Raw genomic sequence first — 122,931 nt, forward strand, 5'->3', positions numbered from 1 at the left:
CAATAAACAAGGAAATTCCCCTGCTGATGACCGATACTCTTGCCAAAGCCGAGCTTAGTAGGGGGGGTCAGACCCCTGCTTCTGGCCAGATGCAGATGTAAGAAGAGCTCTCTAATGCTCCTAAGCACTAAGATTAGTAACCCTCTTGGACTTGACAGACCGAGGAGTGTCTGATATTTGATCTTCTGCGTATAAAATGATCAGTGAAGTAGACGATAGGACCGCATTCAGCACTGACAGATGCGGGATAATAAACAAAGGGCGGCTTTCTTTAAAGAGAATATATTATGTTCCTCTTACTTTAATTGACCCGCTGCACTGCTAACCTTTTACAACTGAAAGAAGAGATGTAGAATGTTCCCAGCAATTAATTCTCCTCTTGTTCGTTCTCTTGGAATTGGAGAGATTAAGTGAAACTTCAGTGTTAATGATATTTATTGGGTATAGTGCACTGTATTAAACACTTGCGAAAATACAACAGAAGTGCGAAAATACAACAGAAGCGCAAAAACCGTTTCTTTCCCACTGGATTCAGGCAATCATATTTAGGGTCTACTGTGTGCAGAGCAGTGTTCTAAGCGCTTGGGAGAGTAGAGAAGCAGTGTGGCTCAGTGGAAAGAGCCCGGGTTTGGGAGTCAGAGGATATGAGTTCGAATCCCGGCTCCGCCACTTGTCAGCCGTGTGACTGTGGGCAAGTCACTTCTCTGTGCCTCAGTTACCTCATCTGACAAATGGGGATTAACTGTGAACCTCACGTGGGACAACCTGATGAACCCTGTATCTCCCCCAGTGCTTAGAACAGTGCTCTGCACATAGTAAGCGCTTAACAAATACCAACATTATTATTATTACTTATGGGTATAACTTCAGAAGTCTAGAAAATGTTTTCAAAGCATATAAAGCTAAAAAGATCAGTTCTGGGTGTAACTGTTACATTTTTCTGGGGGTTTTTTTCTTTTCCTTTTTCTCTTCTGGGGAATACAAGACCCCATCCTTAGCGACCTAGACATTCCTTGGGGCTAGATTCCTTGGTGGAACTTGGGGTCTGCTTCTTTTCTTAACGTCTGGAAATGGCATTCCGGGACAATTGGTAGACTGTAAGGTCACTTTGAGGGCAGAGATCATATCTTCTCATTCGATTATCCTCTCCCAAGGCCTTAGCACGGTGCTCTGCCCACAGGAGGTGCTCAGTAGATACTGTTGATTGATCTCCGAGGTAGACAAACCTGCCTCTCATTGTACCTGACTTTTTTTTTATCTTCACGTGCCAGCTTTCTAGGTAGAATAGCTGTAAAACAGGCTCGCTCAGGGAATGTAAAAAAGCAGTTTTCTGTTTGGGAAGGTTGAGGGTAAAGCTTCATGTCTAGATGTTGCCAAGCAGGAAGGATCATTCTCGTTCTCAGCGGGTTCCTGGGGCGGGTCTGTAACTCACTCCGATGAGTCGGACACCGGTGGAGCAGTAAAGCCGTAAATGATTTTCCTGCGCTACATCTCCAAATCGGTTCTTCGTTGTCTTTGCGCATCGCACACCCTGAAAGGATAACCCTCACCTAAGTGACCGTGTCAGTGTTCGGGAAGCGGCTTGTTAGGGTAACTGATTTTTGCGGGATCAGATCCTTCTTTGTGGTGAAGTTCTCTCAGACTTCCTGCTATTACCACGTTCTTCCTCCTCCTCCTCGTTTTTGTAATTTTTATGTCCGTGTCCTTCTTTACACTGTGAGCTCCCTGAGGGCAAGTGACATGCATTTTGCTTTGAGTGAATTCTTCCAAGTGGTTAGTTCTGTGCTGTGCGTTCAATAAATGCCCCTGATGAGGTAGCCATTAACTCCAGTTTAGTGCATGTGAACTCGAACTTCTACTGGACTTTGTGGTCTCCGAAATGTATGAATAAAGCCATTTGAAAATTTCCACCTGCTCCTCCCACTCTTCCCATCTCCCCAAGCTCTGCAGTCTAGAGACGGGTACTATTTTGGGTAGGCTTTAGTTTTTTCTTCAGCCCTGATTTCTTTATTGGATCTTCTGTGTTTATGGGGGAATAATCAAATTCTTCCTTTTCCTACTCCTGACTCAGAGAACAAAGGAGCAGAAAAATCCACGATAAATCCCAGGACCATTTTTCTTGTTTCATAGAATCTGATTATGGGGCTTTTTTTTTTTTACCAGTTTCTTTCTTATTCACTTATTAAAACATGTTCTATCACTTGTGTCTGACTCAGTGATTTTTATCATTTTCCGCAGCTAACGCCCCGCTCAACTAGGAGGGACCAAATTTAAAGCACTAAGAGTTTTCTGGCATTAGATTCCAGAGTTCCAAGCCCTTAGGACAGTGATTTATACCCAGGGGTCACTCGAGAATCGTAACTACTTCGATTGTATATATTTTTATTACCCTATTTTGTTAATGAGATGTACATCCCCTTGATTCTATTTATTACCTTTGTTTTAATGAGATGTACATCCCCTTGATTCTATTTATTGCTATTGTTTTTGTCTGTCTCCCCCGATTAGACTGTAAGCCCGTCAGTGGGCAGGGACTGTCTCTATCTGTTGCCCATTTGCCCATTCCAAGCGCTTAGTACAGTGCTCTGCACAGAGTAAGTGCTCAATAAATACTACTGAATGAATGAATGACTAGGAAAACAGATTCAATACACTCCGATTCAAAATAGAGCTGAGCAACCTTATCCATTTGGGGGGGTGAATCTGGCATCTTTTAGGAGGGTGTTCAGACTTCAGTGGGGCTGATTGAATTAGGACCGCAGGGAGGAAAGATTGAATTTGCTGAGGGGCTCCAACATAGTCAACATATTTCTAGAACTCAATCCAGTTCCTGTTTTACCGCTAATCTGGGAGAGCAAAATCGCTGCAGTTGTTGCCCGAGCCCATTAGGACTTTCCTGGTTAAATCCGGAGCAATTTCAGGACCAGAACTCCCATCTCACGGGTGGGAGTTACATGCATTCTGTAGTGTTGCATGGAAGAAATTCACAAAAGAAGGAAAGCCAATCTGGTTTTGTCTTTGGCTGGAAAACTTTGACCCAACTTGCAAAAACTGAGAACGACGGTGTGGGTAGTGGAGGAGAATATTAAGCTGAAAAACTTGGGAATGATAATATTGTGTTTATTAAATGTCTTTTGTGCACCAAACAGAACACTAAGTGCTGGGAGAGATATAAGACACGTACAGGACTCACAGTCTAAGTCGGTGGGAGAACGGGTATTGAGTCCCCATTTTCCAGAGGGGGGAAACTGAGGCGCAAAGAAGTTGTGACTTGCCCAAGGTCATTCAGCAGGTAAAGGGGGCAGAGCTGGAATTAGAACCCAGGTCCTCTGCTGCCGGGCCTGTGCTTTTTCCCCCTAGGTCACGCTGCTTCCCTCTGCTCCCCCCACCCAGCTTCTGGTGATGACTGTGGTATTTCTTAAGCGCTTACTCTGTGCCAAGCACTCTGTGCTTCCCCCACCCAGCTTCTGGTGATGTTGACTGTGGTATTTCTTAAGCGCTTACTCTGTGCCAAGCACTCTGTGCTCCCCCACCCAGCTTCTGGTGATTAATGTGGTATTTTTTAAGCACTTACTCTGTGCCAAGCACTCTGTGCTCCCCCACCCAGCTTCTGGTGATGACTGTGGCATTTTTAAGCGCTTACTCTGTGCCAAGCACTCTGTGCTCCCCCACCCAGCTTCTGATGATGATTGTGGTATTTCTTAAGTGCTTACTATGTGCCAAGCACTGTTCTAAGTGCTGGGGTGGAGACAAGCAAGTCCCTGTCCTACGTGGGGCTCACACACTCAATCCCCATTTTACAGATGAGGGAACTGAGGCCCAGAGAAGAAGAATAATGATGGTATTTGCTAAGTGTTTACTATGTGCCAAGCATTGGGGGGGGATCCAAGGTCAGCGGGTTGTCCCACGTGGGGCTCCCAGCCTTCACCCCCATTTTCCAGCTGAGGTCACTGAGGCCCAGAGGGAAGCAGCGTGGCTCAGTGGCAAGAGCCCGGGCTTGGGAGTCAGTGGTCATGGGTTCCAATTCCGACTCTGCCACTTATCAGCTGTGTGACTGTGGGCGAGTCGCTTCACTTCTCTGGGCCTCAGTTCCCTCATCTGTCAAATGGGGATGAAGACTGGGAGCCTCACGTGGGACAACCTGATGACCCTGTCTCTCCCCCAGCGCTTAGAACAGTGCTCTGCACATAGTCAGCGCTTAACAAATACCAACATTCTTCTTCTTCTTCTTCTCTGGGCCTCAGTTCCCTCAGAGTCAGAGGCCATGGGTTTGAATCCCGGCTCCGCCACTTGCCAGCTGTGTGACTGTGGGCGAGTCACTTCACTTCTCTGTGCCTCAGTTCCCTCATCTGTCAAATGGGGGTGAAGACTGTGAGCCTCACGTGGGACAACCTGATGACCCTGTCTCTCCCCCAGCGCTTAGAACAGTGCTCTGCACATAGTCAGCGCTTAACAAATACCAACATTATTATTACTAGTTTCTGGGCCTCAGTTCCCTCATCAGTCAAATGGGGATGAAGCCTGTGCGCCTCATGTGGGACAACCTGATGACCCCGTCTCTCCCCCAGCGCTTAGCACAGTGCCCTGCACCTAGTCAGCGCTTAACAAACACTGTGTGACTGTGGGCAAGTCACTTCACTTCTCTGGGCCTCAGTTCCCTCATCTGTAAAATGGGGATGAAGCCTGTGAGCCTCTCGTGGGGCAACCTGATGACCCCGTCTCTCCCCCAGCGCTTAGAACAGTGCTTTGCACACGGTCAACGCCTAATAAATGCCAACATTATTATTATCCACATTATTAGTATTTCTTCAGCGCGCTGAGCGCCCTAACGGTGGTTTCCACGGCAACGGGTGACGTGTCGGTCCGGCGGAAAGATCCGCGGCACCCGAGCGGGGGAGCGGCGGAAGGATCCGCTAGATTTGGGCGCCAAGCGGCCGGTGAGAGGCGGCTGAGGCGCGGAAGGATTCGCCAGATTCGGGCGCGACGGGGCGAGGGCGAGGCGGTTGAGGCGAAGCGCGGAAGGATCGGGGCCGCCGCACGGCGCGCAGTGCGGCTGAGGCGCGGAAGGATTCGCCAGATTCGGGCGCGAAGGGGCGAGGGCGAGGCGGTTGAGGCGGAGCGCGGAGGGATCGGGGCCGCCGCACGGCGCGCAGTGCGGCTGAGGCGCGGAAGGATTCGCCACCTTGAGGCGAGGGGCCCCGCTAGGGGGCGCGCCGGAGCCCGTTGGGGCCGCCGCCGCCTCCGGGCAGCCCTCCGGACCCCTCCTTCTCTGCCTCCGGGCAGCCCTCCGGCCTCCTCCTCCTCCAGGCAGCCCTCCGGCCTCCTCCTCCTCTGTCTCCTCATCTTCCTCTGTCTCCTCCTTCTCCTCCTCCTCCTCCAGGCAGCCCTCCGGCCTCCTCCTCCTCTGTCTCCTCCTCTGTCTCCTCCTCCTCCTCCTCCGGGCAGCCCTCCGGCCTCCTCCTCCTCTGTCTCCTCCTCTGTCTCCTCCTCCTCCTCCTCCGGGCAGCCCTCCGGCCTCCTCCTCCTCTGTCTCCTCTTCTTCCTCTGTCTCCTCCTTCTCCTCCGGGCAGCCCTCCGGCCTCCTCCTCCTCTGTCTCCTCCTCTGTCTCCTCCTCCTCCTCCGGGCAGCCCTCCGGCCTCCTCCTCTGTCTCCTCCTCTGTCTCCTCCTCCTCCTCCTCCTCCGGGCAGCCCTCCAGTCTCATCCTCCTCTGTCTCCTCCTCCGGGCAGCCCTCCGGCCTCCTCTGCCTCCATGGACGGAGCCGGTAAGGCCGCCGCCGCCCACCGCCCCTCGATAAACACAATCCGCCCCGCTCAGCCCCGTCACCTTGGGCAAGACACTGATAATAAGAATAATAATGTCGGTATTTAAGCGCTGACTCTGTGCCAAGCACTGTTCTAAGCGCTGGGGGAGAGACAGGGGAATCAGGTTGTCCCACGGGGGGGCTCGCAGTTTTAATCCCCATTTTACAGATGAGGGAACTGAGGCCCAGAGAAGAAGAATAATGTCGGTATTTAAGCGCTTCCTATGTGCAGAGCACTGTTCTAAGCGCTGGGAAGGATACAAGGTGGTCAGGTGGTCCCACGTGGGGCCTCACAGTTTTAATCCCCATTTTACAGATGAGGAAACTGAGGCCCAGAGAAGAAGAAGAAGAATGTTGGTATTTGTTAAGCGCTTGCTATGTGCAGAGCACTGTTCTAAGCGCTGGGGGAGATCCAGGGTCATCAGGTTGTCCCACGGGAGGCTCACCGTCTTCATCCCCATTTTAATAATAATAATAATATTATTTAATAATAATAATGTTGTCCCCAGCTGACAAGTGGCAGAGCCGGGAGTCGAACCCATGACCTCTGACTCCCAAGCCCGGGCTCTTTCCACTGTCTTTCGCAGTCTTCATCCCCATTTGACAGATGAGGGAACTGAGGCCCAGTGAAGTGACTCGCCCGCAGTCACCCAGCGGACAAGGGGCAGAGGCGGGGATTCGAACCCGTGACCTCTGACTCCCAAGCCCGGGCTCTTTCCACTGAGCCGCGCTGCCTACATCTCCATGGCTGGAGGTCGCGGGACAGCTTCAGGCCCGGGATGGATAAATGATGGCGCAGCGCAGAGATGAAATAGACCGTGAGCCCGTCAAACGGCAGGGACCGTCTCGATCTGTTGCCGACTCGTTCGTCCCAAGCGCTTAGTACAGTGCTCTGCACATAGTAAGCGCTCAATAAATACTACTGAATGAATGAATGAAAGGTGGACTGCAGGAAACGGGCTCTCCGGTTGACAGGCGGGCTGAGATTTTTAATCCGTCGATTTATGCCCGTCTCTTCACCCCTCGACTGACTGTAAATTCAGAGGAGTTGGAAGCACAGGTGGCAAGAGCAGCTGGTATTTTCTCCCCCCCCCCCTTCCTTTTCTTTCCATTTGTGCTGCTGCCTAAACGGGAAATGTAATGCTGCAGGGGGTGTTTTGAAGAAGGAAGGAAGCGTTTTCAGATTCAGAGTCTGGTGACTGGGGATGTAGGTTAAAAGAGGAGCAAGATAACCTGAGGTGCAGAGGTAGTGTTAGGCTAAAGTGGCGTTCGAGAAAGAAAATGGAATGGACCCAGAAAATAGTTCATCACCCACAGCGTCCGAATTCATAATAATGACGTTGGTATTTGTTAAGCGCTCACTAGGTGCCGAGCACTGTTCTAAGCGCTGGGGGAGACGCAGGGTCATCAGGTTGTCCCGCGCGGGGCTCACGGTCTTAATCCCCATTTTACAGATGAGGGAACTGAGGCCCAGGGAAGTGAAGTGACTTGCAGACAACAAGAAGGGGAGAGAATTTTTTAATATTAGTATTTCGTTTTTAATATTGTTCCCTGGGGTGATATGGTTTAAGGAAGTTTTCTCGGGAATAGCCCAGTTATAATAGATTAAGAAAGATGGCGATTAGTCCTTTTAATCAGAACACCTCAAAGTGTGACCCGGCCCCCCCAGGGAGCCCACTGGCACTTCCTAGCCAAAGCGGTCCCAACCTGAATAGTTTGCCCGTGGGACAGTATTTGGGAATAATCCAGCGGTGAATCTATCTTGTGAGATCCCCTTGTAACTTCTCCGTGTCTTTCTGGATGTCTCCATCTTAATTTTGTTCCATCTCTCCTCCTCACCCGTGGTGGACCGCGGGCCGTTCCGTTCCCGATGCCGTTTCCGGGTTTCAGAAAGGAGCGCGAGATGGGACTCCTACAAAACCACGGCGATGCGCGCGTACACGCCTAAAAAAGGACCAGCTGCTGAAATAATCCGGTGAGAGCCCCGTTATGGTTGGATTGAGGTGTAAAGGCCCCCCCCCCTCCCCCCAGTCCACTGGGAAGACTGGCTACGCAGTGGAAAGAGCGTGGGCTTTGTCGTCCGCTCAACTGTATATATTTTCATTACCCTATTTATTTGGTTAATGAAATGTACATCGCCTTGATTCTATTTAGTTGCCATTGTTTTTACGAGACGTTCTTCCCCTCGACTCTCTTTATCGCCATCGTTCTCGTCCGTCCGTCTCCCCCGATTAGACCGTAAGCCCGTCAAACGGCAGGGACCGGCTCTATCTGTTGCCGACTTGTTCGTTCCAAGCGCTTAGTACAGTGCTCTGCACATAGTAAGCGCTCAATAAATACTATTGAATGAATGAGTGAATGAATGAGATCATGGGTTCAAATCCCGGCTCTGCTGCTTAATAAGTAGCACCTGATAAGTGCTTAACAAATATAAAAATGGAAGAACAGGTTGATCCAGATTCTGCAAAAGATGTCATGAAAACACCAGCTGAATTTTTACTGCCCCTCAAGCTACCCCTCCTGGTTATCACCTGTAAAATGGGGCTCCAATACTTATTCTCTCTCCTACTTTGACTGTGAGCTCCATGTGGGGCAGGGTCCCTGTCCAACCTGATTATCTCGGGTCTACCCCGGCGCTGTTCTCCGGTGATACGGGCTAGTAAATCAGGCCCACCGAGGGGGAGGTAATTTATCAGGGCACTAGGGTACCATTTAATGGAGTGGTTATTTACTCAATTGTACCTCTGGGAGCTGAATGAGTTAATTTGGCTGTAAAAGGGGCCCGATTCCCATACTCCGTGTATGGAGAAAAGAATATCCATTAAACGAATGCTGAATTTAAGAGGATACTTTGTGAGAAAGCCAGATGACTTGATTGAGGAGCTGAAAAGCTCAGGAAAATTCAGCAGCTATTACGGAACTACATTCACTAGCTTTTTTTCTGTCAAATTGCATTCCTTGCCAGACTAGCATACCATATTAATAACAGTGATGATTATGGCGTTTATTAAGCACTTATTACATGCCAGGCCCTGTAGTAGGCACTGGGGCACCTACAACATAATCAGATTGGACACAGTCCCGGTTCCACATAAGGCTCATAGTCTTAATCATCCCCACAATCTAAGTAGAAGAGATAATGGGTATTGGATCCCCATTTTACAGCTAAAGAAACTCAGTCACAGAGGGGTTTTTTTTTATGGTATTTACATGCTGCTTACGTGCCAGACACTGTACTAAGCACTGGGGTAGAAACAAGCTAATCAGGTTGGACACACGTGGGGCTTACAGTCTTAATCCCTGTTTTATGGAGGAGGTGACAGGAACAGAGACTTTCCCAGACTAAGCCCCCCTTTTCCTGAGCTCCCCTTCCCTTCCCTGTCACCTTGACTTGCTTCCTTTGCTCTCCCCGACCCTGCCCCTCAGTACTTATGTAATTCTGTATATATCTATAATTGTATTTATTTATATTGATGCCTGTTTACTTGTTTTGATGCCTGTCTCCACCCGCCCCACCCCCGGACTGTGGCCCGGGATTGTCTTTGTTGCTGAATTGTACTTTCCAAGTGCTTAGTACAGTGCTCTGCCCACAGTAAGCACTCAGTAAGTACAATTGAATGAATGAACAGAGAAGTTTAGTGACTTGCCCAAGATCACACAGCAGAAAAGTGGCAGAGCCGGGATTAGAACCCGGATCCTCCGCCTCCCGGGCCCGTGCTCTATCCACTAGACCTCACTGCTTCCCTCAAGGATCCACATTCCCTTAAAAGCCAGGGGAACAGGACCCAGAGGCGGAGATCGTTTATAACAACTCGCGTCGGCCTGGTGGCTGAATGGTCTTCAATAAGCTTGCCACTGCCCTAGTTTCCTGTAGGTTGTAAGCACGTTCATTCAATACTTATTTACTGAGCACTTAATAATAATAACGTTGGTATTTGTTAAGCGCTTACTATGCGCAGAGCACTGTTGTAAGCGCTGGGGGAGAGACAGGGTCATCAGGTTGTCCCACGTGAGGCTCACAGTTAATCCCCATTTTCCAGATGAGGGAACCGAGGCCCAGAGAAGTGAAGCGACTCGCCCACAGTCACACAGCTGAGAAGTGGCCGAGCCGGGATTCGAACCCATGACCTCTGGCTCCCAAGCCCGCGCTCTTTCCACTGTGCCACGCTGCTTCTAGGTGCAGAGCACCGTACTAAGCTCTTGGAATGGACAGTTCGGCAACAGATAGAGACGGTCCCTGCCCAGTGACGGGCTCACGGTCTAAACGGAGCTACGGCTTCTTTCTGTGCCTGTAATTTGCTAAGCTGTGGCCCCCCATCATCCCCCTCTCTTCCGTAATTTCCCTTTCCACAGTTCATACGGCCCAGCTGCTGGTCCTGCTGAAGATGAACGGTTTTAGGGGGGCTTTGAGGGTGCCAAGGCCTGTCCGGGCTTTCTCAGTGATCGCCCGGCATAGAAGGCGCCGCTGCCTCTGCCCTCCAGGAACTTGAAGCGTCTTGGAGGAAAACTGGAACAGCTAAGAAAAGGCCTGTAGAGTTTCACTCGGATGCAGACGGAGCTCGCCGGCACCGAAAAGAGGCCATGTGAATAGATGCCTTTCAAAGCCGAAATGTTTTATTCCGGGCTTTTTGCTCCTCTAGTCAAATTTAGAAACGCCTGGCTTCACCCAGGCACAGAAACTCATTACTAAGCAGATGGCTGACAGTAGTATTTTTCTGCTTGAGGTGATTCGTGTTCAAATCGTAGAAGGTAACCCTGGACTGAAAAAGCAAGGGGAGATTCGGAAATCTGGCCGCTCGGTACGAAAGCGGAGCCGGGGCCTGTACTTCATCTTTTCCGCAATTTACTTTTAAGTGAACCTGAGAGAATAAGAAATGCCATCCTGGGTGAGAGCACCGATCGGTCTGTCTCATCCGATAGTCGGCAATAAAGGACGCTTGGGGAGATGATAAAATATCGGTTGCCGTCCCGGACGTCTAAAAGTGTCACTTCAAAAATGAAATTGGAGATCCGGAGGCTTATTATTTCCCTTTAATTTCCTCCCCGTCCTACCAAACCTCAAGACACTACTAATGAAAGTGTATGTCGTCATCATTTGAGGCCATCTGCCTTCTATTAGCGCGCCGATAAAAACCAATTCGATGCTGCTTGTGGAATCCGGCACCGAATCTCTCTACTCTAATTTCTGACGTGGGTTTTTTGGTTTTGTTTTTTAAATAGCCCCTATGACACCAAACATTTTGGGCATTCTTACAAGCTCGGCGAGCCCGTCGGCAGTAACGCGTACCAGGACGACTACGGCTGGAAGCCGTATTCTAGAGCCGAGCTCATCAGGACTGCGACATCTTCGGGATCCAGAAACCACAATCCTCACCCCAGTCAGGTAAGGCCCGGGAGAGACAGGAGAAGTGACGGTATTTTCTTAAGCGCCTACCAGGTGCGGTGCCCTGTACCCAGCGCTCAGAACGGTGCTTGGCACATGGCGAGCGCTTAACGAATGCCATCGTTATTATTAAGTGCCTGGGAGATGCTTCACCAGCCACATTCTCTTTCCTACAAAGAGTCCTGTGGTCCTGGCGACCCCTCGTGCGAAGTGTAACGAAAAAGAAAACGTGATTTATTTTTGTTAGGCGATAGAGGTGTTGAAATAGCGGCGATAGCGTTTCTTGAGTGCCCACTGAGTGCAGAGTAGTTCGACGCATTAAATGATTGGAAAGGACGAAGCAAAGAAGTGACGTGTTCCATGCCCACAGAGAGCTTGCAGTCCATAAGTGAGTAGGGTTATAGAGGTTTTTACAGAGCCATCAAATGAATGTGTGATTGAATAAATGTCTAATCAAAAATGCCAAGGCTGTGTCCAAGTCCATAGGTGCCTGAGGTGTAATTGGGAACGTATTCCCCTAACCGATTCATCCGTGCAGGTTCTCATTCCCGAAGTCTCAGGACCGGTAACCTATTCCCAGAGAAAATTCCTGAAACTCCCTTTTCTGTTGTTGCTAGAATTTCATGAGATGGAAGATGCCCAGAGAGCAAGCAGAGGCCGACCCCAACAGCCGGTCACCGTGGAGAATTCCGGCTTCGACCCGAGATTTCCAGAGAACAATATCGGCACAGTACACCTCCACGCTTCGGGAGGATTTTCTGGACAGAACCAAAGGTGAGTCCTCTACGGTGGGTGTTCTCTCTTTCTCTCTCCTCCCTTTCTCTCTCTCTCTCTGTGTAGGCTAGTTGAATGCAAACTATTATCCAGTCTTTCATCTATTATCTCCAATTTCCTTCAATCCCACCCCCCAGCGATGGCCCTAAAACAAACCCTGCGTGCACCTCCCGAATGGAAGACCTTGATCCCGCGTTGGCCAGAAACGGAATTTCGACGAAACTATGGGATCCCACCCAAGATCCCCGAACTGCAAGACTTTTCCTGGAAATACGGCTGCTACTCAAACCTGCCATCCGCCGTCAAAGGAATTGGTAAGCCAGCGAAAAATGGTTCCGCCGGGCCCAAGAGCCTGGCAGAGGTCAGTCAATCGGTGGTATTTATTGAGCGCTTCCTGTGTGCAGAGCCCTGAACTGAGCCCTTGGGAGAGTACAGTGTAAGAGTTGGTTGCCAAGGTCCTCGCCCACAGCGAGCTTGCAGTCTAGAGATGGAGAGGAACGGAGGGAAACGGCAATTACGAACTGTAGGGACCTGGCGCTCTGCTAAAGTCGACAGTTTGGGGGCAGAGACAGAGTCACATGCCTCGGTGGTAGAAGCGAGGATGTGTCACGCCGAGAGAGAGGGTGATTCAGGGCTGGGTCAGCAAGAAGTGGAAACCACTGGAGATCAGAGCCTTTTATCTCTTCTCCTTAGCACTAGATAATAATAATGATATTGGTATTTGTTAAGCGCTTATTATGTGCAGAGCACTGTTCTAAGTGCTGGGGTAGCTACAGGGTAATCAGGTTGTCCCACGTGAGGCTCGCTGTTAATCCCCATTTGACAGATGAGGTGACCGAGGCCCAGAGAAGTGAAGTGACCTGCCCACAGTCACACAGCTGACAAGTGGCAGAGCCGGGAGTCGAACCCATGACCTCTGACTCCGAAGCCCAGGCTCTTTCCACTGAGCCACGCTGCTTCAACTCATCTACTTGGCAGGTGGACCCCACCAGCCTGTTACTTCTGCTATGTACTGGGCGCCTCAGAGTCCCCTCATGACCTCCCAACAAACTGGGTGAAATAAGGAGTGAGGGTAACGCCTCAGACCAGCCGGCCTCCACAAACCCGTTGGGCCAGACGGGACTACATATTAATCTGAATCCTACATAACTAGGAGTGGTTATTGAGCGCTTACTGTGTGCAGGGCGCTGTGCCGAATGCCGGGAAAAAATACACAGTTGGGATTTGGACACGGTCCCTGATTCTTGGGCGGGGGGGGGGGGGCCTCGCAGTCTAAAAATAAAAAGGCAGGGGAGGGGACTGGCGACAGATAAATAGGGAGAGATGGAACCAAACTGTAAGGCGACATATTCAACCACAAAGCTCAGTAGGGTACAGCGGCTAGAGCGGCAGATTTGGGGCTCCTCGCAGCTCAGAGTGCACAGTCACAACCGCGGCCCCGGTGATTGTTCCGACAGTAGCCGCCCCCGCCCCCGCCGGCCTACCCGAGGTTTCAGGCTGCGGCTGCTTATCTCGGTCCCGCCGGGTTGGTGAAAAGCAGGCCGGGCTGGAGGTTCAGAGAAAAGCCACCGCCGGGGCAGTGGACCCCTGGGTCCAGTGTCCCGTCTCCAGCAAGGGCAGCCGGCTGCTTTCAGGTACAGAGGCGATGACCGGCCGCCTCGTCATCTATCGTTAACGCTAGAGACGAACCATCTATCACCCTAAATTTTCCCCTCTAGATCACTAACTTCCCCTCTAAGACCCTAGATCCAAGAACCTAGCCAAACTCCTTTCAAGCCTACCGATATATTTGGCCCCTGTATGACTTCTGGATGAGGAGTGCACTGCCTTTCGATCACCAAAAAACTGTTTAAAAGGAATATAGCCAAGGAATATAGCCAAATATAAGTAACTTGATACAAACTGTAGCAGCAGGATCAGGTTACTTATATTTTGCTAAATAGAGGCAAGGAGAATTTCTTCTTTTGTCTGTAGGAAGGGAATCGGACTAGTCATGGACATTTTACTTCTTGATCCTCATGAAGGAGCGTCCTTTGTATACGCAACCCAGACAGGTTCAAGTTGGCTTTTAAACGGAGTCTGTGATGTTGGGCCCTAACTTCATTTGTATCTCCTCTCTCCCCTCTTCCATAACGAAGAGAAGAGAAATCAGGAATTCGGAGAGGAGACCAACTAACTGCTTTTTCTCCCGGGCCTCTTATCGTGGCGGTCTTGCCCCGAAAGGATTCCAGACCGCACGCTGGGAATCGAAACCACCCCCTAGCCTTTCCCCACACTTCTGGGGCCAGGGCAGCCCCTCTCTGCCGCCCTCAGCCAACGGCCTGGTCAGATTCCCCTCACCGACGTTGGGCTCGGGTAGGGACGTCCCGTAGTTGCCTCAGTGGGTTTGATTGCTTTCGGCGTCCGTAGCCTAGAAACCAGAAACCGTGGACACGCAGCCCTGAATGCAGCAACCAGGGACCGTATCTAAGAGCAAGAATGATCTATTACGAGCTAAGGGGAGAGGGAAATCGGGCTGCACAAATTCCATCCCTTCCCCAGAGCCCTGATCAACCAATCGGGGGTATTTTTGAGTGCTTACTATGTGCAGAACAAAGTACTGAGCTCTTGGGAGAGTACAACAGAATTAGCAGACACGTTCCCTGCCCATAACCAGCTTACAGAGGAACTCGATCATGAAACAAACCCAAATGCCAGTGCAGCATTTCTCCACACTGAACGCTTCCCCGGTCTAGTGTAGCCAATACCAGAGAACGATGAAATAGTACTTACCCAATTCTTGGCTCCCTGCAGTTCATCCCGCTGGCCCCTGGGCTCCTCCAGCTCCATATGCGTCCACGAGGCGTGTCCTTCCTCAGACCCCAGCTAACACTCCGGTCGGCAAGGCGAAAAACCCAGGCTTCCTGCCCAGGCCTCCTCTTACTCCTTTCCGCAAGTCCCGGCCCCCTCCGGATTCCTGAACCGGAACTGATCCGAGCCCTACCGTGTTCTCCAGGTGGGACAGTTTCAGTGGCTCCCCTCCTCCTCCCCCTCCCCGGCCCCCCCATCCTGGTCTCGGTCCCCCCGGGGCGCCATTCTTCACGGAAGACTCCACATTCCCTACTTTGAGGACTGCAACACCTCCTCCCGGCCTTCTTTAATGATGGCATTTCTTGAGCACTTCTTAGGTGCCGAGGCGCTGGGCGGAACGCTAGGGTAGATGCAAGATCATCCGATCAGACACCGTCCTCAGCCTACACGGGGCTTGTAGTCAAAGAGGAAGAGAGATCAGGGCTCTCACCCCATTTTACAGATGAGGAAACGGAAGCTCAGAGAGGGTAAGCGACCGGCCCAAGACCAAACAGCAGGTCAATAGAAGGACTGGGATTAGGACCCACGTCACCCGTCTCCCAGATTCTTGCCAGTATACCACCCTGCCTCCCCTTAGCTAAAAGCAGGGGAGAAACCCCTGCCTCGTCTTCTTTAAAATACCCAGTTCTTACAATGCATTTAAAAAAAAAACACCCGGAAAAGTTCAAAAAGTTCTCTCCTCTAAGATATGTTTTAAAAGGAACATTTCTACGCTACAGGTCTGATTGATACGGTCGGACCGAGCCCCTTCCAGGCTTCGCCAGTTGCCATCTGGCAGTTACGTGGGCCCCGCTCTCCGAGGGTCAGCGTCAGGACTCACACCTTCCCAGCTGGAAACTCACTTCCCTTGGGGCCATCCTCGATCCAGCGCCGGTCCATCCATTAGCAACTGTAATCACTTCCCCCTACCGAACGTTTCGGAACCATTTTCTTTCCTTTGTCCAACGTCACCTTGGGCCTCATTAGTCCCGAACGGCATCAGGGCCGCACAAAGATTTGAACACAAAAACGGTCCCCGGGTGGCTTCCCATTGCAGTGTAACCATTTGTTTTTCGTTGCTCTAACCATTCGAGGATTACAAATTTGAGCGTTCTGCTGGAAGTTGGTAGCCCATCGATCAGTCAATCGGTAGTGTTTATGGAGCATTTGCTGAATGCAGAGCAGTGTCCTAAGAGCGGGGGAGAGTCCAGTGGAACTAGTAGGCACAATCTTTCTCAAGGAAGTCTAGCGGTGGAGACAGTACGAGGTAGAGGAATATGTCCAGGGACGCTGGCCTCCCCGCCACTCCCAGGCTATTTCTTTTTTGGCCTGAACAGTCCCAAGGCAGAGAAAGGATTGACGATGAGGACGGTGTTCCCAGGAAAACCCCTTTTGGCTTCCTTGAAGTCCGTGAGTCCTGGCCCACAGCCCGCTAATTCACGCCCCGGTCCGGCGCCGGTGGGTCCATTTCAGTCCGTTTTCTATCGAGTCATTCTCAATCCGGGCTTTATCCCGAAGTTTTAGATCTGTTCTTCCAATGCCTTCACGAAACTCCTCCAGCCCAAGGCATATGGTGTCGTCGCCCTCTCTCGCGACACCGTAGATGAACGCCGCTTGGGTCCAAATCCTAGATAGAGGGCTCCAGTCGGGGGTTGTGATTTAGCTAAGGTCTCAGTTAAGCTCGTCAGAGGTTGTGACCATTTCTTGTTTTTGTGGCCCCTCTCCGTCCCTCAGCTTTTCACGCCTGCCGTTTCCTTGCAGTGCCCACGGTGATATTGAGACACATCTGGAACCAAAAGCATACAAAACTACGGTCCACCTACCAAAGAGATTATGGGAAAGATGAACTGGATATTGTAATGATTTTAAATTCTCTTGATGCGAGACAAATCTCGAAGTTTCTCCAGAAGGTTCCAAATGAAGGTAAGCTCATATGGGGCAAGATACCCTGGTCCATTCTAGTATATGGTCTTTGACTCAGGGGAAAGCGTAACCACCGTGCTGAAAGAGAAGAAAAGGGCTTCAAAACTCCCATCAGGCCCTGATAATAATCATAATAACTGTGGTGTTTATTAAATGCCGACTAGGCGCCAAGCATTGTACGCAGATACAGTCATAGCCGCTAAAGGAGAATGTTGTGCACAATGCTTATCCCACATGGGGCTCACAGTCTTAGAGGGATGGAGAACAGGTAGGTATCGGTATCTTAACCCCCTTTTTTTGTTGGTTTGTTGTACTGATGAGGAAACTGAGGCACAGATCGGCGACTTCCCCAAAGTCACCCAGCGGGTCAGGGGCAGAGCCGGGATTAGAACCTGGGTCTTTTGACTCCCTTGCCAGTCCCGGCCCATTAGAGGGTCGGGGAGGAAAAAAAGGTCGGTTAAAGCACTTCAAATAATAGAATCTGAAAGACAAGATTGCGTCTCCAGAAGGGGGGCCTGTCCCCTCAGGCTCATCTCACTTACAGCTCATGTTCGCTCATAGCTTACTGAGCTATTCAACATTTATTGCTGACTTGTCCTCCAGGTGTCTGTTGGCTGGGCAGGACTCGAGCAGCATGAAAATGTTCTCCCAATCACGTGAGCAGCCCGGCTTCTGAGAGCCGCCCGGGCGAATACACCGAGGGTATTTGGGGGCTAGGTGCCCGACTCCGGCCTTGGCCTTCCCTGAGATGAGTCGCTTGACCTCACGGTTTCCGCATCTATAAAATGGGGGTGATGAGACCTGCCTCTCCCTACCTCACGGGGATGTTGTGAGGCCGAAACGATGTGTCAGGTGAAGGTGTTTGGGGAAAAATCAGAGCCAAATACAAATGAGCTGTTTTATAATAATAATAATGTTGGTATTTGTTAAGCGCTTCCTATGTGCAGAGCACTGTTCTAAGCGCTGGGGTAGACACAGGGGAATCAGGTTGTCCCACGTGGGGCTCACAGTCTTCATCCCCATTTTACAGATGAGGTAACTGAGGCACAGAGAAGTGAAGTGACTTGCCCAAGGTCACACAGCAGACAAGTGGCAGAGCTGGGATTCGAACTCATGACCCCTGACTCCAAAGCCCGTGCTCTTTCCACTGAGCCACGCTGCTTCTTTTATGAGAGAGCAGTGACCCGGGACTAGAACGTGGGTCGCCTGTCTCCGAGTGCCAACCTTTTTTCACCAAGTCTTTCTGCCTCTCCAACTGGGGACATCGGGTAATGAGATGGTCTTGGTTGCTTTTTCATGAAAGTCATGCACGTAGAATTTCCACCACCACTGTGTGCCAGCCCAATCCCTTGTTGATTTTTTTTTTCAAAAATCATGAAAGTATCAATATAAACGATTCTTCCGACAAGTAGGTCCTCCATATTGGATGACCACCCACTGGCTGCTTCTGCGTGGCCCCGGGGGGAATTTTTTTGAACTGGCCTTTTTCCACCTGAAACATCGTTAGTGATATTTCCAAGTGCCCACTGGGTTCCAAGAACCATGCTAAACGTTGGGAGAGCCCACCAGAATGGGGACACGACCGCTGCTCTCGGAAGCCAACCAGAAGGAAGGGGGGGGCAAAAGGCCACCTCTTTAGACTACAGATCTGTTGGCAGCCCCTCCATCTGATTGGCAGAGAGCAGGCCGGGCCGCCCGCCTGCCCCGCAACCTGCTTTGCGCCCCCAGGCCTAGCCCCACACCAGCCTGTTGCCCCCTGGCATCCTGTCTGGGAGTCAGTCCTCCGGGATCGGGACGGGGAGGGTGGAGGAAACGCGTGCAGGGCCCAATCCCCTCACTTCAAGGCAGCCGCTGTCAATCCAATCAATCAAGAGTATCTCTTGAGCGCTTACTGGGTGCAGGGCACGGTACTAATCGCTTGGGAGAGTACAATATAACAGACACGTTCCCCACCCACGACGAGTTTACAGTCGGCCCCTTTCCCGAGCCTGCCAGAAGCCACCGTTCCCCGGCCCCAGTCCTTCGACGGCCTGCCTAGGATAGTACGGCGAGAATATCCCTCCAAAGGGTGTGGCCCTCGGCTTTCCCGTCACACCCTCAGTGCAGGCCCAAAGCCACAGGACGAAAATGCCTTTTGGCCTCTCAGACCCCAGAATATAACAGAGAGAGTTTCGAACGCTCAGCGGGCCACCAAGCGTCGTTTCGCTCGCCGCGAACGCCTCAGATAGAGACTCTGTGTTTAGCCGCGGTTGCCCTTTCATGTAGGGGCTGTCTTTGACTGGTCCCACCTTAGCGCCTCTCCTTTTCTCTCCTACAAGCCTCAGGTTATCAAGAATTAGACCATGAAAACCATGCCTTCAGACCGTAAGAACTGGTTCCTTTCGTAGGATTGAAAACCAGACTGGGACCGTTTCTGCCATTCCGTGGCGTGAGGATTTGAGAGATTTGAGGGATAAGTGTTGGTTCGATTTTACCTTAGGGCAAGTGAACAGATCAAGAACAAGACAGTTCTTGCCCTCAGAGAACTTGTAATCTGATGCCCCCTTCTTAGAATTGTTTTTCAGTTCAGGTAACAGTCTTGCTTTTATTCCTTTGCATTTGCAGAAAGAAAGATCCTTCAGGGTTTTCTCAGAACTTACTATGGCAATGCCAGAGAGGAAAAAATAAAAAGAATGACTTCCTCAGTCTCCAGGAAATCTTAAGTCACCTAGTCTGAATGAGATCTGATACCTAAGGTCGCGATTCGACAACAGTCCCCCCCCGCCCCGGCCCCGGCGGACGAGAAGCAGTGAGACCCAGGCCGTCCCAACCCGCGTTACCCGGAATATCGTCCTCGTGTGCGGTCTGATCTCCCCCCCGTGCTGTAATGATTTCCCGGTTTAGTGAATCACCTGTGGAATTGCAATCCTGTTGTAAATTCGGTCTTTCCTCCCAGCTGAGCAGGGACGTCACACGGTTGCGAGCGAGGTCTAGACGGGGGCGAGTGCTGCTTCCACCGCCGACGATATTTATTGAGTGCCTACTGTGTGCAGAGCACTGTACTAAGCGCTTGGGAGAGGACAGTGTAAGAGCTGGCAGATCCCTTCCCACAGCGAGCTTACCAGTCTAACACCGCCCTCGCTGACCACCGTGGTGGGCGAGGGCCTCCCAGAAGCCGAGCTACCCTGCCACCGGGGAAGCCCCGCCTGGCTGCTATCTCCCCGGCCAGCTGGGGGCATCGCTGAGCATCGTGCCCAGCTTAGTCACCCCACTGACTCCCGTCCCCGTCCTCCCCGTCCCCCCGCCCTGGCCCTAAAATTGCCATTAGTGGTTCTGCCTCATTTGGGCTGGAGCCGGGGAGGGGCCCGGGACGGATGCCGTCGTCAGACTCTGTCCCGGTCGTGGTGTCACGGTGTCATCGCGGCATCTTCTGATGCCCGTAAAGTAGCCCTGGAGGCAGTCAAAGACCACCGCCGCCATCTCCAGGAACCGCCCTCGTTGAGGTCCAGGTTCCCGCCCGGCGGGAGGCGGGGCTGCTTTGAGAGCGGGGGAGGCTGACAGTGACGGCAACAGAAGCCTCAGTGGCCCCACGCTGGACTCGATGCGGCCCAAGACGCAGCCCCCTTTAGCCCTGTCATCCCCTCCCAACGATATCCACTGACCTTCTGGCTTCCAAATTGGTGTTTCTACTTCAAAAATGATAATTATGGTACTTGTTAAGCCCTTACTTTTCACTAAGCACTGGGGTAGATAGAAGTTTACCGGTTTGGTTGCGGCCCAAGTCGCATCCCCCTTTAGCCCTGTCATCCCCTCCCCACGATATCCCCGTCCTTCTGCCTTCCAAACTGGTGTTTCTACTTCAAATATGATAATTATGGTACTTGTTAAATCCTTACTTTTTGCTAAACACTGGGGTAGAAACAAGTTTATCAGTTTGGACACAGTCCCTATCCCACATGGGGCTCTTAATCCCCGCTGGCACTCTTAATCCCCAGTTTACAAATGAGGAAACCGAGGCACAGAGAAGTGAAGTGAAGCTCAAGGTCACACAGCAGCCATGTGGCGGAGCCAGGGATAGAACCCAGGTCCTTCTGACCCCCCAGGCCCATGCTCTATCCACCTAAGGCCTCTTAAGTAAGCGAGCACGGCCTCTGGTCTGATTTCACATATCTCACGTGGCCTTCAGTTAGCCCGACGTTCTCGGAACGATCACCGTAACACTGAAATGAGAAAAAGCAGCATTCGGTAGGCCCAAGGTAAAAATGGCTTCGGTAAGTTTTGTTCTGTAAGCAAATGCCATCTGTAAGAATACTCGCAGTTTTCTCATTTTAAATCCAAGTGTGTTATCCTGTGTCTAGGGAAAGAGAAGGTGGTGTAACCAGGCATCCTTGTGGTTTTTGTTGTTTTTTTTTTTTATTCGAGTTCTGCAAACTGTCACTTTCCCAGAGCAAGGCACATTTTCTGCTGGGCAAGTAGAAAAGAATGCTGAGTTTGTCTTTGATTACCTGCAGGCCTCTTGGGCTGATTTTTCAAAGTGATGTAGGTTGGGAAATGGCTCTTGCCGATTGGTGTGTCCCAGCTGCCTTGCTGGCTATCCCGACAGGCACGGCACGGCACCGTGGCACGGCACGGCACCGTGGCACGGCACGGCACCGTGGCACGGCACGTAGCCGGCGGGGTGACGGGGAGGAGGGGAGAAGAGGAGGGGAAGGGCAGATGCTTCTAGTAGGAGCAGGGAAATGAAAAGGAAGGAGAAGCCAGGAGACCCCTTTGGTTCCCATATCTAACCTTGAGAGTTTAAGACCAAGCTTTCTCCAAGGAAATGTCCGATTAAACCGGTTTACGAGTTAAATTATTGCTTGTTTGCAAGGCCTAGTGGATAGAGCACGGGCCTGGGAGTCAGAAGGACCTAGATTCTAACCCCAGCTCCTCTGGGTGACTTTGGGCAAGTCACAACTTCTCTGTGCCTCATTTATCTCATCTGTAAAGTGGGGATGGTGGGCCCCACTTGGGACATGAACTATGTCCAACCTGATTAGCTTGGATCTACCCCGGCGCTTAATACAGTTCCTGGCACCTAGTAAGCACTTAAGTGTCATTAGAAAAAGGAGAATGTCACTTTTCCAGGGTAGCAGAAACTCTAGAATTTGATTTATCTACCCTCTTTTGGTCAAAAGAATACTGTGGTGTTTTAATGGCATTTATTGATAACTACCATAAAGATTTTTTTAAGTCTCTCAAAGCAGTTGATGTTGAAAATAGGGTTGTGGTTTTAAGTGCTTTAATTTGAGTTTTAAAGCATACCGTAGGAAAATAAACTTTAAAGTACTAACCATTCAAAAGTTCTCGTGAGGTCAGATAAGGTTTGTGTGGTTTAATGGGCTCGAAGCTGGAAACGATCATTTTTTAAGGGGCTCGTGCTCGCGGTAGGTTATTCAATTCGTTAAGCATGTAGGTAATTATGAAAGAATATAATCGGGGTCTCATATTCAAGGCAGTGGGTTTTGAGTAGTATTTGAACTCTCCACAAGAATAAAATGTTTTAAGAATTTCTTTTTTCCAATGGTGTCTGCTTAGCGCTTACTATGTGACAGGTTCTAAGCACTGGGGTAAATACAAGATAATAAGGTTCGACACGGTCCATGTCCCACATGCCACTCACAGTCTAAACTCCCAGTTTTCAGATGAGATAAATGAGGCACAGAGAAGTGAAGTGACTTGCCCAAGGTCACGCCGTAGGCAAGTGGGGGAGTTGGGATTAGAACCCAGGTTCTTCTGGCTCCCAGGCCCGGATTCTTTATACTAAGCCTCACTGTTCTAAGGAGTTTCTGTAAAACGGGTAATACATGAGAAAGGGAAGGGGAGAGAAAATAACTTCTACTACTTTTTTAGGATGCTTAAATAGTGGCCCTTCTTCATTCACCTCTTTTCCTTTCCCCCCCTTTTTATGTTCCCATGCTTTCAGTCTTTTTAAGGCTCACCTGTTCTCTCTCTCTCTCCTCCCTCCCCCCCTTATTTCCCACTATACCAATCTGGCCATCATCCTAACCCCACTCGGGGCTTACTTCCAGCTCCAAAGAATCTGGTAGCTTTAAAAGACCCTGATCTTCTACTCTCACCTCATTTCACGCCTTTTCCGTGGCCGTTACCCTGCCCTACAAGGAAATGTAGAGTCTCGGGCCAGGAGACCCTCTGCACCCATCAACAACTGAACACGGTGATGCTTTGCCATTCCATCCTTTTCCCTCCCTTCCTCTTCCTCCCTTCCCTCTCCTCCCTCCCTTCCCCCGGGCACCCACCCCCCCTCCCTCACACACACCTTGCAATCAAGAAACCTTCACATGTGATGCTTTTATCCCCAGGGAGCCACAGGGGCAGGAGAAAGCTGAACGACTACTCTAATTACAAGCCGCCCCTGCTCCTGAACTGCACACACTGAAGCAGGGTTGGGGGTGGCGGGGGGGGGGGGGAACCGGCACACCTCTCTTTCCCACAGTCCCAGTTGGAGAACAGCTAGGTCATCGCGGCACTACAGCTCTGGAGAGAACGTACTTGGGATCCCAGACTGGGAAAGTTTAGATTCCAAGTTTTTTCAGTCGTCCACCATGAACGAGAGGAAGAAAACACGGTCGAGTTCGGCTCTGGGGAGGTTAGAGGCGTGCGACGAGAAGAGGTAAGGCAATCTGCCACCCTTTAGGCCTCCTGAATGGTTTGACCCCCCAGGTTTCGGCGGAGTTGGGCGGGGTGGGCCGACTGTTTACCGTTGTCAAGGAAGGGACAAAGGGAGGAGGGCGATGGCCCCGTTTTGTTCAGCCCAATACCACGGATGCCAACTCCCTGTTGCAGATGAGGGAACAGAAAGAGGGCAGATATTTCAGAGGGAACGGGGTACTGCGAGGGACAGGTTCCAAAGAACCGTCAAGCCGGAGAGCCACCATTTTGGGTCTTTCCAACGCTGGCGGGAAATGCTCAGATCCGGTCAGAGCGAGGTCGCTGGGAGTCCCAGTTCCCACGGCGGTGGAGACCACCCACCAATCCCACCCTTGCCCCGGCGGGGAGACGTTTATGCCCAACACGGTGGGGTGGAGCGGGCCCAGCCCCGGGCCCTGGCGAGATGCAGGGTTCCTTGGGCTTCCCGACCTTCCTGGCTGTGGCTGAGGGTTCAGTCGCTTCAGAATCGGAGTGTCTCCCTCGATGGTGTCATGGGAAAAGTTTGGGTGTGGGCTCTCCAACTCATTCGCCAGGGCTTTAGGGAGATGGAAAATTTAAAAGAGGAAATGTTGCTTGGTACAGTACAATGGTGGAAACTGTGAGAAATGCCTGAATTATCTGGGATAGGTTGTTTTTCTATTTTCACTCTTTCCTCTCTTCAGCCTCCTTAGGGATGTCTCCTTTCCTTTCACACTGCTCCTCCTTTAGACTGTAAATTTGTCGTGGCAGGGAACGTGTGCACCAACTCTGTTCTAGGGTACCGTCCTAAGCGTTTAGTACAGTACTCTGCACACAGTAAACACTCAGTAAATACAATGGATTCTGCCTTTTGAGGGGTGGGGAAAACTGTTTCAGCAGCCGCGTAGAGCGAGGTGCTCTTTCAGGGCCCGGTCCCGGGAATGTGACTCTTGACGTTTGCTCTCGGGCAGCATCCCCATCGTAGGAACGGCCCCGGAAGCGCTTCGGGCTCAAAGTTGCCCAGCGGGGTCGCGATCCCAGCCAACAGCAGAGTGGAGTCCTGCCCGCCCGGAATGGCTCTCGCAGGAATTCCCGAGAGGACCGAGGAGGCCAAGTCATTCAGTCATCCAATCAATCAACGGCAGAACCCCCGAAACGACCCCGAGGCCAAATGTGGATCCAGCCAGGAGCCTTCGAAGAGGAAAGGTAATCTTAATGCTTAGTCGTTAACAGTAATAATAATAATAGTGATGATTGTATTCATTAATCACCTACTTTGTGCTGAGCTGGGTTAGATGAGGATCGATAAGATCCTGTCCCTGTCCCACGCGGAGCTTCCATTCATTCATTCGTATTAACTGAGCACTTGTGCAGAACACTATACTAAGCACTTGGAAGCGTCCAATGTAACAATAAACAGCCACATTCCTTGCTCCTCTCTAAGAGAGGAGGAGAGCAGGGATCTTAGCCCCATTTTACAGATGATAAAAGTGAGCCTAGAGAGGTGAATAATAATAATGATGTTGGTATCTGTTAAGCACTTACTGTGTGCAGAGCACTGTTCTAAGCGCTGGGGTAGATACAGGGTCATCAGGTTGTCCCACGTGAGACTCACAGTTAATCCCCATTTTACAGATGAGGGAACTGAGGCACAGAGAAGTTAAGTGACTTGCCCACAGTCACACACAGCTGACAAGTGGCAGAGTCGGGATGAAGTGACTCGCTAGTGGCCGAGCGGGGCTTGTCTCTATCTGTTGCCAAATCGTTCATTCCAAACTCGTAGTACAGCGCTCTGCACACAGTAAGCGCTCAATAAATCGGCTGAATGAATGAGTCTCCTGACTCCCGTTTCCAGGCTGTTTCCAGTAAGGCCCGATGCCTCTTACTGTTTGGGACCCAGCTCTCTAGTTCACCTTCTACATGGTTCATTTCTCAATCGGAGCAAGTCATCGATACTTGGTACGAAGTAGGGGAGATAGAACTGATGCTATTCGGGGAGGAAGAGATACCAGATATTCCGATGAGCCCCGCCCCGCCCCGTGGCTCTGTCCTAGGTCAGGGGTGGATGGGGAGAGGAAGAAGCACTGGGGAGGGAATAGGGATGGTGCCCCTCCCTCCTTCCTACCTTCCCTCCTTCCAGGGAAAGGAAGGGCTCAGCCTGGTTGCTAAGCAGCAGGCTTATGTTGATTGATGAATATTGCTCAGGAAGCAATTAAGAATCCAAGAGGAGACAGAAGATATACCTCTCCCCACCGCCCCCAACTACAAATGGAAACATCCGTTATTAGCACCTCCGTGGGTCAGGGAAACCCCCCAGAGGGCAGCTTTGCTCTTGCCAAAGCCCGAAAGTCAAAGAAGCTGGTAGATTGGGTCTAAGCATCACCAGGGGCAACCGGAAGGAGCCCGCCTAGCGATTCGGGAGCCGGTTTTGATTCGATCTGTGATCGTTCACTCTGTTGCGCCGTTTGGGCCGGTATTGGTGCCTTTGGGCTGCATCGTCCTGACCGGGGAGGGCACAGGATCTGAGAAGGGACCTCAGCCCCACCCTGCCATTACCGATATTGGTATGTGACAAACGGGCCCCTGGGGGCGATGGGTTCGTTCTGGGGGAAACTGGAGAATTTTCATTTGGGACCGATAACCTTAGAGGGAGAATCTGTGATGCTCCAGGTTCCAGAGAAGGGTGTTACTTAACGTGTTTGTCATACGTGACCTTTACCGTTTCTTCGAGATCGAGGAACAAATAACCCTTGGAGACCTGCAGAAACTCAACGCGGCCTTTCAGGTAGGCTCCGACATAAGGCCGTGACTGGCCGTGACTAGGTTAGACCTATAATAATAATAATAATAGTGGTACTTGTTACGCACTTATTATACGCCAAACACCGTACTAAGCGCTGAGGGAGGTACTAGAGAAGCAGGGTGGCTCAGTGGAAAGAGCCCGGGCTTGGGAGTCAGCGGTCATGGGTTCAAATCTCGGCTCTGCCACTTGTCAGCTGTGTGACTGTGGGCGAGTCACTTCACTTCTCTGGGCCTCGGCTACCTCATCTGTAAAATGGGGATTAACTGTGAGTCTCATGTAGGACAACCTGATGACCCCGTATCTACCCCAGCACTTAGAACAGTGCTCTGCCCATAGTAAGCGCTTAACAAATACCAACATTATTATTACTAGTTAAGCAGATGGGACGCAGTCCCTGTCCCATGTGAGGTTCACAGTCTGAGTAGGAGGGGGAACAGGTATTTTCATTCCCATTTTGCAGGGGAGGCAACTGAGACCCTGACAAGTTTAGTGCCTTACCCAAGGTGACACAACAGGCGAGCGGTGGAGTCAGGATTAGAACCCAGGTCCTCTGACTCTTAGGCCCGTGCTCTTTTCACTAGGCCACGCTGCTTCCTCCCATGGCCCACCCAGACCAGGACCCTTTCTCTGACAGAGACAATAAGAACAGAAAGCTGGTTGACCTCTTGTCATCCGTTCTTATGTTTAGAATTGGATCTTTTAGAGTCCCTAACTTTTCCTTTACATCCTAACTTCCCTTCCAGTGATTGACTCTGAACCTCTTGCACTGGAAAGCCAAGTCCCTTCTTTTTCAGAGCTGAGCTGAGGGGTGAAAGGGGTTTGCTTTTAGAAATTAGGGGGAATTACCGAGCCCTGCATTTGGAAGCGGTTGAATTTGGCATGTGGAGACTGTCAGGGGTAAAACACGCTTTAATGCCCTACCGTCTTTTACTCAGAAACAATTCGAATGTAACCTTGCACATTCTCTTTTTCCTTCTAGGAGTTTGAAAAGAGGGGTATCAGGAGGCTGGATATGGAAGCATTTAAGAGTGTAATGAGGAAGAGTGTCGGGACACAAAGCCAAGTGAGTGAACGTGAATTTGGAGGCCGTTGGACTGCCTGAGAGGGGATTTTGTTCTCCGTGTAGCATTTTTTAACACGTTAAAGACTAGAAAAGCTATATGCCGTGCAACAACTCTGTCCTCTTACCAGTGGTATTTATTGAGTGCTTAGTGTGTGCAGAACTCTGTCCCTGGAAACTGAAAAATGGGTCCGTGTTCAACTGTGCATTAACAGCTCACCGGCGTCTTTTTGCCTGGGAGAATGGTAATGGTGATATTGGTTGAATATGTGTTCTGTAACAGAAATTGGGGTGGGTGCAAGATAATCAAATCAAAGACAGTCCCTGTCCCTCACTGGGTTGACAGTCTGAATAGGAAGGAGAATAGATATCGAATCCCCGTTTTACAGATGAGGAAACTGAGATGCAGATAAATGAAATGACTCACCCAAAGTCACGCAGGCAGTGGGTGGCAGATCCGGGATTAGAACCCAGGCCCTCTGGCTCCCAGCCCTGTGTTCCTTCCCACTGCGCCACGTTGCTTGTGCCAGTCGATCCATCGGCAGCATCGGGCACCTGCTGTGTGCAGAACACTGGACTAAGCACACGAGAGGGTGCCGGAGAAATAACGGGCATCATCCTTGCCCTTGAGGAGGGTACAGTTTAGCGTGGTGGGGGTGACAGTCGATAAAATAAATTCCAGGAAGGAGGAAACGTCGAATAGAAAGATCTGTGCGGAAGTGTTGCAGGGGAGGGGGTCGGGAGAGCGTTCGAGGGCCTGTGTGGTGGAAGTGGCAGGTGGGGGCCTCTTTAGTGGAGAGAGGAGAGCATAATCAGGAAGCAGGTAGAGCCCAGGCCTTGGAGTCAGAAGGACCTGGGTTCTAATCCCGACTCTGTCACTGTCGGCCGTGTGACCTCGGGCAAATCACTTCACTTCTCTGGGCCTCAGTTACCTCATCTGGGAAATGGGAATGAAAACTGTGAGCCCCAGGTGGGACAGGGACCGTTCCAACCTGATTAGCTTGTATCTTCCCCAGCACTTAGTACAGCGTCTGGCAAATAGTAAGCGCTTAACAAGTACCGTAAAAAAAAAAAAAAGCGGTTCATAACGTGCGTGGATAAATGTCATCACCCTCAACCTTGGAGGAGTGTCCAGTTTGTGCAGACACTGAACTCGGCACTTGGGAAAATTAATCAAAAATAAGAGACGGTCCCTGTCCCTAGGGGGATTCCAGTCTAAGTTTTATGCAATTAGGGGGAATCTCTGAGGGAAGCGGATCGTGATGAGTATTTCTCCCTCCCCAGGATTTTTGAATGAATTCAGGGTTCAGAGCCACTGCTTTAAAGGACACAGAGCAGTAGCTGCTTCCAAAAGAAATGGGAGCTGATTTGTTTTTAAAAGAAAGGAAGCAGTTAAGGAAGTGTCATAGTCTTTACAGAATTTTCATATTTTTCTAAGCGTATCCTCTCATGATCATCAGAATCTCTGTTGCTTCTAGAGTGACGGACAGATAGAAGAATTTTTCATGAAAATAGATTATACTGCAGCTGGCAGAATCGGATGGGTGAGTGGGCTTCTCCCTGGTGGGACAAGCTTCGATTTAGTCCAGGTTGGGGCCTGGTGACCCAGGTCCTCTCTCTCGCCACCCGTACCCTCTTCTCCCTCTCCCTCCCCTTCTGACTCCCCTGTCCCTTCTAACTTCAATCAGTGCAGAGCGCTATTCTAAGTGTTTGGGCGACTACAACGCGACAGGGTGGATAGACGAGTTCCCTGTCCGCCAAGAGCGTACGGTCTAAGCTCACCTCCTTACCTCACCACCTTCGAAGGATGAGGTGATTTTCTGTCCCACGATCAACTTCTCCTGTTCGGAGTTAAGAGGAGTGTAGATTTTGTCCTCCGCCGCGGGGTTGAAACGTAAGGGTCTGCTGATTAAGCGCAATAATGGGAAGAGAAGGACCAAGGGAAAACCCGGTCCTTCCACTGTATCGGTGGGCGTCTCTCTAATAGTAGTAATATTTACTGGGCGCCTACCGAGCACGACGCGCTTGGGAGACACACCAGGCCCGTCCCCTGCCCACGAGGAGCTTCCACCCTGATAACGCCCTTCTTCTCCAGGACAACCTCTGTTCCTACCTGCTGCTGGCGTGGGGAGACCAGGGCAGCTCCGAAGAGTGTTGGAAGGAGGTGTCCCTGTCTCTGCCCGCCCTGACGTGGAGGTGGTCTCACGGAGAGCCGATCCTGCGTGTCTCCTCTCTCGCCGACGACACCCTGATCGTGGTCAGAGAGGACGGAGCCTTCTACTCCTGGTCTCCGCAGCTGAAACTGAGGAGGAGGAAGTCACTGTTCGTAGGTGGTCTTTCCGTTGATCGGGAAGCTCGGCGCCGCGCCGGCTTTTTATCCGGGAAGGAGACTGCTTTTTCCGGCTCCTGATTTGGGGTGCCATGAATGGTCTTTGTCCTGGTAAATTCAGGTGGGCCCGTGCCAGCAGGAGACCCTAGGAAGTATCTCAGTGTGGCACGAGATAATGCCTCAACTCAGGTGGGAGTGAGGAGTAATACACAAAAAATCACTAAGCAATAACAAACCGGAAGACTCTTCTCGAATTTTTCTTTTTAAGTACCTGTTTCAGCACGCACAGAGTTTTATTCTGCCCTGGACTCACAGAACATCGGAGGTATTTACTGAGCGCTTACTATATACAGAACACTGTACTAAACGCTCGGGAGAGTACAGTACAATAGAATTATTGGACATGTTCCCTGCTCGTAACAAGTCTCGAGAGAAGTGGAAAGGTCATTTAGTTCCTTCCCCTGACTTCAGGCAGGATCCTGGCGCCGGAGAATCTATACCCGAGACAAAACCTTCATTACGAGTAATATGGTCTCTATTGAGAACCTCAGGGAGTTACTCGGAAGTTTACGAACTGCGTTACATCCCACTTGACTAATACTTTCCAAGCTCTTCAAGACCAAGATTCCTCAACCTCTGGTGCCTGCAAGGCGCATAAGAGTGTTAGCAGTTGCATTTATTATAAGCAGCATGACCTAGTGGAAAGAACCCGGGCCTGGGAGTCAGAGGACCTGGGTTCTAATCCCAGCTCTGCCCCTTGTCCACTGTGTGACCTTGGGGAAGTCATTTCACTTCTCCGTGCCTCCGTTCACTCATCTGCAGAGCGGGGATTCAATCCTTGGTCTCCCTTCTACTAAGACTCTGAGCCCCATGTGGAACCTAATTATCGTGTACGTACTCCAGCTCTTAGGACACACAGTAAGTGCTTAATAAATTCCACCGTTATTGTGGTCACTGTTAAGAATGATTATAATAAGCACCCACCTGATGTGGTGTGCTGTGTTAGACGCTTGGGAAGTTCAGAGTAACAAAGCGACCCATTCCTTGTCCACAAGGAGCTTATACTCAGAGGACACAAACATAACAATATCTGCATTAAGAATGAGATTATGTTGGGGTAACCGATACCAGCTAGTTTTGGGAGCCTCAAACTGAGATGGTGTGGGTTTGAGATCAAAGCATTCGGAAGAGGCAGGGTTGTCTCAAATTCAGGAAATAATTATGATTAAACTATTTGTCATTTAGGAGAAACGCGTCAACCGGAAGCCTAAACGGGTGACTGATTTCACTATCATGCAGCAGTACAACAAGCTTATCATAGGGACCGGGTATGTGTCTGCAACTCTTCAGGTTGTATTGCTCCAGACCTAGAGTTAAGATACATTTAACTTTAGTTCAAGTTGGAGTTGATAGATTTTTAAGACGAGCGGTGGCGGTTGCAAATATAGAACAGGGGTGCCTTCGCTCTTTTGGGAGGGAGGGAAAATGATGACGGACAGAGCAGCCAACAGATTGATCTAGGAGTGAACGGCGGGGAGGAGTGAGGCTTGAGTTTGTAAAGTCCAGCTTCAGCGGTCCCCAGCTATTTTTAAGAGCCTGCCGTTGACAGAGCGTTGTTCGGGCCACTTGGGGAACGGGAGGCCTCCTCCCGGCCCTCAAAGAGCTTATGGTCCCGTGAGGAGAACCGAGGGCCCAAATCGCCGAACATCCAACGGGGGAAAGGGTAAGCACGGTCGTGCGAAGGGGAGAAGTAAAAACCCTCCAGGGAGATGGAGGATTTGGGGTTTGCTTCAAGCGTTCTTAATTTTGGAACAGGGATCGCGAAATCCAACTCTACGAGCTCTCCAGTTTGGAGCCTTACTGTCAGATCCGGGGTCTGGAGAGCATTCCTCTCAAGCTGGACTATTGGCAAGTCACACCGCGGTCACACGGGCCGTAAGAATTGTCCCGGCTGCCGCTCCCACCCCCTGTAATCTTCCCTTCTTTCCCTTGGCCTCTCGGCCCGAGCCCAGTTCTCGGATCCCCAGCTGACGGGCAGAACCCCTATCATTTATGAAAATGAGCAGGAGAGAAGTCAGCTCGATTCATCTGGTGAAAACTCTTGCCGCTGCTAGCGAGGAGGCGATAGGCCGTTTCCCAGGGGCTCGGCCCCGACCCTGGGCGGGAGATCTGGTTCACGTCGGTGCGGTTTTCCCACTGGTCTCAGCGCGCTCTCTGTCGTGTCTCTGTTCAGTTACACCGGCCCAGACGAGTGCCTGATTCTGAACGGCGACGACCAGGTAATCGCCGGGCTGCATCCTGAGAGAAGAGTCGGAGGGAGGGAGAGTGGTCTGCAGCCTATACAGTTGGGAAATGGGAAGAACGAGCAAGGCCCGAGGGAAGGGAATGAAAACCAACGGCAAAGAGAAGACAGGAGAAGCAGTGTGGCCCAGTGGAAAGACCCAAGCCCTGGGAGTCAAAGGATCTGTGTTCCAGTCCACCAGTTGCCTGCTCTGTGGCCTTAAACAAGTCACTTAACTTCTCTGTTAGTTTCTTCATCTCTAAAAAGGGGATCCAGTCTGTTCGCCCTCCCGCTTAGACTGTGAGCCCCGTTAGGGACTGTGTCCAACATGTTAAATTCACATCTACCGCAAGCACTCAGGCACCCGGGAGGCACCTAACAAATACCATGAGAAAAACAAACCAACCCCCAAACTAAAGACTTGGCAGGGCAGGAAGGAACAAGTGAGTGAGCAGCCTGTGGTGAGGGAGACAAAAGCAAATGCCTGTTCGTACAGCGCAAGTTCTGAGAAAATGCCAACGCTTCCTTTCCCCTTGCTCTCCCAAAACGTGCCAGGCGGAGTGAATTACGTTGCGATTACATCAGGCCCTGTCGCTCCCTAGGAGGTAAAAGCCTGAAAACACAAGGCAGGTGTGTGTGTGTGTGTGTAAAGAGTATAAATAGCAGCAACCAGCAGGCTTTAGGCTCAGTCATTCAGTGCCTCCAAGTGGAGGCGAAGGGGATCAAAACGCCAAAAAACGTAGACACCCTTTGGGATGTGAGCAGACAGCAGGTCGCATTCTGTGTAACAATGTGGAGTTTGTTTTGCCTCGCTTTTTGGCGAACGGCTGGAGCTAAATGCATCGGAGATGGAGTGAAATATAGAGTCTAGTGGTTACAAATAATCCGAGAGTGCTCTTAACCGCGTTTAAGTCTGGCTCTACTTTGCAACGGGGCCTTCTTCCAAAATTTACCACCCCCCTCCCACCCAGTGGTTGTTAACAACCACTGGAATGTGGAAACCAAACACGGGGCGGTTTCTCCGGGACATCTTCGAGTGTGAAAGATCACCCTCGCCGCCACCCATGTGGGGAAGTAGTTTGTTGGTCAGATGGCCCGTCAACTAGGCGGTGCACGTCATTCTCTTCTAAGAGGTTTATTTCTCTTTGGCGTTCTGCAGGGTTGCGTGAACATTCTGGTTTTGGCCTCCACCGGTGAACTTCTAAGGTAAATATGGAGGCTTCAAATCCACTGTAATTTGGGAACAAGTAGAATGCAGAGCTTTAAACAGGGGCAACCCTCCTGGCACTTTTGTGACTCTCGCCGGAGCTGATATGACTCCATCGGTTAATATTTATCGAGCACCTTCCAGGTGCACGCAGAGCAATATCATAAGTGTGGAGGGTGGGGGAGCAGAAATAGAGGACACGATTTCTGCTCTCCAGGTGCTTACAGTCCGACAGGGGAGAGTTCATTCAGTAGTATTTATTGAGCGCTTACTATGTGCAGAGCACTGTACTTAGCGTTTGAATGTACGAATCGGTAACAGTTCTGACTAGTAGATTGTCGTAAAGTGACCTGCCCGTTTCAGTCAATCAAACGATGGTATTTATTGAGCACTTATATTGAGAGCATGTACTAAGGGCTTGGGAGAGTACGGTGCGATCGAATTAGCTGTGTTCCCTGCCCACAGCGAGCTAGGTGTCTCTACTCAGAGATGCTTCCCCATTCCTCTGCCCTCTGACACCTACAGTTCCTAGAACGCAGTAAAGGCTGTAATCTAAATTCATCAGAGAACTCCCCGATTGAGTGGGAGTTAGGAGCAGGTGTCACCCTTCAGCCCAGAGGAACGGCTCCGGGCTAGACTGAAATTGCGTAGACCGACCTGCTTTCTGGGCAATTGCCTCCACATGTGCCCTTCCCAATTCAAGTGACCAGAGCCACGGGACAAAAAGTGAGAAAGAGAGAGCACAGAAGAGTCGGGGGGGGGCGGGGGGGAAGGAGGCCTCTCCCATCCTCCCTTGCCTCCATTCCTCGTCTCCTTCATAGCCCTTCTAAAAAGCCACCACCTCCGGGAGGCGATCTTTGCTTAACCCACCCCCAGCACACATACGCCTTCCCAGGTGTGCTATCTCCTGAACAGTGCACTGCCCTATTTATGGTGGAAGTTCCTTGTGGGCAGGAAGTGTGACCCACATGTCTGTTGTGCTGTGCGAATGTTTGGAGTGCGTGGTGGGCACTCGTTAAATACCATTATTCATCGGAGGAGGAGATTTCACAAACCCCCTTTGACACTGCTAAATTGCAGTACTTTTCACCGACCAAGCGTGCACGAGAGTCTCCCTCCACGTGTGCAAGTAAGCACGCGGAGCGAACATCCCTCAGAGACTCCGCCGTCCGACTTCTCGGAACCGCAAGCTTCAGCCCCTCCTCCTTGTCCGGGACGTGTTCTTCATTCCGGAAGTTTGAACCTGTGGATTATTCTGTATTCCAGAACTTGGAAGAAACTGCCCACTGTCGAAAACGTGCCTAGCATTAGCCTCGGCAGAGCTGCTCGTTCCCCCGACGTGACCTACATCCGTTGGAAAGTGCATGGAGATTGGGTAACTCAGGTGAGAGTGGTTGGTGCCAGGGAGGGAGCCACGGGCCTGGAGGGGAAAGGCCTTGGGTCGGGGAGTCGAGGGCTCAGGCTCTAGTCCCGGCTCTGCCACTGGCCTTGGGCGAGTCACAGAACCTCCCTGGGCCTCAGTTTTCTCTGTAAAATGGGGATGCTGATCCCCGCCTCTCCCGACGTCCCAGGGATGCTGCGAGGACCCAAATGAGGCAAGTAATGTGACAGCCGGAGAAGCGAGAGCGCAGGCCCTGGGTTCTAATCTCCGCTGCAAGCCTTGTCTGCTGTGTGACCTTGGGCAAGTCACTTAACTTCTCTGTGCCTCAGTCACCTCATCTGGAAAGTGGAAGTTAACACTGAGCCACATGTGGGACATGGACTGTGGCCAGCCTGCTTAGGTACAGGGCCTGTCATATATTTGGCGCGTAACCAGTTAAAACAACAAAGAAAAAAGCCCCTGGGAAATAGAAATGCCCTGCAGATCCACGACACCCCAGATTTGCTAGAACACGGGGGTGGCAAACCTTGTGCTGAGGAAAACTCACGCTCCAGCTCCCACCCGTTCGGGCGTTGGACACGTAAAGGGGGGAAAAAGCGTGGTTTCCCTTCCGAATTCCTTCACGTAGGAAGCAGGCAACGCGAAGCTTCACCCAGGAAATCCGAAAATAGACAAGCCCGCAGCATGGGCCGTCGAACGCCCAAAGACATCATCCGCTCCTGTCTTTGCCTTGTGAGGGAAGACGCTGGCATCCGAGCCACTCTGTGCCACCTACCCGTGCCCACCCACACACAAATGCTCTCCGGGCTTGGCACCGCTCGCCAGAAAGCCGGGCTCCCGGAGAGCCGTTGACGCGCCGTTACGCACCCTTGCCTGACGTGGGTATTCCCCGTCATTTCTGTCGTTCGTTTTCAGCTGAACTACTACGAGTCCATGAACGCCGTCGTTTCTGCCTCCAACCACGAGCCCACGGCTTTAGTAATAGGTATGGCACCCTATCCATCTCTCTCCCCTTCTCCCTCCCCTTCACTCCCATTGAACCCGTGTGGAATGTTCTCCCAACTCTCTGTGGGTGTTTTGCGGTGGTTTCTTCCGGGAAGGAGGAGGAGGAACTGTTCTGAAGTCCGGGGCCACCAGGGAGTTCTGCCAAAGTCCGCACTGGCTTGTTGGTTCGTTAATCGCCCTCTGCCTCGGGGTCTTGAGGTGAAACCTCCATCAATCTGCGGTATTTATTGAGCGCTCGCGAGAGTATTGTACAGGAGAATTAGTGGACGTGTTCCCTGCCCATAATGAGCCTTGAGGGGGAGGCAGACGTTAATATGAATAAATCAGTAATTTATAATTTATCATTTAAAGATATGTACTTAAGTGCCGTGGGGTGAATAGCAAATATCCGAAAGTCACAGATGCGAACGCATAGATGACGCATCACCTCCATCCCGGCTGTGTGACTTTGGGCAAGTCACTTAATTTCTCCGTGCCTCAGTGACCTCATCTGTAAAATAGGGATTAAGACTGGGAGCCCCACGTGGGACAACCCGATAACCTTGTATCTTCCCCGGTGCTTAGAACAGTGCTTGGCACGTAGTAAGCGCTTAACAAATACCATCGTCATCATCACATTCAAGCCCCCCGCTCCCAGAGGCTTTCTCTCTGGGGGCTTGGGAGGGGGTCCCCTGGCTTCCGGACAACAGGAAATAACACTACTAATAATAATTGTGGTATTTGTTAAGTGCTTTCTCTGTGCCAGGCACCGTACTGAGTGCTGAGGTAGATCCAGGCAAATCCCAAGACTATGGGGCTCAGAGTCCCAATCCCCATTTTATAGATGAGGAAACTGAGGCGCAGAGAAGTGAAGCGATTTGCCCAAGGCCACGCTGCAGACACGCGGCGGAGCCGGGATTAGAACCCATGACCTCTGACTCCCAGGCCTGTGCTCTATCCACCACGCCATACTGCCTGACGCAACGGAAGCGTGAAGTCGAGGGGCTCCCCATCTCATTTGAGATTTAGGACACTGGAGTCTCTGCCCCTCGCGGGTTTAGCCCCTCGCGGGTTTAGCCCCTCGCGGGTTTAGCCCCCGCACTCCGCAGCCCCCCAGTCGTTGAAGTAACCGTCTACCTCGCTGCATACATTAACCCCACGGCACCCTTGAAGCTGCTCTTAGTTTCCATGGTAACGGCCTCACCGTCCCATCATCCTCGGGCAGAGCTGTGCTCTCCGGTTTCCGAGGTAACCGTTTAACCACGCCGCCGTAGTGCGCTTGATTCGATTTGAGCCGCCCCGAAATCGGCCCCTTCTCTCTTCAAGGAGATCCCAGCTCCCGTCGAGGGTCTCCAGACTCTGCCATCTCCAACACGGTGGCTCCAAGTCCCGGGAGAAGGGGGTGGTGGAAAGGCGACCTCCCTGGTCTGACCCAGAGGGTCCATCCGGCGGTAATGACTCTGCCATCTTGATGACCTCCCTCTCTGGGACCCAGGCCTTCGCTCCCTGACGCTTTTGGGCTGATCACTGGGCTGCCGGTTCTTCAAGTCAGAGGACCATCACCCAACTTCCTGGCTGCTTCCGTCCGAGAGACCTGCCCACGGGGGCCCCTGGCCTTTCTGACCACACCTCAAGAGTTTCCAGTCAGGGCTGAAGAGACCCAAAATGGGGCTCTGTGGCCTAAACTCACTCTTTGAAGCCTATTCCCTCTCATTTTCCATTCCCCATCCCCCCACCACACCCTGCCTACCCTCTCTGCCCTTCTCTCACACCTCTGACCCACCACAGAAACCCACCAACCTGGCGAGCTCCCGGGCCTGGCTTGGTCTTACGAGGAGAAGCCTTAGGAGGCTGCGGCCCACTGACAAACGTGAACATCTCACATGGGGAAATCGGTTCGGCCAGGGCTCTTCTTGTCACCTGAGAAATAACGGGGTTGGGCTGTCACTCACGGTGCCGAATATTCCCCTGGCCAGGACCCCGAGACACCTCCTTGGGGCACCTGGCTCATATATTGGTGTTTGGCGTCCAGTTGGCATTTGAGAGACTGGACTTCTTTTCTTGGACTTTACTATTTTTTTTTGCAGTGATGGCCAGACTCTTCTATCACACTGCACCTGGAGTGAGTTGACCAGGAAGAAACTCCAAACCCTTAATCTTTCCAGATCATGACACTCTAGCTCCCTTTGCCCTCTTGGCCCATTATCTCTTTTAAACAAAGAGTTAGAGGCTTCAATCGGGTTCATTTCCCTTTGTTAAAAATTTCCTGACTGGGGAGTGCTTATCGCTAATTGCTAGAAAAAGCCTTAGGCTTTCAATTCCTGAGAGCAGGTGCAGCCGCTAAGCAAGACCAATCAGCACTGAGCTAATTGCTGAAATTACACGTTAAAATGCTGTCTGCTGCTGTTAAGGAAAAAAAAAATAGGATTTTCTGCTTTCCTCTTGTCAGCCCTATGAACTACTCAGACAACCCCAAATCTCTCGCTCTCACTCTGAATGCGTGTGCACGCGCATTTACACACGAGCCTTCAGGAGTTGAAAATCCCTACAGCCATGCTTCTGAAGAAACTCGAATTTGAAATAAATGTACACTGTAGATTGTAAACTAGTTGGACGGTGCCTTAATATTTTGGCATTAAGTGTTTCCCACGTTGCCAGAGCACTGTGCATTGGAGTAGCAACTGGATAGTCCAGTCCAATCGGATGAACTCAGTTAAGGAATCCTGTCTACAAATTCTGTTGTGGTCTCCCAAGTGTTTAGTTCAGCGCTCTGCAAATAGACTCAGTAAATACTGCGGATCAATCGATCGCTGGTATTCATTGAGTGCTTACTGTGTGCAGAGCACTGAAATGAGCGCTCGGGAAAACGCATCACCGTCAGTTGACCCGATTCCTGCCCTCGAGGAGCGCACGGTCTACAGGATGGATGGGTTGATTGATTTTTGTTTTCAGGGTGCACAGTGGGAACTACAAATGTGGAGCAGCAGATGAAAGAAATACGGGATTTTCGGAAGGATGCGAAAGGGAGAAGAGTGCCGGTCGGCCTCAGAGTCGTTCCTCAGAGGCGGGCTCGGGGAGACCAAACGGTCTTCCAGATCCGCAAAGGTGTGAAAGCGTTTTCATTCTGTAAGAGAAACAACGTACTCCTGACCGGGGGAATGGATCGAATCATTCGCATTTGGAACCCTTACTTGCCAGGGTAAGGACTTTGTCCATATTTCTGGCACAGAAATGGAGGGCTTAGGGGTTACAAAGAGTTCATGAGAGCACTCTCTGCCCCACTTGGGTCCCCTATCCCCCACCGCCCTGGCTCGGTCAGCCCAACCCAGCAGCCCCCGCCGCCCCGGGACAACCTGTATCTCCATTGCCTTCTAGAATTTAGCTCCCAAGATAGCGGGCCTTCGACCCCCGGCCTTTACAGGGTAGAAACTTAGTTCCATTCTACAGCCCCCGGAACCCAGCTCCAATCTTTCACAGATTAAATAGCCAAATAAGCGGGAACACGTATAAACTCGCCTCCTCCGGAAATGGGCTCAGGGCATTTGCTTCCGGTCACCGGCCTCCGCAGGCTATGGCGGCCGGATTCGCAGGTCTCGGCTCCTCCTTCCCAGGCTTCCGTGAACCATGACCAGATCCCACGTGGTTTTCTAGACTGATAACTCCTTGGGGCAGGGATTCTGTCTACCAACTCTGTGGTCCCGTACTCTCCCAAGAGCTTCCTAAAGTGCTCTGCACTCAGTAAGTTCTCGATCGACTTGGGGAGCCAGAGAAATATTCACAGAGAGAGGCATCATCTTTGCTCATTCTGTTTCAGGAAACCGACAGGTCTACTGAAAAGCCATGCAGCTCCAATTTTCTTCCTCCACATTTCCACGGAGGATAAGAAAATATTTTCATTATCCACCGACACCACCATCAAGGTCTGTCCGTCTGTCTCATCTATTTTTTGCCTATTGAATAACCCTCCAGACTTGCAGGATGCTCTTTATTTAAAGCCCAAGGGTGGAGTTTGCCGTGTTGTATGTTGATGGGGGTTATTTGAACTCTGGGAAAGTGAAATGTGAGTGGCGACTTTGTGGGGCGGGAATCACTAGATTTTTCTGTAGGCCTGAGACTGAGTGGAACTGCAGAGTCAACCTGCATTAGAGGGGTCGTAGCAGCAATGTCTGTGAAGGAAAAGTCAGGGGAACCAGTAAGAAACTCTCGGAAGGAGAGTATTGTGTTCCTGTGTCCCATATTGAATTTCCAAGGAGTCTCGGCTTTAATATTTCTTAGGATGGACTGTGCGAAGTGATTCAAGTGGGACCGAATGAGCCTGGCTGGATGATAATTCTGTAATGAGGAATTCAGACTGGGAGGAAGATGGAGAAACCCCGGGGAAATTAAGCGGGACAGCAGACAGCCCACCCCCTCCCTTCCCTTGTTTGGACTAACTCACCAAAGGCCTTTTTTGAAAACCCTCCTGTGTGGATTTTCTTTGTCTTCACAGTCGAAGGGGGAAAAGGAGAACAGATATTTTAAGCCCATTTTCGAGATGAGGAAACTGGGACACAGAGAAGTTAAGTGACTTGCCCGAGGGCACACAGCACGCGAGTGGTAGAGCTGGGACAAGACTCCAGGTCTCCTGACTCCCCATCCTGTGCTCTTTCCACTAGGCCTTGCTGCCTCTCTCTAGCTCTTTTCCTCAGATCATGTGGGAAAAAAAAGGAAAAGAGAAATAAGGTAGGCAAGAGCAACGGAAGAGTCAAATCAAGGTCAAATAAGAGGCGGTGTGGGCTAGCGGAAAGAGCCGGGATGGGGCGTCGGGAGACCCGGGTTCTAATCCCGGCTCTGTTGTGAGACCTAAGGCAAGTCACTTCACTTCAGTGTGCCTCGGTTTCCTCGTCTAAAACGGTGCTAATGATGCCTCCTCTCCCTACCTTGCCAGAAGAGAGAGAATGCAAACATGCTTTGAAAAATAAAGCGCTCCGCCAGTGTGTGGCCCAAAACAGTCAGCTTGTAATTTGGATTTGGGGAAAAAGAGAAAATTTCATCTGTGTGGCCTGCAGCAGCAAGGCCAAGATGGATCTTCCTGCCAGGCTCCAGTTCCACCCCCTGGAGTCCCCAGACCGAGGCCTTGCTCCCCCCTCAGTAGGGCCGGAAGGGGCTCCTTGGAAAACAAGGCCCGGTCGTAGGGTGAGGCGGCAGAGAGCCTCCCCGCCCTTCTGGGGGTTCAGGGCCACGCTGCTTCTCTCCCCTGACAGATCTGGGACCTGGAAGACCACAGCTGCTTGTTTACTGCCTTCTCCAAAGCCAGCGGCATCACAGGGGAGTTAGCGGCCTGCCTCTACCTCCCTGGCATCAGAGCCCTCTGCGTGGCCACTGATGTCTTGGCCCTCCTCCCTCTCAAGTTCAGGTGCGCCGCCTTACGGCTCGTTAGCCTCCCCCTCCCCAGGAACCGAGCCACCCTCTGATCGTCCTTCCCCCCTGAACCCGCGGCGACTCGGTCCCGACCGGATGCGGACGGGGCGGGTTTTGGCTCCTACACCCCCTTCCCCCCGGGCCCCGCGTTGCTCCACGGATCGGACTTGCCGCTTGGCTTCCAACTGCCTGGTACGATGAGGGTGGTCCCGTCGCCTGAGGGACCGTCGATTAGAGGCCGGAAACCAAGTGGCCCGGTGGGCAGAGCAGGGGATGGGAGGAGCCCTGGGTTCTAACCCCAGCTCTAGCGGTTATCGTCGTTTGCCGGAACGGAGGAGCAAGGCCAACTGAGAGATGAAGTGAGTACTAGGTGGCCAGGATGGTCTCGCCTGCCGACGACTGGCAGCAACTTGCAATCAGTCAGTCGATCGTATTGATTGAACACCGTGTGCAGAGCACTGTACTGAGCACTTGGGACAGTACACTGGAACAGAGTTGGTAGACACGTTCCCTGCCCATTAGGAGCTGACAATATAGTCTTGCACTTGAAGCATAGTGGGATTTTTTTTTTCCCGACTGACTTCTGCTTTTCTCGATTAAGTCCGCCACCTCCTCCTCCTCCTCCGGGGCCTCGAGAGGAGGTTTCTCACACAGAGCCGGTTGCCCGCTGCAAGTACAACGAGACCTTCCGGCACGTGGTAACCTGCTCGGAGGGATCTGTGAGTATCGACTTCTAGCCGCCGGGACCCTGGGAGAAGGCCTAGCTCTGGGGATCAAGCATCTGTCCTGAGCTGCTGTGGGAAGTACAGTAGAAAAGTTGTACAACAGAACGTTCAGAAGCGGCGTTGCCTAGTGGATAGAGCGTGGCCTAGAATCAGAAGTTCCTAGATTCTCATCCTGGCTCGGCCACTTCTCTGTCATAAGACCTTCATTTCTCTGGGCCTCAGTTACCTCATTTGTAAAATGGGAATTGAGCGCGAGCCCCATGTGGGACAGGGACTTTGTCCAACCCGATACCCATCCGTGGTATCTGTTAAGCACCTAATGTACGCTGAGCCCTGAATTAGGCAGCTGAGAGAGTCCAGAGCTTGTAAAAGACACGATCCCGGCGCTTAAGGAGCATCCGGTCGAACCAGGACGCACACGTCATGGGCAGTTACTGGGAAGAAGCAGAGGGGTTAGGATGCAACAGGGATAGAAAGAGTTCGGAAAGATGGAGAGGGGAGTAAACTATTGGATTCCCCCTAAAGCCAACTCCCGTTGAACTGTGGATCAGAAATTCTTTTCCTCTTTCCTTCTTTTGACAGGTGGTCAAAGTTTGGGATCTTGAAACTGGCAAGTTGTTATCTGAGTTTAAGAGGGCTCACGGAGACGCCGAAATCACCTGCTTGACGTTCGACTGGAGCGGAAGGCGGTACGTTCCTGCCCCGGGGGGGTTCCAACCCGGCGGGGCCGCGGCGGGCTCGGGCGGGCCCCGCCGCCTCACCCCAAAGAGCGGGTTGCGATCTCGCCCGTAGGCTGGTGACCGGCGGGAGAGATGGGTGTTTGAAGATCTGGAACTACAACAGTGGCCACTGCCTGCACACTCTGAAACGGGGCAAGTAACTTAGGAGCGTGAGACACGAGAAATCTAGGGGGTCAGGTCCGCCTGCTTGGCTCCGCAGCGGCCCCATTTCCAAGAGTACGGGTCCACCTTCAGCATCCTTAAATTTTTATCCAAATTACCCATCTCGGACCCAAAAGGGGGGTCTAGGGGGCTCTGACGGAAGCTTTCCGGGTGGCGGGACTGAGTGGGTTCGGATATGCTTTGGATCGTGGTCATTGGGAAGGGATGGGAGAGGGAAGAGCGAAGGCTTGAAATGGCTAAATACGGATGGTGCCGGGTCCGCAGGGTTTCCCGGAGGGCAGAGTTAGGGTCTGTGAGATGGGCCGTTTGGACCCTTGAGGTCGGATGTCCCCCGAGTCGCCTAGCAGAGACTGAGTCGAGGCGTGGGGGCCACTGGTCTGACCCAGGAACTGGCCTCGCCGAGGTTCTTGTATGCTCATGTGAGAGAGGGATAGTAAAGCTGCTTCATTATGAATTTCCCATCCTAGTTGATGTGGTTGTGTTTCTGAGGCAACTCCTTATTGTTCTCTTAATAATAATAATAATAATTATGGTGTTTGTTAAGTGCTTACTATGTGCCAGGTACTGTTCTAAGCACTGGGGTAGTTACAGGGTAATCAGGTTGTCCCACACGGGGCTCACAGTCTTAATCCACACATTTACAGATGAGGCACAGAGAAGTGAAGTGACTTGCCCAAGGTCACCCAGCTGGCAAGTGGCGGAGCCTGGATTAGAACCCATGTCCTCTGACTCCCAAGCCCAGTGCTCTTGCCACTAGGCCATGCTGCTTCTCTTCCACTCATCCGTCTCCTCCAGGTTTCTTATTAGGGATGTTTGCTGAGGTGATGAAAGAAACTGGAAGAACATTGGAGTCAGGGGGTAGAACTCACATTTCGGAAGATTTAGGAAGGCCCAATTTGAGAGTCCGGGCTTCCAGCAGGGTCAGCCTGCTCGAGGTGTCTCAAAAGGGGATCGATCGCCTTTCTGAATTCAAGCTTACGGTGCTATTGTTCTTCCAGGAGGCACAGGAGACGAAGTCTGTGACTGTACTTACGTGGAGGTCAATCGAAACCGGTTAGTTATCCTCAGCTCGGTCGGGTCGAGGACTGGTCTTTTCTGGGACATTTTCTCCCGAAAGCACCAATTTGGAGATGAATCCCTTGAGTGAAAAGGGCCTGGGGCCCAAGGGATATCCCCCCTTTCCGACCCGTGCGGAGTCCGAGACCTCCTTGCTGAGAGTCAAAATGTTAAAACACCCCCACTCTCTCTCCCCCTGCCTCCAAAGCCGACACTCACATCCCAGTGATCAACTCTGTCTCTGGATTCCAGTTTCCATCACTCATTCGACCAGGAGCACTTATTGAGCACCTCTTTATTTGGGAGAGTACAGTAGAGTTAGAAGATACGATCCCTGTATCTGCCAGTCTAGCAGGGGAGGCGGACAGTGAAGTAACATCCCGAAAGGAGATCCTTCCTTATCCCGATGAGGGGCTACTGGCCGGTCCGGTCTCCAGCCGGTCCGACCCCTTGTCCAGTACGGATAAGACACCAGATGGACGCCTTCATGTCCAGGATCTCTGGAGCACTCAGCCTCCCTCCGCCTCAGTTCCTGCCACCGAATCCCACGGCTTGAGGACTTGGGAGGGGGATGCAGCGGGTCTGGAGCGAGAGAGGGGACCTGGTGGGGCTTGGGGGCCGGTCCCGTAGCAACTCTTTTGGTTCTGCAGACTCCCTCAGATAACCTGTTGGCGTGAGTCCCCCGTGATGACATTTCATTCCAACCCTCGGTCGACGGCGGGGGAGTATTTGGGCAGGTTTAGCGCCATCGGTGACTGCCCTTCCCGAAGTCCTCTCCCCTCAGACTCAGGAGAACCGCGTGAACTCTCTGCTAGGCAATAAGCAGAACCCTCAGCAGCGGTTGCCAAGGCAGAGTAATTCGGGGAGACTTGCCGCTGCAGGAAACGCTGAACCTCCCCGCTTATGCATCTTCTTCCTTCAGGGAGTGAAATGTTTCCAACCTCTACTTCCCCTCTGATGATCTGGGTAATGACAAATAAATTGCTTTTCTTCTCTGCCTTTCCATTTCTCAAAAATCACAAAGTTTAAGGCTCTCAGGTGGGCTGGGCTCTGGGAATGTGCATTAGCAGGTTTAGCACGACGCATCAGGGGCAGCGGATGGACGTTCTCTACCGTGTTATGAATAGCCGACCTTCTCTCATGTTCCAGGTACGTCGTAGCTGTTGGCTGGGACAGAAGAATCAACATGTATCTTGTGAGTGACGATTGTAAACTCTCATTTCTGTCGCAGGGTAGCGATAAGCAGCTTGGCCTAGTGAAAAGAGCACATCTTGGGAGTCGGAAGTCCTGGGTTCTAATCCCGGCTTTGCCAATTGCCTGCCGTGACCTTGGGCAAGTCACTTAACTTTGTGCCTCAGTTATTTTATCTCTAAAATGGGGATTAAATGCTCCATATTAGACGGTGAGCCCCACGCGGGACAGGGTCTGGGTCTAACCTGATGGCTTGTACCTAACCCAGGATTTAGGGTCAGGGCCTTCCGACTCCCAGGCCCGTGCTGTCTATCCACTAGGCCACACTGCTTCTTTATGAGGTGGGGAGAGGCTGATATTATTATCCCCACTAGCAGATGAGGACCTCTGAGTCCCAGAGAGGTGAACTCAGCAGGCCTGGGGCAGGACTGGGACTAGAACCCCCATTTCCTGCCCTGGGGTCTTTCCTCTAGCCCACACTGGGGTTGGTGTGCTTAAAGCCGGCCAGGCCGCTGGCTCACCGCTTCCACAGATAGTTCACCCCCTTCCTCATCTTGGTGTCTCAAGAGGGAGAAGCTCTGTCCTGTGGGGGCTAGGCGGGGGGCACGGCTGCCTGAACGGGCCCAGCCCCGCCTCCTGAGTGCCCCGCTTCCCCACCCCGGCTAAGTGCCCCAGACCGGGCATTCCCTGTCCGGCTGACACTGGGGCCGATCCGTTTGCGGCGCAGGATTCTCCGGAGGACGTGTACCACTTCCGGACCCCTCAGCCGCCCTGGCCGGACGATCTGGTAAGCTTCCGGCCGGCCCAGCACCGGCTAGCGCAGCTGGCCTCCCTTTGGCGTCCCCGGGGCCCTCGGCGGCGGGGCCGGCCTAGTCATTTGGCTACCCCTCCCCACCCCTCCGCCGCCCACCTCTTCTCTTTCAGACCCGGGGTCATAAAGAGGATATTTTATGTGTGGCTCACTGCCCACCTACTCTCCTGGCCACTTCCAGCTACGATGGGGAGATCATCATTTGGAACGTGGTTTCTGGCCACGTGTGCCACAAACTGAACTCACCCACTCCCTGGACAGGAGGTGGAGAGGGTAAGTGCCGGGCTGCCCCTCGGTGGCACCCGGGACCTCTCCGTGTCGTGGTGGGGGTCAAAGACAGTAGGCTGGACGCCAGCGTCCAATTCCACATCAAGTCGGGGGTAGCGGAGAGCTTAATACAGTGCTCTTCACGGAGTAGGGGCTCAGTAAGTGCCGTTGAGGGATTGACGGAGGCGGGCCGGCTCGGGCCCCGGGCCGGCGAGCAAGCCCACTGGCCACGGGGTGGGTCGAATTTACCATTTCATCGACTCAGAGGGCTGTGAGGGAAGACCGAAGAGCTCACGGTCTCAAATAGAGGAGCAACGCTGCAACAGTAGATGAGAGGATGGAATGGAGGTGGGCTTTCTTCGTTCCCCACCCCCTCCCCACGGGTCCCTAAGGGCAAGGTGAAGAGATATCTCTGATGGCGGTGGGCTCTTCCCCATCCTCTTATGTTGCAGACAGAAGCATCTCTCGAGTCATATTCCTGAAGGCGCGGGCAGCGAAATTGGACCCGGCGGCGGCCTCCCTCGTCTCCAATGGCCCCCGAGGTGAGAGCGGAAGGGAATCGGGACTTGTTGGGACCCTTGGAGGTGAATTGGCCAGGCGGGACATACCTGAGAACGGGGGGGGGGGGGTGTCACTAGTCAAGCCCTCGACTGACGCTTGGACCCCCCCAGAGGTTCACCCCGGGCAGGACGAGGCTGCCCAACTCCCTCAGCTGAAGATGTTCCTCAATAGACTCTCGATCCCAAGCTAAGCCCAGCGAGGTAGGGCTGTGGCTGAGGACTCAGTCTGAACCCCAGGCTTCTCTGCAGAGTTGGAATACCCCCCAGAGAAAATTGTGTGCCTCTGAAAGTGGCATAACTTCCTCTGACTGCTTCCAAATACGGGGGTCCATCAGCCCTTCCCTGGGGTGTCCAGCTCTGAACTGTCCAGCTTGGGCTGGGTTCCCGATGCCACAGCTGGCTAGAAGTTGTCATTCTGTCATCCTGAGGGCGGGAGAAGAACAGGACAGACACCCGGGCCATTAATCGATGGGCCAGAGCAGGAGGAATTATTCCTACACGATTCGTCACCGCCGCAGGGCCTGCAGATTTGTCTCCCGGAAATCCTGGCCCCCATGCTTTTTCTGGTACAATTGAATTCCCCCCCGCCCTCAACCCGGCTCCCGTCAAGCGGCCCCTCCTTTGGGAAGACCGCTCTGATTCCGGGTGGGGTGGGAAGCAGATGATTCAGCCTTCCAGACTCAAAAAGGAGAACCGGGAAAAGACACGAAGAGGGGAGAGGCCGCATGCCGTGCTGGTTGACCGCCACGCACGCCAGATCGATCGGTTGATTTGGCACTGTATTGATTTCGTCACAGGTTCTGTCAGCTTCTGGAGCCCATGCTGTGGAGTAAGGCCCCTAGCAAGCTTTGTACCTGTAAGTTTGGCTAAACGTTTTCTTTTGAACCGTCTCTGGCCGTATAATTAACAAAGATCTGTGTGTGTATTTAGCCCTAAAAACGATGGTATTAAGCCCATCCCTAGCACTGTGCTGAGCGCTGCGGTTAGGTGCAAGATAATCAGATTAGACAGAGTCTCTGTCCCACACAGGGCTCCCAGTGGGGAGGGCAGGGATTTTATCCCCATTTTTACAGAGGAAACTGAGGGCCCCCCAACCTCGTGCCCGGGACCTAATCAGCTCGGCCCGCGGGGCGGCCGTGAATGGGTTGGGGTCGCCTTGTTGTTTACGGTGGGTCACCGGAGCGCGTGACCGTGAAACCCTCCGGTCGAGGCGGTCGGTTGGTCTCTGTTCCCCTACCTCGCCGGGCGATGCCGTGGGTCCTAGTCCGAAGGGGGATGCCAGGTGAACGGGCTGGCAGCCAGCGCGGACGCAGCCCTCCTGTTCTCCGCGGACCACGCCGGGCTGGTGCACGTTCACGGCATCCGGGACTACGCCCTGCGGGGGCCGGCGCGGGAGCCCCCCAAACGTACGCATCTGCGTCCCGGTGCCATTCCTCAACAACTGGGGATCTGGTGGAAGCGGCACTTTGGGGAACTTTCTGACCCTTGTCGGTCATGGGGTCTGGAGGGGTAGAGAGAGTTCTCCAAAAACCCACTTGTATGCCAACTGGTGGATGCGTACGTGCCCACAGTCAAGGGGCCGTAATCACCGAGTGCTCTCTGGGTGCGGAGCACTTTCCGGAGCACTTGGGGAATGCAGTACAATGGAGTATGGAGGCACGATCCCTGCCCTCCAGGGCGTTACAGCTTTCTCTTCGTCAAGAGAAACACAGATGGATTCCGAACGAAACTGGGATTCTCTGCTCTTCTCTCCCCAACGTGAACCATTGCTTTCTGTGGGCGGGTGACTCTGCGAAGCTGTTGCAGAGACAGGAAAATTCCATTTCCAATTAGGGGCGGAGGGAGGCGCAGACCTCGTTGGGGCGTGGGCTGGCGAATCACTCCGTATCTCATTTTGGAGGCGAGTCGGTGGATCGGTCTGAGAGCTTGGTCGCCGAGTCCTCCCCCATCACCCCTTCCCCCGAGAGAGGTCTAGGAGCTCCCCCGGATTTCCCATCCTGGCCCGGGGTGAAAAGGCGGCGGACGGGCAGCCCGGCTAACACGCTCGGCCGGACCGTCCAATCGGTCGCCCGGGAAGTGGCCCCGGTTAGATGTGGCGTTCGGTGGTCCGGGAGCCGGCGGGTAGGTGGGCAAGTGTCGGTGACGTCTCCTCTCTCTCTGTGCAGCGGTCCAGTCCTGGCGAGCCCACGTCGGCCCGGTGACGGCGTGAGTGACCTCTCCCCCGAGTGGGGGGCGGCGGCGGGGGGAAAACGTTCCTGCTCCTCCTGCTCCCCTCCGCGAGGGGGAGAAATGACCTGTGCGGGATCTGCGGGGAGGGTGCGAATCCGGCCCTCGAGGAGCTTACAGTCGAGCAGGGGAGACGGATGTTAAGACGGAGGGGAAACAGCAGAGTATAAGAGTATAATTATTTTCATTATTATTATAAGAATCTGTTCACACTTGTGTTGGGGGTCACCTTCCCAGATTTGTGGACTCGGTGTGATCCTTATGCCCTGCCCCCCGACTCGAGCCGCGCTGGCTCGCTGTCTCGCCTGCGTGGTTCTAGAAGGCTGGTGGGGGCCGGCGACCGCCGGGAGAGAATTTAGGATGATATAACGCCATTTTTTAGTGCAGTGGGGGGCCACCATGCCAGGGAGGGCTCTCTGGTCTATCTCAGGCTACAAGAATCCCGACTCTGGGATCCTCCGTTTCCTCGGCTGGGGAAGAACCCCTGGGTGCGGGCTTAGTACAGCCCTCCAAGCGCTCAGTCCAGTGCCCTGCACATAGTAAGGGCTCACTAAATACGATCGAATGCCCTCTGATCCCCTCTTCTGACAGACGGCCTCTCTTGCCTCAGTTTAGAGCTGATAGAGGAAGAGAAGGCCCTCTTGACATCATCCGCTGACTGCACAGTCCGTTTCTGGAGCCTGGATGGAGAGTGCATTGGTAAGGGAACGGGGGCCGGGGGGGGTGAGGGAGCTGTACGTATCTGTGACGGCTGCCGCCAATAATGGTATCTGTTCCCTAGCAGCTTCCCTCCCAACTCCAAGCCTACCTGTGGCGTCTTCACTGGGGCGTTCTAGGATTTGGTTCCCGGGGTCGACTTCCCTTGAGTCCTCACTTGTAGGAGTCAGGGCCCCAAGCCAGGGGTCTCCCCGTTAAGGGTGGACCCGGGGGCACCAAGCTCCCCGCTGCCGGGCTTACCTCAGCTGGCCCTTCTTCTTCCCAGGGACTTTTGGGCAGACGGCGCTGTGGGACCTCTCCACCCCGGCCTCTTGGACCCACCCCCGGGAGCTCCCGGTGGCCCCCGCCAACCTGCCAACCCCCTCGCCGCTGGGAGAGGAGGCGGCGGCCCTGCCCACCTCGCCCTCCACGCCTCCGGCCCGGGACAGGGTCTCCCCGGACCCTTGCGTCCCCGAGGTTTGTGCAGATCTGCCGCATCCCTCCTTGCCCTCATTCTTCGAGAAGCAGCGGGGCCTCGTGGATAGAGCCCGGGCCCGGCAGTCGGAGGATCCGTGCTGGCATCCCGGCTCTGCCCGAGGCTGGGCTGGGTGACCTTGGGCCAGACCACCGTGGCTTGACCCGCTCCCCAACCGCCAGCTTAGTGGAGTCTTGGGCCTGAACAAAGCTGAGGATTCTGAAACGTCGCCTTTGGGTATGTGAGGAAGAGAAATATTCCACTCCGATTCCCTGGCCGACCAAACCTAGAGAATTGTACGGTATCTCTGATGTCTAGTGGTCCGTGTGGGACGGTGCAAGGGAGAGGCAGCACGGCGGGTGGGTGTGAGAGTGTGGGGAGGAGGGTGGGTTTGTTTTGGGGGTAGCGGGACTGGTCTTATCCAGGCCCCGGCAGGGAGCCCGGATCTTCCGGAGTCTATGCCCTCTCCTGTTGCCGGCCAACCGAACTCCCTCGCCGCCTCGGGTCCCGGGGCCCCTGTATCTTCCTTCTAAGAACGGGAGAGGGGGAGAGCAGGGTCGGCGGTATTGATGGAGTGCTCACTACTGTACCCTGGAGCAGGGGAGACAGACAGTAAAATTAAGGGAGAGGAGGAAGAGGGGAAAGGGGACGGGACTGTGAGGTAGTTAGTGTTTAATAGAGCGTGTAAGATAAGGGCCAAACGGTTTCAGGAGGTTGTACGTCCCGCTGAACTTTGGTGTAGAAGACCTGAGGTGGCGGGGGGGAGATGTACATATCTATAAATTATATATTACAAATGTATATATGAATTTATATTCATGTCCGTCTCCCCCTTTAGACCGCAGGGTCCTCGGGGATAGGAAACGAAGCTACCAGCTCTGTTGTATTGTACCGTCCCAAGCGTTTAGAACAGTGCTCTACGCGCAGTAAGTACCATTGGTTGGTTGACTGATGAGAGAGAGGGCAATCAGGGAAGGCCTCCGAGGAGATGGGATCTGAGAAGGACTTTGAAAATGGAAAAGACAGATAACTTTAATGCCTCCCTCGGGTACGGCGCGGTGGGGAGGGGGAGGCTGACCGTCTCGTCCTGGAGCAGTGGGTGGGCAGGGAAGCGGTGCTGCCTCTCGCAGAGGGGATGGGGTGCTTAACAAATCCGTGGCTCAGTGGAAAGAGCCCGGGCTTGGGAGTCAGAGGTCATGGCTTCGAATCCCGGCTCCGCCACCGGTCAGCTGTGTGACTCTGGGCAAGTCACTTCTCTGTGCTTCAGTGACCTCATCTGTAAAATGGGGATTAAGCGTGAGCCTCACCTGGGACAACCCGATTACCCTGTATCTACCCCAGCGCTTAGAACAGTGCTCAGCACATAGTAAGCGCTTAACAAATACCAACATATTATTATTATAAATACCATCATGATGATGGAGGACTGGCCCCAGGACCACGGCAGGCAGAGCCCACCTGTTCCCGAGGAGGAGGAGGAGGAGAAGAAATGTCGAGCCGGTGCCTTCTCTCTCTGAAAGAGAAGCTCTTTCTCACAGCTCTTTATCTCTCTGCCGACCTCTCGCCCACATCCTAGCTCTGCCTGCAACATCCTCCCCCCTCAGATCAGGCAGATAATTGCTCTGCCCCACTTCAAAATCTTACTGAAGGCATGTCTCCACCGATAAGCCCTCCTCTCTCCTCCCACTCCCTTCCGAGCCGCTCGCTCTTGTTCCTGCGTTCATCCTCCCTCCCATCCCCCCAGCACATATGTATATATCTGTAATTTATTTTATATTAACATCTGCCTCCCCCTCTAGACGGTGAGTTCGCTGTGGGTAGGAATGCATCTGTGTTATACTTTCCCAAGCGCTGAGTACGGTGCTTTGCACACAGTAAAGCGCTCAATAAATACGATTGAATTGAACTGCGAGAAGGAACCACCTAAAGGGGGGCAGGATCCTATTGCGGTCGATAGTTCAAATTTTTTTTTACCCCGTTTTTGTTTTTCTTTTCCCCAGGCTGAAAGGGGCTGTGACCCCACCTTCCCTGAAGAGCCCCTCACCGATGCTGAATCCAGAAGAGACAAGAGTCAAGAGGTGCAGGGGAGAAGGTACCGTAGGCTAAGATCTGTCTTACATCTAAAGCCAGGGCTTTGTTGGGAAGATGGTGTTAGGACCCCGAAACGGTACTTCTGTCCCCCAAGAATGGGTTTATTGGGGGGGCGGAGCAGAGGCATTGGCGTGGTCTGGGTGAGGCCCAGGTTGCCAAACTCCGGCCGTGGCTCGTGGTCTCGATGGCTCCGGACCGTCAGGGCGGGAGAAGGAGCGTTTGTCACCGGTCCTCTGTCGGGGCCCAGCGGAGGGCAGCCAGGATGACGTGGTTTAGACATTCCGTCTTTTCTCTGTGACGCCGCACCACAGATGAACCCAAAATGGCAGGCCCGGGCTGAGGCCCCCGGGGCTGCCCCGCGCAGCGGGGAAGCTGAGCGAGTTGGTGAGAGTAGGAACGCTGCTGTGTCAGCCAGAGGAGGGACATCCACAGGTAGATAACGGGAAGGCACGGAGAGGACCTGGGCTGAAAGGCGACCGGATCCCGGAGGGGAGGGCGAAGGGACGCAGAGAGAGGACCATCGGGCGGACAGAAGCCGACAGCCCCGACCAGCCAGCGCTGCTCATCTTCTACCAAGTCGGGGACGAGTATAGAAATTGGGCCAGGCCCGGGCCGCCGGCGGAGCGGGCACGAGGGCTGTCGGTCACACCCGGCCACCCCCAACGGTCCCTGGCCCTTCTGTGCCAAGCAGGGGGAGATGTGTTTCCTCAACTGTTCATCTGGCCCGAAGCCTAGGCCGGGGGCTCGGCTGCCGCTAGCTGTCTCACCCGTCCCTCCTCCTCTTCTAGGTGGCGGCACGCAAGGGCCCTGAATTCTTCCAGCCATCTTTACCCCCAGGAAGCCCGGGCTCACCGCCCCCTCCCGTGCTATGAGGTTGCCCCGGTGCCAGGCCTGGGCCAAAGGCCAGACTTGTCTGTCATTGGTACCGATTTTTTTTTTTGACTGTCGCGAAGGAAGGGGCGGGGAGCGGCCCCACGGGGTGGACCAGATGGCCTCTCGCTACTTGGTTCGGGGCGGAAGCTGTGAACTGGGTCTCTGATCTTGGGTGACATTTCTTCCCTGGAGGTTCCGCAGGTGTAGCTTTCCCTCAATCTGACCAAGGCACAGAGACAAGAATCACCCCCCCCCCCCCTTAGGGGCCGGGCTCTCTTACTAAATGGCGGCAGAGGTAGCGCCCTGCATTCCTCGCCCCAGCCCTGTCCCTTTCAAGCAGTGATCTCGCCCCCTCCTTTAGTGGCCTGTTTTCTTCCTTGTGAAAGAGATAAGTGCTTCTCCCTTCCCTGGGATGGAGCTCGAGGTGTGAGTAAAGCTTTGAAAATAAAGAGGCTGTGAAGAGGCACAGGTGTCTTGGATTTCGAGACCTTCGTGGTGATGGTTCACGGGGTGGTAATTTAAGCACTCTGCGTCAAACCCTGTACCAGGCGGGAAGGAGGTGAAGCCCGCCTCCGCCCCACGAGAGCCGTTGTCCTGCCCCGGCAACGAGCCAGAACTCCCATTTAGAAATTACACCATTAGATGAACTTTATTATTAAAGCTCATTAAAGGTTCCACAATACCGAGCACAACAGGATCAACGTTTCCTCCATTTTTAAGTTGCCACATGACAATGTACTGTTTAGCAAGAGATAAAATTTTAAGTTTTGTTCTGCATGCTAACACATTTCATCATCTTTTGTTTTCCCCCAACTAAATTTGAATAATGAAAGCAGAAAGTCAACCACCCCCCGGCCCCGCCCCCCCCCCCCGCCCCGCCCCCCCCCCGGCCCCCCCTTAGAATCTATTTTGGAAAGCCCTTGAGAGTTCAGATTTTACCATTTTACACACTCACACGTACACACACATCCACGTGCTGAAATGGGAGGGCAAAATGCAAGAAAACGACCTTGGCAGAAACAAATGCTTAAACATCTCAATCCCAGCCCTCTTGAGTGAGCAGTACATTAATTTCTTCAGAGACAAATTCAGTTTCATCCTCAGTGATGCAAAGGGTTAATACTGCACAGAAGCTTAGTATGAATTCACAATTCCACAGGAATCTGAAAGTTACCAAGGCAATTTTCCTTTAGGATCATCGTGACCACAGACTTCGGCTTTTCTTTTTTTCCATATAGTACAGAGAGGTCTCACCGTTCTTTTAAAAAAAAGAAAAAAAAGAAAAATACAAATAGTCCCAAATGTGGTTCAGAGAGCCGCCGCCTCTGGCAAGAATGTCGTCTTCATCGCTGGGAAGCCCCTGCCTGCCCCCCACCTCCCCGCCACCCCACCCGGACCCCCGCTTAGCCCCCTAGTCCAGGTCCATGCCGACGTCCGGGTTCTTGTCCCCGGGGTGACAGTCGCCGTTCTGCTGTGGCACGTCCGCATCGGGTTGGGCTTTGCCGGCCACGTCCCCATTCTGATCCGGGACGGGGCCGTTTGGAGGCTTGTCCTGCTTGGGCGATTCAACTTTGGGTTTGGGCTGGGTGACGATGGGCTCACACACGCTGCTCAGTTCCTGAGAAAGGGAGGGAGAGAGAGGGAGAGAACCGCACAGGTGAGGCCGCAGGCGAGGAGAGGCCGTCCGGGGTCAGGGTTGGTGAACTGATGGCGTCCTGTTCCCGCCCTGGGTCCCCATAGCCCACTACCCCGTTCCCTTGACTTTCCCACTCCCAGGATGGAAGGCCAGGACCCAACACCCCCGTTCTGGCGTAGGGTTGGGCAAAGACGGAGCGGACAGAAAAGGGCAGCCCCGGGGAGAGACGGATAGATGCGGGAACCCGGGACTGAGGTGCCCCAAGCTGACGCTCGTCGTTCCCCGGCAGAAGCCGGTTCGATACTCCTCCTTCGCTCACCTTCACTTTGGCTTTTATTTCACTTGCGCGGACAACTGGATCCTGAGCGAGGCTTTGCTTGGCTTGGGCGTTCAGAGCGTTATTCATCCACTCCATCATTTCGTTGACGGATTTCTCCACCTTCTTCATTTCCGTTGCGTCGACGTGGATGTACTTCTCATCCTGAAGGGAGGAAGGAGCGGGATTACTGGGAGCCATCGGGGTCCACTGGGAAAGGAGCTGAGCCAAAGCCCGCGACATCGTGAAGACCCAGGAGTTAGTGAGTGGGAACAGCCCGGGGGCTCCCTCTCCGAAGCGTGACCATGACCACTGAACCCTGCTACACCAGGCCTCGCTCTACTCTCCTCCGAAGCCGGGTGGGATGAACGCTTTGAAATGGAGGTAAATCGCACTTGAAAAGTGAACTTCTTCTTGTTCCTTTCCCTTCCTTCCTCCCCTCTCTTTGCCGGGACTGTACCTTGTTCCTGTAGTCCCCAGCTATCTTGGCATAATGCTGCAGTCTCTGCCCCAATTCTTCAAACGCCCGGGGCCGTTCCTCGGCTTCTTGACATCGGATCTTAATGGGGGTACCCAGTTTCTGAAAGAGAGAGAGAGAGAGAGAGAGGACGGTCCTAAGGGTTCCACGCTTTCTGAAAGCTTCTGAAGAAGTTCTGACGTTAAAAAAGACGGCCCCGGCCCTACCGTCAGTTCATCCAGTTTGTCTACGTAGGCCTGTTTGGCCTGGTCTTCTCCCTCCTCGTACAGCCAGTCTTCGGTTTCTGTCAGGAGCCTCAAAAAGCTCTGCAGATCCTACGAGTCAAAGGTTTCTCAGGCTTAGAGGTCATGCTCACCCCCAACCCCTCCGCCTGCCAGACCCTTTTATGGAGGAGAGCAGTCGGTCCTGAGAGCACTCGGGAAGCAGCGTGGCTCAGTGGAAAAGAGCCTGGGCTTCGGAGTCAGAGGTCATGGGTTCGACTCCCGGCTCTGCCACTTGTCAGCTGCGTGACTGTAGGCAAGTCACTTCACTTCTCTGGGCCTCAGTTACCTCATCTGTAAAAGGGGGATTAACTGTGAGCCTCACGTGGGACAACCTGATGACCCTGTATCTACCCCGGCGCTTAGAACGGTGCTCTGCGCATAGTAAGCGCTTAACAAATACCAACTCGGGGACGGGGGGAGCTCAGAACGGGACTCTGGACCTGAGACCGCTGAGGCAACGGCCTGGAGGCAGGCGGCAATCAGTCTGGATGGACGGAGGGAAGGAGGAAGCTGGAATGTGACCTGGGACTAACCTCTCCCATCTCCCCGGTTCCGAAAAGTCTTCTTGGGCAAAACAGGTAACTGGGAATAAGCCAAACCCTGACTGCGATTCCCAGCCCTTCCCATTCCTTTATGTCACAGTTCCAAAATGACCGGGCACCACCAATTTAAGCTCCAATACACTGACGCAAACTACGAGAAAGGAAACGGATCCTGTCCTCCCCCACCCCGTCCTCTCCCTGGGCACACGCCTCTCTGGAACGTCCGAACTGCTCGCCCTCTCGCTCTTGGGGGCGGGGCCCTCACGCAGACCGCTCCGTGTCGTTCCCAACACGGCGGAGCGAGCCCGGGCCTCACCTGCTCCCCCACGAACTTCTCATACGGCCCAGACAGCTTGTCCCGGAACTCGTACACGTACTCCTCCACGGCATTTTTGGCGTCGTTCCTCTCCTTCTCCAGCTTGTCCTGCATGATCATCTTGCCCTAGATGGGGCGGGGAGAGGTCGGGCAGCTGGCATTTTGCTGCCCATCCATTCCCACCACTGGGGGAAGAAAACTGAAGACTAAGCTCCTTATGGGCAAGGGATGCATCTGATATACTGCGCTCTCCCGAGTACAGTGCTCTGCGCACAGTAAACCCTCAATAAATACAGTCGACCGACCGACGTAAAGATGCCAGGGAGCCTACCTCCGTCTCAATGTACAAGTTGAGAAGGTCTCTGCCCAGCTGCCAGACCAAGTTTGCTTCGACGGGCAGTTCCACGTTCACCACCTTCATCTTGGGTTTTTTGGCTTCTGGAGGCTGGTCGCTTTTCTTCTCGTTTCCCTAGGAGAGCGGAGCAGAAAGGAGAAAAGTCTTGAGCGCCTCTTTTGAAAGCCGCCCTTTTCCAAAGGCTTTGGTGGGAATGACACCGAGTCATCTTGCAAGTGTCCGCTCATTCCAAATGCGACTCCTACCGGTTCGAAAGGCTTCTGGGAGGGGATCCTACAGCCTCCGCCAGGAACGCTTAATATCAGAGTCAGAAGACACTCTCCCATCATGAACTCGACCTGCTGTCTATGCCTGTCCCTTCCTGCTCTATGAGTTCAGCAGGAAGGTCCCCACCCTGTATCTCAAAGACCATTCAGACACGAATGAATGATTGGCTCAGTAATCCCAGTCCCTTTGGCCTCGGAGACACTTATCTCCCGCCTCTTCTCTGTCGTCATCCCAGCCGTCCTCCGAATCCTTCCTGAGTTCTCCAATTAGCTCCGGAACCCAGGAGCGGACCTAAGGCTGAGGACGGCTGGTGGGGAGAGGGGAGAAAGAAATGCCCTCCTGGTTCCAACTTCTCCTGTCCACTTCATGACCACACTTGCTTTCCCCCAGACTAAAATGAAAGTTGCCAACTAAGGTTAGCGAATGCTTTCTAAGACCATCTGCTGTAGCACAAACGCGTCAGAACAACAATCTATGCACCCCCTAACTGGCCCAGGACCTGACTCTCCAGGCCCCCGGCCCCTCCTCCTGTCCACGCGTTAGCCGCTTCACCCGATGGAGCAAGGCCAGAGGCGGTGGGAGGGAGGTGGCCCATCAACTCCATCTCAATACTTGACCTCCTGGGGGAGAAGAAACCGTTTAAAGATCCCCGTGGGTTTCAGTGATCTGCCCTCTCCAGCCATTTAGGAGAAACAAAAGCAGCGACGGTCTCTACTAGTCCTTTCACCGTCCCCCAATCTCATCTAGCCACTCGTAATCCGTATTTCCCCCGAGAGGCCGCCACACTACAGTTTACCAAGAAAGAGTAGCCGTTAGAACCCCCTTGGGACTGCGTTCTCTCCTTCACCAGGAGACACCAAGCCGTAAGAGGGCCACACGCGCACCCTCACACGAAAACTCAGCGGCGACGCCGCTTCCCGACAAGAGCGGGGCGACCGGAAGGTCTGGAGCATCTGCCGGCCCGCTCGGCCTCAGCCCCGACGCGCCGGGCGAAACCGTCGCCCGCTTCCCGCCGCCAAGAAGCCCGACGTGGTGGGTCCTAAACCGCTGGGAAGGGCGGGGGCTCCCGGCCCGCCAGCTGGCATTCCTCCCCTCCGCGGGCGACATTCCCTCGCCCTGGAGGGAAGGCTTCTCGGGTGGCCCTTTGGGCAAGCTGAAGAGCAAAGATTCGGAATTCCCCTCCGAGGGGGAGACTACCCGAGAATAAAAGCAACGTGGGGATTCCTGCTGAGAGCCGCAGACTCCGCCCTCTGGGTCACTAGGGTGTTGTGATGGGATCGAATGGAATGAGCTTGAAGAGTCACTCACTTTGTCAGCATCTGGAATTTTGTGTTCTTCGGAGGGAGGTTCAGGTGGAGGGGGAGACTGTGGAGTTTGGTGGTCATCGGTTTGTACCTGGGGCTGTGTTCCAGCTTCACTGTTGTCTTGCTGGACATTTTTCTGAAAGGAAAGCCCAGGCACAAAGGATGTAGAAAGCCTGCGTACTTGTACGGATTAAAGAGTTAGCGGGCACTAGCGACAGAGTACTTAGTTTCTGAGATTCTTCTCCTGTAGGGGGAATGTGGTTACGCAAGTGGTACATAAAATACGTGAGTCTGGCGAGAAATGAGGTTAGAGAGCTACCACACCTAAGTGTTTCGGGAAGGATCGCTCACCCTGCTACAAACAGACGTTAGTGTAGTGACGCGGCGGGGGGAGGTGACGGCACCCGTCACAAGGAGACGCTTTCGACTGCCGGTCTCTGGGACCCCGGGCTACGAGGCCCACGGCTCCCCGACGACGGTATCTGTCAACTGCTTACCGTGTGCCCGACGCCGTACTACGCGCTGGGGTAGATACGAGAGTGACGGGTCAGACAGTCCCTGGGCTACGTGGGGCTCGGCTTAAGTCCGCCTAGGAAGGGGGACGGGTCTCGATCCCCATCTGGCAGATGAGGAAACGCCCAGAGGAGTTAAGTGACTTGCCCAAGGTCACACAGTAGACCCGTGGCAGAGCCAGGATTAGAACCCGGGGCTTCGGACTCCTACGGAGACGCTCTTTCCACTAGACCTCAATGCTTCCCCACGTACGCAGCGGCCCACAGGCGACACCGTGTCAGATGCCCAGCTCTGCAGCCCCGGGGGGGGGTGGTTCAGGCACAGGGGCAGCTTTGCCCCTGGGCACACAGGTTTCTGTGAGCAACCTGGGAGACCCCCGCCCCGGGACCGTGTCCACTGGGCCCCCACTCAGCCTGGACCCAGACCCCCCCCCCCCGAGCCCGGGCCGGCTTCTCCAAAGGACAGAAGGTCAGAGTACTCCCGTTACTCTTTGGTATCTGGAGGCAGAACCCTCCAAACTCATCTGGAAAAGAACATGGAAAGCCACCGGGGGTGAGGTTCTTTGGTCGGCGGTTTTGGGGATCAGGAGGCAGGGCAGTCGGCTCGACCTGCGCTAGTCTGGCTTTCTCTGCTCTTCGAGAGAAATCCAAGGGTGTCTCTGATCTCCTGGGACGCTTCAGAGCTCGGACCGGCAGGCGAGTCAGCGCCTCGAAATTGGACCATGTGGTATTTGGGTGGCGCGAGCCTCCCAAGCCTGGCTCGACCGGGGTGGGGGGAGGAAACAGGAGCGGGGGCGAGGGAAAAATACACCGTGCAATCCGACGGAGAGCAGTGGCGATTCCTGCAGCCACCCAGCCAAGGGAACTCGAATTAACTCTGGCAGCCTTGACCCAGGTACTCTCCCCGATACGCCTGGCCAGCAGCCACCGGGCCAGGCACGCCAACTGTAAACCCGGGACTAGGGAAAGCCGTGGCAACCGGACTCTTGCCGGGGGGACCGACTCTTCCATGGGACGCTTCTGGATAACGCCTGGCCCCATTTGAGGATTTCCTCCGCAGGCCTCCCATCGGGCAGGGAGGCAGCCGCAGCCCAGCACCCTGGTGCCCTCTCCCCACACCGGGAGTCACGAGGAAATCGTCTTTCCCTCAAGAGCCAACATTCACAGTTGCCTGGCCCCTCGCTCGTGGCCTAACCAAACCCAAATTTACTGGTCTGAGACTGGGAGAGGCCCAGGGATGGAATATTAGCTGAGCTTCGCAGTGACTGAAATGAAACAATCGGCATTCACTCCTTACGCTGTGAAGGGAGAAGCCACCCCCACCCGCCCACCGCCTGAGGTAAAGCGCTCTTCCTGTTGCTTACCTTCCTCCCCTCGACTTAAATAAATCTGCACAACCCTATGATTAAGTCAGTCAAGCCCCCACCGCCCCAAACTTACATCACTGTCCGAGTTTTCGGCTGGCCTGTGGTTCGGACAGTCCACGTCGCACTCGACAGAGGAGTCTTCGTTTTCCTCCGACTGAACCTTCTCTACCATAGACGCCGTAGAGACGGTGAAGATGCCGTGGGTGTTAACGCGCACTTTGACTTTCACCTTGGACTTCTCTCCATCTTTCTGGGCTGAAATATTCTGGACCACAAAGCGACCTGTTTATTTTAAAAAAAGATACAGCGGAGGGGAGGAGGTTGATTCATTAGTTGCATTCGAGAGATAGTGACACCACTCACAGTCATCTCTTTAGACTATAAGCTCCTCATGGTCAGGCATCGTGCTTTCCCAAGCGCTTAGGACAGGGCTCTGCCCACAGCAAGCGCTCAGTATCACGGATCGATCGAAAAGCACTACGAAACAGGCCAGAAAGTAGAGGACGATCCAAAACCTATCAAAAGAGCCCAATACATAAGTTTTCCTCCCTTTTGTTTCATTTTCAATCTACCCTCTCCCCTAACAACAGCTGGAGGTCCAGCTTCCCCAAGGCAGGGATCAAATCGGTCCTGAGGGATCACGTCGCTTCCGTTTCTGGTCCGTTGCCCCACTTAGCACAGAGCTCTACCCCCAGTAAATGCTCAAACAGCCCCGGTCCCGATCGGGCGAGCAAACGGCTCAATCTAGCCACTTACCGATTTTTGCCTCAGGGTAAGGAACACCTGCGGGGTCAGAGTAGAAGGCTTCTAGCTCAAACGGCCCCTTTCTATAGAAGGTAAGAACTTTGGAGAAAGGAGCTGCATGGTTCCGGCTAAACACCTCGTGAGCCCTATAGTTAGGGGGGAAAAAGAAGAAAAGGAGATGGGAGAAGTCAGAAACTCCGTTATACTAGACAAGGTCAACACTAGGGATTCGGAGAAGAGGACGGCAAGGTGTCAGGGAAAGGGGTGGATGTTTTCAACGACTGCTATTTATGCAGGTTATTTAAAACCAGGTTTTTTGGGGGGGGGGTTCTTCAGAGGTAAAGGCACCAAAAAGACAATGAGGAAGGGGAAGCTTGGCTTGCAAGTAGAATTTTCGGCTACACATACCCGTCGGTGTCTTCCGAATCGTTGCTCCAGACGAGAGAGATTGGGAAAGGGACGGCATCTGTGACCGAAAACTCTCTTACTTTAAAGGCTGGGGAAAGGATTGCACACTGCAAGAGAAGGAAATAAGTGTCTTTCCATGGGCCCCCCCCCCAAAAACTTGCAATGACTTGATCCTAACCAGCTTTAGAGACAAATTCAAGGTTCAAACGGGGTTAGAAAACCCTACTCTTTTCCAAAGCAGGCGGTTTTTTCCCCCAAGGTCCACAATGCTAGCTTTCCCTACAAAGTATGAAGGGGCAGGATACCACACAATGTGTAACCCCTAAAATGGGATTATTTGTTTCTGGATGCAGAGTCCCTCTAATTTGTAATACGAGAAAATAGGCGGATTTGAATTGGAGACTGCCCATTTGGTTTGTCTCCTTCTCGCAATCTGAGAAGTATTTACCATGAGCGGTACGCTTATTTAACCGATTACCTCCCGATTAGTCTCGCGACCTCCAGAATCCTAGGGGCACCAGCACGAAGTGATCACCGCTCCTCTAGACCGGTACTTCCTGTGCGGTATTTCCTTCGGCTGTTTCCGATCCTCTGCCCGGCAGCCCGAGACACCCACGCCACCTCCCCAGCTCCGGCCCATTCCCTTCTCACTGGGCTACGCAGGCAGCTTCCCCTCCGCCGGGCGTCCATACCTGAAGAGCACAACCTCTTGCGACGGCTTCGTCCGCGTTCAGCGTCGTGCTGACGTCTTTGCCAAAGAACCTGGCGATCTTCTCCTTGACCGCGGGGATTCTCGTGGTTCCTCCGACAATCTCCACCGCACTTACGTCTTCTACTCTCAGCTGGGTTTGTTCCATTAGGGTGTGGAGAGGAGCGTCTACCTTCTGAAGAAGATCGCCGCACAGTTCCTCAAACTGCGATCTGGCCGAGAAGAGAGGGAGGAATGAATGAAGGAATGCTTGAAAGAACGGTAAAATCCAGTGGACCGCGGTTTATTCGAGCAGCACCCAACTCAAAGCAACTGCCCTTCCCTCCTGGCCTCTAATAATACGGAAGTATCCGAGAAGTCACAACTTGACTGATTCCAAGTCCACGGTTTCCCAGGCCCTTGCAAGTCTGAATTAATGGGGCATCAATGAGTCACGGTTTCTGGGTTGTTTCAGAAGGAACGAGAAAGGATCCAGAGGTTGCATCTTGTTTCATACTCTGGACTGGAAAATCATGAGAGAGTGCAGGTTTTTCCCTTGTCAAGCTATTTTAAAGGAATCTCAGTGGTTTGGAGCGGGATCCACTCTGAAGAGACACGTTCTCGAGGCAGGTCTTCCAACAACTCCCTCCAAGGGGGGAAAAGGGCGACCCCGAACTCGGACCCTAGCCAGGATATGACGGCAGGCGCTCGTCACCCCTTGGGGGTTGCGCTTTTCCAGCGGGAACCTCCAGCAACGCTTGCTCACCTGTTCATTTTCCCAGAGACGTCGATGTCATTCATAAAGCACTCAATGTTCAGGGGCAGGTCCATGCTGTTAGAGCTCATCAGCTTCTTCAGTTTCTCGCACTCCTGGTAGAGGCGCAGGAGGGCTCGGATTTTTGACCTGGGATCCAGTTTGTACTTGGCTTGGATTTCGGCACAGAAGTAGTCGACCAGCTTCTCGTCGAAATCCCGGCCCCCCAAGAAAGGATCGAAGGCCGTACCCAGGACCTAAGGGGCGGGAGGGAAGGGGAAAGGGAGAAACCCCATCGGTCACATTCTCCGGAAGATATCCCGGATCCACCCTGCAAGCAGAGTGGCTTAGCGGACAGAGCCCAAGCCTGGGAATCGAAAGGACCTGGGTTCTAATCCCGCCTCCACCACGTCTGCCGTGTGACCTCGGGCAAGTCAGTTAACGTCTCTGGGCCTCAGTTACCTCATCTGGAAAATGGGGATTAAGAGTGCGAGCCCCATGTGGGATGGAGATTGAGTCCTACCTGATTAGCTTGCCTGTACCTCAGTGCTTACCAAGTACCATCATCATCACTGTCAACACCAAAACAACCTCCTTGAGCCACTCCCGCAGTGTTCTCATAAAACCCTTCGAAAAGGCCGTCCGGAAATCCTCCTCCTGCGCACGCCGCGGCTTCTGAAACGCGACCCCCGCTCACAGTAACGTGGGCAAGCGGGGTCTCCCCCGGCATCTTCTACCCCCCGCCCCCAGTTCCTACCTCCCGCGATAAACGTCACTTCAAGAACCTCTCCGTGAAGGATCCGGGCACCTGCCCTATTTTTACCCCACTCCGTGGAAGTCTCTAACTAAAAGAGTCATTCGTCATGCTTGACATCTGCTCCCTTTACCTTCAGTTTGCCTTTGTTAAAAGCACAGGCAGACACTTGGAAAGCAGAGTGTCCCATATCCACAAACACCACTATCCGGGGCTTCTCTTCTAGGGCTGGAAGGTCTTGTTTATAAATCCCATAATTCAAAGCAACTACGAGAAGAAACAGAAGTGAGTATCCCGCTCCCTTTCCCACACGGAGTAACGACATCGCTCCGAGAGGTCTGCAGGCTGAGGGGCTGGGGAATCGACCCACGGGACTGAGGGGAAATCACTTGCCCGTAATTTACCCCACACCCCCAACAAGGGCCATTTAATAATTATCGTATCTGTCACGTGCTCACTGGGTACCCGGCACTGTACTAGGCGCTGGGTTAGAAACGAGATGACCGGACTGGACACGGTTCCTGTCTCAGTGGGGCTCTGAGTAAGAGGGAATGGGACTCAATCTTCATTTTACGGATGAAGAAACCAAGGCACAGAGAAGTTAAGAGACTTGCCCAAGGTCACACAGCAGATAAGGGGCAGAGGCAGGATTAGAACCCGGGCCCTCCGGCAGGCTCGGGCGCTTTCAGCCATGCCATGCTGCTTCACTTGCATTTTATTTCCCTTTAAAAAAATGCAAAGGACCAATTCCTTCAACAGGATAAAGAAAAGAAAGAGGGCATAAACGTCCTTTGTAAGTAGACTGCAACTTTGCTCCATGGCTGATCAGTTGACTATGTAAAACATCTATTTTATATAATCTGCTTTGCTATCTTTTTTTTCCTACTCAAAAAATTGGAAAACATACTGGGGGGACGTAAATGTTTCCAGAGCCGTCTCTCTCTCTCTGCTGTGTTTCCCTTTAAGTGCAGCAATTTTCAAATGTTTGCTACCAATGCCTTCTAACCTTGTAAGTGGCCTTAACTTTTTTCCCCCACTTTACACTTTGAGTTTCTCCCCCAAAATTTTACAAAATTTCCTGCTTGAAATGGTGGGGAGATGGTTTGAGGGGAAAGAGAGTCTGGACCAGATACAGATGCAAACGTCCAAAGCCCTGCCATGGTGAGTAGTTGGGCGTATGTTGGGAGAAATTTAAGTTAACAGGGGCCAAAACTGAGTTTCACTCTAGTTTTCATTTTTTCTCAAGTAGCTGAGTGAAAGCCCAACACCATCACTGTATGTCGGCAACCAGAGCGATTCATTGGGAACCTTGCTAAACTTCAGATGTGTAGAGTCAATGAACCGTCCTTTAGATGGTAAACTCCTTGAAGACGGGCATGGTCAGCACAGTGCCCGGCCCTGCGGCCCAGTGGATAGCGCGCGGACCCGAGTTCTAATCCCAGCTCTGCCACTTGTCTGCTGGGTGACCTTGGGCAAGTCACTTTGCTTCTCTGTGCCTCGGTTACCTCCTCTCTAAAATGGGGATTATGATGGTGAGCCCTGTGTGGGACAGGGACTGTGTCCAACCTGATTAACTTTTATCTTCCCCAGCACTTAATAAAGAGTGCCCGGCACATAGTAAGGGCTTAACACCGTAAACTATAAAAACAACTAAAAAACACAGAATACTCAATACTTACGAAGGGAGTTCATATGTACATCCATCTACTTTGTTGACTTTTCTTTTCAAAAGCATCTATATATCCATGCTCTTACTTTTACCTATTATATATTTAGTAGCTGATGTCTGCGTACGTCTTTCCCGTCAGATTGTCAACGTTCAAGGTATCAGATGCATCCTTTACCTCTGATTGATGACAATCAGTTACAGCCCCCAAAACCAAACTCTAGATACTCCTTATTTCCCAAGGGCAAAACAAGATTTTCTATGGATTCCTTTGATTCCCCTGAAATAGATGGCTCAACGTTTTTCTTCCCCGGTACCTATGTAGTGTTTCAGTCTCATTTTCTTCTAACCATAACCTCTCTAGACCGCAAAACGGTCCCTGAAAAGGCTCCTGGCTTCCACATCCAGGCCACGTACCCCGCCACAGCCGGATATCAATTAGTTTTTAAACATTCCAAAATGCAAACGCTTACACCCTGACTGGCCCCAACTGATTTGCGTTTTAGCTTTAAGACGCCGCGCCTCACGCCGTCAAAGCCCCCGACGGCTTATTCCGACCAGAAATGACCCGCGGCCCTTACCCGCTGTCATGTCGTTCATTAGCCTTAGGCAGTTCAGGCCAACAATCTGAGCAGCATCCAGGACTGATCTCCTTTCCGCATCAGTGAAGAAGGAGGGAACCTAGAGAGTGTAAAAAAAAGTTGATAAAAAAGTTAGGCTTCTGCGTGCGTACACAGGCACGCGCGCGTAACAGAGCGCTTCAGGGTCACGGCTAAGATGGCCGCCCCGCACCCACCGTGTTAAGTGTTGCACTTTGGGGATTTTTTTTAAACTCGCTCAGCGTTACTCCGTGACAGAACCAGATTCTGGAGCTGGCCACACAGGGATAGAGGAATTAGGGAAAGTCTTCCGACCGCGTGAGCCTGCTGGGGAAGGAACGCCCTCCAGAGTGCTGGAGCGCTGTTTCCCCGGGTCCCCAAGGGAGAGCAGATGTTACGGCCGGGACGCTTCAAGTGCTTAGTACGGTGCTCTGCACAGTAAGCGCTCCATAAATACGATCAACTGACTGATTCCCGGGCATCAGAGATTCCCCGGACACGCTACTCCTAGCCATGCTGATGGGCAGGAGGCCCTGGGAATTTTCCACCCGTAGCTCCACCTCCAGCAAGACCAATCTTTCCACGGAGGACCGCTCAAGCCCGAGCCCGGCGACTGGACGATAAAAGGGAATCCCCGGGCCCTGCTGAATCTGCCGGCGACAGGCGAGCTTACGGAGATGACGCAGTCAGTCACTGGCTTCCTGAGGTTGTTCTCAGCAGTCTCCTTTAGTTTGGTCAACAGCATGGCCGTGATCTGCTCCACGCTGAAGAAATGCTCCTCATCCATGTACATTACCTGCACGGGAAGGAGAACCGTGACCGAATGCATCGCCCTGGCTCTAGGGAAACATCATTTCTCAAAGGTTTGGTTTGTCGGATTTCCTACCAAATCGGGAAATAAAAAAATGCCACTTTCTACGAAGAGCGTTTTTTCCCTTGAGAAAGAATAGGGCCTTCTCAAACAACTTAAGGCTGACGAAAACGCCCAACACCTAATGAAGAGAAATTAACACCCTCTGTGAATCAAGCGACTGAACTTGGAGATCGATGCGGCTGCAAGGTTCTTTGGTCAGTAGTGCTGCCATAGAAAATTGGATGGATCAGAGGTAGCAAATATGAATCTCCAAATATCTCATTCTCTCCCCAGAACGAGAAAAATTTGTTCCTGACTGCAGCAACAGAGTAAGACAATTGACCATTAAACAGAAGGCAGACGACAGAGGCTGACCCTTGGCAAATGCTCTTTTATCCTAGGCCATCGGTTTAGTCTGCCGATCCAGAAATTAAGGCCAAGAGTCCTCCCCCCACCCCCAGACACCCAGCTTCTTGAATTACTCATACAACCGCCTCGACTCTCCACTTCATATTGCCCTTTAGGATGGAATCTAGTCCCGTCTCCCCTGCCAAATTAATGCAACGTGAGCATTAACATCCAAGATTGAAAAAGAAAAAGGAAATCCAAGATTCTCACTACACTTCTCTCCCACAAAATGCAAGACTTGTTAAAAAAAAAAAAAAAAGTTACGGTTGTCTAAAAACTCAACGCCCCACTCGTCCCCCTCCCACCCCGTGAGGTCACCCGATGGCAAAGCGAGGAGGGGATTAATGGGCACAACTGGACTCCCAATGACCCCGACCGTCCCCCACCCCACACTGGGACAAGGGGAACGCTGGCCCCCGGCCCCGGGCCCTCCTTCCTCGGCTCGAAACAGTTCATCTTAAGACAACGCGCGACCAGGATTCCCGACAAAGTGGAAGGGCTCCATCATCGACCCAAATAGATCCGCTCGAGATGTCTAATGCGTAACGAGTTGGAATTCCAATTCGCCTGAGGCAGATGGAGTCACAGTGAAACGCTTCTCTTCAAAACGTGAAGGCCGGGTAAATCGATAAGCGAATCACGCAAGAGCCGTGCCATCAGCATTCCACGATTCGCCGGGCCAAAAGAATATACTCAAGGGCGGTTCCACCTGCCCGGGCCTCGTAGAAACCAGACGCCGCCCGCGCCTCAGTGAGTGGCAACTGACGGCTTGTCTGTGCAGAGACTGACCAGGCTCCAGGTTCAAATTCAGCCTGCTGGGAGTCAAGGCCGCCCACCGACCGGTTATCGAACCAAGTCGCTCGCTGCGAAAGGAAGCCGAAAGGCAGCACCCTCCGTCAGAGGGTAGACTCGGCGGTTCTGTTACCTTTATTCCGACGCCGCCATTCTTCATGGGAATCAAGTCAAAACTCAGCTTTTCCTTCTCCTTGTGAATGAAAGGGTCATTGAACGCACGGCCGTGGAATCTCTTGAAGTTCGACACCGTGTTGTTCGCGTGAGTGATTTGCTGCAAGATAAAAGTTAGGAAGAGTTCTTCACCGTCCTCTCGGATCCCACTCGGTCAGGGGCCGAAGCGGCCTCGGGTTTCGGTCAATCGACGGTATTTACTGAGTGCTTCTTGTGTGCGGAGCACTGTGCTGAGTGCCCAGTCTCTTCCCCAGGGTCCTCTGGCCACCCTCGTGCTCTGCGCCTCCTCCCACCTTCTTCCCCCGTTCCATTTTTTAAAGGATGTGTGCTGGCTCCATTACTTTTCTCTCCCAGGCGTCCACTGCAGCACTTTGCCCCTGAAGCAGGTACTCAATAAAACCGCGTGGGACTGGGAGTCAAGGGGCCAGGCTTCTGGCCCGAGTTCTGCCACTCGCCTGCTGCGTGTCCCCGGGCAAACTGCTTAATATCTTTGTGCCTCCGTTTCCTCATCTGTAAAATGGGGATGAAGACTGTGAGCCCCACGTGGGACGACCTGATTCCCCTGTGTCTACCCCAGCGCTTGGAACAGTGCTCTGCACACAGTAAGCCCTTAACAAATACCAACATTATTAATACTATGCACACATTAGGCCCTCAATAAATACCCCTGATAACATTTTAATCGGTCTATAATAAAACACAGGAGGACAGACATCAGAAAAGCAGTGAATCTCAAAGGAATTCACTCCAAAGGAAAGGTTGGGGGGGAAGGAGGCGTGCCAGAATGCTATTCCGATTCGGGGGGGGCGGGGGAAGATCCAACAGATCTTTCCTGTTCTAGACTGGAGGTACCCAGTTCTTCCTCGGTCACCGGGCATTTGGGGCAGAAGGTCGTTGGGGAAATCGGGCAGCGTTCTTCCGACAACAGGGCACTGACTGGATTCAGCGTGATGTGTTGCTGATATGCTCACGGGGGTGATGTCGGAAAAGGGGTCTGGAGTGGGGGGGGGGGGGTCCTTCAACAACAGAACCCCCCCATTAGAGGAGAACCCGCTGTGCCCGCTGGCCTACAGTGAGATTCCCAAGAAGCTTCCCACAGTTCCTGAATTAAAGGAAGGTTATCTGTGCTTTTAAAACGCTTCCGAAGACCCGTCTGAACAGAAAGCCATCAATTTACAGTACAGTGTCTTCTCCCCCGCAACACACCGAGAGGGGAAGAAGACAGAAAAGAGCTTCAAGGAAGGAAGGCACAAGCTGGCTTTTTTCCTGTGCGAAACTAGAAATTTTAATCGAAGATACGTTCCTCTCACGGCGAGACACAAAAATGCCTAATATTAAAATATTTCAGGGTGCACTTCCGGACCTGCTTACGGAACCTCGGAGAGAAGAACGCACCAGAAACAAGGGCTGGGTGAGTACCACAAATTTAAATTGAGACTAAACACATTTCTGATTTGGCTTTAAAAGAAAAAAAAAAAAAAGAGACAGCTTTTAATATAATGGTCTCTAAGCAACACCGTTAGCTCCCAGAGTTGGTCTTATAGGAGTCCAAATGAGAAGTTGGTTTTTGTTTTGTTTTTTTTTAAAGTAGCAAGTGCTAAAAAAAGATCTAAGGTCGGTTGTTTTTTGTTTTCTTTTTTTAAAACTCTGTCCTGGGTTAGAGACGGGTGAGATGAGAGCAGGGTATGATTGGGACCAGGGCAGAGTTAAGAAGGGGGGCATGTGTCCCTATCACCCATGTCAGGAAGCCACCTAAAATGGCGGTAACGCTATCATTCAAAAAACAGAACAAAAAAAAAAAAAACCCCAAATCCCACAAAACACCACAACACCTAAACAAGCAGATGGGTCCCGCTCTGAATCTCTCCCAATCTGAGACCTGAAATAATCAATGGGGCGAAATATCGATCCTCAAATCCCTCCCAGAATCCTGCCCACGATCAGAAAATACCAGTAACAGTCGTCACGGCATTCATTTGCCGGGCACAGGGTAGCGTGCCAGGCGCCGGGGCGATACCAGAGACGCCACGCCTCAAGTTCAGACCGAGATCCCGGTTGCTTCAGGCGGCCGGCACCTTCTCGCCCGAACGTTTCGCCGTCCCATCCGGACGCAGAACAGCCCAGGGGGTTTCTTCCGCAAGAGACGTACCTGGTTTTTAGCGGCCACGCCGATCGTGCGGTTTTTCGATCCAAAAGAAATCACCGATCTGAAGAGAACAGAGTAACCCTTACATCCGCGTCAGGGAGGGCCCTCCCGGGGCGGAGCGGCCCAGCCCGGACCCAGGCCTCACCGGCGACTGCCGGGCCCCGGTCAAGGAAGGTCTCGACCCCGAGGGTGATGGCGTTCAACAAGGGGCCTCCTCTCTCCTGGGGCTCTGGAACGAACCCCGTAGAAAATCCTCCGGTCACGCCCGCACGCTCTGACGAACCCGTGGCCTCGTTTCCCTCCCTTCACTGCACCCCTGTCGGATAGCCACAGGCCGCTTTTCTCCCCCCTTTCTAAAGCGCCACGATAAGCTTTGGAATTCACTTTTCTCGGGAGAAGAAGCGGTCCCGGCAGGGGGACGGAAACAGAGGCGACGGGCTATTTCTGTTGAGGGATGTAGATCGGTACTATTTACCTCATCTGTGAAACGGGGATTAAGACCGCGTGGGACAACCTGACGACCCCGTGTCTTACCCCAGCGCTTAGAACGGTGCTCGGCACATAGTAAGCGCTTAACAGATGCCAACGTTATTAGATAGTCTGACCTGCTGAATTGTAATCTTCCGGTGGGCGGGGACCGTGTCTTCGTCCGTACTCTCCCAGCGGCGGCTCGGTAAATACTACTCATCGACAGGCTCTCCGCCCTACTGAAATCTCTTCATCATCGTCCTCGTGGTATTTGTTAAGCCCTTACTATGTGCAGAGCACTGGGGGAGACAGAGGGGAATCAGGTTGTCCCACGTGGGGCTCACGGTCTTCATCCCCATTTCCCAGATGAGGTCGCCGAGGCCCGGAGAAGTGAAGCGACTCGCCCCCCAGTCGCACAGCTGCCGAAAAGGGGGATTAACCGTGAGCCTCACGTGGGACAACCCGATGACCCTGGATCTCCCCCAGCGCTTACCACGGTGCTCTGCACGTAGTAAGCGCTTGATATCAACATTATTAAGCGGCGGAGCCGGCATTCGAACCCACGTCCTCCGGCGCCGAAGCCCGGGCTCTTTCCACCGAGCCACGCGGCTTATCTGACGATCCCCTCAGAGAGCCGACCGCCCCCCGGCCCCGGATCCGGGCTGCTCCGACGGGCGCCGAGAAGGCTCCGGCGACAGCTCCGCGGATCCGACGGCTTTCCGCTGCCGCCCCCCCCTCCTCCGGGGCCCAGTGGCCCTGACCTTCGTTCCGTCCTATTTATTGAGCGCTTTCCGTGCGCAGAGCACCGTGCCGCTGGCAAAGTGCAAGCCAACAAGGGTCTGGCGGCGGGGGGGGGGGGGGGGGAAGGGGGACATTAATAATAATGTCGGTATTTGTTAAGCGCCGACTACGTGCGGAGCGCCGTTCTAAGCGCTGGGGGAGAGACAGGGTCATCAGGTCGGCCCCCCCCCCCCCCCCCGTGAGGCTCACGGTTGGTCCTCATTTTACAGATGAGGGAAGCGAGGCACAGAGAAGCGAAGCGACTCGCCCCCGGTCCCCCCGGCTGACGAGCGGCGGGGGCGGCATTTGAACTCATGACCTCTGACTCCCAAGCCCGGGCTCTTTCCACTGAGCCACGCTGCTTCTCCTAAGTTATAATACAAATAGATAAGACGACGGACGTGGATTTAAGTGCGGCAGGAGGGAGCGGGCCCGGGCAGGCCCGTTCATTCATTCAATAGCATTTATGGAGCGCTCACTCTGTGCAGAGCACTGTGCTAAGCGCTTGGGATGGGCAAATGGGCAACAGATAGAGACGGTCCCCGACACCCGACGGGCTTACGGTCTAAATCGGGGGAGACGGACGGACGGGGACAATACTCGAGGAGGGGTTTTTCCGCCCGGCAGCGAACTGGCTCAGGTTGCCCCGGTGGCGAGCGGGAAGGGCCAGTGACGAGGACACGGGGGCCAGCGGGCCGCAGCGACCCCAACCCACGCTCTCCGCGGGCCTCCGCTCCATCTGTCGATCGATAAGATGCACTGGGTCCTTACCGTGTGCCGAACACGGTACTAAAAAAAAAAAATCTATATATATATATATATATATAAATGGTGGTATTTGTTGAGCGCTTACTATGTGCCGAGCGCTGGGGGAGAGACAGGGTCATCAGGTGGTCCCACGTGGGGCTCACGGCCTTCACCCCCGTTTGACAGATGAGGTCACTGAGGCGCAGAGAAGTTCAGTGACTTGCCCCAAGTCACAGGGCTGGCGAGCGGCAGAGCCGGGATTCGAACCCGCCACCGGGCGCCCGGAAGAGCACGGCATAAGGCACGGGTTCTAACCCCGGCTCTGCCGCTCGGCAGCGGGGAGGCTCTGGGCAGATGCCTTCTCGGCGCCTCGGTTTCCTCATCTGTAAAATGGGGGTGCGGACCGCGAGCCCCACGCGGGACGACCCGACCACCTCGGGTCCGCCCCCAGCGCTTAGAACGGTCCTTGGCACGGAATAATAATAAAGTTGGTAGCTGTTAAGCGCTTACTACGTGCACTGTTCTGAGCGCTGGGGGACGGACAGGGACATCGGGTTGTCCCACACAGGAGGCGCTTAACAAATACCAGGGCATTTAATAATAATAATATTGATAACGTTGGTATTTGTTAAGCGCTCACTATGCGCCGAGCACCGTTCTAAGCGCTGGGGGAGACCCGGGGGAATCGGGTCGTCCCACGTGGGGCTCACGGTCTTCGTCCCCATTTGACAGACGAGGGAACTGAGGCGCAGGGAAGCGAAGCGACTCGCCCACGGTCACCCGGCTGCCCAGTGGCAGAGCTGGGATTCGAACCCGCGACCTCTGCCTCCAGAGCCCGGGCTCTTGCCGCTGAGCCCCGCTGCTTCTCAGCCCCCTCGGCCACGGCATTCATCGAAGACTCGCTGTGGGCAGAGCACTGTAGTAAGCGCCCGGGGGGAGTATTCATTCATTCGTATCTGCTGAGCGCTCACCGTGCGCGGAGCGTGGGCGAGCACGACACGACCCGGGAGACCCGTTCCCGGCTCAGGTCCTCCTCCTCCTCCTCCTCGCTGATGCTATTTACTGAGCGCTCACAGTTGGCCATACACTATGCTAAGCGCCTGGGCCAGTACAATTCTGCCCATTCATTCGGTCGTATTTATTAAGCGCTTACTGTGTGCGGAGCGCTGTAGTAAGCGCTTGACCCCCCTGCCCCCAATAATCTCAGAGCCCTCCTCCTCATCTTTGGACTGTACTGAGCACTCCCTGTGTGCAGAGCACTGTAGTGAGCGCTATGCTCCCTGCCCCCAATAATCTCAGAGCCTTCCTCCTCCTCCTCGGACTCCACTGAGCGCTCTCCGTGTGCGGGGCACCGTACTGGGCGCTCGATTCCCTGCCCACAAGAACCTTAGAGCCATCCTCCCCACCCAGGGACTTTCCTGAGCGCTCCCCGCGTGCGGGGCACTGTACTAGGCGCTCGATTCCCCGCCCCTAATAATCTCAGAACCCTCCTCTCCGCCCAGGGACCGTACCGAGCGCTCTCCGTGTGCGGGGCATTGTACTAGGCGCTCGATCCTTTGTCGCCAATAATCTTGGAGCCCTCCTCCTCATCCACGGACTGTACTGAGCGCCCCCCGTGGGCGGGGCACCGTACTAGGCGCTCGATTCCCTGCCCATAGTAATTTTAGAGCCCTCCTCCCCGCCCAGGGACTGTACTGGGCGCTCCCCGCGTGCGGGGCCCCGCACTAGGCGCTCGATCGCTCGTCCCCAATAATGTCAGAGCCCTCCTCCCCGCCCAGGGACTGTACTGGGCGCTCCCCGCGTGCGGGGCCCCGCACTAGGCGCTCGATCCCTCGCCCCCAATAATGTCAGAGCCCTCCTCCCCGCCCAGGGACTGTACTGGGCGCCCCCCGCGCGCGGGGCGCCGCACTAGGCGCTCGATCCCTCGCCCCCAGCAAGGTCCACGCCACTCACGGGGTGCAGCGGTCGCTGAACTCGTTGGCGATGGTCTCGATGCCCCCGGCCCGGGCCACCGCGATGTAGCAGCTCTGGGAGCCCACGTCCAGCCCCACCACGGCCATGGCTCACGGCTCCTCCTCCTCCTCCTCCGATCGATCGATCGATCGATAATCGATAATCCGTGCAGGCGGCGCGAGAGGCCCGGGCGGCTGGTCCGTCCGGCCGTGCCCGTCTGCCCCGAACTTTCCAGAATCTGCGGCATTTACTCCCCGGCTCCTCCATGTGCCGCTTCCGCTTCCGCCTTCTCGAGCCTTCTCGAAAGATTCCGGCCAATGGGCGGCCGCCCCGCCCGTGATGGACACCGTTGCCATGGCGCTTCTCGAAGGACGCCGGCCAATGGGCGACCGCCCCGCCCGTGATGGACACCGTTGCCATGGCGCTTCTCGAGGGATGCCGGCCAATGGGCGGCCTCCCCGCTCGTGATGGACAGCGTTGCCATGGCGCTTCTCGAAGGATTCCAACCAATGGACGGCCTCTCCGCCCGTGATGGACACCGTTGCCATGGCGCTTCTCGAGGGATGCCGGCCAATGGGCGGCCGCTCCGCCCGTGATGGACACCGTTGCCAAGGCGCTTCTCGAGGGATTCCGGCCAATGGGCGACCTCGCCACCCGTGATGGACACCGTTGCCACGGCCCGCCCCGAAGGATTCCAACCAATGGGCGGCCTCCCCACCCTTGATGGACACCGTTGCCACGGCCCGCCCCGAAGGATTCCAGCCAATGGGCGGACGCCCCGCTCGTGATGGACACCGTTGCCATGGCCGCCGGGAAGCCGTAGTCCCGGGAAGAGCGGTTTTCCTAATCCCAGGGCCTCCCGCAAGGAAGCGAAGGAAGCGCGGCCTCGGCCTGCCCTCACGCTGCTCCCGCAAAACCGCCCCAGCAGGGTCCCGCAGCCGCCGCACCTTCCCGCCCCCGGCAACGACGCTGGGGGGGGGGGGCGGCCGGGGTAATGGACCCCCTTCCCGCGGTGCATGGCGGGAGCCGAGCCGGCTCCCCGGGGCATGCTGGGAGTTGTAGTCCCCGCCTGGAGGCCCCTGAGGCGCCCCAGCAGGGCCTCCCTTTCCTAATAATCTCTTCTTAATCATAATAATGATGGTATTTGTTAAGCGCTGACTATGTGCAGAGCACTGTTCTAAGCGCTGGGGGAGAGACAGGGTCATCAGGTTGTCCCACCTGAGGCTCACAGTCCTCATCCCCATTTTACAGATGAGGGAACTGAGGCACAGAGATGTGAAGTAGTAATAATAATACTGTTGGTATTTGTTAAACGCTTCCTATGTGCAGAGCACTGTTCTAAGCGCTGGGGGGAGACCCGAGGCAATCAGGTTGCCCCTCCTGGGGCTCACAGCCTTCATCCCCATTTTACAGATGAGGTCGCCGAGGCCCAGAGAAGTGACCTGACCAAAAGCACCCAGCAGACAAGTGGGGGAGGCGGGATTGATAATGTTGGTATTTGTTAAGCACTTTCTAGGTGCAGAGCACTGTTCTAAGCGCTGGGGGAGAGACAGGGTCATCAGGTTGTCCCCCGTGGGGCTCACAGTTCATCCCCATTTTACAGATGAGGGAACTGAGGCCCAGAGAAGTGAAGCGACTCGCCCACAGTCACACAGCTGACAAGTGGCAGAGCGGGGATTCGAACCCATGACCTCTGACTCCCAAGCCCGGGCTCTTTCCACTGAGCCACGCTGCAGAACCCAGCTCCTTCTGGCTCCCAGGCCCGTGCTCTTCCCAGCGGTTAGAGCAGTGCTTGGCACATAGTAAGCGCTTAACAAATACCAGCATTATTATTATTATTATTATCATTTCCACTAAGCCACGCTGAACTCTGAGGTTTCGGGGGCCCCAAAGCCTCTTGCATTCAGTCGTATTTATTGAGCGCTTACTGTGTGCAGAACACTGTACTAAGCGCTTAAAATGATGGTATTTAAGTGCTTACTACGTGCCAAGCGCTGGGGTAGATAGCCCGGCTCCGCCGCTTGCCAACTGTGTGACTTTGGGCCCGTCACTTCACTTCTCTGTGCCTCGGTTCCCTCATCTGTAAAATGGGGATTAAAGCTGTGAGCCCCACGTGGGACAGCCTGATCACCTTGTTTCCCCCAGTGCTTTGCCCACAGTAAGCGCTTAACAAATACCACCATTTATTTATTTTTTTTACAAGATAAGGTTGCCCCACGTGGGACATCCCCATTTTACAGATGAGGGAACTGAGGCCCAGTGAAGTGACTTGCCCACAGTCACACAGGTGACAAGGGGCAGAGCCAGGATTCGAACCCACGACCTCCGACTCCCAAGCCCCGGGCTCTTTCCACCGAGCCACGCTGCTAGATCTGACATGGGGGACCAAATCAATGAAGCCAAGCTACACTTTATCCCTCCAGAGGCAGGAAGGATAAACGAAGCAGTGTGGCGCAGTGGAAAGAGCCTGGGCTTTGGAGTCAGGGCTCATGAGTTCGAATCCCAGCTCTGCTACTTGTCAGCTGTGTGACTGTGGGCAAGTCACTTCACTTCTCTGTGCCTCAGTTCCCTCATTCTGTAAAATGGGGATTAAGACTGTGAGCCCCGCGTGGGACAACCTGATTCCCCTGTGTTTACCCCAGCGCTTAGAACAGTGCTCTGCACCTAGTAAGCGCTTAACAAATACCAACATTAACATTGAAGCGGTTCCTTTTCTGCAGAAATGAGGGAATCTCACACTATTACCATCCAACACCCTCTTCTGAGTGATACCGATTCAAGACGCTGATTCTGGTCTCCAAATGAACACGTTTATACCTCGGGACAAGCCCATCCTGTAAAATGTAAGTTGTATTATTTTTTGCTTAGGGGGGAGTGGGCGGGACAAGGGGTTTCTCCACTCTTTTACCTTACCCGGTGTCAGCGTGATGTTTTTCTCTCTTAAGGTCATGATGAACTCGCAACAGGTGCTCAACAAATGCCAGGATAGGAGCGAACGCTAAGACCAGGAAAAGATAAGTGGAAGGAGAAGGATTTTTAGATCATTTTTCGATTTTTTAGGTTGGTCATGCGTTCACATCCCAGCTCTGTCAGCTGTGTGACTGTGGGCAAGTCACTTCTCTCCTCTTTGCCTCAGTTACCTCATCTGTAAAATGGGGATTAAGTGTGAGCCTCACATGGGACAACCTGATGACCCCGTATCTCCCCCAGCGCTTAGAACAGTGCTCTGCACCTAGTAAGCGCTTAACAAATACCAACATTATTATTATTCATTCATTCAATAGTATTTATTGAGCGCTTACTAGGTGCAGAGCACCGTACTGAGCGCTTGGAATGGACACATCGGTAACAGATAGAAACAGCCGCTGCCCTATTGAATGAATATTATTATTATAACCCATCCTCTCCCAGCCACGCTGAAACTACTCTTTAGAGACCTTCCATGATGCGCTTTTTTATCCCTTCCCCTTCTTGCCTAACTCATAAATCCTGGGACATTGTCTAGTTCAGAATAACGCTGCTCAGCAGCCTGCACGAGATGAATCAGGCTTCCCTGGTAAACCGCGTATTAAATGAGAAATCGAAGGCGGTGCTAGGCGTCGAGGATCACAGAACAGATCGTAGGGAGGTGGAACTAACTGAAGGACCTGAGAGAATAAGTTTGATTTGGGAAGGGAGGGATTAGATGAGAAGCAGCGTGGCTCAGTGGAAAGAGCCCGGGCTCAGGAGTCAGAGGTCATGGGTTCTAATCCCGGCTCTGCCCCCCCGTCCGCTGTGTGACTTTGGGCGAGTCACTTGGCTTCTCAGTGCCTCAGTTGCCTCATCTGTAAAATGGGGGTGAAGACTCACGTGGGACAACCCTGTATCTACCCCGGCGCTTAGAACGGTGCTCGGCACTTCACAAATACCGACACTGTTATAGAGGTAAACCAACTAGGCATCCCGATGTAATGGGATTCATCCGACCTGCCCCTTTGGGAGTTGCCCGGATGTCTCCCGAGGGACACGGTTTGGCGATCCGTGACGGGCATGACCTTGTTGACCGAGGGTTCTTAACGGCTGAGTAACGGGCCTTGAGCCAGCCAGATGCTTTCGTACGCTAGCCCGGAGCCCGGGAGACAGCTAAACCATAAAAAATAATTGTGTTTAGGTGAAAATATCTTTTTCTTCATCCGTGCCTGTGATATTTGTTTCGTCGCTGCTTCCCCGCGGGTCCTACTGAGCAAGGAGCCGCTCCTCTAGGGAGAAGTGTTCACTGGGCTATTGTCTCTTGCGAGTCAACACTCGAATTTTAATCCGGATAAAGGATGTTTTCTCCCTTTGGACCCCGTGCCCAAGAACTCGATCGCGGCACAGGGGCTGAGAACGAGTCAGGGCGTTTAGAGAATCAATCTCGCCGACCCCTGCTAAGGTGCCAGTCTGGGTCGTGAGTCCCAAGAGGCGACGCAGCTAGGACGGTCCCCGAGGATTCGGGGAACACAGACACACGCGACATCGCGCGTTTAAGCCGGGCACGCGGCGTAGCGGGAGGATGCCGTGTGCACCGTCCCGTGCAGATCCGCCGAGCTCGTCCGACGGTAGAATGTTTCTTGGGGGAGGCCACCCTCCGCTTGGCAACCCCGGTTGCCCCAGAGCCATCGCGTCCTCTTCCCAGATCTGTGCAAACACAAGTGTCGAGTATTCAGTGGTATTTACTGAGCGCTTCCTATGCGCAGAGCACTGTACTAAGCGCTTGGAATGGACAATTCGCTAACAGATAGAGACCATCCCTGCCCAGTCACGGGCTCGGAGTCAGAGCTACGGGGGGGGGGGGGGCAGGAGCTGAGGCAGCTGGGCCCTGGCATTAAAAATACCGGTCACACCAGAGCCCGGACTATATCCACGTTGGACCGGCGACCCAGAATCGTGGATACAAAAGCGTCCGTACCAGAGAGGGGCCCGGCCCGCTTTAGACGGCCTTTCGAACCCTCCTAAAGCTGCGGGGCGAAGCGTCGTGTGGGGCGGCCGTGTACCGACATCCCCGGGTGGCCACGCTTCCCTAAACCATCTGCGGAGGCCTACTAATAATAACGTTGGTATTTGTGAAGCGCTTACTATGTGCAGAGCACTGTCCTAAGCAGTGGGGTAGACACAGGGGAATCAAGTTGTCCCACCTGGGGCTCACAGTCTTCATCCCCGTTTTCCAGATGAGGTCACTGAGGCCCAGAGAAGTGAAGTGACTTGCCCACAGTCACACGGCTGACGAGTGGCGGAGCCGGGATTCGAACCCCGTGACCTCTGACTCCAAAGCCCGTGCTCTTTCCCCTGAGCCACGCTGCTTCTCTTGCCTAGGCAAGTTGGTGGTAGCCTAGGAAAAGCGGTCCCCGTCGGACGAAGATCAGAGATCTGTAAAAAAAGCGTCAGAGGGTCAGCCACCATAGGAACCGTCCCAAGAGCCGGCACCCCGACATCCAGGAGCGGAGAGGCCGGGGACGGGCAACTCTTCCGCCTTTGGATTTTAAAACCTCCAGCGAGGGAGGGCCCCCCAAAAGAGCAAGATTGACCCGGGGCCTTTTCCCCTCCTCCCACAAACTTCCCCTACGCAGGCGTGTTTCAGCCTCCCTAGATTTTTCCTCCCGCCCTCCAAACCTCGTCTATTTTTAGCCCCGGCGGGCCACCAGCTGGCCCAAGCTGTTGAGATGGCAACGGGAGCTCCTGCTGCGAGGGATGATCGCCCAAGCCTCCAAGGACAAGCTTCCTCTTGGCCCTGGGGCCCAAAGTGAACTTTTTTTTGCAACGAATAATTGGAAACTGGGCAGTTTTTATTTGGAATGGTATTTGATAAGCGCTGAGTGCTGGGGTAGATACAAGCTGATCAGGTTGGACACGGTCCCGGTCCCACACGGAGCTCACGGTCTTAATCCCCATTTCAAGATGAGGTAACCGAGGCAGAGAGGCGTGAAGCGACTTGTCCAGGGTCACACGGCAGACGGGATTCAAACCCAGGTCCTTCGACTCCCAGGCCCGTGCTCTTTCCACTGGGCCACGCTGCCTCTCTTGTTCTTCAGTGTCCTAAAAAAAGGAAAGGAGGCGAGTGGACAGATCGGGGCGGTTACTGCTAAAAGGCCAAAGTTTCAGCTTAAAATAGTCAGCGGAGCAGCTTCACTCAAATTTCAAGCAGCCGCGAGTCCTAATGCAATCCTCTCTTCCGGCACTCTTTCCTGCCTTACCAACAGGTGCGGGGAGACGGAGCAGAGCCCCAAAATATTAGTCGTGTATTTACTGCTCTGCAGAGACCTGTACTAAACGCTGGGGAAGAATACACAGGTAGGAATCAGACACAGCCTTCGGGTGGAATGTGAATTTTCTTTTTTTTTTTTTTGCTTTTTTCTTCTCGTCTTTTATTTACTCTCTTTCCTTCCCCACCTTTTGAACGTCCTTGTACTTTCCCAGCACTTAGTTCGGTGCTCCGCACCCAGGAAGCGCTCCGTCGATACGATTGAAGAGGCCGGGCGTGGGAGCCGTGGGTCGCGGGTTCTAATCCCACCTCCGCCGCTTGTCAGCTGTGTGACTTTGGGCGAATCACTTCTCTTCTCTGGGCCTCACATATCTTCACCTGTAAAATGGGGGTTAAGACCGGGAGCCCCACGTGGGACAACCTGATTATTTTGTTTCTGCCCCAGCGTTTAGAACAGTGCCTGGCACACAGTAGTAAGCCAGAGGACATGGGTTCTAATCCCGGCTCTGCCACGTGTCTGTTGTGTGACCTTGCGCAAGTCACTTAACATCTCTGGGCCTCAGTTACCTCATTTGTAAAATGAGGATTAAAAGTGTGAGCCCCACGAGGGACAGCCTGATTACCTTGTATCTACCCTAGTGCTTAGAACAGTGCTTGGCACATAGTAAGCGCTTAACAAATACCATTATTATTATTATTATTTTGCCTACTTCTTTTGTTGCCTATCTGCTTGCTTTGCTGTCCGTCTCCCCCTGTTAGACTGTGAGCCCGTTGTTGGGCAGGGATGGACTCTCTCTGTTGCCGAATTGTACATTCCAAGCGCTTAGTAGAGTGCTTTGCCCACAGTAAGCGCTCAATAAAGCGCTCCCAGACTGAGCCCTCCCTTTCCCCCTTCTCCTCCCCACAAGCACTTGTGCATATTTCTAAAGATTACTACTCTATTTTATTAATGATGTGTATATATCTAGGATTCTAACGATCTATTTTGATGGTATTGATGCCTATCTAGTTGTTTTGTTTTGCCGTCTGGCTCCCCCGTTTAAAATGGTGGGATTTGCTAAGCGCTTACTACGTGCAGAGCACTGTTCTAAGCGCTGGGGTAGTTACAAGGTCAGCAGGTTGTCCCACGTGGGGCTCACAGTCTTCATCCCCATTTTCCAGATGAGGTCACTGAGGCCCAGAGAAGTGAAGTGACTCGCCCACAGTCACCCAGCGGGCGAGCGGCAGAGCCGGGATTCGAACCCATGACCTCTGACTCCCAAGCCCGGGCTCTTGCCCACTGTGCCACGCTGCGTCTCTAGTTTCACAGTTTAGACTGTGAGCCCGTCAGTGGGCAGGGATGGTTTCTAACTGTGGCCCAATTGTCCATTCCAAGCGCTTAGTCCAGTGCTCTGCACACAGTAAGTGCTCACTTCTCTGTGCCTCAGTTCCCTCATCTGTAAAATGGGGATTAACTGTGAGCCTCACGTGGGACAACCTGATTACCCTGTATCTCCCCCAGCGCTTAGAACAGTGCTCGGCACTTAGTAAGCGCTTAACAAATACCAACATTATTATTATTATTATCATTAAATACGAATGAATGAATGAATCTATTTTCGTTACCCTATTTATTTTGTTAATGAATTGTACATCGCCTTGATTCTATTTAATTGCCATTGTTTTTACGAGATGTTCTTCCCCTTGACGCTGTTTAGTGCCATTGTTCTTGTCTGTCCGTCTCCCCCGATTAGACCGTAAGCCCGTCAAACGGCAGGGACTGTCTCTATCTGTTGCCGACTTGTTCATCCCAAGCGCTTAGTACAGTGCTCTGCACATAGTAAGCGCTCAATAAATACTATTGAATGAATGAATGAATGAATGAATGAATGAATGAACGAACGGAGAGCCCGGCGGAGCCGCTGCCGGCCGCCAGGGGGCGCTGCCGCCGGCGGATTCCCGGACGGGGGGGGCTGGAGGAGCGAGGGAGGAGGCCCCGCCCCCTTCTCCCCTTCCTCGTGGCGGCGAGTGGCAGCGCCCCCAGGCGGTGGACGTCGTCCGGCGCCGCGTTCGGCGGGGGCTCGGCTCGAGCTCGGCCGGGGTTCGGGCTGGGGCTCGGCTGGGGTTCGGGCTCGGCTCGAGCTCGGCTGGATTCGGACCGGGTTCGGCTGGATTCGGGCCGGGCTCGGCTGGATTCGGGCCGGGCTCGGCGGGGGCTCGGCTGGAGCTCGGCTGGACTCGGGCTCGGGCCCGAGGGCGGCAGGGGAGCGAGCGGCCTTATGGCCCCGCCGGCCCCGCACCCCAGGCCCCGCAGCCTCCTCTTCTTCCTCCTCCTCTTCCTCTTCCTCGTCCCGCCGCCGGGTAGGTGCGGGGCTGCTGGGCTCCGGGACGCCTGGGCGGGGGAGGGGAGGACAACCGGGGGCCGGAGGGGGGAGGGGCGCCGGAAAGTCCAATGCATTCATTCAGTCGTCTGTATTCATTCATTCAGTGGTATTTATTGACCGCTTGCAATGTGCAGAGCCCTGGCCTAAGCGCTAGGAAAGCTTTCATTCACTCCGTGCTGTTTATTGAGCGCTGACGGTGTGCAGAGCCCTGCCCTAAGCGCTGGGAAAGTGCAATTCATTCAGTCGTCTGCATTCATTCATTCAGTAGTATTTATTGACCGCTTACAATGTGCAGAGCGCTGGCCTAAGCGCTTGGAAAGTGCAATTCATTCATTCAGTCGTGTGTATTCATTCATTCAGTGGTATTTATTGAGCGCTTACAATGTGCAGAGCCCTGGCCTAAGCGCTTGGAAAGTGCAATTCATCCATTCAGTCGTGTGTATTCATTCATTCAGTGGTATTTATTGAGCGCTTACAATGTGCAGAGCCCTGGCCTAAGCGCTTGGAAAGTGCAATTCATCCATTCAGTCGTGTGTATTCATTCATTCAGTGGTATTTATTGAGCGCTTACAATGTGCAGAGCCCTGGCCTAAGCGCTTGGAAAGTGCAATTCATTCATTCAGTCGTGTGTATTCATTCATTCAGTGGTATTTATTGAGCGCTTACAATGTGCAGAGCCCTGGCCTAAGCGCTTGGAAAGTGCAATTCATTCAGTCGTGTGTATTCATTCATTCAGTGGTATTTATTGAGCGCTTACAATGTGCAGAGCCCTGGCCTAAGCGCTTGGAAAGTGCAATTCATCCATTCAGTCGTGTGTATTCATTCATTCAGTGGTATTTATTGAGCGCTTACAATGTGCAGAGCCCTGGCCTAAGCGCTTGGAAAGTGCAATTCATTCATTCAGTCGTGTGTATTCATTCATTCAGTGGTATTTATTGAGCGCTTACAATGTGCAGAGCCCTGCCCTAAGCGCTTGGAAAGTGCAATTCATTCATTCAGTCGTGTGTATTCATTCATTCAGTGGTATTTATTGAGCGCTTACAATGTGCAGAGCCCTGGCCTAAGCGCTTGGAAAGTGCAATTCATTCAGTCGTGTGTATTCATTCATTCAGTGGTATTTATTGAGCGCTTACAATGTGCAGAGCCCTGCCCTAAGCGCTTGGAAAGTGCAATTCATCCATTCAGTCGTGTGTATTCATTCATTCAGTGGTATTTATTGAGCGCTTACAATGTGCAGAGCCCTGCCCTAAGCGCTTGGAAAGTGCAATTCATTCATTCAGTCGTGTGTATTCATTCATTCAGTGGTATTTATTGAGCGCTTACAATGTGCAGAGCCCTGGCCTAAGCGCTTGGAAAGTGCAATTCATTCATTCAGTCGTGTGTATTCATTCATTCAGTGGTATTTATTGAGCGCTTACAATGTGCAGAGCCCTGGCCTAAGCGCTTGGAAAGTGCAATTCATTCATTCAGTCGTATGTGTTCATTCATTCAGTAGTACTTATTGACCGCTTACAATGTGCAGACCCCTGTTCTAAGCGCTTGGAAAGCCCACTTCATTCACTCAGTGCTATTTATTGAGCGCTGACGGTGTGCAGATCCCTGCCCTAAGCGCTTGGAAAGTACAATTCATTCATTCAGTTGTATGTATTCATTCAGAAGTATTTATTGACCGCTCACAATGTGCAGAGCCCTGTCCTAAGCGCTTGGAAAGCCCACTTCATTCACTCCATCCTATTTATTGAGCGCTAACAGTGTGCAGAGCCCTGCCCTAAGCGCTAGGAAAGTCCACTTCATACAGTTGTATGTATTCATTCATTCAGTAGTATTTATTGGCCGTTTACTATGTGCAGAGCACTGTCCTAAGCGCTTGGAAAGTCCAATTCAGTCGTTCAGTCGTATGTATTCATTCAATAGTATTTATTGGCTGCCTACTATGTGCAGAGCACTGTCCTAAGCGCTTGGAAAGTCCAATTTATTCATTCAGTCGTATGCATTCTTTCAATAGTATTTATTGACCGATTATTATGTGCAGAGCACTGTCCTAAGCGCTTGGAAAGTCCAGTTCATTCAGTTGTATGTATTCATTTATTCAGTAGTATTTATTGGCCGTTTACTATGTGCAGAGCACTGTCCTAAGCGCTTGGAAAGTCCAATTTATTCCTTCAGTCGTATGCATTCATTCAATAGTATTTATTGGCCGCTTACTATGTGCAGAGCACTGTCCTAAGCGCTTGGAAAGTCCAATTCAGTCGTTCAGTCGTGTGTATTCATTCAATAGTACTTATTGGCCGCTTATTATGTGCAGAGCACTGTCCTAAGCGCTTGGAAAGTCCAGTTCGTTCAGTTGTATGTATTGAGGGCTGACTCTGTGCAGAGCCCTGGCCTAAGCGCTTGGAAAGTCCAATTCATTCAGTCCTATTTATTGAATGCTGATGGTGTGCAGAGCCCTGTCCTAAGCACTTGGAAAGTACAATTCATTCATACAGTCGTATTTATTGAGCGCTGACGTTGTGCAGAGCACTGCCCTAAGCGCTTGGAAAGTATAATTTGGCAACAGAGACCATTTTTGCATTGGTTAAGCCAGTGCACGGGCTTAGTGGCAAGAGCACGGGGCTTGGGAGTCCGAGGGCCTGGGGTTCAAATCCCAGCCCGCCATTATTACCTAATTAATTTGCTGACTTGCAAGCGCTTAGTACAGTGCCCTGCACCGTGAGCGTTCAAAAAATACGAGTTAATGAATGAATACCACTGGGACCCCCCCCCCCGCACACGTGGGAGACATGAAATATGGCCAACCTCATTAGCTTTCCCCCGTCCCAGCTCTTACTACGGTGCCCGGCACATAGTAAGCACTTAATTATTATAGACAGTGCAGAAGGGAGAAGGAACGGGGGAAATGAGGGCTTAGTGGGGAAGGCCTCTTGGAGGTGATAAAAATTTTAGTATTCAGTAGTATTTATTGAGCGCTTACTATGTGCAGAGCACTGTACCAAGCGCTTGGAATGCACAAATCGGCTTTGAAGGTCAGATAGGAAGGGGGAGGGAGTCCCGGGCCAGTGGGAGGACACGGGTGAACGGTTGGTGGCAAGAGAGGTGAGATTGAGATACGGTGGCATTAGAGGAGCGAAGCGGGTGGGTTGTGGTGTCGTTGGACATCAGCGAGGTAAGGAAGGAGGGGGAGAGTTGATCGAGTGAGTAAAGCCGACGGGAAGGAGTTTCTGTCTGATGCGGAGGTTGGCTGGGCAACCACTGGAGGTTCTCGAGGTTTGGGGAGACGTGGTCTGGACCTTTTTTTTTAGAAAGATGATCTGGACACAGAGTGAAGTACGGACCGGCGTCGGGGAGATTCAGGGAGGCTGACGCGGTCGTCAGGCCGGCGTTTGAATCTGCGCGGTAGCGATTCGGATGGAGCGGAAAGGGCAGATTCTAGCGATGTCGCCAAGGAACCGCCAGGTCGAATATGGGGTTGAATGGGAGAGCTGAGCCGAGGCTGGCCAAAGTTATGGGCTCGGTAGGAATAATAATAATAATGGCATTTGTTAAGCGCTTACTATGTGCAACGCACTGTTCTAAGCGCTGGGGAGGGTACAGGGCGATCAGGTTGTCCCACGTGGGGCTCACAGTCTTAGTCCCCATTTTACAGATGGGGTAACTGAGAAAGGAAGGATGGTGGTGTTGTCCACAGTCCCCGGGAGGACAGGGTTTGTGTGGAAAGTTGAGGGGTTGCCCACATAGAGAATCATTTGCCATTCCCCCTCCTTCCCCGACACCTCCCCCCAGAACAACTCTCACACACACTGTGCTCATCTCTTTTAGCTTCTCCCCAACTTCCCCATCACGTTCTCCTCTGGTCAGAGATAATAAACGCTTGGGGAATCCGATTGTATTTATTGAGCACAAACCCTATGCGGAGAACTCTACTGAGCGCTTGGGAGACCATTAAGAGAGGAATAAGTCAGTGTGGCCTAGGGCAAAGAGCACAGGCCTGTAAGTCACAAGCATTCTGAAAGGCTGAACGAGTTTTTGGGTTTTTGTTTTTTTTTAAGTTAAAAATTCATGGGAAAATCATTATCATCAAGGATGCCTGTTGAGCACCCACTATAGTACTAACCATCTGCAAAACCTGCGGTGATAGGAAGAAGCGACCCTACCCTCTTATTCCAGGGTCTTTTTGCTTGATTTTCTCATTTGAATTACTAGAAAATATAACAGGTTTTTATAAAATGTATTTTTTTATGATATTTTTGTGAAGCGCTTACTGTGTGCCAGGCACTCCACTGAACACCGATGTAGATCGAAGCTACTCATGTTGGACACAGTCCCCGTCCCACGTGGGGCTCACGGTCTTAATCCCCATTTTACAGATGAGGGAACTGAGGCTCAGAGAAGTGAAGTGACTTGCCTAAGGTCACACAGCAGACAAGTGGCGGAGCGTGGAGTAGAACCCAGGTCCTTCTGTCTCTCAGGCCCGGGCTTTATCCACTAGGCCAAGCTGATTCTCGGTCATGCTTATTATATGCTAAGCACTGTGTGAAACCCTAGGGAAGATTAAAGTCCCTGTCCCACATGGGGCTTGAGGGAAGGAGAACAAGGATTTTATCCCCATTTACAGATAAAGAAACTGAGGCATAGAGAAGGGTGAAGTGACTCACCCAAATTCATACACCAGGCAAGTGGTGGTGGGTCTAGATCCCACATCTCCTGACTTCCTGGCTCATTCTCTGTCCACGAGGCATTGCTGCCAAAATAGGCACTTAATAAAGACCATTTCCGCTTCCACCACGACTAGAAAAATCTTTATTTTAAGCCACCAGAATATTAGCTGTTATACAGCAACATTTTATTTAAAAAGGGGTGTGTAAGTGGTCCGTGGTAAAGCAAAAATCGGAAAAAGTAGCAGCGTGCTCAGCAATTATTTTTGGAAGGCGCTTTTAGAAGCGAATAAGCATGATTAAGTGTGGCATTAAATAAAAGCGAAAGGTACGGTTTATTAAAATCATTCATCTTAGGCTGGTTTTCACTTTCGCCAAACTCAAAATCATTTTCTCCTAGGCCGCAGCTAGTTTCCGAAAAGAATGGGCTTTGGAACTAAAATGTGCTTTAAGCCATCTCGGCGTCATCGTTCTTGTGTTATAAGAAGCTCAAGGCTCTTTGAAAATGGTATTAAGGGAGGATAGTTTAGTTGGTGGGGAATAGGTGGAAAGAGTCTGGGCTTGGGAGTCACAGTTCATGGGTTCGAATCCCAGCTCTGCCCCTTGTCAGCTCTGTGACTGTGGGCGAGTCACTTCACTTCTCTGTGCCTCACTTCCCTCATCTGTAAAAAGGGGATGAAGACTGTGAGCCTCACGAGGGACAACCTGATCACCCTGTATCTACCCCAGTGCTTAGAACAGTGCTCTGCAAATAGTAAGCGCTTAACAAATACCAACGTTATTATTATTATTATATGTACGGGGCTAGCTACCATCAATCGGTCTTATTTATTGAGCACTTACCGTGTTCAGAGCACTGTACTACAGAGCACTTGGGAGAGCACAATAATAACAGTGTCGGGAGATAACGTTCCCCGTCCACACCGAGCTTACATTCGAGCGGTTGCTACCTCTGGGCTACAGGTTTTTTTTTGATTTTTTTTTTTTGCCACAAGCCAAGGTGAGTTGGCTTCAAGTCAGCAAATACTTTTGTGTCCAAAGAGGAGCAATAGAATCCCCGGGCCGTAGCAGCGAAGCAATGAAAATACGTAGCTGGTCTCCCTTGCGTACTTTTTCGATCTAAATTAGAGGCAGAACCCTGATACATGGGGAAATGAATCATCGTCGCCAATTTGAATAAAGAAATCTTTTTTTTTTTTCAGCTTTCACCGAAGCCGCTGAAGATGTCAAGGGAGAAGTCAGACATTCACAGGTACTGTTCTACGTATCAAACGATAATGAAAAATAGTCTTTGAAATTCCTGTGAGATGATGGGGCTCTCATTTCGCATGACATACAGTATAGGGGTTTGATTTTTGTCAGATTTTAAAGTATATCATTTGGGGGTAATGATTTGGATGAAAAATTATGGGTCAGACGGACTTCAAGGAGACAGACCTTCACAATTTCAGGTTTTCTTTTTACCATTCACATTCGTCAGTGTCGGAAAAGCGACCGGCTTTTCTTTGGCAGTTCTTTCCGGCATTTGCACCCGGCCCACGTTGCTAGATGAACACTGGGCACCACGGTTTCCCGTCGGCATCCATAGCAATGTCGAGGCCCTCTTGTTTTAACCCAAACGCTACGGGGTCATTAAGAGGTTAAGAAGACAAAAAAGGGGCGGCGTAACCCAGTGGAAAGGTCTGGGAGTCAGGAGACCTAGGTTTTAACCCCAGCTCTAATACTGGCCTCCGGGTGACCTCGGGCAAGTCATTTACCCTCTCTGTCCTTCAGTTTCTTCATCTGTAAAATGGGAATGAGGTACCTGCTCTCCCAACGTCTTAGACAGCGAGCCTGGTAACAGTCAGAGACTGCGTCCAGCGGGATTACCGGTGCTTGTCACTTAAATGCTGAAGAAATTATTATTATTGTAATTATAATAGTAATGATAGTCAGGAGTCCCCAGAATCGGGAGTCGGAAATATAAACAGGACTCGAATCTCCTGGAAACCAGCTTAGTTTTTATTCTGCAGAACAAGAGATGATCTCTGCCTGCGTGTGGTACGGAAAGTTCACCTGCCACTCCGTCACCCACTCCCCGCCTTCCGTACTGCCCCATTCAAACCCTCCGAGGCCGCTATCTTTAGTCACCCCTTCTACTCCGAGAATGAATATTTACCGAGCGTTCTCGTTAGCTCTGCGGAGAATCCGTTTCAGGCCCTCTCCCGGAATTCGGCAGCATCCAGATTCGGTAGCCGGCCCAGGCAGGTCAGAGCTCCCGTTACTTTTGAGGTGAAAAATGGTCGTTGGGCAAAAGTGCCAGCGGGGAAGAGGGCCTCTAGCCAGACGTTCAGCTCCGGAACCATTTTGCATCCTTTTGCTCAGCTTTTCATTCTAGCCCTCTGCCCAGAAGGTGCAATGCCTTCTTTTGGTGATTGTCCAGTAGAGAGAAGCAGTATGGCCTAATGGATAGGGCACGGGCTTGAAAGTCAGAGGACCTGGGTTCTACTCTCCAGGTTCTGCCACTTGTCTGCTGTGTGACCCTGGGCAAGTCACTTCTCTGGGCCTCAGTTACCTCGTCTCTAAAATGGGGATTAAGAATGGGAGCCCCATGTAGGACATGGACTGTGTCCAACCTGATCTACTCCAGCACTTAGTATGGAGCCTGGCACGTAGTAAGCGTTTAACAAACACCATTAAAGAGAAATAGGTATTGTATGTATGGGTCATGATTGGAGAAGCAGTGTGGCTTAGTGGCAAGAGCCCGGGCTTGGAAGTCAGAGGAATTGGGTTCTAATCCCACCTCCGCCACTTGTCTGCTGTGTGACCTTGGGCAAGCCACTTCACTTCTCAGTACTTCAGTTCCCTCATCTGTAAAATAGGGATTTAGACCGCATCTAGTAAGTGTTTCTCAAGTACCATAAAAGATTACAAAAATGATGATAATTTTAGTTTTAAGCACTTCCTGGGGGCCATGTTCTGGTGCCACGAGAGAAGAAGGGGTAGGCATCTTTCTCCCTCAGAACCAAAATGGGGCAGCCCCTATATCCCAGCTGTTCTTTAGCCTCCTACCCCTCTCACTGACCCCGACTGCCTGGTGCTTTTTAATAAGGGGATTTATTTCACATACATCATCATAATGGTATTTGTGAAGCGCTTACTATGTGCCAGGCACTGTACTAAGCTCTGCCAAGCAGTCAGAGGACACAGTCCTTGATCTGATGGGGGCTCACAGTCGAAGAGCTTCGATGCCACCGTGGAGATGTCCGGAGCTAGAACCTTCATGGAGGAACTGATTCTCGAGTCAGTGGTGAGGGCCATATGCCCTTCGCGGCCAGACCACTACGGGTGAGGGGGCAGGCAGGGGCGTGGCACGTGGCACGGTGCCCTGAAAATGGCACATCTGGCACCCGTTTACGATCCACCCGACCACAGCAAGCCATCCATTCCGTGCCGACCCAGAAAGAGTGAAGGGAAGGAGAAACCATTTGCCCCAGGGATTCGCGGCCCGGGTTTCATTCTAAAATAAATTGGTCTGATTTGACTGAATAGTGCAGTGAGGAGCTCTCTTCCCCACCTGTCCGTCTGCCACTGAACCACAAGCGCGCTCAGAGTTTGTGCTCAAGTTGATCAGCTTTGCCACTCGAGTCCTCACGGCAGTTTTCTTTTCTCTAGAAATGGGAGAGAAGCGGGAAGTCAAGTGAAAATAACTTAGGTAAGTAACTGGGTATTTTGAAAGTGGAAAATTTTCATCCCGATCCCTGTCTTAAAGCATAACCTGGTAAAAAGCCACGCTGCCTTTGTGGGCTATGTTTGTCCGTGACTTAGATGTTCCCTCCGTCACCGTGTCCGTCACCCCCAAACCCAACCTCGGTAAGGGCTCGGTGGAGCACTAACGATAACGATGGGGTTAGCGAAGCTCCCCGTTGTATAAAGCACCGGTTGAGTTCCTTTTGCTCCCGGTGGCAAGCATGAATGTTGCCGAGAGAGATTCCACGCTGGGCTCCAGTCAGGCCCTCTGCCATTCGGTGGGCACCTACTCAGATGCCATTGGTTCATTCAGTAGTATTTATTGAGCACTTACTATGTGCAGAGCACTGTACCAAGCACTTGGAATGGACAGTTCGGCAACAGATAGAGACAATCCCTGCCCAATGACAAGCTCACAGTCTAAACCAATTGGTTGGTTTAAGAGGGAAAAGTCTGTCCTCCTGCCACCAGGATATACTTCACTTCTCTGTGCCTCAGTTCCGTCATCCGTAAAATGGGAATTAAGACTGTGAGCCCCATGTGGGACAGGGGACGTGTCCAACCTGCTTAACTTGTATCTACTCCAGCGCTTGAAACGGTGCCTGGCACATAGTAAGTCTCCGGCCACTCCTCGGGCAGGAAGCCCGACGGGGTGGAGGCCAACGAAACGGAGGGTGCGGGATCGATGCTGGGCGGACCGGGGCTCTAGCCCTCGCATATCTCCTTCTGAGCTATCCTAAGCTCCTTGGGGCTTTTTGGGTTTTTTAAAATGGTTATTTGCTAAGCGCCTACTGTGTGTCAGGCACCGTACTGATTGCTGGGATAGGTACAAGCTAATCGGGTTGGACACAATCCCTGTCCCACATGGGGCTCGAAGTCTTAATCCCATTTTACAGTTGAGGAAACTGAGGCACAGAGCAAATAAAGTGAGTTGCTCAAGGACACGCGGCAGCGGACAGGTGGCCGAACAAGGATTAGAACCGAAGTCCTCTGACTACTAGGCCCGTGCCCTTTCCATTAAGCCATGGTGCTTCTTTTCTGACTCAGACGTTTTTTTTCCTGGTTCACAGAATTAAAAGAAATTGTGTTCGTCATCCAGAGCCAGAGCAATTCTTTTCACGCCAAGAGAGCCGAAGAACTGGAGCACGACATTTTGCAGCAGGCGGTCCAGCTCGGACAGGTACGTAAGGACACGGTCTCTTATTCGGGCATTCGCTATGCACCGGAGAAAGCGACGCGGAACCAGAGCAAGGTTTTGGAGGAGGTGAGCCGGGCCACTCCTTCCACCCTTGCAGCTTGTTGTAGTGGACAGAGCAGAGGCCTGGGGGTCAGAAGGAACCTGGATTCTAATCTCCGCTCTGCCACTTGTCTGCTGTGTGACTTTGGGCAAGTCGCTTCCCTCTTCTGCGCCTCAGTTCCCTCATCTGTAAAATGGAGATGAAGACCGAGCCCCATGTAGGACAGGGATATTGTTATTCTTGTAATTATCCTTTAGCCCAATTTACTTCAATGCATGCACACACCTTCCAGCCTAGCGAGATGAATTACGTGGGTCGGGTCTGGGGAAAGGAGCCCCTCGCATTCCCAAATAATAATAATAATAATAATAGCAATGGCATTTAAGCGCTTACTATGTGCCAAGCACTGTTCTGAATGCTGGGGGAGATGCAGGGTTAGGTTGTCCCATGTGGGGATCACAGTCTTAGTCCCCATTTTGCAAATGAGGTACAGAGAAGGTAAGTAATTTGCCCAAAGTCACATAACCGACAAGTGGCAGAGCTGGGATTTGAACCCATGACCTCTGACTCCCAAGCCTGTGCTCGTTCCACTAAGCCACATCTCTCCACCGGATCATTCCCCGGACATCCGAGATCATAGGGGATTTGCAAGAATCAGGAGGTGTCCTGGAGTCGTGTGGTGCGAGGGGGAAATCTTTACTGTCAGCTGCCATTTTGTCTTGGAATTAAAAGTCAGGAAACCTCCCCGAATTAGAGGTTGAAGCATAAAATGCATACTTGGTGACTTTGTCGGTATTTTCAGTTTGCTAAATCCTACTACATGGAACTTGATTTCGAGTACCACTAGGTGGCAATATTGGTTTTTAAATTAAAAAATAACAATTTCTGGTTATTGTTGAGTAAGAAAGATATTTGCCACTCCCATCTGTGGTGGTGATTGATTAAGCCAAGCTTTCCTGTTACCTTTGTAGCTGCCATTTCTGTTTTCATTCTTGTATCAAGTTTCCCCTTAGGGAAGTAAAAATGAGGCCAGGTAAAGTTATGAGGGGAAATTATTCATTCAGTAGTATTTATTGAGCGCTTACTATGCGCAGAGCACTGCACTAAGCACTTGGAATGTACAATTTGCAGCAGATAGAGACAATCCCTGCCCATTGATGGACTTACAGTATCATATATGCCCTTAAGTCATCCAGGCGACGGTAAGATTTTTAATCTTCCGCTTATGGTAATGATGATGATGATGTTGGTATTTGTTAAGCGCTTACTATGTTCTAAGCTCTGGGGTAGACACAGGGGAATCAGGTTGTCCCACGTGAGGCTCACAGTCTTAATCCCCGTTTTACAGATGAGGTAACTGAGGCACAGAGAAGTTAAGTGACTTGCCCAAAGTCACACAGCTGACAAGTGGCCGAGCCGGGATTCGAACCCATGAACTCTGACTCCAAAGCCCGTGCTCTGGAGAAACAGATTCCAAAAAGTAAGCAATAAGGAGTTGGGGTTCAAATCACGTGTCTCGTTAGCCTCATCTTCCCATTTTTGAAAGCCAGGAGTGCTCCCTTCCCCATCAGAGTGTTTAAATTGTTCTTTCCCTTGGAGTGCACTTATCCTGTAGGAATAGCAGAAACCCAGTTAATTAATTGTAAGTCTTACTCTAGAAACGGCTTCACCCCAGCTACCCTGCTACAGGAAGGGGCAGAGCGTGTTGCCCCAGGTCTACTTGTTAGCTGGATTCTTTGTTCCCGTTCAGTTGAACTTGAATCGGCGATCTGAAGGGATTCCAATTGTTCGGCTGTTTAAGCATTTGCTTCCAGCAATCTACAGGGCTCTGGTCCGTCTTCCCAAGAGATCGTCTGCTTCTATTTGGACTCGATGATCAGAAATTCATCCATAGGGAATGAATGAGAGACTTTCACCCTGAAGGAGTTTTCTTGTGGAGCTTAACTGTGGGGAGTGTTTGGTGCTTTTGCGGTCTTTGTGATGTGGTAATTTTTCCCCTTCGACCTTCTGCCAGGGAAAGACTTAAGTCTAGTTTCATTCCTCGGTGACCGCCGGTCCTCTCTGCCATAGTTAAGCCCGTTTCCCCCAAGGCGGTGAGCCAGAATAGGTTTGGGCTGGGAGAGTCTATCAACTCCGATTTATTGTTCTCTACCAAGCGCTTAGTACAGAGGGCTGCACATATAAGCACTCGGTGCGACTGGTTGGGAACAACCGCCGCATTTCAAGTCAAGACTAAGCTGCCTCGTGGGCCGTGCCCGCCCCCTGGAGACTTTTCCTCTTCGAGAAGAAGAGGTTGCCCACCCACCGCCCTGGACCGTGTCACTCTCTGACCCTCAGCTTGAGCACTCGCCCACCCGTGGGCCTGCAACGAAGGGAGGGGGCCATTGCGGCCAGGGGTAACGCTGCCAGGTGGGCAGGAAAGCCTGAATCCCCAGCCCAAATCACAGCCTCAGCGAGCTCTTCTCAAACCGTTTTGCCTGGGTGGGCTCCTAAAGCTTTACCGTTTCAATTGGTTTGATGTTTTATCTCAGTTCGTCTCTGACTCCCTGGCTGTGTTTGCCACTTACCCTTAGCCACCCTTGATTTTTTCCTTCATCTCGGTTTTATGAGCCGTGGCACCGCAGCCCCTCTCCGCACTTAGCGGGGGACTACTTCCACTCATTTAGATTCTAACTTCCAGTTGGTTTCACGGTCAGTGGTTGAATGCAAACTTTCATAACTGAGTGTTGGCTCAATTGTAGCGCCGGGAACCAATTGTACATAATCATTCAGTGAAATCTGAGTGTCAGCAGCTGGGTTTTTATTCTTTCATTTTAAGATCTGCAGCTTTTAGAAGAAAAGCAGTTTCCAATTTTTGTCCTCGTCCTCTGCACTGAGACGACGACTTTATTATACGACCTGGCAGCCTTTGCAAATTTGCTAATAGCGCTAACCTTTTTTCCTGTCTTCAGGAAGGCTTTGAAGCTAGCAGCTCCATTGCTCCGAGCTGGCTGGAGACTTTATCCAAAGGCTAGTCTCCAGCAAGGGCAAGAAATCAAATCCCCTCCCATTGCCTAATTTTAGAGGGTTTTTTTTAATTAGCCAGGAGTTCAGATGAGCTATTCTGTTGAAAGAGTTGTGGGTATAATCAAGTATCAATATCCTGATTCCCTGACTCGGAACTTTTGGCTTTTCTACTTGGGTAAAAGTCATCAGATGATTGAAAATTGTGGAAAGCCCCCAAATTGAAAATATCTCGGGTATATTTACATTTAGCTGTCTTCATTTATGTAAGTAAAACGGATGGGAATTTGGTTCTTTCTTGTTCGCTAGGTTGGTTTGGGGTGAGTGGGGAATTCTGAGATGCTTGATTCTACCTGAAAGAGCCGAAATTTAACCCTCATTAAGTGGCAGGTAAACTGTAATCCGGTTTAATCAGTTGTATTTATCGATCCCTTACTGTGTGCAGAGCACTCTACTAAGCGCTTGGGTGAGTATGATATAACGATCACATTCTCTGCCCTCAGTGTGCTTGCAGTCTAGAAGGGAGTTTAGGATTTTTGACTGAGCCAATTGGTTGCCAGAGGGTCAGCAACCGAATCAGTGTTTTGTCATTAATCTCAGATCGCTGACTGAAAAATTATTTAATAGCTGGCAGGCACAAGTGTACAGTTGCCAGTTTGAAATATAGCCCTCTTTTTTTTTTTTTTTTTAACTTTCCCACCACCTTTTCCCTCCCATCAGGAAAAAACCTTCATTAAAACTTAAGAAAAATGGGAATATTAGTGGTAAAAATGAAGTGTTTTTAAATGGTTTTTAAGCATTGGAGGTTTTTTCCTTCTTACAGGCAAAAATAACCTGTTCTATTTCAACCTGAAGGTATTCCTTTAATTTTATGTTCTTAAAGTAGCCTCTCATCCAGTAAAGTGATTTAGTTTTGCAACATAAATCTCCTAGGGGAATGGGGAATTAGATGCTAGTGCAGGACATACGACAGTGTTTTTTCAGTTCCAATGTTGGTATTTGTTAAGCGCTTACTATGTGCGGAGCACCGTTCTAAGTGCTGGGGTAGATACAAGGTAATCAGGTTGTCCCACGTGAGACTCAGTCTTAAACCCCATTTTACAGTTGGGGTAACTTAGGCACAGAGAAGTTAAGTGACTTGCCCACAGTCACACCGCTCACATTTCATCTAGAAGGGGCAGATTTGCTATGTTAATTCATTTTGGTTTGAGTAAGACCATGCAAATTTCACTAATTGCTGCCCTCCTTCCCACATTCATTGGAAACACCTGCTTTTTTTAAAATTGGTGTTTTGTTTTCATTTTTTTAAGCCTAGGTCTGAAATTTGTAACTACTCCATTTTAGAGCAGTGGCCATTCCCGGGTATTTTTTTCTGCTCCACCCAGATTTTCACAGCCCACAGTCCTTCCCGGCAGGTTTACAATGGGATCGGGCGTTTCTCTGTCCTGTGCCGAATTGCAGTCTAGTCAAAATTCTGTATTATCGAAACAAGAGATGACTTGAGTCTTGGAAGTTGTTCAGAGCGAGCCTGATCCTTTCCCTTTTAAATGCTGTTTTTGTGGGGAGAAGGAGAATGAAGTGGCTTCACCGGAATTAAAAAAACCCACCAAACTGACAGTTTTGTAGTCATATGAAGATTTAAAGGCACAGGCCAGCTTGCATTAGTAATTTTAAAGGAGAGACCCATAGATCCTGGAGTCTGAGTGCCACAAATCTGATATGAAAACAGCAAAAATAAAAATAAGCCCATATTCTCAGAATAAAAACGGGAAGTCAGGCATATCCTTTTTGATTTTGAACCGGTAGGAAGAAGTGAATGCTTTAGGATTTTTTGTGGTTGTTGGGGTTTTTTTTTGGCTTTTTTGGGGGTGATGCAAGAGGTACATTCAGAACAGGTCTGAACCACCTGGGAAGGGGATGAATCCATTTGTCATTCTGCTCAGGTTGGCCGTCATCAGCTTTTCACACTTGTCAAGGAGATCGATTTATTTCCCAAAACCAAATCGAAGCAAACGAGGCACACGGCTTCCTGTTCCAGAAAAGCGGTAGCCGTGGAAAAGACCAGTCACGATAAAAGACAACCGGCTGGAAATCTCTCCCTTTGAGTTTCTCCCTTCAGCAGTCCTTGCTGCTTGATTTCAGTAGCATCGAGAGTTACCTAATGTAGCCTGAACCGACTAGGTTCCCGACGGCTACCTAATAAATCTGTCGGAAGAAAGTTACGAGGAGTTCATTCGTTCAATCATATTTATTGAGCGCTTACTGTGTACAGTGGTACATAATACAATTCGGCAACAGATGGAGACAATCCTTGCCCAACAGCGGGCTCACAGTCTAAAAGGGGGAGACAGACAGCAAAACAAAACAAGTAGATAGGCATCAATACCATCAAAATAGATAGAATCCTAGATATATACACATCATTAATATAACAGTAATAAATAATATATACAGATATACACAAGTGCTGAGGGGAGGGAAAGGGGATAGAGCAGCAGGAGGGAGGAGGGGGAATGGGGAGGAGGGGTAGAGGGAAAGGGAGGGCTCAGTCTGGGAAGGCCTCCTGGAGGAGGTGAGCTCTCAGGGCTTTGAAGAGGGGAAGAGAGTTTGGCGGATGTAAGGAGGGAGGGCATTCCAGGTCAGTGTTAGGACGTGGGCCAGGGATCGACGGCGGGACAGACGAGAACGAGGCCCAGTGAGGAGGTGAGCGGCCGAGGAGCGGAGTGTATGGGGTGGGCAGTAGAAGGAGCGAAGGGAGGTGAGGTAGGAGGGCCCCAGGTGATGGAGAGCTGGATCTCTCTCAGTCCCACACGGGAACACCCGGGGCGTACAGAAGAAACTACCAAGTTAAACAGATGTTTGCGAGCAATGGCTCGCTCTGGGATCGGCTCATTGGGTTTCCCAACCCCTAGTGCAAGCGGGAGGCTTAGAAACCTTCCGGAGGTTTGGTCCGGGAAGACGGGATTGAATAGATTGAATAATCAGTCTGTTTGCTGGACTGCCTGGGAGTGGGTTTCACGAAGCAGCTTGTTTCGTGGCAAGAGCAGGGGTTTGGGAGTCGGATGGTCATGTTGACAGTGGACTCCTCTCTCTCCCTGCTCTCTTCTCCTCCTCTCTCTTCTCCATCCTGTTTTTCTCTGCAGGAGCTGCCCACAGTGATCCTCCTCCACAAGGTGGCCAGGCACGAAGGAGCATGGACCATCCTTCCACTGGTGCCAAAGTATGTTCCAACTTTTGCGTGGGGGATGACCCTCTTTCCCCAAGCGATTCAGTCAGCAGTACCTGCTGAGCACCTACCGCGTGCAGAGCACTGGACTGAACGGTCGGGAGAGTCCAGTATAGGTAGGGGACATGATCCCCGCACTCGAGGAGCTCACACATTAGCGGGGAGCCAGACACCAAAGTAAATAAGAGGAAAGAAGAAGACAGTAGAGTGTAAAGATCTAAAGGCAGCAGTCTAACAAGACATCGTTACTTTCAGAGTCGGTAAGCGAAAGAAGGGCGTTTCGGCATTTCCCATTTGACGTTTTTCTTGGGTCATGGCGACACAGCCATATGGACTACGTTTAAGGCCAACTGGGGTAACGGTTAAATGTCAAGACATAGAAATTGGCTTCTGAACAGAGGTGGAAGAGACAGCTACAAGCTGATGAGCAAAGCTTCGTCGTCGCCTCCGACTTCCAGCCCAGGACGCTTGCAGGGAAAATAAATAGGAGGAAATAGAGTACTTGGCAAGACGCTTAAAGCCGCATTCTCCTGTTACTAGATGTGTATTTGAGGAGAAATGTGCAAGGGAGTCTCGCTTCACTCTGTCCCCCACTTTCTTCCCCCGCTTCTAATCTCAGTCCTTTACTAAACCTAGTCGTGGAAGAATCTGCTGCCAATAATGTTTTTGTGGTTTGTTTTTCAGCTTCTCCGCTGCTTATGGCAGAAACTCATCCTGGATTTTCTTCTGTGAGGAAGAGACGAGAATACACATTCCCAAGCTCCTGGAAACACTCCAAAGATATGACCAGTTGAAGGTGAAATGCGATTTTAAGCTCTCTGAGAGGATTTAAACTTGTACGAGGGGCTCCAGGGGGTGAACCAAAGCGCTGGCCTTTTCAATTTTAAGATGTAAAATTGGGAGGTGACGACTCAGGATTTTGGGAGGTTGCACTGTAGCTCCTGGATCTGTAGAGGCTTCCAGTTTCTATCGTTGAAATACTGCTAGTAATGATGGAAAGATTTATAGAGCTCCCACTCGGTGTGATACACTGTACTAGGCACTTGGGAAATACAAAATAACAGTGACCTGTTCCCTGGTTTTACACAAATACCTTTGCAATTCCAGATGGTGGTTGTTTTTTTTTTTAAAACTACCCCACACACCAATATGGGTTTCTTGTGATTCTTTAGAAACTTTGGAAACCCAAGTTAGTTTCTAATAGGAAGGTAACCAATGAATCTTACTGCCACCTTCCTTTAGCTATTCTCCAGATGTGATTTTGTTTGGCAGCTGCACAGGTTCTGTCCCTTTGGTTCGAGGAGGAGCACCAACTACCCGGAATTGGCGTTGTCTGCTGGTTTGCCCGGGGCCTCTTCCTGGAAGCTCGGGAACAGCGCCTTCCGCCCAACCAGCCCTGACCCAGGCTCCCCACTGTCCCCCCAGGAATCGAGACTCCACTTCCCTTTACTCTGTAAGCCCGCCGTGGGCAGGGAATGTCTCTGTTTACGTTTATATTGTAGTAATAATAATGATGATGGTATTTGTTCAGTGCTCACTATGTGCCCCAGCGCTTAGACCAGTGTTTGGCACATAGTACATAGAGGTAATCAGGTTGTCCCATGTGGGGTTCACAGTCTTCATCCCCATTTTATAGATGAGGTAACTGAGGGACAGAGAAGTGAAGTGACTTGCCCAAAGTCACACAGCTGACAAGTGGTGGAGCAGGGATTAGAACTCACGATCTCTGACTCCCAAGCCCCGGCTCTTTCCACTAAGCCCCGCTGCTTCTCTAGGACTACAGCCAGTCTTTCTCTAGGGCTGCTCTTTCCGGGGGATTCTCCAGATCGGACCTGGCTTCCCTAGACCAGCCACCCACCTTAGGGAATGCATTTATCCAACACAAAGTTGCCAGGAGTTCTGTTTGGTTGTGAAATTGGGCAACTTTTCCAGTACCAAGCACCATTTTTCTGAAGTGGATTTGCTGCGAGTCAGTCATCTTCCACGGCCCGCCCCGGTATTTGTGATTTTTCAGCTGTAGATACGCTGCCGGCCGAGTCGCCTCTCTAAACGTTTCAGAGACTTTTTTTCCCGTCCGTATCGCAGGAGTGGTTTTTAGGAAAGGCACTACACGACGAGGAATCCACAATAATCCACCATTACGCCTTTGCCGAAAATCCCACCGCTTTCAAATTTCCCGACTTTGCCGCCGGATGGGCCCTCAGCATGCCGCTCGTGAACAAGTAAGAGAGGAACGCCGACACGCTGGAAATCGGTCATTAATATCTCTGGAGCCCTTCCTTGGTGCAGAGAACTGTACTAAGTGCTTGGGAAGGGGCGGTGAAGTTCAAACTAATAATAATAATGGTACCTGTTAAGCGCTTACTATGAGCCAAGCTCTGTTCTAAGCGCTGGGGTAGATACGAGGTAATCGGGTTGGACTCAGTCCCTGTCCCACGTGGGGCCCACGGTCTAAGAAGGGGTAGGATTTAATCCCCATTTCACAGATGCGGTAACTAAAGCCCAGAGAAGTCAGGTGATCTGCCCAAGGTCACACAGCAGGCACGTGGTGGAGCCGGGATTAGAATCCAGGACTCCTGATTCCCAGGCCCGTGATCTTTCCACCAGGCCACGCTGCTCCTCATAGGCACAGTCCCTGCCCTAAAGCAGCTTGCGGTCTAGCAGGGACATTTCCTTTGGAAAATTGCGACCGGTATACAGTTGGACTTTGATAAACGAATACTCGGAGGCTGCGAAGAACCTCGCGTCCCTGGCGGCGGCCATTGCCCATTCCTAACCGACCCATAGGGCGGATTCTAGGGATGGAAGACCAACCCACCGAGAAGGGGTTGACGGAGAAGCTCAGATGATGTGCGCTGTAGCAGAAGGCAGAGCGGCCCAGGGAACAGAAATTAGAAAAGGCGGGATCAGGAACTTTGAGCAGATCGTAGCCCAAGGTGGCTTTTCTCCCCACCTTGGGCTAAGAAGAGAAGGTCCTGGGGTGTCCTGGTTTCCGGGGGTGACCTCCCAGTGCCCGTGACGTCAGAGGGGCCGTCAGCCAAAGGAGCAGGCGCTCATGAAATCTCACCGTCCTTAGGGTCGTTCCTGACTCCTAAAGATGGACGTTTTAGTGGTTCGCCTTTACGTATGATAGGCCCCGTCCTACGAGCCGGAGTCGGCGGAAGCTAATCAGAGCGGACACGGACCCGCCCTTCCCACCCGGGCTCACAGTCCAGTGCGTAGAGAGGGTCCGCGTAGACAGGCGCGATTCTCTACCCTCTAGCGTTCAGCCAGTAGTTCACCGGACTCCGGTTAAGATCTCGAAACGCAGAACACCCTCCCCCGCCACCCCGAACTTTGCCGATCGTATACCGAGTCCAAAGAGTACGTTGCCTCTCTATCTTCCCGAACAGTTACCTCCTCTCTATTTCGTAGGCTCACCAAGAGGCTAAAAACCGAATCCCCGAAGTCCGACTTTACAATAGATTTAAAACACGAGGTAGGTCCGATTTTACTTCTTTCATCTCAGAAGGGCTCTTGTGGCGGGTCAGCATTTCAGAGCGTGAAGCCTCCCCTTTCCGTCCGTAACGAGGCCACCGGGGAGGCGGGTGAGCCGTCCGCTTCAGGCCCTCCCTATCAGCTGGGCCACAGCGTCCCGAGAGCCCTGGCGAGTCGTCGTTCCCCGGGCCGGGTGCGGGGCGGTGGTCCGGGGGGGGCACCGGAGCACCCCGTGGGGCCGCCTGACTCCGGCCGGGCACCGCCACAAATCAGAAGAGGGGTCTGAGCAGCTCTAGTAGGAGCTCCAGACTCGGGGCGGGGGTCTGCCTTTCCCGACTCCTAGCTGGCGGGCAGCGGAAGGGGAAGGGCCACTGGTCACTCGCGCTGCGACCGGACGGCTCCGAGACAAGAAACCCAGGCCTGGGATGAGGCCCTCAGACAGTAGTACTTGCCCAAAGTTTGCTCTGTGCAACGCACCGTGATAATAACGATAACTGTGGGATTGATTAAGTGTTTCCGATGTGCCAGGCTCTGTACTAAGCGCTGGGTGGATACGAGCAAATTGGGCTGGACACAGTCCCCGTCCCACGTGGGGCTCACAGTCTCAATCCCCATTTTACGGATGAGGTAACTGAGGCACAGTGAAGTGACTGGCTCGAGGCCACACGGCAGACAAGTGGCGGAGCCGGGATTAGGACCCACGACCTTCTGACTCCGGGCCCGTGCTCTATCCCCTAAGCCACGCTGCTTCTCCTAGCTGTACGAAGTGCTGGGGAGAGACAGTAAATGGGCACGATCCCTCTCCTTGTGAAATTTACACTCTAGCGGGGGAGACGGACTCTAAAATAAATTTGAGGCAGGAGGAGGTAATAAGAGTATAAAAGTGGTGCAGGCTACAGGCCTGGGAGCGGGGGGGTTTCCCATCCCCTCTCGGTCCTCCCGCTTATCCTGTATCGTTCCCGACCTTTGGCTTTTCGGGGGCTCCGGCACCCGCCCTCAGTCTCGTCCTCTCATCTCGACAGATCGCGCTGTACATCTGGGAGCGGGGCAACGGCCCGCACCTCACCCCCGTGCCCGAGCTGTGCACGGACGACGGGAGCTCTGCGCCGGCTCCCGGCTGCGCTACGCTGTTTACGACCTCCCTGCCCCTCTGTGTGAGTATCGCGGGAACCGGCTCTTTCCGTCTCGGGAGAGAGCAGTTCACCCTTGGCGGCCCCCCGGACCGCCCTCGTCCGACACCGGGGGTTCTCCGGGTGTCCGCCCAGCCCCGTGGGTATCCACCGTCCTCCCCTGAATTTGGCCGTGGGGCGGGGCAGGAGGTAGAGGACCTGAGGCACCTTCCCTCTCCCATTTGGATTTCTGGCTCCTTGGACAGTGTTGGCTCTGTAGACTCCCACTGAAATTAGGTGCCAGAACCATTCAGTTCAGATTGCGAGAGGGCTTCAAATGACGCGTGTGTGCGTTTCTCATTTCCTCACAGGGTATGCCGGTGGAGGAGAAGGATATTTTTGTGGCCGTAAAAACGTGCAAGAAATTTCACGGAGATAGAAGTACGTTTGAATCATTCATTTCTTTATTTAAGCCTCTGGAAAAATGCCCGCTTCACTTGCAAACGCGTCGGGGTGAAGTGGTTTCCGAAGTGACGGCGAGGGTGACGAGCAAGATGTAAACCAGCAGCCTAAAACTGTTCTTTACATCACCACTCCATTAGGGTGGACTGGCTTATAATGGTGTGTTTTACAGAATCAATCAATCCATCGGTGGTTTTTGTCAAGCGCGTAGTATGTGCAGAGCACTGTACTGAGCGCTTGGGAGAGTACAGTACAACAGGGCGTAGTCATGTTCCCTACCCACAAAGAGCTGACAGTCCAGAGGGGAGACAGACGTGAAAATTCTCACCAATCTGAGTGGGGGGAAGTGCTTTACAATTCTATTTCAAACCACCTTTTTATTTGGGAAGTCTTAGGGCGGTGGTGAACCGCCCTGGGATAGGAATCATCGATGGGCCCGATTTCGAATCCGGGTGGCACCCTGGGGTTCGGGACGTTGAGGGTGACGTTTATTAATGCTCTCTGCCCCCAAAGCCCTTTCTGAAGCCCCGTCCTCAGTCCACAAGCTCATTTCCGGGATCCGGCTCAGGAGGGGCCCGCGGGCTGAGGAGGGAAAGAACAGACACACGGGGGAAAAATAGCAGAGTCAATCCAGGAATCACAGCAGCGAAAAGGAACAGTTGTCTCTGCACCTTCTTGGGTTCCTCCTTGTGCCGTTCTGGGCTGCCATCTTTAAACGTTCACAGCCTTCCCGACATTTCTCAGACTGTGACTTCTGCCCGCCTCCTCCCCCCCTCCGGGTATCTTCGGTTATCTAGTGGCAGTAATAGTATCGTGTTCCTGCCGTGCGTGGAGCAATGTCCCGGGGAAGAATAGCCAGGCGAGAATCGGGCACAATCCCTCACCCCCGAAGGAGCTCACCTGCCCGCCGGGGACGGCGTGAAACCCTTTCTAAAATAGGATCACGTGAGAACTTCTCTTTCCTCTCCCGGTTCGGTTCTCGCCCGGAATACAGCCAGCGGGAACGGTGCAGATGGATTTGTTTCCACCCCCGAAGGAGAACTGGCAGCACAGGGCTTAAGATCTCATTTCCCGAAGGCAAACGCCCCTCGCGTTCCCGGGTCCGTTTCACACAGATCAGAGGAAACCCAAACCTCCTGGCAGAGCTGACCGGCTGGTAACGTAGCGTTCTCCGCCCCCCGGCCCGTCCCGCTGTCCACCGATCGGCGCCTGCGGGCTGGGCGGCCGGGGGCTCCACCCACGCGGCCTCTGGGCGCCAAGAGGCCCTCGGTGCCTTAAAGGCCGTAGGAGGCGGTTGGATGGCGTCAAGCGCGACGTTAGGAGTGAGGCGGCCGGGGGTCACGAAGCTCATCTCGAGCCCTCCTCTTGGGTTGTGTGTTTTCCATTGTGTGACGTGGGCTGTCTGAAAGCTCTTAAGAATTTTCTTCACCTCATCTTGATCATGCAGTTCATGTGCGTGCGCCTCCGCTATTTCCACGGGCAGCGGGTGCCCGTTCATTGGACGGTGGGTTGTCGCATGCCATCTTCCTGCTGTCCCCCATCGAATTTAAGGGGCGAGATTGCCACCTGCCCTGCCTTCGGTTCCTTTTCCCAGCTCCCTCCCTCGGGGCCAGAAGGGATCTTTGTAAACCTCCACCCTCCCGGGCCGAGAGGAGACTCGGGATGCTGTTACTGCGGCCGGGCGTACTAGGTTAGCGGAGAACCGCCGTGCTGTTACTGGAGTGAGCTTTCGGGGGCTTCCTTACCCGGCGTTCGGCTTCTCTCGAGAAGCCGTAGCCCCAGGACGGCGAGAAGCCGGTCCGTGAGGCCCGGGGGACACGGCGCGAGCTTCTCGGAGAGCAGGAAGTGGCCGGCGATGGAGGGAAATCAGACCGAAAGCGGTGTAGACTCCCCGCCCCCCCGACCCCACACTTTTTAAACAGATAAGACGGGGGCTATGGTAGCTGTGTCTCTCTTGCTGAATATCCCCCCGGCTCACGGAGAAGACGACGAATCCCTTACCGTGAGCCTATCGCTTAAACTCGGGGGGCCAGAAATGATTTCTGAGTTCCGGAGAAACAGGTCAATCATATTTATCGAGCGCTTTCTGCGCGCGGAGCACCGTACTAAGCATTTGGGAGAGGACAGCGTAACGGAGTCGGTAGACACGTACCGGTTCTCTCTAATTCTGAACCGTAACACCCATTCTGTATAAGCAAGCACGTAGGCGTCGAAATACCAAGCGTGACTCTGTCTCCCGCCAGAGGACCACGCGGGATCGGAACGTCTCAACCGCAGGCGGCCTTTGCGGCCCCTTGGTCGACCCGGCGGTCTGCCCCAAATACAAATTCCCGCCCCACTTCCGTGGGCGACCCGAGCCAAGTTGCGCCAGAACGCGGTTAGAGAGCTTGTGCGCAGTTGTCGGGGGAGTCCCCGGACTTCTCCATTCAACCCGGGATTTTGTCCTCGGGGCCCGCTTAGCGAGTCTAAAAGAGAGGATCTGTCGTGCTGACGACGGTGAACTGCAGGCCTCCGAGGGCCGCGGTGGGCCTTGGCCGATTTAGTTCCGAACTTTGTCGGTCATTTTCCCCGATTTCCCCAACCTCAGTTTGAATTGTGGACCGAGGGGTTCCAGTCGGCAAAGTTCCAGAAACACGTGGCAGCCGTTTGGGGCAGCCACTTGACCCGGCGTGACGCTCGGCGCCAGCGCGGTCGTCTGTCACTTTCTGGAAAGGGGACGAGGTCCAGTTTAGCTCCCGAAGAGGGTGGCCAGGGTGGACAGCCAGGGAGAGCGGTCGGATCGGGCCGGGAATTTAATCGATCAGCGGTATTTCTTGAGGGCTTGCTGTGTGCAGAGCGCTGTACTAAGCCTTTGAACTCGGTCTAAAATCAGACCGCCCAGGGAAAAAGCCCCTGCCCCAGATCCCGGAGTTTTTAGAGTCAAAAGGAACTGAAGGCAGGCGGCTGAGGGCCGGGGAACGTCCCCCTAAGCGAGAGCACACGTGAAGACTGAGGAAAATTCTTGACCTTTCCTCACAGCTTCTTCCAACGTTACGCAATGGAGGACACGTTACCCAAGAGCGTGACCCTAGAGAGGCCGAAAACTCCCCAGAGCCCTAAGCCGGTAAGTCCTTTTCTTTTCTATGCGGAGCAGACCAGCCGCCAGGGCAGTGTTCAGGTTCACGGTGACGTCGCAGCGGCCGTTCACGGTAGCCTCGACGCTCCCCTCCGGGACTCGGGCAAGACCGAAAGAGTCTCATGTCCCGTGGACCCTCGGCGTGTCGGAGTCGCGCGGGGACCAGACCGAGTCACCTGCTCCTGAGGCGGGGCCGGGGTGGGTGCTGACGAAACTCCAGAGACGAAAATGGCCACAGCGGCACCAAGGACTTGCTTTCAGGCTCCGCGTCCGCGGAGGCGAGGAGAGCCCGGGGCCGGCCGGCGGGGCGTCACTCGGCTCTTCCGGCTCTCGGTCTCCTGACCTGGGAAATGGGGGGGTGGGATCCTCCCGGGGATGCCGTGAGGATAAAGTGCGGCGGGCGCCGGGAAAGCCCACTGGGAAAAGAAAGCGCTGTTCGAGAACAAGGGTTCCGGGACGAACCCGACCGACCCGGGGTTTAGGAAGACTCACACGGGTGCCACCAGCGTGGGCTCGACCGGGTCTTCCAACGCGGGGGTCGCGCCCTAGGGAGAGGATGTTTCCCTAACTCCTCGCTAGAGTTTTATCTGCAATGCTCAGTTAAAGCACGCGTTCAGGAAGGAGCAGTAGAATTAGTATGAGAAGCGGCGCGGCCTAGCGGATAGAGCACGAGCCTGGGAATCAGAAGGACCCGAGTTCTGATTCCGGCTCCGCCGCCCGTCTGCTTTGTGACCCCGGGCACGTCCCCTGATGTGGGTCTCGGTTTCCTCATCTGTAAAATGGGGGTTAAGACTGAGCCCCACGGGGGACGAGAGGTGGGGAGAGGGGAGTAAACAGCCCCTGAAATAATTTTCCCGTTCGGGCTGGAGCTCCGTCCAGAAAAAGGGGAATACTGAAATCCGCACCGCCAAGAACCCTGCCGGGCTCGTTAGGGCAGGGAACGCGTCTGCCGATCCTGTCGTACTGTACTCTCCCGAGCGCTCGGTACAGGGCCGTGCACGTAGTAAGCGCTCAGTAAATACCATTGATCGATCGACTTGCCGCCAGCGGTCAGGCGGGCATTCGAAGGATCCGCGTCTCCTGTCGTTGGGTAGCTCGGTCGTGCCGACGGGATGTCTGAAAAAAAAAAAACGTTCAATGGGACGCTTCGCTTCCCCCGTCGAGCTTGGGCCGAGAAGGGTCCGGATCGGCTCGGGCAGAGCCCGGCAAATAGCCACCCGATAGGATCCAGCCGACGCCTAGTCGGTGAGGTCTGTGGAGGCCGATACAGAGAGGGGCTGGGCGAATCTTGCTCTGGGCTTTTTGGTTGGGGCGCTGTTACCTTTGACATCCGTCGCAACGGTTTTTAAATATAGTTTGTTTTGGGTTTGGGGACGATCGGTCTACTAAAAGCTCAGAAATATAACAGAGCCGAAGGTCCGTTCTCTCCCCGATTTTTATTCCGAAGCAGTAACTATATACAATTCTCAAACGTGGAGAGGCCGAACAAAAAAGGGTATCTAAAATTCTCAAGCGTTCATCCCTGTTGTGACTCGGAAAATAAATTTTGGAAATTGTCACAGGAACAGTGTAGCGCACGGGTAGTTAGGGGAGTAAATGTCAAAGAACACTCTGCCCCCTGAGTGCCATGTTTTGAAACGGCAACTTCTAAGTCGTCTGAGCGTAGAACACGGAAGGCAAATCTCACCCTGCCGGCGGGGAACCGTTCACGGGGATATTTTAAAAATCAAAATTTAGAAACTGTAAAACCCAGAAAAGGGCTCGGGAGTCGGATCCCAACCTGCCATTCCCACGATGCGCGTATCCCGCGACGGCATACGCGAGCGCCGCCAGAAACGACCCGAGGGACGCAACGCGAGTGAGAACGGATCGCCCACCATTTTCGGACTCGGCCGTAAATCGAGCCCTCCGAGATTCCTCCCCCGGCTCGGACTCCGCTTGGCAAAGCGAGTCACGTTTCGAGGAGGGCGGAGGAGGGCGGAGGAGGGCGGAGGAGGCCGTCGGGGGACGGGAATGACACCGGACGTGATTTTTGGCCGAGCGGAATCGAACCTTAAACCTTCAAGCACGGCCGCAGCACGAGCACCCGAGACCCTTCCGGAGCGGAGCCGACTCCCGTCGCGCCTCCTCCCCGACCCGTTGGGCCGCCTTCCCCCCGGCTACCCCGACCGACGACCGGAGCCATCGGAGTGGGGTCCCGCTGGGTGGAAAACACCGTTCTGAGCGCCTGGGAGGGTGCAGAACAAGCCGGGAGCCTCCGTTCAGACGACAGATCGGCCCCCGCGGCCGACGGTCGCATCGCTCTCTGCCGTTTTCCTCTCTTTCAGTCCCGGTGGTCAAGAAGACGTGGGAGAGCCAGGCCCGCCTCATCGAGTACTACAGCGACTACGCGGAAAGCTCCATTCCCACCGTAGACCTGGGGCTCCCCAATACCGACAGAGGTCCAGTACAGTACATCAGTCGCTCAGTCGTCGGTATTCATAGAGCGCCTATCGCGCGCGGGGCTCTGAACGGAGCGCTCGGGGGAGTACGGTACGGCGGAGCCGGTAGACCCGCTGTTCCCTGCCCGCGACGGGTCTGCAGTCCAGAGGGGGATTATTTCTCCATTCTTGTTGGCGCCGGCTTTCTAGCGGGGGGCAAACGGTCACTTATTCCCACGTTATCCCGCTCTTGGTCTTCGGGGATGATGTTCATTTTTTTGGTCGTGGTTTTTATTGAGCACGCGTTGGAGGCCAAAGCACTGTGCTGAGCACTTGACGCAGAATAGTCAGATCAGATAAAGTCTTGCCCTCAAAGCGAGAGGCAAGAATAGCACCAGTTTTCAGGGGAGGACACCGAGGCCCGGAGGGGTTAGATGACTTGCCCGAGGTCACACTAGGCCACGCTGCCTCCCCTGAGGGAGTAGGCCATCGGGTCGTTAGCGCCGAGCATCTGAGAAAAGAATCAGGTGTCTCTTCTTTCTCCTATTTCCTCTCAGATCCCCTTGAAGCAGCACGGTCTAGTGGAAAACCACGGACCTGCAGAGTCGCGGGACGTGGTCCTGATCCCGGCTCTGTCACCTACCCGCCGTGGGACTTCGGGCGAGTCACTTGACTTCTCCGTGCCTCAGTTCCCTCATCCGCAAAATGGGGGCTCGATACCTTTCTCCCTCCTTCTCGGACTGTGAACCCCGTGTGGGACCTGATCATCTTGTCTCTCCCCCCGGTGCTTAGCACGCTGCTTGGCCCAAAAGAAGCGCTCAACGCAGACCGTGATATTAATTGTTGTTGTTGTTATTCAGATAGAAAGCACTCATTCAATAGTATTTATCGAGCGCTTACTCTGTGCAGAGCACTGTACTAAGCGCTTGCAATGTACAAGTCGGTAAAGCACTCGAGAGACAAGCTGGGCTCAGACTTGAACTTCAGTCTCCTCGAGGGAGGGGAGCGGGTCTGAACTGTGCTCTCTGGGGCAGTTAGTACAACGCTCTGCACGTCGTTAAGTGCCCGACAAATACCGTGTATTGATCGGTGTCCCTTTCTACGTGACACCTCCCCCCTCCTCACCTCCCGGCTCTCTTGAGCGGAGAAAATGACAAAGACCCCCTTTAACGACATTAGAAAGGGGACTTGTTTTTGAGATCCCGATCACCGTGTAAAATGCAGAGAAGGGAGGCAGAGCGTCCTGCCTCTGTTTTATTTTATGTCTGCTTCTGGTCCCCGTCAGGTCACTGTGGCAAGACATTTGCCATTCTGGAAAGGTTTCTGAATCGTAGCCCCGACAAGACGGCGTGGCTCGTGATCGTGGACGACGACACCTTGATAAGGTGAGGATCCGTCCGCTCTCGGCCGTCGTGCCGGCAGCGAGGCCTAGCGGAAAGAGCGTGGGTCGCCCCGGGAGTGCGACGACCCGGGTTCTAATCCTGGTTCTAATCCGCCACGTGACCGTGGGTCACTTCGCTGGGCCTCAGTTTCCCCGTCTGTAAAATGGGGATTCAATCCTACTCCCTCCTACCTGGACTGTGAGCCTCACGTGGGACAGGGACCGTGCCTGACCTGGTTATCTCGTACCTACCCCAGTGCTTAGTACAGCGTCTGGCATATAGTATGCACTTTTCAGTGGTATTTACTGAGCACTCTGTGCAGAGCACTGTACTGAACGCTTGGGAGAATACAACGGAGTCGGTAGACACTTCTCATGCTTACGGTGACCGCATCTAATTCCAACCTGCGTTCACTCCCGGTGCTCAGCACAGTGCTCCGCACGGTACTCTTCCAGAGGGGAAAACAGACACCAGTATTAATAAATGACAGGTATGCGTTTGAACACCGGCACGGTTATTAGTCTATCCGATGGGTTACCGTCCCCACACCAGGTGGGGCTCGAGCCCCGCTTTACGGACGAGGAAACCGAGGCTCCGAGAGGTGATGACTTCACCAAGATCGCGAAGCGGCGAGCTGCCCGAGGGACGGGAACTGGGTCTAATTCCCACCAGTGTATTCTCTCCCAGCGCTTAGTCCGGTGCTCTGCACGCGGTCGAGCACTTACTAAATACCGTGACAATTCCAGGGGCAGAGCTGGGCCCGGAACCCACCTCTCCTGACTTTAAGTCCCCGGGCTCTTTCCATGGTCCGGCAGCGTTTCCGTCTGATTTCTCTGACCAAACCGGCCTCCGGTTCCCCTCCTGCTATGTCCCCGACTGTGGGGAGGGACTAGAGCGGTGCCTGACGCATAGTAAGCGCTCAACAGGTGCCGACGTCGTCCTTGAAACGCGTCGGAAAGCATAATCCCCCCCCATTCGTCTCTGGGATTCTTTATCTTCGAGAAGGCCAGGATGAAATTATTAGCCTCCAACCTGGAGGAGGCCAGTAGTTTATCTTTCCGCCTTCTGTCGTCTTTAAGGGATCTCTATAAAATGGGGAACTGCCCAGTTACTAAAAATGGAACCGTGTTAGCTAACGAGAAGAGGGGCTGTCTCTCGCGGGATTCATTACATGCCCCCAAAAGCGAGGAGGTGGGTCGTCGTCGATTTCCGGTATGTTTATTGCTCCGTTGGCACACGTGGGGCAGAAAGAGTCGTCGTTCTCCATATTCGAAGGTAGCGGGCAGATTAATTCCTCTTTGAGTTGGAGCGGGGCCACTCAGGAAGTGCTCGCCGGAGACCCCGGTTAGAGCTGCCGTCGAGAACCGCTCTGGCCAGAGATCAGGAAAGCTGCAGGCGTCGCGGGGGTGGGGGGCTTGAGGACCTAAAAGCCGACCCGGGGCACCCGGACAGGAACGGAGGGAGCGCGCGGAGAGGAACGGAGGCGGGTGCGGCTTCCAAGGGCCTTTCCCCTCGCCGGCGAGACCGCCGCCGCCCCCCGCCTCGTGCTTACCACGGCTCTGCCTCCTCAGGGCACAGGCCGACTTGTGGGTGCCGTCTCGTCCTCCGACGCGGCGGCGGGACGGGGTTAGGGGCGGGAAGGTTGTCCCCACGGGGTCGGCGAGGGTGACCCCGTCCCCCCCCCCCCGGGCCCAGGCCCGGGGACGCGGGAGGTCGGAGAGCCTCCGGGCCCTCGGTTTGGGAAACCCGGCTTCCCCAGGGAGACTCCTCCTCACCTCTCCTCCTGGACTTGCAGCCTCCCCAGGCTCCGGAAGCTGCTCAGCTGCTACGACTCCACGGAGGCCGTGTTTCTAGGGGAGCGCTACGGCTACGGGCTGGGGACGGGCGGATACAGCTACGTCACCGGCGGAGGAGGGTAAGCTTTCACCCCGGTTGCTTGCCCGGAGGCGTTGGCGGTCCGAACGCGGAGCCGTGGTCTCGTTCGTCCCGGCGGGTTTCCGCAGTGAAGGAGGAGATCTACCGCCTAGCAGTAGAACTCCGAGGAGGAGGAGCAAGGGGTTTGCTAGCCAGGGAGAGTATCGTGTAGATCTTTTCACACGCTGGCAAAAATATTCTGGTCGGTGAGGTTTCCGCCCGCAGCGGCTAATGGCTCTTATGTCCAATTTCAATATAAACATGAAATCATTTTTTTCCACAATGAAATCACACTTAACGTTCCTCGAAGAACACGCGTCAGGAAACTCGAAATTCGATTGAGTTGGTTTATTTTCCGGGAATGCGCTTAATTGAAAACGAAGCCTCCCTTGCCGGGCCTCGGACGGTTCGATGCCGAAATGCGGTCGGACCGACGTCGACCCTTAGGCGATTCGGTCGCCGCCCGACCTCTCTACCTCCACCGCGGTAAGAGCCGAAACCGGATCTCCTTGCGTCCGGACGGGCCCGGGGCACCGCCCCGGGGCTTGCCGTGTGACCTCGGGTGAGTCGCTTACCTTCCTCAGTTGTAAAATGGGGATTCGATACCCGATCTCCCTCTTAGACTGACCTGCTGAACGTCCAGCCGTCTCATCGCTCACTCCAGCGTTCGGCACAGCTGAAGGAATATCAGTCATTTTGAAAGCGGGCACTGGCCGTGTCTCGTCCGGGTCGCCCAGTGGAATACAGAGCACGACTGGCGTCCCTCTTGCCGGCTCTCCGGAACACACCCCGTCCCGCCGTGCCGGTTCCCGGCCGCCCGCGCTCAGCTGGCTTTTTTCCCTTTCCTTGCCTCTTCCCGCTAGGATGGTGTTCAGCCGGGAGGCCGTGCGAAAGCTCCTGGCCAGTAAGTGCCGCTGTTCCAGCAACGACGCGCCGGACGACATGGTGCTGGGCATGTGCTTCAGCGGCCTGGGCGTCCCCGTGACGCACAGCCCCCTCTTCCATCAGGTGAGACGCGGGCGCCGGCGGCTGGCCGAGAAGATTTCAGCCAATGAGTGAGAACTCGGGAAGGAGGGAACGGTTTCGTTGCGGTCCCGGGGGTTGGGGTTTTTCTCCTGGTTCCCCGGCCCCCCCCGCATCTCCTTACGTGCCCGTTTGGCTTGTGGACTTAAGAGTGGGCTACTGCTGGGCCCCCTACCTTCTTCTCCTGCCCAAGGTCAGTGGCGATTTGGTTGGGGTAGGTAAAGGAAGGAAGCAGGGGGGTAAGTAGATACCAGGTTGCAGAGGTGCCGGCTTTTTCCCTGTGGGCACATGGGCCTAAAGGAGGTGGGGAATTGGGGCGGGGGGAAGCAGGCGAGCGGGAGGAGACAGAAATCCACCATTTTGGACCTTCCCAGCCCTGCCGGGAAACTCTGGGTCAGAGATCACTGGGGTGAGCGAGGCTGCTGGGCTCCGGGCCACGTGACCTTAGGGGCCACCACCGGCCCCCCTCGTCCCTCGAGTTGGGGGGTGGGGGCAACCTATTCCAGGTGTGGATGACCGCAGATTTAAGACAGAAGGGATCCAAAGGGATAGGGTTCTTCCTCTCTTGTGTTCACGTGTGAGGATGCAGTCCAAGAGCACTTACCGCTCTTAGTTCCAAACCGGAATCTCCTAGCGGAAGCAGCGTGGCTCAGGGGAACGAGGCCGGGCTTGGGAGTCGGAGGTCATGGGTTCGAATGCCGGCTCTGCCCCTGGTCCAGCTGGGTGACTGTGGGCAAGTCCCTTCACGTCTCTGTGCCTCTGTTACCTCATCTGTAAAATGGGGATTAACCGTGAGCCTCACGTGGGGCAACCTGACGACCCCGGATCCACCCCAGCGCTTAGAACAGTGCTCTGCACATAGCGCTTAGCAAATATCGACATTATTATTATCAGAGAGAAATCCCAGATAAGCGAATAGAGGAAAAGGGCAAGGGACCTTCCCGCCTCCCTCTCTTCTCGCCCCACAGCTTGGCACAAGGCCGGGCACAGAGTAAGCGCCGAACAAATACCACGATTATTAAGGCCCGCCCCCGTTTACCTCCAGCAACGATGACCACGTCACTTATCGGAGACAGAGCAGAACGGCGTCCCGCTGTCCAGAAAGCAGGTCTTCGAGCCGAAGGGTCGGAGGCCGCGTGCAACGAGGAGGCACGAAAGGGGCCGGGACTCCGAGTCCCACGGCGAACGGCGCGTCGAGCCGACGCTCTGATCGCCGGCTGCAAATCTAAGATTCGCTCCGTTTAACGGTTTTGACGTCAGTGACGGTCATCGGACGAGGGCTCGGACTATCGCAGATGGGAACGGCTTTACCCAGAGTCACCGAGGGCAGGACAGTGAGGTCGGAGGGGCCCGTCCGGAGGAGAGGGCGGTTTCCGTTAACCCGGGATGCCTCTCGTCTCTCTGTCCTGTCCCCCGCAGGCTCGGCCCACGGACTACCCCAGGGACTACCTTGCTCATCAGGTCCCCGTCTCCTTTCACAAGCACTGGAACGTCGATCCGGTGAAGGTGTACTTCACCTGGCTGGCGCCCGGCGGAGAAGAGGCGGGAGCTGGACGGAAGCAGCCCCCCTCGAAGCAAGAGTTATAAACCTCGCGCGGCGACCGGACGGGTAAAGCGGTCCGGGCTCCAACGCGCCCCGTGGGCGGAGAACACTTCCGGCCCGCGGATAAAAAGCGGAGGGCAATCCATACGACGGAGTTTGGGTCCGTTTTTACTCTTGCGACAAAATGCGCGTGCCGTTTTCGATAGCCTTAGGTCAGATTCACGGGGGCGGAGCTCTGAAATCTCAAGAGACTTCTGCGCGCGGGCAGGAGGAGGAGGAGGAGAAGGGACAGCCGTGGCGGGTGTCGTGTTTCTTAAATCTGGGAACGGCTCCTGGTTTTAGAAGTGCGGGGGGGCGGGGAGGGAGGGCAACTCGCTGGACCTACCGCACGCTCGGAACCTCCTCCTCCTCCTCCTCCTGTCTGGTGTCTCTGTGGGCGCGAGCCCGGTGACGAGGAGGAAGCCCGGGCCAGGCCACCTCTCCCAGCCGCGCGGCGGCCGAAGGACGAGGCCCGAGGCCGGACCGCCCGCCGAGCGAAAGAGAGCGCGGACTCTGGGAGGAGCGGATGGCGCCCGTCCCGCTCGTCCCTTAGAAGGGCGCCGGCTCCCCGCTTTTAGGAGGAAGGCCGAGCTCGACGCGGGTGTGCGGCCTCGGGTCCCGGGTGCGGATCATGCCCGCGGCGCACCTCCCGGTGGATGGCGGCAGTATTGCAGCTGGGCCACCTGCTGTTTCTCCCAGCCGCCGGACACGACGGCGGACCGAAGGACCCCACGGAGCGGGAGGCGGCGCGTATCCCCAAATTAGGGAACCCAGGTTACCCACCTGGGAAGTCCGGTGTTTAAATGAAGGGTCCGTACGACTCCGCCCTGCTCCATAAACGCTTTACGGCCGGGCGGGCCGGAATCGAAGGGGGCGTGCCAACCGCGAAGCCTGATTAGGGTAGGAAGGCGGACACCGTCCGGCCTCCGTGTCGGTCAGCATTAACCCGTACCGAGCGCAGCATTCTTCAGAAGGTTTGGTCTGCCCGTGAATAACCGAGTTAGGTTAAGAGTCTTGTAAAAAAAAATAAAAAAAAATACCCAGCTTGAATAGGTTCTAAACCCATTTTTCGGTTCATTTAAACCCTTCTCTCTTTTCACAGCGGCCAGTAAACGCTACCCTTTCACTCCCCTCGTGGCTGTGACTTTCCTAGCCCCGCCCGGGGCCTTAAAGCCACAATGCGGAAACGGTGCGTGCCCGGCCGTAGCTTCGTCTGACTTTCTCCAGCTCCACATCGGCCTGGGGTCTGCCCTGGCCGGGGCACGGCACTGGGGGCGAGCCAAGGGCCCGTGGGACCGCTAGGACCTCCCAGCAAACGGCTCCCTCGCCCCGGGGGTCCACGTGCCCCCCGGGGCCCCGCGCCTCGGCAGCTTACGCGTCCGAACGGGTCCGTCTCGTCGACCACCGGGGCACGCCCCGCGGCCTGCGGTCTTCTCCTAATCTCAGTGCCTTTCTGGTGTCACCGTTGGTTAGTTTACGCCGTACCGTGTAGAACCGTGGAAGCCTAAGGAATAAATAAAAAAGATATTTGGTTACATTCCTTCCTTCTGTTTGTTCGCCCGGTAGAGACCGCCCCGGATAGTGAAGTCAGCGAGCCAGTTGCAGCTCGGGGCAGGTGGCTTTTGAATAGAGCACACTTACCGAAGTGTCCCACGGAGTCTAATTAGATCGTAAATCCAGCCTCTCCGATTGATCCGTCAAGCAGAGACGGTAAATCGGTTCTCACTAAGGGCACTGAATAGTACGCCTTTGGTCACTTGAGAAGCAGCGTGGCTCACTGGGAAGAGCCCGGGCTTGGGAGTCGGAGGTCATGGGTTCGAATCCCAGCTCTGCCACTTGTCAGCTGTGTGACTGTGGGCGAGTCACTTCACTTCTCTGGGCCTCAGTTCCCTCCTCTGTAAAATGGGGATGAGGACTGTGAGCCTCACGTGGGACAACCTGATGTCCCTGTATCTCCCCCAGCGCTTAGAACAGTGCTCTGCACATAGGAAGCGCTTAACGAACACCAACATTATTATTCTTATTTCTTGGGAATCGCCAGCGTCACAGAAACCCCGCAGCCATCTCTAGAACTTAGGCGCTTAAGCCTTTTGTCCGACTCCTTATTCTGATTACTCTGTTTCAAAATGCTTTTCCACATCTGTCTCCTCCACTAGACTCTTAGCTCCTTTAGGGTCCGGATTTTGTCCCGAGTGCTCAGCACAGGGCCCTGCAGAACGAAAGAGGTACTCAAACTGGAAACAGGCATCCAAACCCCTTTCCTGGATTTATAGGGCCCATTCCTTGAACTCGTAATGTTGCCATCTTTTAAAAATTGTTTTTCACCTCTCTCTACCCTAGTTCCATGCAAATTATCCCTTTGAGAAATCAGGAGCCAGAGATCGCATTTAAAGCTTGACTCTCATTTTGAAATTTGCACCGAAAAGCAGAGCCGAATCCCACTTCCTACCCAAGAGAAAGAAGTCTCTCGAGAGGGCCCCGGCTTAGAGAACTTTGGAAAAACCGTCACCGTCCAGCAGTTCCTAGAATTGTGAATAGTTATTTTTATCGTGCTTCCTGGAGGCCAGTGGAGAAGAGCTGGGTTTTATCACTCCCTAGGAGAAAGACATTATGTACTCTAAATCCAGAGGACAATGTGATTGATGTTGGATTCGGGTCCTGAGCCCTGTCGCAACGTCCTCCTAGGCCCGGACCCAGAAACCCCATCTCCTCCGGAAGATCTAGTTTTCATTAAATCCTGGCCCGAAAGGAATGGGGTTAAGCAAGCAGCATTAACAGATAGGAGCAAAACCCGGCATCCCTCCGGGTTTTTTATGGATCATCGTGCGGAACGGGCTCCAGATCTACCGGGATCAAGTTCAACGGCTCTGCCGTGTGCTGGCTCAAATGCCTTCGGGTTCAGAAGTTCCTGTCTGCTGTGCGTCTTGACAGTGTTCGTTCGGCAGAGCTGCAGGGGAAGGTCTTCATCTACAAGAAGGGTTGAGATACACACCCCTCCCAAACGCTTTGGTCGGAAGCTCCGTGTGGGGACGGGAATCGCCTCATCCGACCCGTCCGGATTTTACCTAGCGCTTAACGCGGTGCTTCGGCACAGGGTAGGACTGCAAAAGAACCGCGGCAATGAGCAAAAAAGCAAGGAGCTCCGGGGATTTCTCTTCCAAGTTCCCTAGGCGGAGCCCGCTCTGTATTCAGTCAACAAGTGGAATGGGAACCTGCTTTACGCAGAACATGGTCCTAAGCACTTGGGAGAATTTACTAGGAGCAAAAGACATCGTTCCCTACCTGCTTTACTATTGTTCTAACCAATGTGAATACCTTTTTTTACCCGCAGCCGGGCTCCACCAATCCTGGGCGAAATCGGTTCTTTGGAATTCTCCAGGTTCGCTCTCTCGCTGCCAAAGGGAAGTCGCGTGAGGAGGGAGGTGGCAGCTGAGCTGAATGAAGTTATGGCAAATGGGTTTTGTCCCGGGAGAGAAGAGTGGAGGAGGCCAGAGGCCAGAAAAGAGAGGCCCGAAACAAACGTGAGGAGCAGCGGCGGTCAGGGGAGAAGAGCGGAAAAGACGGGAGGGACAGGATGGCCTAGGGGAAAGAGGACAGGCCTGGGAGTCGGAGATCCTGGGTTCTAATCCCAGGTCTGCCGCATTACTGTGAGCCCCATGTGGGATAACCTGATTACCTTGTATCTCCCCCAGCGCTTAGAACCGTGCTTGGCACCTAGTAAGCGCTTAACAAATACCATCATTATTATTATTCTCTATACCTCAGTTTTCTCATCTGCAAAAATTACCTGTTCATTACCTGTTCTCTCTCCTACTTAAACTGTGAGTTCCATGTGGGAACTGATTATCTTCTATCTACTCCAGCACTTAGTACAGTGCTTGGCACCTACTAAGCGCTTAATACCACAACTATTCATTCAATAGTATTTATTGAGCGCTATGTGCAGAGCACTGTACTAAGCGCTTGGAATGGACAATTCGGCAACAGATACAGTCCCTGCCCAGTTGACGGGCTCACGGTCTATTACTAAGTGGTTAGGAGAGAAGCAGCATGGACTAGTGGATAGATCATGGTCCTGGGAGTCAGAAGGACCTGGGTTCTAATCCCAGCTCAACCATTGGTCTGCTGGGTGACCTTGGGCAAGTCACTTCACTTCTGAGCCTCAGTTATTCATTCAATCGTATTTATTGAGCGCGTACTATGTGCACAGCACTGTATTAAGGGCTTGAAATGTACAATTCGGCAACAGAGACAATCCCTGGCCAACAACGGACTCACAATCTAATTAAGACCGTGAGCTCCATATGGGACATGGACTGTGTCCAACCTGATTAGCTTGTATCTACCCCAGTGCTTAGTACAGAGCCTGGCACACTTTAAGCGCCTAACAAATTCCATAGAAGAAGACGAGAGAGAGAGAGAGACAGAAGAATCCAAAGGAGGATGACCATGGATAGGACAACGGACGCCCGGAGGGGTGAGGGAGCAGAGCGGCCACGAAGGACATCAGGCATCCGTCGGAGCCGGTCTGGGAATTTCAGAAGTGCAGATTGTTCCCTTGGCCGGACCAGGACTTCCACATCCAGCTGGAAATCCCTGGAAGCTGCTCCTTTCCTGATTCTGGCTAACGGGGGCTGGCCAGTGGCCAAACCCTGGATTGTTGTTTTAAAGCCACGGTTGTGCAAACACTTCTGGAAATCAGAGTCGGGCTTCAGACCTGGGACTAGAACCCAGGGCTACTGTCACCCAGATCCATTCTCTTTTCCCCAGGCCCCGCCGCCTCCCGTATTTAAATAATGGCTCTGCTAGGCACACCTCGACCTAAGCGATGCCGATCCAAGTCCCCTCCGTGCCCGCTTCACCCCAGAACGGTGGCGCGATGTGGGCACTAGAGTCGCCCGCTTCTTCCCCAGAGCAGATTAAAGGAATGAAAAAGTTGGTGATTCCAAGAGGTCGCCACAGGGCTGTCCAAAAATCAAGTCCATCTGGGAATAGGCCCCGCAGAACAATTTATTGCTACACTGCGGCAGAAAAACAAGCTGTACTGATTCCTCTGGCCGCCCTGGGAGGAGCAGAGAGTGCGGAAAAACTCGGCATCAACTCAACTTCTCCCAGAGGCCCAGTCCACATGAGGAACGCCAAAACTCTAACGAGAGGAGGTAAGGGGCGCACGTTCGGCAAGCAGCAGATCCCTCAGATCTCCACCACCCTGGACCCCCACCCCGGCCCCGGGTCTGTAACTTGTCCCTTTTGGGCGAGTTAATGAGCAAAGTTGCCTTTCCCCCAAATAGGAATCAGGTTGGCCTAGTGGAAGGAGCACAGGTCTGGGAGACAGGAGACCTGGGTTCCAGTGAGCCAAAGAGATAATAATGTTGGTATTTGTTAAGCGCTTACTATGTGCAGAGCACTGTTCTAAGCGCTGGGGTAGACACAGGGGAATCAGGTTGTCTTAATCCCCATTTTACAGATGAGGTAACTGAGGCACAGAGAAGTTAAGTGACTTGCTCACAGTCACACAGCTGACAAGTGGCAGAGCCGGGGTTCGAACCCGTGATCTCTGACTCCAAAGCCTGTGCTCTTTCCACTGAGCCACGCTGCTTCTCGTGAAGAGAAGAGAGGAGAGAGAGAGGAGAGGAGAGAGAGAGGAGAGAAGAGAGGAGAAGAGATGAGTCCAAAGGGGAGGAAGAGGTCCAGGGGGCTTTGAGGGGCAAGTAGAGTTTCACAGGGAGGGCATGGGTGGGGGTTCTTCCCACATCCAAGTCTGGTCATGGTTTTGTTTCTGGTTTTTCTATGGTATTAAGCGCTTACTACGTGCCAGGCACTGTATTATTGGCGGGGGGAGAGAGAAGCCAATCAGGCTGGACACTGTCCATGTCCCACATGGGGCTCACCATCTTAATCCTCATTTTACAGGGGCGGAAACTGAGGCGCAGAGAAGTGAAGTGACTTGCCTAAGGTCACACAGCAGGCAAGAGGCCGTACCGGCATTAGAACCCACGACCTCCTGACTCCCGAGCCCGTGCTCTACCCGCCACGCTGCTTCCGTAACGAACGAACGAATGGTATTTGTTAAGCGCTTACTATGTGCAGAGCACTGCTCTAAGCGCTGGGGTGGATACAGGGTCAGCAGGTTGTCCCCCGTGAGGCTCACAGTTAATCCCCATTTTACAGAGGAGGGAACTGAGGGACAGAGAAGTGAAGTGACTTGCCCACAGTCCCACAGCTGACAAGAGGCAGAGGCGGGATTCGAACCCGTGACATCTGACTCTCAAGCCCGGGCTCTTTCCCCTGAGCCACGCTGCTTCTCTGGGCACTGGACACAGAGCAGCAGTGGCTAGTCAGTTAACCCGTCCGCCAAGACACCGCCTCCTCCGGGCAGGAGCTGACGGGCCACCCGACCGGGGCTCCCTCTCCTCCTCCATTCCCACTGCCTCTAACCTGCAAGTATTCATTCATTCATTCAATAGTATTTATTGAGCGCTTACTATGTGCAGAGCACTGTACTAAGCGCTTGGGATGAACAAGTCGGCAACAGATAGAGACAGTCCCTGCCGTTTGACGGGCTTACAGTCTAATCGGGGGAGGTGGGCGGGGGCTGTGTCTGCTTATAATAATGATAATGGTATTTGTTAAGCGCTTACAATGGGTCAAACACTGCTCTAGGCACTGGGTAGATAGAATAATAATAATAATAATAATGTTGGTAGTTGCTAAGCACTTACTATGTGCAGAGCACTGTTCTAAGCGCTGGGGGAGATACAGGGTCATCAGGTTGTCGCACATGCGGCTCACAGTCTTCATCCCCATTTGACAGATGAGGCCCAGAGAAGTGAAGTGACTTGCCCCCAGTCCCACAGCTGACAAGTGGCAGAGGCGGGATTCGAACCCATGACCTCTGCCTCCCAAGCCCGGGCTCTTTCCACTGAGCCACGCGGCTTCACAGTCCCTGCCCCGCGTGGGGACTCCCACTCTCGATCCGTTTTTCGGATGAGGTGACCGAGGCACAGAGAAGTGAGTGTTTACCGTTATACCGTACTCGCCCAAGCGCTCAGCACGGCGCTCTGCGCACAGTAAGAGCTCAATAGGCGCTCAATAAATAGGATCGATTCGGCCCCGAGCAGCCCGGCAAGTGCAGTCACCGCCTGCTACCACTAGATGTCACACTTTCACACCCAACCTACCCCAGCCCCCGAAAATCCCATTTCTCTCTCCACCCCGAAGGACCAAGGAAGTAAAATTTGATGGGAGACCAGAAAAACGGGCTGCCCGGGGCCTATGGCTAGGAGTGGGACCGTATTTTTTTTCCCCCACTTGGCTACGCGCCAAGATTTCTTTGTTTTCCGATCCTTTTCCCTTTACCGCTTTCCTCGGGGCCCGGGAGGCGCTCAACCAATATCACTCTCCCCTGGGCCCAGTACGCGCTCAGCAGATACCACCGATCGATCCTTCAAGACTCACCCTTCTTTGACTTATCTGTTCCTAGGAAAGGGGCTACGTGCCAAGATTTCTTTGTTTTCCCGATCCTTTTCCCTTTACCGCTTTCCTCGGGGCCCGGGAGGCGCTCGACGAATACCACTCTCGCCTGGGCCCAGTATGCGCTCGACAAATACCACCGATCGATCCTTCAAGACTCACCCTTCTTTGACTTATCTGTTCCTAGGAAAGGCGCTACGGGCCAAGGTTTGTTTTCCCAGTCCTTTCCCCTTTTCCGCTTTCCTCGGGGCCCGGGAGGCGCTCGACGAATACCACTCTCACCTGGGCCCAGTATGTGCTCCACAGATACCATTGATGGCTCCCTCAAGACTCAGCCTTTTTTGACTCATCTGTTCCGAGGAAAGGGGCGGAAAGCCGTGTGGAAGTCAGGGATAATCCTCCCCCGTCCGTTGAGTTTCTAAAGTGGTACTTATTCAGCCCAGCCCGTGGTAGAAGAGGCGGGGAGTAGGGGAGGCGGGATGGCCTAATGGAAAAAGCCGGGGCCTGGGAGTCAGAAGACCTGGATGGGTCAGCTCTGTGCTCCACAGACAATGGAACAGGTTAGGGTGGAAGCTCCT

At 53.1% G+C, this 122,931-nt stretch overlaps 5 protein-coding genes and 2 long non-coding RNA genes across 15 annotated transcripts in view; 5 read left to right on the forward strand and 2 right to left on the reverse strand.

Moving 5' to 3' along the window:
* The window catches only part of MEDAG (mesenteric estrogen dependent adipogenesis), a 12,717-nt gene extending 12,434 nt beyond the window's left edge, over nucleotides 1–283 (forward strand). The window contains exon 5 of the mRNA XM_001510425.6: nucleotides 1–283. This exon is cut by the window's left edge and continues 394 nt beyond it. The gene's annotated coding sequence lies outside the window, so the exon portion shown is untranslated.
* Nucleotides 284–5,729: 5,446 nt separating this feature from the next.
* On the forward strand, nucleotides 5,730–23,287 carry TEX26 (testis expressed 26). Of its 3 annotated transcripts, none has more exons than XM_029047757.2 (7): nucleotides 5,730–5,764; nucleotides 7,694–7,778; nucleotides 11,024–11,186; nucleotides 11,804–11,960; nucleotides 12,098–12,274; nucleotides 16,551–16,712; nucleotides 23,188–23,287. In XM_029047757.2, the coding sequence occupies exons 1-7, from the start codon at nucleotides 5,752–5,754 to the stop codon at nucleotides 23,268–23,270; spliced, it is 840 nt and encodes a 279-aa protein (XP_028903590.1). In that variant the 5' UTR covers nucleotides 5,730–5,751; the 3' UTR covers nucleotides 23,271–23,287. The 3 variants fall into 3 exon arrangements, with proteins under 3 accessions (XP_028903590.1, XP_028903589.1, XP_028903591.1); XM_029047756.2 differs by lacking the exon at nucleotides 23,188–23,287 and adding an exon at nucleotides 19,317–19,727; XM_029047758.1 differs by lacking the exon at nucleotides 23,188–23,287 and adding an exon at nucleotides 14,754–14,955.
* On the forward strand, nucleotides 23,281–53,144 carry LOC100079641 (WD repeat-containing protein on Y chromosome-like). Of its 3 annotated transcripts, none has more exons than XM_029047747.1 (29): nucleotides 23,281–23,364; nucleotides 24,332–24,566; nucleotides 26,092–26,145; nucleotides 27,143–27,226; nucleotides 28,702–28,767; nucleotides 29,319–29,549; nucleotides 30,798–30,880; nucleotides 31,786–31,831; nucleotides 32,993–33,039; nucleotides 34,307–34,424; nucleotides 35,337–35,406; nucleotides 38,358–38,604; nucleotides 39,220–39,325; nucleotides 40,649–40,800; nucleotides 41,407–41,524; nucleotides 42,113–42,219; nucleotides 42,323–42,402; nucleotides 43,431–43,485; nucleotides 44,638–44,683; nucleotides 45,407–45,466; nucleotides 45,604–45,763; nucleotides 46,210–46,299; nucleotides 47,115–47,173; nucleotides 47,582–47,723; nucleotides 48,483–48,522; nucleotides 49,154–49,242; nucleotides 49,526–49,716; nucleotides 51,715–51,806; nucleotides 52,594–53,144. In XM_029047747.1, the coding sequence occupies exons 1-29, from the start codon at nucleotides 23,297–23,299 to the stop codon at nucleotides 52,745–52,747; spliced, it is 3,090 nt and encodes a 1,029-aa protein (XP_028903580.1). In that variant the 5' UTR covers nucleotides 23,281–23,296; the 3' UTR covers nucleotides 52,748–53,144. The 3 variants fall into 3 exon arrangements, with proteins under 3 accessions (XP_028903580.1, XP_039770903.1, XP_039770904.1); XM_039914969.1 differs by lacking the exon at nucleotides 52,594–53,144 and adding an exon at nucleotides 50,553–50,640 and having other exon boundaries at nucleotides 51,715–51,803; XM_039914970.1 differs by lacking the exons at nucleotides 49,526–49,716; nucleotides 52,594–53,144 and having other exon boundaries at nucleotides 51,715–51,803.
* Nucleotides 53,145–53,553: 409 nt separating this feature from the next.
* HSPH1 (heat shock protein family H (Hsp110) member 1) lies at nucleotides 53,554–74,324 on the reverse strand. 4 transcript variants are annotated; one of them, XM_007668505.3, is made up of 19 exons: nucleotides 74,220–74,324; nucleotides 72,836–72,855; nucleotides 70,024–70,081; nucleotides 67,834–67,974; nucleotides 66,321–66,443; nucleotides 65,630–65,729; nucleotides 63,516–63,649; nucleotides 62,641–62,885; nucleotides 61,879–62,107; nucleotides 61,187–61,293; nucleotides 60,791–60,924; nucleotides 60,108–60,316; nucleotides 58,160–58,291; nucleotides 56,561–56,698; nucleotides 56,230–56,355; nucleotides 55,315–55,422; nucleotides 55,091–55,210; nucleotides 54,634–54,795; nucleotides 53,554–54,296 (listed from the first exon to the last, which is right to left on the reverse strand). In XM_007668505.3, exons 1-19 carry the CDS (start codon nucleotides 74,322–74,324, stop codon nucleotides 54,090–54,092), a joined length of 2,598 nt encoding a protein of 865 aa, XP_007666695.2. In that variant the 3' UTR covers nucleotides 53,554–54,089. The 4 variants fall into 4 exon arrangements, with proteins under 4 accessions (XP_007666695.2, XP_007666694.2, XP_007666693.2 ...); XM_007668504.3 differs by lacking the exons at nucleotides 72,836–72,855; nucleotides 74,220–74,324 and adding exons at nucleotides 70,626–70,787; nucleotides 73,969–74,055; XM_007668503.4 differs by lacking the exons at nucleotides 72,836–72,855; nucleotides 74,220–74,324 and adding an exon at nucleotides 73,969–74,169.
* LOC120639048 lies at nucleotides 68,917–77,027 on the forward strand. The gene is made up of 3 exons (XR_005661195.1): nucleotides 68,917–69,285; nucleotides 76,689–76,811; nucleotides 76,914–77,027. It is a non-coding gene; the product is annotated as an uncharacterized LOC120639048 (long non-coding RNA).
* Nucleotides 77,028–82,382: 5,355 nt separating this feature from the next.
* On the forward strand, nucleotides 82,383–116,417 carry B3GLCT (beta 3-glucosyltransferase). 2 transcript variants are annotated; one of them, XM_029047755.2, is made up of 15 exons: nucleotides 82,383–82,525; nucleotides 88,403–88,452; nucleotides 90,855–90,894; nucleotides 92,000–92,109; nucleotides 98,314–98,390; nucleotides 99,081–99,192; nucleotides 100,482–100,618; nucleotides 101,811–101,874; nucleotides 102,896–103,027; nucleotides 103,354–103,423; nucleotides 108,887–109,033; nucleotides 110,265–110,364; nucleotides 112,157–112,276; nucleotides 113,139–113,283; nucleotides 114,344–114,423. In XM_029047755.2, exons 1-15 carry the CDS (start codon nucleotides 82,444–82,446, stop codon nucleotides 114,350–114,352), a joined length of 1,395 nt encoding a protein of 464 aa, XP_028903588.1. In that variant the 5' UTR covers nucleotides 82,383–82,443; the 3' UTR covers nucleotides 114,353–114,423. The 2 variants fall into 2 exon arrangements, with proteins under 2 accessions (XP_028903588.1, XP_028903587.1); XM_029047754.2 differs by lacking the exon at nucleotides 114,344–114,423 and adding an exon at nucleotides 114,718–116,417 and having other exon boundaries at nucleotides 82,386–82,525; nucleotides 108,887–109,000.
* On the reverse strand, nucleotides 114,036–116,675 carry LOC114805805. The gene is made up of 3 exons (XR_003753827.2): nucleotides 116,522–116,675; nucleotides 114,338–116,384; nucleotides 114,036–114,069 (listed from the first exon to the last, which is right to left on the reverse strand). It is a non-coding gene; the product is annotated as an uncharacterized LOC114805805 (long non-coding RNA).
* Between the last annotated feature and the right edge of the window lie 6,256 nt (nucleotides 116,676–122,931).

Source organism: Ornithorhynchus anatinus, chromosome 20 (genome assembly GCF_004115215.2).
Source record: "Ornithorhynchus anatinus isolate Pmale09 chromosome 20, mOrnAna1.pri.v4, whole genome shotgun sequence".
In the NCBI taxonomy this organism is placed as follows: domain Eukaryota; kingdom Metazoa; phylum Chordata; class Mammalia; order Monotremata; family Ornithorhynchidae; genus Ornithorhynchus; species Ornithorhynchus anatinus.

What these genes read in the sequence shown, in the direction of transcription:
- TEX26 (XM_029047756.2), top strand. An exon ending in ACAATCCTCACCCCAGTCAG is followed by an intron (nt 11,187 to 11,803) that starts GTAAGGCCCGGG and finishes TGTTGTTGCTAG; the next exon opens with AATTTCATGAGATGGAAGAT. An exon ending in ATCCGCCGTCAAAGGAATTG is followed by an intron (nt 12,275 to 16,550) that starts GTAAGCCAGCGA and finishes GTTTCCTTGCAG; the next exon opens with TGCCCACGGTGATATTGAGA.
- LOC100079641 (XM_029047747.1), top strand. Translation starts at nt 23,297, where the DNA reads ATGAACGAGAGGAAGAAAACACGGTCGAGTTCGGCTCTGGGGAGGTTA. An exon ending in GGAGGAGGAAGTCACTGTTC is followed by an intron (nt 29,550 to 30,797) that starts GTAGGTGGTCTT and finishes TTTGTCATTTAG; the next exon opens with GAGAAACGCGTCAACCGGAA. An exon ending in TAACCTGCTCGGAGGGATCT is followed by an intron (nt 41,525 to 42,112) that starts GTGAGTATCGAC and finishes TTCTTTTGACAG; the next exon opens with GTGGTCAAAGTTTGGGATCT.
- HSPH1 (XM_007668505.3), bottom strand. Translation starts at nt 74,324, where the DNA reads ATGGCAACGGTGTCCATCACGGGCGGGGCGGCCGCCCATTGGCCGGAA. An exon ending in ATGGCGGCGTCGGAATAAAG is followed by an intron (nt 66,444 to 67,833) that starts GTAACAGAACCG and finishes CTTCCCGTGCAG; the next exon opens with GTAATGTACATGGATGAGGA. An exon ending in TGACTGACTGCGTCATCTCC is followed by an intron (nt 65,730 to 66,320) that starts GTAAGCTCGCCT and finishes TACACTCTCTAG; the next exon opens with GTTCCCTCCTTCTTCACTGA.
- B3GLCT (XM_029047754.2), top strand. Translation starts at nt 82,444, where the DNA reads ATGGCCCCGCCGGCCCCGCACCCCAGGCCCCGCAGCCTCCTCTTCTTC. An exon ending in AGCATGCCGCTCGTGAACAA is followed by an intron (nt 100,619 to 101,810) that starts GTAAGAGAGGAA and finishes TCTATTTCGTAG; the next exon opens with GCTCACCAAGAGGCTAAAAA. An exon ending in TACGTCACCGGCGGAGGAGG is followed by an intron (nt 112,277 to 113,138) that starts GTAAGCTTTCAC and finishes TCTTCCCGCTAG; the next exon opens with GATGGTGTTCAGCCGGGAGG.